Source organism: Anopheles nili, chromosome 3 (assembly GCF_943737925.1).
Source record: "Anopheles nili chromosome 3, idAnoNiliSN_F5_01, whole genome shotgun sequence".
Taxonomy (NCBI): domain Eukaryota; kingdom Metazoa; phylum Arthropoda; class Insecta; order Diptera; family Culicidae; genus Anopheles; species Anopheles nili.
In genome coordinates, this window is record NC_071292.1 from 46,185,070 (window position 1) to 46,329,248 (window position 144,179).

The 144,179-nt window shown below is 49.8% G+C and overlaps 1 protein-coding gene across 1 annotated transcript; it reads left to right on the forward strand.

The window, feature by feature from the left end:
• Positions 1 to 4,923: 4,923 nt before the first annotated feature.
• LOC128726786 (myb-like protein Q) lies at positions 4,924 to 95,610 on the forward strand. The gene is made up of 2 exons (XM_053820614.1): positions 4,924 to 5,109; positions 93,616 to 95,610. The coding sequence occupies exons 1-2, from the start codon at positions 4,924 to 4,926 to the stop codon at positions 95,608 to 95,610; spliced, it is 2,181 nt and encodes a 726-aa protein (XP_053676589.1).
• Positions 95,611 to 144,179: the final 48,569 nt, after the last annotated feature.

Genomic DNA, 144,179 nt, shown 5'->3' on the forward strand with positions numbered 1-144,179 from the left:
GCCGGTCGTAGTGTTGGGGCGAAGGAACGAGATAACGTGCGCGAAAGGAGACGCGTGGCCACCCTCCCCCCGTGAGTGGGTGGGACGGGTGGACGAGCGGGGAAGGAAAGCGAAATACAAAATACAACAAAAAAATGAAAGACGAAACAAGGAGAAGCGTAAAACATCTAACAAGCACTGCTTTTGCCCACTTCCTGCGAGCCAGACGTTTCTGAGTGCGGTATGAAAAAAAAAAACTCACCCCCTCCATAAGCAAGCCACCAACACCAACCCACAAATCATATGTTTTGTATTTTTATTTACCCCACACCAGCGTCGCACACACAAGTCCGTCCGTTGATGGTGTGCGAAATTATGCTCACATTTCGAGCGCATGTGTGGGTGTGTATGTTGCGAAATTATGTTGCAAGCAGTGCAACATAAACCGCATGCTCAACACAAGCGCAGAGCGGACGAAGATGCATTGCGTTCGTGAAGTACGCGTGAGATGAAGCAGGCAGCATGTTTATGCTCGAATTGCATAGCATGCGCTTGGTTGGTTGGTGTGCGTTATGTTTACTACGCACACTGGTTGCAGTCGCAGCCGCTCGCTGGGCGAAAAGTATTGTAATTTCCTGCCACCGAAAGGCATCTCGATTGCAGCCAAAAATAACACCCTTCCAGGAACAACAAATCGGCCCGGGTTATTACCTTACAATCTTTAAAGGATTTAAAAAGGCCACCCGCTTATGGCGAACAAAAGCGCACAATCACTGTGACGTACTTCGTGAGGAAGAATAGGCAAATCGGCAAGGTAGAAAAGTGGCCCGGCGGCTCAATACCAATTGAACAATGCGCCGTGTGATTCATCGAAGCCTGCGAAAGTCGTGCACACGCGATTACGGTGGCCAGATGGGCATGTGTTGTTTGTTTGTGGCCGCCGGAGCGAACGAGACGTGACGGGGGATAGCTTAAATGCATTTTATTTTTGCTTGCTCGTATAGACTAGGAAGGATTGATTTTCTGCCAATAAGACTTGATGATCTTCTGGATTTGATTCGATCATTCGATCGATGCACTTCGTTTACAGACATGTCAACCTAAACATGATCACTTCATTTTAACAAAAATAAAATATGTTCTCGCTACTCCAATAAGGTTCTCACTTCATAAAATAACCTTCTATGTTGCGTAAAACCGTACATTTTAGTAACTGCTGCAAATATTAAGATCAAAATAACCAAGCAGCATACCCCCTTGGTAACTAACGCACACGCTCTCATCGGAGCACTCGCGCCGTGAGTTCGCTTGTTGAATATGTACACGCACCAACACACACCCAGCGATCAGCTGTCGCGCGTCGATGCAGTCAGCAATATGCGCTTACGGCGTGAGTGTGCGTAAACGCACCCGTTGCCCGGTTGCAGCAGACATCCCAAGGTGGTGCACTACTGTACGATTGTGCACGAATTTCTTTGATAACAGTGATAAATTAGTCTATTTTAACGGTGAAATCATTCGTTCGAAAACCATAAAGTTGATGGAAACTTCACTGTCAAACACTGGCATTCAACAGCGGTGCATTCGATGCCCGTAACTCACAGTGGAACTCACGGCGCACTCATGAGTGCTGCTCGATGGATGCACTACGCGTGTGTGCGAGCGGCACAGTGTGTTGGAATTGTTCCGTGCGGGTGGGTCGCGACGGTGATTGCTGCAAGTGTCCACCGGTGAGGCACGTACGAGCGAGCGAGACAGCGCGCGTGAGTGCGAGCGAGCAGGTGCTCAAACGCAGCACGAGTGTGTGCGTGAACGCGCGGCACACCAGCGCTCGAGACCGAAGCCGATCCCGATGGTCTGCAGTCGCGAAACCGCTCGACTTGCGTTCAGTCTCAAAACACTTCCCAAGCTAGACCGGTGCAGAGCCGCACAAGAGGAACACCACATTCGCATCGAGAAACGCTGGCGCCCCGTCTGTCGAGAGAGCACGGTGTCTGTGTTGTAGCCTGTGTTCTTTTTAGTAGCAGCCGCAGGGCAACACCGAACAGTCGGCAACAAATCGAACGGTCGGTCACTGTTGGTTTCGCAGCCAGCAAAACATTGTTCCCCGTTTTAAGTGCGTCCGTTGTGTCGAGTCCTTGCCAGCAAACAAACGTGCGCAAGTTGGTGGCTCAGCGTCGAGCAGCTACAGAAGGTGAATCTTTTGAACGGGAATGAGGCGAAAAGTGAAGCTCATGTCGCGTGTGTAGAGAAATTGACGTGTGTGCGGTTGAAGTTTGAATTTCACGGCCCACTTCGATGCGAGGCTGCGAGCGAACGTAACTTGATGTAAGGCCATGTCCAAAAGTGCCCAAGTGCGCCCGGGTGTGTATGTGTTTGGTGAAAATTTCCCTGAAATGGAAACATGAATATTCTGCCCAATGTGTCCTCGCGGTTACACCACTTATTAGATCGGTCGAAGGAACGCACCATCTTTGTGTGATTTATTTTCGTGAAAACACTTCAACGCTGGGATGTTTGTGTTATCTTGCGAGCAGGAAGCAGATTGGTTATTTTTTTTTTGCAACTCTGAGAAATTTATCACCGCCATCAACGTCGGTGTTGCTGTTCGAGTGTGTTTCGCAAATTCCAACGCCATGCGATGCGTTTGTGCATAATCCTAGCTGCACTTCGGATGCAATCCGGTGCGGAAGTGACTTCTTTTGTGGATATTTTTTTCTCGTATGCTTGTAGGTTTTGAAATTGGTTTGAATTTTTTTTACAATCAGGATGGAACAATTTCAAACAGAAGTTGCTTTCTTCGTGTTGTGATGATTCTCAGGCTTCAAGTAGGCGTTGATTTTTTGAAGATTTTTTGTGCCTCTAATAAAAGATTTTTTTTTCTAGAAAAAATTACAAAATAATTTTGTGCCATATTTCATTGCAAATATGAACATGCTGAGCATTCGGCCTAATCGTGGAAAATATTTCAACTTTTTATTATTATCATACCAAAAATCAACATTTTGCACAAAGTCTAGAATTTCAATATCTCAAAACAAGCATGCTACGTTCTAGTTTTTTTTTCTTCTCAAACCGTTTCCGTGGTGTGCCCCATGCCGACTGGAAATCCGTCGTTGCTACGCAACCGCGTGGGACCATTCTGGAAAGGCGGAAGTCGTGTCGTGCGGTCACTTTGCACACGAAAACCGGCAAACAGGCCTACCACCACCCGAGATAGCACCAGAACACCCGTGCGAGGGCAGCACCGGAACCGGAAGTGCGTGAAGTGAAGAAAACAGGGTTCCGAGGCCGCGATCGTTGCTGCTGCATCCCTTGCGGATTTTCGAGTGCTATTTGGTGTGCGGTTTCGCTGCGGTTAGGACAATGCAACGTCCTCGGGATTCACTGAAAAGCATGTCAGAGACTCACACTCCTGTTGCGAATGCATTGCAACCGTCGGGGAGGGTGCAGGTGCCATAAAGCAAACGAACTGCAATTAGCCCTACTTCCGGTTTCCAGTATCCAGCGTTGATGCGTTTCAGTGCACGGTTTAAAGCGACAACTTACGGTGGACATTCAATTTACCAAAGACACACTCCCGCACACCGTTTGGTGGGTTTCGATTGCACCGATCGAATCCCTGACCTGCAGCTGCATTCTGCAGGCAAAAGGCAACGTGCAATTCTTGTCTCTTGTGGTGTACGTGCGGTGCCCGCTGACGTGTGTTTTGTGGCGCACCATCTGCATCAATAAATTGGTACCAGCATCACCGTACGGGCATTGCACCACGATTTACAAGACGCTCGGTTGTTTCGTTGCAGAAGATATAGGCTTCTTTCTTGTTGTTTATTTTTTGTTTTGCTTCCCTGTTCGCGAGTTGCAAGTGTTCCCGTAAAACAAAAAACAAAAAATTGCAAAGCCACCCTGGAAGTCGCGCCGAAATGCTAACGTTATTTTGTTTCGTTTCTGCTCTCGCCCCAAAGCAGACATTTTTTAGCGATTCGTGCACCACGCGGCTCGGTGCATACGAATGTGATGGAAAGTGATTTTTAGAATTTTGTGCCCCGCGTTGTTTTATTTTTTCTGCCACCGCATCTCGGGGAGTGCGGAAAGAATACAAAGCGCAAAATATAAAATACAAAAAACCGACTAACTCGTGTCACGCCAAAACGAGCCCTATTTGGTAGGGTCCCCGTGAACGTGTGTGCGTGTGTGTGTCTCTCTGTGTGTGCGTTCGTGTCACGGCAAGAAAGGATCAAGAGGAAAACAGCTTACCGGCCGAGGGCGAGTGCGTTGCCGCAAAATAATAATAAAAAAAGGAATTAGTGCCCGGTTCCAGTGCGAGGAACGAAAACGAGTGCCAGTGCGAGAGTTTCCAAGCTGCTTCGCTTTTGGGTTTTTTCCTCATCATTAATTTTTCCTTATCAACACCACACCTCCCACTGATTGCGATTGTTGTGGCGTTTTTTTTCCATGTGTGCCCCGGTGCCAAGTGCAGTGTCTCGCGCGTCTTTTCCCACCCCATCGAAGGGTGCGTTGAAATCGATTTTTGCGCCATAGAAAGAGAGCGAGAAGGAAAGTACATCCGCTTGTGGCATCGCGATCATCCTTCCGATCGCCGTGAGGGCGCCCCCCCCCCCTAGTTTAGCTTAATTAGGGGCATCGAAAAGGCGCCCCCATTTTCCGGGTGGCATTTTCCCCGTTCGCCGTGCGTGTGGGCTCCTCAAGCAAAAAGGAGAGAGAAAAAAGTTTAGCAAATATTTCCTCCCCGCCTGCGAGAAGAAGAAAAGTGTGTGCGCTTTTACCCTCTTCTCGTGTTCGTGTTTGTGCGTGTGTGCGCGCGCGCGTGTGTGTGTGTGTGTGTGGGAGGGTTGGTGTGTGCCGCAACCCGCGCGGCGCAGGTGACCAACGTCGAGGGCAAAAGTGTGGGCCCGGTTTTTTTTTGCTTTCGGGAGCCCAGTGATGATACCCCAACCCAATCAGGTGAACAGCGTGTTGTCTCAGCCCGGCAGCGAGATGGATACGATGGCGCAGCAACATCAGCAACAGCAACAGCTGCAGCAACAGTACACCAACGCTTCACCGCCCGTTTTCGGCTCCCAGATGGTGGATAAGAACTCCAGCACACCATACACCGATGCAACGCAGGTGAGTGCACCGACCGTGCGTTGTTGCAGCGCCGAGATAATGGTGCATCATACGGTGCTGATAAGCGAACCATCCCCCGGGCTTTCTATGGCCTGTCTGTGGGTGTGTGGGTGTATGCTTATCAGCAGGGACGAAAATGGGCAGCGAGAAACAACTCAACTCACGGGCGCAAACCAAGCGCGTTTGGCAAGGGCTCGGATGCCGCAATCTAATTAATGGCACAACCGATCGTGAGCCGAATGCTGGCCTAGAAAAGGATAATCTTTTGAGGGTTTTTTTTTGGGGGGGCGCATAAAAGGGGCGGCAAAGGCCAGCCAGCCAGCCAGCCAGCCGGTTCGGAACCGGAAATAAATCAAAGCCGCCCGAAACACTGATGGCACATAAATTCGTCCTTTCCTTTGCAAAGGCGAGCGGGCGCGCGGGCGCGCGCGAGCGACCGAAAACCGGCCTTGGCCGCGTCGTTGATCGTTTTGTCACACAGATTTTCCGGTCTCCCTGGTTTGAGGGGGGTGGGGTTTTTTGCCACGTCTCCCAAACGGAACGAGCGCTCATTTTTCGCAGCGTCTCTTTTTGGCAGAACCACCGCAAAGGGGGAACCTTTTTGGCGTCCGCCGGATGCCGGCGAATCGATGCCCATAATTTATATCGTCTAGATTAAAACATAAATTTCCATATTATCTGTGCGGACCGGGTGGGAAAGCTGAGCAGGCAGGGAGAGGGTGCACTCGTCCCACCCTCCCCCCACCCAGCTCATCGTTGTCATCGTTGTTCTGCTGTGGTTGGAGGGTTTTTTGACTTTCTTCATCTTTCTTTTTCGCTTTTCCTTGACTTTCCCGGTCGTTGCGCTTGCCGGGTGGAAAACGATGAGGAGTTTTCTTGTGCACCCTCCATCCACCCTGCCAACGTTTTCACCTTCTTCTTGTGTGACATTTTCCAACACGGACGGTGGCGGACGACGACTACGACGACTGGCCAAACCACGCGCGGCCACGCGGGTTGAGATTTTCGTTTGGTTAAAGTTTTTCCCCCCATCGAGACCACCACGCGGACGAACACGCTTGGTTTACGGGAAAAATTCGCTCCCGCCGGTTCCGGTCGGCGCGTTTGGTCGTGAAAAAAGTTTGCCTGTGTTGTGACTTTTTTTTGTTCCTTCCTGCCTTTCTTCGTCCTTTTATGAAACGGACCGCCACTTTACCTTTTTGGCTGCGTTTCCGCTGTGGGCCATTTTTGCTTCTCTCCCCTGAGTGAATTCCCTTTCTGGCGGTTTTTCTGCACGCGTCTTGTGCGCTTTTCTTACAAACCCTCGTGCGTTTCAGGATGAAATTGCAGCGTGGCGATTCGAGTGCTGCGCGCAAAAAGGATAACGCTTTTCCAGTCTTATCTTTCGCGTGGCCAACGTCTCCATTAGCGCGATAAGGCGTTCGATGAAAGTGCGCGAAAACATTGCGTTAAAATCTAATCAAACGTGCGGGCTCAGGAAACCTTTCTTTTTTTGCCGCTCTGGAGTCCAAATTTAGACTCAAACGGACATTTGCATGCACCGCCGTATATGCTGGTTTGTCGCAATCGAGCCTTTTATCTCGTCGGTCTGAGCATTGGGTGGGGATGTTTTAATCGCTTAACTCTCCTCCTCGACCCTCTCGAAACCGATCCGTGGAGAATTCTTACGCCAAAAGAATACGCCACCGATCTTCGGCGCAAAGGAATCGCGCTGGGCAGTTCTATTTTTTTTGTTTGTTGCTCCATTTTCTCACCACTCGCGTTCGCGTGTGTTCCACCCGCAAAAGATGGTGGAATGAATTATTAAAACCGAATTAAGGATGATGTATTTCGGCGCCGTAGCACTCCTAGCCACCGACGCGGGCGCGTTTTCCGCAATCGAATCGTTTTTGCGTTCACGATGGTTTTCACGCGCACAAACCGGACGTGGCTTTTCTTCGCGTTCGCCCGACGAGTCGTCGTTTTTGTTTTCCACCACCCCGCACGGTTCCGTGTCTGTTTTTCGCTCGCTATTTTATCATTATCGTTTAGCAACGGGCCGTTTTGTGGGGCGGGGAGGGCCCTCGGTGTCGTTAGTTATATTTTCTCGTCGCTTCTTTGCGTCGCGCTAGGCCGATGGGGGGGGGGGGGAGCATTTTTCGGGCAAAAGTGCAAAAGTCCCCGAGCCCACCATCTTCGCCGGCGCCGGCGTTGAAGAAGTGTTAATTGCTTGATAAATACGATCGTTTACCGGGGGTTCGGGAGGCTTCGGAGTGCCCGGAGTGTGCCAGATTGTGCCAAAATTATGCGCGCTCTAAAGAGCGTTTGTTTCTTGTGTTTGTGTGTGGGTGTGTGGGTGGTTTTTTTGTTGCTCTCCTCCATCCATCGCTCCCGCCTTCTTCCTTTACTGGATTCTTTTCCATCGTGGCGCATTTTCTTCCGGCTCCTCTCGGCTCCTTTCGCCTTTTGTCGCGCCGTTCCGTGGGGGGTTTGTTTTCCACCCCCAGGGCGTTGTTTTTATGTCGCCTTTCGCGGAAGCCCAACATTACGGACACCTTTTTCTCCACCCTCCTTCGCTGGCTTTTGTGTTTTTGGCCACCGAACGGGCGTGGTGGTGACGAACTGCCGAAATTCCCTGCGAGCCTTCACGGCCCCGGGAAGTGAGGCTTGCGGGAAAAGCTCGTTGGCACGAAAAGAAAAGAAAACGCAGCCCAGCAGAAGAAGAAAAGAGCACTTTTTTTCCCTGGCGATATTATTCTTCTATGAAATATTTCCGCCAGCAGCGAGTGGCACTCCTTCGGGTTGGCCGAATTTTTCGCATCGCAGACTTCTGGTCTTTGGTCAACAACATGGTGTGGAATGGTTGCCCACGTCTGGCGGCTGGCTGGCTGGCCTTTTGCGCGTGTGTTTGGGGCGTTTTTTTTTGTTTTGTTCGGAGTGTGTTTTCATCCTCAGTTCATCCAACCGCCACGAGGCTCCCAACCCAGCGGTGGTGCTTGTTTCAAGAGCCATTTCGAGCCTCTTAAGACGCCCCAGACGGAGTGTAAATGGACCTCTGCGAAACGGTAGCGATAGCCTAAAGCACCAGCCGCGTACTCAAAAGTCTCAGAAGGCCCCCAGAATAGCCCACCTCAAATCGCACCATAACCCGAACTATCGGGTAAGCTGATTAAGGGGGTTGTTTCGCGGGGAGTGGGGTGTGCATCAGTGCCCTGGGGGTTGAATGAAGAATAAAAAAAAAAAGGGCCCCCAGTAGGCTTGTCGAAGTGGGCGCGCGTTTAAAGCACAACCAAAGCGACGGTTGATAAAGCAAAGAAGCAGCAGCGAGCGAAAAACAAAAACACAAAAACAACAAAACCTCAAGCGGATAAAACCTCGCCCCAGCGGGTGTTGTTGCGGATCGGAAAACAATGGTGACGAAAACAACCACCCTTCACGCGTGTCGGTGTGTGTGTGTGTGTGTGGTTCGTCTAGTCTTATCCAGCAAATAGCAACAAGCCCTCGGGAGCTGCTGCTGCTGTTGCATTCGCGTAAAGCGCGAGCGTGCCAGAGGTGGACCGAAAACGTGATCAGCTCCGTCGTACGTGACTGGATGATTTGTGCTGACCTGCCGCCATGGGGGGGAGGGGGGGGGGGGAAGGAGGTCCGTTCGTATGGAAATCGGCTCCTACTTCTGGACCCCGGGGGGGGGGGGGGGGGGGAGGTTTCAAAGCCGATTAAGCCGAGAAGGGCGAAGGGCGCTCTTGTAAGGGGCTGACTTACAACTGAACAAACCGTGCAAGCGTTTGCGAGCGATTGCGTGCAACACGGCTGCGTGTGTGGGTGCCTTTTTTTTGTTGCCATTTTCGATGGTGTGCATAATTCAACTGCACCCTTCTCGCCCCCTTTCCGAAGGGGCAGGTGTTTGCTCTAAAAATATCACCCCCCCCCCCCAAAGGGCTGTCTAATCTTTCACACTATCTCCAAGGGTTGTGCGGTGGTGTGTGAAATGTTTCATGCAAGTGGATGCGCTTTTGAGATGCGTTCATCGAACTCGCGTTTCGCTAAGCAAAGATCGATCGATTCGCGTACTCGAGAAGCCCTTTACGCGAAAAAGCCAAGCCGTCCGCGGATTCAAGCGACATAAACAGTTTTAAAGCCGGCTCCCATCGACGACGAAGTGGCTTGAGAAAGCAAAAAAAAATGGAGGAGGAAAATCTCATCGCAACGTTATCAGCAGCGCACCCGAGTTGTTGTGGAGAAGCAACCACTTCCCGCTTCGAGTGCTCACAATGGGGGGGGGGGGGGGGGGAGAGTTGGGTCGGAAGGCTTTCGTATCAGAGCAGACATTTAGACGACTTCTCGTAAAGGTCGACACCGGGCCGGTTCTTTTCCGTGGCGTCGTTTTTCCTTCGACTGTTTGCTTTGCCACTTGCCATTCCCGGCTTTCCAGCAGACGGCCACGATGCTCCACGTGCCGAGGACGCCCACCCTGTTTGGGTTGTGACGTAACGCCTGCCGGTGCAGGAGTTTTTCGCAGTTTGACTTTACCCGGGCGCTGTTTACCGCGCCGTCTGAGCGAACGTGCGAACGTCGCGCTGGCCGCGTGCTTCGAATGAACCATCGAACGGGAAAGCAAAAAAAGAAAAAGCGAGCCCCCGGCCCCAGGGTGGAGTGACGCATGCAAACTGACTCAGCTACAGGGTGGTGGGACACGGGTTTCGATTAGAATTAGTTAGAATGTTTTACCGCGGCCGCGTGGAATGGTCGTAGTCGAGGCGAAAAGGTTAATTTCTCCTGGAAAAAGGTATGCATTTTTGCAATCACGAACCACTTTCGGTTGGATTGGGGGGTGGGGTTGGTTGGGAATTGAGATTTAGGGCAGCTTGCGTTCGGTTGTGGGGCACTGTTTGGAAGCAGTCCAATGGGTCGTGGTTGGGATCAGTCGGTCGGTTTGTGAAAGGGCCGTCTTACGACACACACACGTTTGCTTTTTTTTTTCTTTTTCGCCTATTTACCAGCCTAGTTACTAAGTCTGACGTCCGTTTTGGCCGCATTCGTTCGCATCGATGAGCTTGGTGCGACGAAAGCAACAAGAATAATGCAACTCCCTCCGATTGATGACGGCTTTGGGTGGGAAAATAAATTTGCTAACACAAATAGACGACCGGGGGGGAACTGTTAAAAATGTAAAAACAATCACTTTCTCGCGTCAATATGATTGACGGTGAGACGATGACCCCGCGGTTAGTGTCTCCTGGCGTTTGGTTTCTGGTGAATTTCCGGATATCCCTTAATGGGGTTCTATTTTTGAGGGTGCGATAAGTTTTCCTGCGACAATGTGTGCTTTTATCCGTGAAGCGCGTGAAGCACCGCATCCGATTGACTCGACCACTCGTTATCAGTGTTCCGTTTAATGGGTGCCTATATTTTTAGCTCAAACTGACCATTTTACAACTTCCTGCAGGCTGGTTGAATGGGTTGGCAGTTTTTTTTTCTTTTGCAACCGTTGCTGAAGGTAGCGAACGCAGTGACTAATGCAGCTACCTCGGAGAATCCCGTTGTGAAACGCCTCGAAGGTTCTTCGAGTGTCGAGTCGAAGGGAGATGTCCTTCACCTCATTTCCGATGTGCGGTGACTTTGGCGTCCTTTTTTCCGGCCCAGATGTGTGGCCCTTTTGCTCGACTCGCAAGTTCTCGCTTCCACCGTGAACCGAGCATGACTAACCCACGGACGGACAATTGCATCTCTTTGGTTTGGCTTCTCGCAAAAGGCGAGCTCCTTAGGTGAAATAAAACGGAAAAAAACAGAGCGCACACCCCGGGCTGCACAATTGCAGCGCCCTGAGCACGATTGTGGGATTGTTTACACAACAAATCAACCGTAATTTAGTTACACGTAATGGCACTGGGATGTGTTGATGTGTGCTAGATTCGCACGCTGATGTCGCGAATTGTTGGGCGGAGGGTTCATCATCAAACCCAATTGCGTGCTTGGTTACTCGGGTGGAATCAATTTTCTAAGTGTCGCTTGGTCGTAAATGTGCCACCGCTCAAGGACAAGTGGGGGCTGCGAATCGGCACAACGAGGGCGACTTTTTGCGCCGTTTATCTCACCCGGCTGGTGAGCTGATGAGCTAATGATATTTCTTTTTTCCCCTGCGATTTTGCTAAGCTCTCCCGATCGGAATGGGGCGGCCTGCTTTTTTTGCCAATCTGTGTTATCGCTTCCTGCCTCACCTGGGGAATGTGCGTATTTTAATTTTTTATTTAATCAACCCGCCTAAAAACTCACCCAGCGACGCCCGCGGGTTTGGGCTGATTAAAGCCATATTTCGGTTGAAGCTACCGTGCCGGAAGGAAGGTTGCTTATTAAATCGAAGCACCAGCAAGGATCGCAAGGGAAAGCAGCACCCAGGTCCGTGGCTTTCGTGGCCTCCCGGGCGTCCTTTAATGCGCACGACGGTGTTGTGTTCGATGATGGAATTTAATTAAATGATGAAATTTGAAAACTTTCCTTCCGTTGCCGGTCATGATTGCCGTCGTCATCGTCAGCCACCAGCCCCGGGTGCCGTGTTTCGCTTCATAAAATCCCATCGGTTGAAGGTGGTTTTAATCAATGCCACCCGGAAGCGTTATTGAGAAGTTAAAGCCTCACCCAGCGGATTTAAAGGAGGCTTCACCGTCGTTTACGGGCCCGGGCAGCTTCACCGGCTCGAATCGGAGTGGCCAAATTTCCCATTTCCATTACGCGAGGGCGCGCACTCCCCATTTCCGGCCATTATTTACGCAACGTCCCGGCTACTTCTTGCGGCTTCGGTAATATTGGATTAACGTGGGATTTTTGGAGCCCGGCCCTGAAAAACCCCTTTCGTTTTGGGGGGGCTGGTCTGCTGCTCGGGTTTGACGCACGTTTCTAAGCGACTTGCCCGGTCTTGGTCGGGGTTTTTCCTGGAAACCCACGCTCACCCGGTAGTGTCCCTTTTTTCGAGCTGGTGTGGGCGAACTTGGGCGTAACGAAATTAGAAAGCGAGAAGTGCAGCCGGTTTGGAAGGGGGGGCCATTCGTAAGGTAGCGCGGCGATGGATAATCGCCCCGGAATGGGATGAAATCGGAAAACTTGAATTAATCCTCGCAAAGAGGATCACCGTTTCCGTGGCACCCCGTGATGGTGCGGTGCGATTCGTCGAAGGCAAGGCTCGTTTCGGTTCATTCATTCGCTCTGCCAACCGGTCAGATCCTGTCAGGTTTTGCTTGGGTCCAGGGGGGTTTTCTTTCGTGCGACAAATCGACTTCCGGGATTAAGCGCGAAGCACGTTGTCGCCGAAATTAGGGGGCCCTTGAGCAAAGGGAAAACAAAAATAACTTGCAAACAAATTATCCCCAGCACCTGGTGAATGAGAAACGAAAGAGTCCAAAGTCCAAAGCGCGCGAGAGAGAGAGAGAGAGAGAGAAAGGAAAAACTTTTCCATACGCAGCTTTTTCTAACGCGTGTTTCATTCGCAGGATTAATTTTGAAATATATTTAATTTGAGCCACACAAAAAGTGCGGTTTTCCAGATGAGCGCCGGGGGCCGTTCTCTACACCGAAACTGTTCGAAATTAAATATTTTCTTGATCTGAACGAAACCGTCGCCGGAAGCGAGAATAATCCCCGTTTACATCCTTTCCGACCGACCGGGGCTTCGTTCGTTCCCCCTTTTTTTTCGTTCTTTCCTTTTTCTTCGGTGGTTTTTTTTGTGCTCTTCTCCCTAGTCCCTCGTCGTATTATCACATGCCCTGCTGGCGGGGCCAGATCCCTGTGGCACCATGCCTGTCAGTTGGACTTTTCTTCGTTCGTATTAGATTACACTTTTCCAAATTGAAATCCGTCTGATGAAGATGACGGCCGCTGCGTGCCGTGAATGATAATAAACTCGCCCGGAGCAGGCTCGCATCTCGTTTGGCATGGTGAGCTTTAGAGCAGCGAGCGCGTTCGCGTTGTTTCATTGTTGCAGTTATTTCGCAATTAAGTTCGTTCGCAAGCCACGGCTGTTTAGGAAGGTTGGCCCCCCCCCCCCCTTTTGAGCCAACCTTTTTCGTCCGAGAGCTGACCGCGAGTTGACCACTTTGTGGGCGCGTAATTTGGTTGTAATTAATTGAATAATTTCTCAGCTTCGGCAGGTTTATCCGGTGCCCTGCGGTGCGTCCATCGCTCTCGTCCTCGCGCGTGTACGCCAGCACACATACATGGCCCGGTCCGTCCCCTTCTGCGATCCGCCGCATATCTCCGCCCTCTTCGCATGGAAAATGGCCTCGCTGGCGCCGCGACTCATCGCGGAGTGGTGCGTGATTCGATTAAGATGGCCGACGGTGGCTCCCGAACGCGCCCGGCGGGATGCCAAATGCTGCGGAATAATAATAATTTAACAACACGCAACCGTCTCCCGTGCCACCCACTGCCCGTTCCCCGTGCCCGTGCCTGCCGATGATTGACCGGCGGGATAATTTATCATCGTGTGCGTGCGTGACGAGGCGTGGGGGGTGGTCGTCGTCGTCGTCGTCCTCGTCGTACCCAAGCGCAAGGTGTGCAGCTGAAGGGCGTTCAAGAAAAAAAAAGGACCCTCTCCCCAAAGGGTGGGTGGCCGGGAGAAATAATCAGCGAACGGAGGCGAAAACAAAAACGAAAAACAAACGCAAAAAAAAAAAACATCATGCAAAGGAAAAGCACCGAAAAAGGATGCGGCATCGAGAGAGCGGCCGTGACGCGATCAGAAGAAACGGCGTGACTGGAGAAAAAGCAACAACAGAAATGCTTGGCACATCGCGTTACCGGACGAGAGTGGAGCAGTGGGCATCGGATAAACAGGACGGCTGTGGGTGTGGGAGAAGAATGTGTGTGAGTTGAGATCAAAAAACGAATGCCCCGCGATGAAATCGGCAAATCTGGGACGACGTCAAAACGACCATGAAACTAGGCACACATGGCCGGCACAGGATGACTGGCCGGGAACGGCCGAAAACCGGATGATGGGAACGAGCCCGATGGTTTTCGTTTTTGACAGAATCGGAAAAATCGATAAGCCTTGCTTTTTTTTTTGCTGCCTCTCGCCCTTTTGGAGAGGTCCTTTGGGGGAGGGAGATTTGTGCCATCACGGTTTCGGATAACGTGGAAGCGGATAAAGCGTTGAAAAATTGTAGCCCTTTGCCGGCTTATTCTGGCATTTGTTTAAGTCAGTTTTATCCTTTCTCGGTGGTCTATCCTTTTTGTGCCGTGCCTAGGGAATTAGCTCCAGCCCTAAGAGCTGCTCGATAGTGGCGATATAAATTGCCTTTGCGTCTCGAGCGCGCAGGACTCTGAGGCACCCTTTTTTTTTGTTTCAAGCCACATCCATCCTTCGTTACGCTTTAAATGAACGATCTGGGCGCGTGTGGGCGACTCTAGTAAAGGCGGCATAAATATTCCACAACTCGCCCACGCCGAATGGAGACGCCTGGTGGGTGTTTAAAAACCGCGGCTTACGAATACGCCGATTACAGAAGGAGTCACCGGGCTCACGTTCCGTGGCTAAAGTTGGCCAACTCGGACGAATTTTCTTCACCCGAAACCCGGGTGGAGATGAAAAATTGGCATACGCAATTTATCGCATTAATGCCCGGTGGGTCGGTGGGCCGGCGGAACGAAAAAAAAAACATCCCCCCCGAGCGCCCCGAATCTGAATAATCATCATTAATCTTCCTCATCGACATCCTTCAAGCGTGGCCCTCGTGTCCGAAGAGTGCCCTTTCGCTTTTCTTTTGCTCCGGGTCTGGCTTTTCGATCATGATTGTGCCGATTTTCCGTACTTCCGGTACACTTGCCCGTCGCTTAGTGTGTTTCGGGGATTCTGACGCTGGTCGCACAAAATAATATAATATTTTCCTCCGCGTGGATGTGTGCATGTGAACCACCGGCCGCGGTGGGGGGTGAGTTTTCCCATTTTGAGGTTTCCCAGTGCGCGGGGCATGAATGCTATTTCATCGAAAAATTCCTTCTGCTCACGTTCCATTTGGGGCGGTTTTTCCTTGGTTGCGGGTGGGGTTTTGGGTCGCGCGTGAAGTGATTTTCTTTGCGCTTTTGCCGCCGCTCGGTTGAATGACTTCCTTGCGGTGGGTATTGAGCGGTGGGCGAGAAGAAAAGCAATAAAAAAAAATCATTCTCTCCCACCCACCCATAAAGGAACCGAGAACCAAAGAAGCCAAGGATAGAGATGTCCTGGGGTGTTTTTTTTTTGCTCTCTCTCTCTCTCTCCTGGTGACAAGGCGGTGGCGACGGCCCTCGGTTTATGGTTTGTTAATTTTGCTCCCGCCCAACCGGGGCACACTTCAAACGCTTGCGCTCGCGTTGCCTTATCAATCGGCACATTCCAGGGAATTTCGGTCAGCCGGTTGTTGTTGACATTCATCGATACGAAAGCCAAAACCACTCACCCAGAAGCGTGTCCCTTTTTTTGTGTGTGTGTCGTTGTCGTGGCAAATGGGGAAAGCAGAAGGAGCGATCACTTTGACGTGCCGTTGCACGTACATCGACCGGCGATTGATTGCGATTCCGTTCCCTTTTTGTGTGGGCGAGGGACTTTGCTTTCGCCTACCGCTGGGGGGAAAAAAAAGCCCCACCTCGACGGCGAGAATAAATCCCGCACAGCAGCCCCATCGCAATAAAACATTTTCATCCGTTTTTATTTTTTAACGATGAACTACGCGCGCCGCAAGCCAGGGGGCAAAGTGATGTGAAGGCATCCTGGATCCGGATCGTGGGATTCCTAGCGGGGTTTCGCAAGTTCGCATGCACGCAAGAAAGAATCGCATCGAATTTTCACCCTGGCCGTTAAACCGTGTTCCACTGAGGGTGGGTTTCAGGACGAAACTCAACGGGTGTGTTTTGTGGCGGAGGCAAAAAAAAAGGCGCAACCTTTTGTCTCTCACGCGCGGTGGGCTTCCGGGAAAAAGAAACTTCCGGTCGCATTATAAACGAAACCGGAACGCGCCCGGTGGAGGTGAAGCAAATTCGAATTTTCATTTGAAAGTAAAATAAAATTGGCCATAAAAATGAAATAAAAATGTGCCCCGCGTGTCGTGCGAATGCGCTAACGCGAAACGAGCCGAAAACGGTTGTGGGACGGGAAAATCCGCCCGAGACCGGCAAGGAATGCCCGATGTTTTTGGGGGCGCCCATTTCCCGAGCCCGCACGGATTAGATCACAGGCCGGCGAACGTCTCCGGTGCGGTTTGGTGCTGGAAAATGGAAAATCCTATTTGGGTTTATCACTTTCGGGACCGGCGATCTTCGCTCTCTCTCTCTCTCTTTCTCGCTCTCTCTCTCTTTCGGTGTGGAAAACGGCTCGTTTTGCTGCCTGGTTGGTTGTATTTTTTTTGTTTGTTCGTTTATTCCCTTCCATCGACGTGATTTTCCATCGGCCAGCCGGGCAGCAATCCGAATCTGGTTTAGTCAAATGAAGAAAAGCGCACCACGGGTGAAACGATGGGAGCAAAATAAAACCGGTTCCAAACCGGCGCAGGGATCGGGAAAAAAACCCGGCTACGATGGTGGCAAAGGAAAATGTATGGTTAATTTAATTTCGTTTGATTTTTCTCTCGCTCATTTTCCGTGCGATGGACGGACGAGGTTCGCGTCTCGAGCAGCGGGAAATCGCTGACGCGCCCTTACGTCCGGGTCCTGTGGAACAAGCGTGTCGAAATCTTTTCGTTTTAGCCGCTTTTCCGGCTTCATTTTCTTCGTTTTCTTTTGCTTGGACCACCCATTGCCCGATCACAATCCATTCGCTGGGTGGTTCGGTGGATTGGCCTTTTGCAGGTCGTGACGCTTTCGGGTTCAAAGAAATTCCGTCTACTTTCCTGCTGAAAATAAGTGCGAGAGAGCAAGAGAGAGAGAGAGAGAGAGAGAGAGAGAGAGAGAGAGAGAAAGAGCAAGTCTTCCTGTTCACGCGATGGAAAAAGGAAGGCGTGAAAGGTATTAAAAATGCAATTTCGAATTATATTCTCGATAGCCGGGTTTAATTTCAACGATCGTAAACACCAATTTCAGTTGCTTCCGGATCCTCGGGTCCTTAGGCTGGCTGGCGAAAGAAGAAGAAGAAGAAGAAGAAAAGTGCTTTATTTAAATCATACCGGATGCATAAAGGACATTTCAGGACTCGCTTTTCTTTGCGGGGGTTGTTTTTCTTCTTCTTCTCCATCGCTGCTATTGCGAGGGAAGCGATGAACACTTTTTCATTTCGTTCAAATTCAATTCAATCTCCTCCTCGCTGGTTTTGCTGGTTTTCGTTTTCCAAACCCCCAAAACACCCCGGGTGTTGTTTCCGCTCATCGGCACCTTTGGTTGAATGGAGTTTTCCTTTCACTCTATACATAAGAACACCCGTCTTCAGGTGGGCCAGCGAGTGAATGCTCGGGCGCTCGTGTCGTGCCAAAAATGGTGCTAAAAATGATTGAAATCTGCTTTCCACGGCATGGCGAAAACGGAAGCGCACACACACACACATACACACGAGACGGCTGTCTTCCCCGCGTGTTTCAGGGTGCTTTTTTTGTGTGCCCATTCTCCGGCCGGTTTTGTTCTCACCCACCGCCTCCGAACAATAAACACTCCATCATTCGGTTTTATTTCGAAACGGGGTCCTTTTTTTGTTGTTGTTGCAAATGTGTGGCGCTTCTTTTCTTGCGAGTCCTTTTCCGCATGGACGAGAATAATCGTCCCTCCAGCTGGCCCCCAATGGTTGTTGGCCACCCCTTCGCCTCTTAGCATCGACGCCGACGACTTAGGGCTTCATTTGTTGGCTACCGCTTTCACTTTCGATGATGTGTGCCGTAATCAAAAATATAAAAATATGAAGCGAAATATCTGGCAACATCTGACAGCCGTGGACGTGGCGGTCGACTTTGGAGGGCCGGCCGTGGAGAAAAAAGGGGCCGACGTGGTCGATTTTTCCCGCCCGACCCTTCCCGGGGTTTGCGCTTTCCGGGTTTTCGCTCGCGCGTCGGAATTTGTTTTTTGTTTTTGCAGGCGTGAGCACGAAATAAACATATTCCACTCGGCGCACGAGCCAGGCGACGGTTTATCACACGCTCCCGGAATTTGTCATTTTCCACGGCCCGAACGGCCCGAACAGTTCCGTGGCCCGTCTATTTTGACGATTTGTCTCATTTATTGGATCAATAGTGCGAGGCCGAAGACCGCCCGCACGGAATGACTTCTTACTTGCCTCCACAAGGTGACTGCGACGAGTGGCCGAAGCCGCGATGCCGCCTGATAGCGGCCAGACATGGAATGGCATATCGTGCGAGCGCGCGCCCGCGCTTGGGTAAATAGTAATAAATTTTTCCCTCCCAGCCAGTGTGGCCCCTGTGATGGGGTGGTTTTTTTGTTTCTGGGGGAAGGAAAAATAACACGTCGTGTGATACGGCGAAAGGACACCCGCAAAAGGACGATGCACCGCGACTGGCACGAAGGCGGGGATCGTTGCTTTTTCTTCGCAAACTTTTCGGGCGTTGGAAAAGTTCGGGCGCGGTATTTTGGGGCGCTGCTCTGTAGCTGGCTGGCTGGGGTTTTCCCGGGTGCGCTTCTCGGTGACATACAACGTGACGATTTCACTCGACGATGACGATCAAGATAGGGGACGAGCTCGTTTGGCCCTCCGCGAAAGGAGTGCCACCGGCGTCGAGAGGCCGTCGCATTCGCGGGCAAAACTGGAATTCGCCATCCCCTTTTCTGGGAAAATAAAATCGAAACACTTTCATAATTTGTTCTATATATCTTGTGCGCGTGTTTTTCTTTTTCCTTTCCTTCCACCGAGCGCTCGAGCCGGTCCGGTTTGCCGCACCTGCGAGAGAGGAGGGGGTTTTGGATTTTTGGAGCTGCCGTTATTTTTGCCTTCCATTACGAGCTGCCGGGAAAGCGTCCGTCCGGAGCTTCCGTTCGCTTGTCTGGCCGCGCCGTAAGCCGAGCGCACGTTCCTTGCACTCTTCCGAGGGAAAACCCATGCTCAAAGAAGCGAATAGAGCAAGGATTCGGTGAGGAGTCAGTGAGCGTGAGAGAGAGAGAGAGAGAGAGAGAGAGAGAGAGATAGCGAAAAAGAACGGAAGCTTAATTCCAACTATTCGTTATCCTACCGCACCACAACCAACCGTGGCTTCCCCGCAATTCGCTTCGGGGAAAGTTTACAAATTACACCGAAAACTTTTGCTTCTGCTCGATATTCGCCCCCAAAATCCGGCCGCCTGGGTGGGATTTGGTGGAGTTTTGTCCCCCTTCGAGAGGCGCCGGCAAGGACACACGAGGCACATCCGGAGGCACATCGTTTGCATGCCATGGATCATTCAATCATGCCCGCTGGGTGGGTTTTGGTGGGTGCGCGCGCGCGCGTGGGATCGATGTTTTTGTGTGCCGCTCGAGGCACTCACGAGGCTTCTTGAAGCGTTTTCTCGCGCTTTTCACGGCTTGGGATTTTCCCCCTGCTGCTGCTGCTGCTGCTGTCGGGCAACCGGGATACCGGGAAAACCGGAAGTGCCACCGAAAGTGCCACGAGGTAGAGCAGGAGTGGGGAAGTAAAATTGAAAACATAAAGTAGAAACAAACACCGTCACGGGGGGGGGGGGGGGAGGGGAGGGGGCCCTAAGGACATACTGACACGTAACGCGAGGGCTGGCTATAAAAGATAATGAAGAAAAATAAAACAATCGACTAAAGGTGGGTGTGATGGGCGGAGAAAACAAGGGAGAGAGAAAAGTTTTTCATATTTTCCGATTTTCCCATCGATTAACGAGGCTGCTGTGCATGTGTATGTGTGTGTGCTCGGTCCGCCGTAAGGACTCGTTGAGGGAGGAGTGTGACGAAAAAAAAGAAACGAGAAAAAAAAATAGAAAGAAGGGAAATAAAACCAGGCGACATAAAAATTCCTGCTTTTCCGCGGGCCAGGAATGCCATTCGCGCGGCCGGGCCGGCGTTCGAGTTTTCCCGAGTTTTCCCATTTTCCAGGCATCAATCGTGTGGCCAGGCGCCAGGACGAGTGTGGGAGTGAAAGTTTTGTTATTTGCCGGTTAAGTCGCGCCGAGCAGAGCGGGAACCCTTCCCTCCCACAACCCTCCCCATCCCCCTGAACGATGACAACGACGACGACGACGACGACGACGACGACCGGAAACGACCCCTTTTCGATATCACGGAGATAACGAAGAATGCGGGAACGAAATTAGGTTTCGGTAGGCAAAGCATCACGACACGGGCCTGAATGGGTTTTGCGGTGCGGTATGTGGTGAAGAAGACAACGACACAGGACGCCGAGGCCGAGAACGACGAGAGGACGACTTTGGCCACGATTGTTGACATCATTGACATGATATTTTGCTGCCGCAGCGTCTTCGGGGCGGTCTTTGATGGTTTTCCCTTCCGGTTTTGGGGGAGGGAAAGCAAAAAGGACCTTCTTCGTCCCTTCTCTCTCTCTCTCTCTCTCTCTCTCTCGCTGTTCTTTGTATGCTATTTGCACCAACGATACACGCCACAACCGATAACCGTTTGGTACGGGGCTGCCAATGGGTTTTTGGCTTGGTTCTAGCACGCGGAAAAGCGAACATATTCGAGGGGGCGAATTTTTGCTGCGGGAATGTGACCGGGTGTCGACGAATTCGGCACGACCCCAGCGGTCCTTTTTTTCCGGTGGGTCCACGAAAATCAATACGCACCCGCTCCTTAGCCGTCGGTGCGCTTTTTCGCCGGGAAAACAGCTGAAGGGCCACCACCGAGGAATTGGGCAATTTTTCACTCGCGCCTCCAGTGGGGGTGAAAATTCCCGAACCCCCCAGGCGATGGATGGACGCTCCAGAAAAAACACACAGGACTTCCGGTGAAAGAAAAAATAAACTGGCGCAGAAAATAAAACACACCCCAATGGGGCCAATTTTCGCCCCCCCGCCTTGAGCGGACGATGAAAACGAAACGCAATGCGTCGGTTAACCGAAAAGTAATTGGCGGACAGGTTGAGTGAAGTATGGCCGTTTGGGTTCACCCTCGGATGCGCTGGGTAATGCGGTCGTTTCCGGTCGGAAAAGTGTGCCAGTTGTAACGAATGTAACAGCCTCAAAACTGCGCTTCACCCGAACCAAACGGGTGATGAATTCTTGCAGGAACGGAACAATCCCGACAAACAGCGACCCATTTCCCGGACATTTTCCACACCCATCGCTCGCTCTCACTCACTTTTCGCGTGGCTTCTTCCGGGTGGCTCCAGGGCACACGGCGAGGCACTTGCATTCGAGGAAGGCGATATTCCAATCGCATGGAAAAGCAAATATTTGCTCTAGCATTCAGTTCTAGCGCTCCCTCGCGTCTGTTTATTTTCCCTCCGTTGCCGTTGCTGGGCCATCGCTGGTAAAGCGGTGGAACTTTTTCGCTGGCTTTCATTATTGTTCGATGGCGTTTTGGGGTCGGGTGCGTGTTGGGGTGCTTGCAACCCCTACCGCGAAAGGGCAGCCACACGTGTGTGTGTCTGTGCGAGCTGAAGTCATGAAATCCAACTTCCACGTGGGGCTCGAAGGAAAAACATTCAATCCTTCTGCCACCATTCGTGTGCCGTCTCCCAGCGTATGACACCGCATGCGAGAGAAAGTCCTTCGTGTGTGGGCGATTGGGCGATTGGGATGGGTTCACATTGTCCTTTTTCCCTTTCGGTTGGTGGGGAAGAACCCGGGTTTTTCGTTTTGCGGCCGGAAGAAGGATATGATCTGCCTGCGGTGGGTGACCTCCCACCCACTCGGGAAAGGAGGGTTTTTTTTTGGCCACCACCCATTCGCCCGTTCGGTGGAAGGGTGAATATATGAAAATATCGGAGTGTGTTATTCTTCCGGGCAACCCGAGAAAAACTGCACGCACGAGCGAGATTGAAAGGGAAAAGGAATATATATGTATTTCCGGCAGAGCAAACACGACGCCCGTGGAAAACTATGACACAGCCCGGAACCGGTGCCGGTCCCGGAATGCCCACCGTACAACGGATTCGACTGTTCGGGGCAGGTTTTTCACCATTGCAGACGACAAAGTTTTCCCGCTGGGTGTTTATCAACATTGATATTAAGTAGTGCTTTTGTTTAGCGAGATCATACCCCGGGGCCGCCGGGTGCTGCATTCGTAAGCGGGGGGATGGAAAAGCGCGTTGGTTGGGAAAGCGTGGTATGAAGGAAAATCAAAACTTTTCGATTGGATTGCGCTTATTGAATGAATGCGCCTGCACAGGGGGTGACGGCCCCGGGGCCGAGTTTTCATCGACGAGATGTAGTTACACCGACGGAATGGAATGCCGCATTTTTGTAGTAGTCGGTCGGTAGGGAAATTGCTTCAGTTTGTATTGTTGCGTCTTCGTCTGCCGAGTGGAGTGTTTCATCATTATTTTAGCAAGCGGTTCTGTTTGTCAGGACTCCTTCCGTTGGCAGCGACTAAAGGAGTTGAATGGGTTCGCTTCTCCGTGAACATGATGTAAGTTTACGGCTCAACTGAAATGAATTCGTGATGGAAGTGCAGAGCCAATTGTGGTGCTTTTCTGCCTTTAAAATATGTTCCAATATGCAAAATCAAACTGTAACTCGCTGAACCCGTGAACCATGACGGCTCGAACGGTTGCTTCTGTGACCCGGCAACATTTTAAACAAGTGCCTCGTTTCACACTGGAACGCCTCGAAAGGCTTCATCTTCCTGTTGCTGGTTCACTCGTGAACCTTCGCTTGCAGCCGACTCGGAAGCCGGAAATGGTTTCTTTTGCCAATCGCTTCCGGTTCGAGTGCGTGCCGAGCCTTCGGAAGACCCGGTTGGGTGTCACTCTTCGCTTGAGCCTTTGCTTAGCCCTCCGAACGCGCGCCTCGAGAGCCTCCGGATCATTTATTATCTATCTCCGTGAATCTCATGAATACAAAATTCACTTTCCGCGTGTTGCGCCGGCCTTCGCGGATCCTGGCGATAGGCAAAACTTTTTCGCAGATAATTTTAGCCGAGCTGCTCGTTTTTTTTTGTTGTTGTTGCGCGCTTTCTTTTGGGTGCGGCTCGTTTGCAGCTGTCTGCTGTGTGTTGCACTCTCGGCATTCGTGTGGCGTAAAAGGAAGGCAAAGTAAAGGGGCCCATAAAATAAGCGGCCGAATGCCCTTTTGGATGATCTCCTTCTCCCAGGGCGGCTAACGCTATTTCGAGTGATTTAGGACGTGCGGTGTGAAGCATCCGTTCTGATCTCACACACAAATACACATATCCATTTCCTATTCTCAAAGGTCTATGGACCAACCGATCGCCAACTGGAGCGAGTGTGAATAATTCGATTCCCTCGAGTCCATATCTAATAAAATAAAAATCATTCAATTTTATTTGATTCCTTACGTGGTGGGTTTTTCCTGTTTTCCTCCCATCGTTTTTCCTGGCACTTTCCAAGAAGCAGGAACCATCCCACACACCAAGAGCCACGAACTTTCGCGTGGTCCTGCTGCCCTTTCCGAAGGGTGCCTTCCACGTGCGTTGCGTGCGTGAGGTCGCGCTTTTTGGCGTTCTGCGCTAACTGACTTCTAACGTTCTCGATCTAATCGTTTCGGCCGTCTGCCCTTCGGGCGGTGAAGCATCCTGCCCGTAAGGCAACCCAGCGCAACGGTTCGGTGAAGCTTCAAGCTTTTATCATTATTGCATTATCGATGAAGCGCGAACGAGGCGAAAAGGGGAGCTTAAATGAATTATAAATAAAAATAAACACACTCACCGGAATTATCCTGCCGCTGTGGGAAGGAGACCTTTTGCGTGGGCCGAACAACAACAACGACGACGGCCACAACAAAGTAAAAGAGGCAACACAAGGGAGGATTCGCCGCTGTTCGTGTCGAATCAATTCGAGCCCGGGCGATGGCAAGACGAGCATTTGACGCAATCGGTAGCTGCCGCCGTGGAATCGGAAAATGGGAAGCGCTTTCGAGAATGTGTTTTGCTCGCGCGCCTCTCCCTCCATTCGAAGCCCGAAACATTATCATCAACATAAGCCCATCACCATCAACCGGGGGCGTTTTTTTGTGGGTGAGCTAATCGAAGCGCCTCGTTCCGGTGGCGGGAACATAAAGCAACACGAGCGGTATAAAATAAGTAAGCGAGTGGGGAAGCGAAAAACGTAAACTTTCGATGCGCCTGCTGAGGGGGCAACCCGGGGGCGCAGCATATAACATAAACTTTGCCAAACCAAACCGACCGACAGCGGCCAGCCTGGAGTTGGGCGAGGAGTTTATTTTATGCTTCTTTTTTTTTTGGGTTTTTTTTTGCGCCTCTTTTTCTCGTGTGTGTCTTGTTGGAACAATCCGAGCCGGGTGGAGCGATTTGATGATATGGTGGACGATGTTTGCGTCCCGACGGGAAAAATATGCTTTAAATATGTTTATATGGCTTTATGTCGTGATTTTAGATGTGATAAAAAAAGGCCACTCTCTTTCCACGGCTAGAACGAACGACGTGTCTCTGTCGACGTGGCGTTGTATGGAGGCTTCTAATAATTAGATTTTTTTTCTCTGTGTATTTGCTCACTGTTTTTTTCTCATGTTTCTGTTGCAATGTTTTACGTTTTTACTCGTTTGCGTTTGTAACGGTTCTTGGTTTATCGTTTCTAATTTGGTTTTTTTTTCTTTCTATTTTTGTTTCTTTTTTCGTTGCAGGTAATTTGAATGCCCTTTTTTGCTTTAGTTTCCCCCCCCCCCACACACGAGCGATGGATGGTAAGCAGGAGCATTTTTGTGGTTTGCAATGATTTAGTCTACCTTTTGTCTACAGATTTTGTAGCACAAACAATCGGCACAATTCGCAATGGCCGCCAGAGGTTTTCTTGCGCACCGCAAACATTTCCCACCGCCGTGTGGCTTGTGATTTATATTAATATGAAAATTGAAATATGTCGCTGGAAATTAATTACTCCTCGAAAACAAACACACCCACCCTTGTGGTGCTTCTGTGTCAGGCCGTTCGAGTATGTGTGTGCGTGTGTGTGGAAGCCAGGTCGGTAAACTTCGGCCGTTGTTTTTCGTGTGCATTCGGGGTACAATTTTTCATCTCACCCTTTTAGCCACCATCCAGCGAGTTCGCTTTTCTGCGCCGTGTTTTCCACCGGACGCGGATGGGATTTTAGCACCGGTTATTGATGAGGCAGAGGTGCAGCAACGGAGCACCGTTTTTCCGCTTTTCACCACCCGGAAGTGCCACGCTGGTGACTCTCTCTTTCTCTCGACGGGCACAAATGTCAAGCTTGGCGCGCTCTGGATGATGATGTTGGCATTTGACCCTGCCCATGTGTTGGGCCGCTTTTCCTTCCTTCGCGGGCACACCCCTTTATTTTTTTGTTGGTTATTGCATTTTCACCCGCGTGCCGAAAGAGGACGGTAGATGACCGTCGACCTGCGCCAGTATGATATGTAAACATTTAATTAAATTTCATATTTGCTGCCGGAATCTGCTCGAAAGCGAACGCTAGGTGGACTATCGCGACCGAAACAGCGCTTCGATGGCGCAAGTGTGACCGTAGAGTATGGCAGCAAAATAGAAAAGAAATAAAAAGAACCGTATCCTGGGGCATACTCGCCTCTACTCCCGCCCGTAGTCCTTTGGTCCTTTTTTTTTTGCTAAAGAAGGGCATGCAGTTAGCGGTGGAAATAAAAAGCTCCGCAAACACAATTTGTGAGCACGCAAGGATAAAAGTCAGCAAACAAATACGCCACTTCACTCGCGCGGTCCTTCTTTCGCTGCTGCTGCTGCTGCTGCTTCAACGAAGTGGCTACGCTTGTTTCTTTTTTAAGCTGCCTGCCCCCTTGCTCGATGAAATATTTAGCGAATGTAACAACCAATTACGATGGTCCCGGCAATTTCGCTCATATGACGGAAACGAACGCCTGCCGGCCATCGTAATATTTTGTGCTGCTTGTGATTTTTTTCTCTCTCTCTCTCTCTGCCTGTTGTGTTGCATCCGTGCCGGATGGGGATGAATATGGATGAAGGTAATTTTATAAATTATAATCCCTCCGTTAGCCTCCCATTTCCCGGCCGGCCCGCAAGCCAGTTCGTTTGATCAGGCTGCAGGTTGGTGCAGCAAAAAACCTGCTCCGGGCCGCTGTTGGCGTAGATGTGTTGGGTGTGTCTGGTTGGGTCGCCGTGCCAGATGAGACCTCGTTTGAGAAGGCCAGTCTGGGAAGGCAAACTGGGATGATGGATACCCGCGGGGGTGGCAAGTTCGGTCTCCTGCGGGAGTTTTTCCCGAGGAAACCCGATCCCTGGGCGCGCATGGAAACGTTGCTATCATCCATCAAAAATCGTGGTGTATGATTTCATCATCAGCGTCGTCATCTTCGCCGGTCTTCGCCGCGCAACTGAAGACACGTCCAAAAGGTCGCCCGGATCTTGTGCATCCTGGGGGTCGTTGAGGGGTGTGTGTGTGTGTGAGAGAGAAAGAGAGAGATACAGCGAGAGTGAGGAGCTTTTTTTTGAACGGGTGTTTTGTTTTATTTTCGCGTCACATTTGCCAAGGGAACCAAAAAGAAGGGACGCGGGAACCCCGGCACAACCCGATAAAGATCTTACTAATGTCATCACAAATTAAATTACTCTTTCTTCTTTCACTCGTTGAGCGTTTTCTTCGCGAAAAAGGGGGAATTGGCAAAGAAACGGTTCCGCACACACACACACACCGTTGGTGGAATATAAAGTTTTCTGGCGTCCCATCGCGAGCCTGTTTTCGGAGGGAAAAAGAATTGCGCGCAACCTCGGGAGAATAGTTCTTGGGAGGAAAATTCTAGCAAATAATTGGGTCACCTCCCCCCCGAGCACATCAGTGGAGGGTTAAGGGCTAAACGGTCGGCCTCCAAGGGCTAACGGTAGACCTTTTTTCTCGTTCTTCCGTGGGGAGCTCACATTTTCGCAGGGTTCAACGATCACCAGTGCACGGCTGTGTACCGCGAAACGGGTGGGTTCGTTTGAGTCCGCGGATTTTTTTGTTGTTGCTTTTTCGCCCCAATGGCTCGTTCTTTAAGCTGCCCAGAGCCGGGCGTCGTCGTCGTCGGCCGTCGTTTTTTCTTTTATTGTGAGATTTTTCGCCTCCCTTCGGCGGCAAGCTTGGGCGCTTTATTAGACGGCCTACGGGCAGAAATGAAAATAGTAAAACGAGGAGTAAAATAAACTCACCACGGAATATAAAAAAACGAAAGCCAAAGTGGCGCTACACACCCTCGTCGAGGGTAAAACGTTGCGACTTAAAATTAACCGAATGCAAATAAGATTTCTACTCCTTAGCGGTGGGCGGAAGGAAATTGAATAAACTGTGCAAGGAAAATGTATAAACAAGGAAACCCGCCGAAGGGCTGGCTGGAAATAAGCTGGAAAGAAACGCTGGAAAAGCTGGAAAAAGGAACTGATTCCACTCTCACCACCGTCCCGCGCTCGGACAGTCGACCCCGCGAAACGGGCAGTAAAATTTGGTCACTTTTCCCGGCCACTTCACTCTGGCGGGCTTTTCCGTTGCTCGCGTTGCCTCTTTTTTTCGGCCATTTTCCGGGCGACATTTTGCCGTCGCTGTGCTGCTTCTCGGGTCCCGCGCTCTCGCCGGCGATTATGGAAATTAAGATGTGCTTATCGGCATGGCCCCACGTAAGCCGAAGCCTAATGCCGCGGACACGGCCTTACCGGATAACAATCCAATTGACTAAGCGCCACCCCCCCAGAAAATGGCGCCGTTACCAGGGCCGCTTGTTTGTAGCCGCGTGGAAGTGTTTTTCCTCAATGGGCAGGAAATTCGAATGGCAGTGTAAACTTGATATTGGAGTTCTATTGAAATTTTATTCCACCTTTTGCGTGCGCTCTTCATCGATTCGGCAGGGTGCGGTTGTTTTTAAAGTTGCTTGCTTTAAGCGCTTTTTGCGGCATTTTCGATGCAACTTCTGATTGTTGCACCGTCTGATTGGGAGGGTGTTGGAACAAAAATAAAAAAGAAACAACTGTCAATTGCCTCGTCACACCGAAAACGCAGCAGGGCAAAAGGGCTGAGGCAGAAAAGGAAAAGCCCCTCCTGCACCTTCGGCAGCTTTCCTTCACCAAATGCGACCAACTACGAAAACGAAACGCGAAATAAAAGGACGGTGGAGCTTGCGCGTGCATAAATATTGACTAGGCGAAAAGAGATGCTTGTCTAAATTACACCCGCAGCCGCCTTCGTAAAGGGTTCGGCAGAAGTGTAAGTGGAGCTGTAAAGAAAAAAATCACACACACACACACCCACACACAGCTACACGACCCCTTCCAATGCGCCCCATCGGCGACGGGTCTCTGGGGCGTGATGGACGTTCGCTCAACAACGAAAAAAAAAAAACAGGAAAAGACGAACGCTGGTTACGCTTCGACGTCCGAAGGTTCCCTCGCTCTGTGCCATCCTCCCATCCATCCGAAGCCCTCCCACAAGCCCTCCCATCACACCCCCACCCATTTTCCGGGCGTCGCCGAGTGCACCGTGTTCGTTGCACTTTTCGCCATTCTTTCGCGCTCAATGTCGAGTTTATCTTCGACCAAACCGCGCCTCAACTCGTTCGTGGAGCGGTGGTGGAAAAGGACGGAAAGACGCCACCCCTCCAGGGGCGGAAGCGTGCTAGTTAACTGAAGCAACTTTTGCCGCAGCAGCAGCAACAGCAGCAGCAGCAGCAGTAACGACGACGGCAACGGCAGCAGAAGCGCACAATGTTTCTGGCGAAGGCGGCTCGATTCAGCGGCATTATGCAAGTGGGAAATGGAAAAATGGAAGCCTCCTCGTCGGTGTGCTGTAGTCGGGGTCTTTGGGGAGGTGGGTGAGGTCTAGGAAATCGTGTGCACAAATGGTGGCAGGCGCGCGCGCGCGTGCAACAGATGGATGCACTTGGGGGTATTTTCGACGTTGCTGTTGTTGTGCCGCAGCAAAGTGAAGTCCTCCAGCGTGAAGGAGCGAGCCTGCGGCCGATGCGCAACTTTTGACATTGACTTTCTTGGCGGTGTTCGGTCGTTTACCTGCGCCCGCGAACCATTGGCCCGGCTTCCACCCACCCACAGAGCGGCCACCGGTCGAAGAGACTGGTCAAGACTGGCTGGCCTTCGGAATCGGTTTCTTCTGCCTATCTGAGCTGACCGATCGCACGCGGACCCGGTCCATCTGCTGGTGCAGTGCTGGTGACTACCCTTCGGCTCACCTTCATCGATTTGGTTGGGGTCGGTAGGTAGGTGTCTTCTTGGTTTGTTTCTTGTTTCTTTTTATTTATTTTTTGTTGTCGAGTTGGTCCGGCTGAGCTGTCTGATTTCTGGACATGTGTGAGGAGGTTTTCTTACGATAGATTTGTGGATGTTTTGCGAAGTAAATGAACCAGAGTGTTTGACTTCTGAAAAGTTGCTCTCTTTCTGGACGTTTATCAATATTTATTAACGGCCTATGCGTTTATGCAATTGACCCTAGAGCTGCCCAATTTCTGAACACTGCCCAATCGGTTTTGTCTGTGAACTTGGGGAGACCTTAGAATTTCAAAAATTTTAATGGATGCTAAAGGATGTCAACTTCTGAGAAGTGTTCTCTTTCTTTTTGACTCTGGATAAGTTAACCGAAATCCTCGATTTATGGACGTTCGGAAAGCATTAATATTTCCTCGTAAGGAGTTACTTTTCGTCCGCTTCAAGCGAGCTTTCCCATGAAACTGTGTTTTTAGAGCATTTTGCCCTCGGGGGTATATTTTCGACCCCACATAGGTCGCCATTTTCCAGCCGTTGACAAAACGTTTTCAATTTCAACGAATGAAGGCTTTCCGTAACCTCCGATCGTCGACGTTTCCGCTGCCTTCGAAGAGGGCCTGCTCTCGGATTTAAACACTTTTGGGTGTTTTTTTTTTTGGGTGGAAAATGCCCCCTGCCCTTGAATGCAACAAATCGTGGCCCCCGTTTTTTTGGGGCGGTTGCGTGTGTGGCCTGCTCCGTGACCACGCGCCATGGAAAACGGGGTGCGATTGCGCGTGACCCAGAAAGATACGCACCGTGGAGTGAAACCCGAACCACGCGGCCGATTAACGTTTTCGCCGATTTTTTCGTCCACCCGTCCATGCGTGTGTGGGGGTGGTGGTGGTGGTAGTTCGTGCGTGTGTTATCGGGTTACGGCACCCTCCACAAAAGGGGGTTGTTGTGTGTGTGTGTCTGTGTGTTTTTTTGTGGGTTTTGAGCAGTGGTTTTTTCACGACGAGGTCTCGTACGCGGTCTTCACGACAACGCCACAGAAAGCCACAAGCTTCATTCTCGCGCGTTTAAGGTGTACGTTCACGAAAACTTGTCGCCTGAAAAATGATGTCCGCCTTTTCGATCGCGAGATCCTGCTAAACCCGGGCAGCTAGACCCCGGTTTAAGCCACGCGTGAGGTCATCGGTCTGTCGGGCAAGCAGCAATGGCCAAGAAAAACAGCTGATCGACTGCTTATCGCCACCATTCCGGGTTCCGGCTCGTCCCATGACGTGAACAGCGGAGGTTTTTGGGTTTTGCTTCGTGGTTTCGAAGCACGAGATAAGCGCGCTCGAGTGGCTCGAAGCTGATTGTGCTGCCATCGGTCAAACGGCTGGCCGGGCATTGGTTTCGTTTTTGGGGAGGTTTTAAATCAACAGAAATCGCTTGTTGAGAGAGAGAGAGTCGTTAAACAGCTTTCAAGACGCTCGGGATGAGCTTCTCGAAGGTGTCGTGTGCCCTGGCGGTGACATTGCCCTTGCGTGGGACAATATTTTCACGAAGTAAATTATGATGAAGCGTGCACGCAACCGTGCCGGTTGAAGTCAACGAACCGGTAGCACGATGATAGTGCGTTTGACTCAACCAACGGTGCCCGGTGATGGGCTCACTGCTCGTAAATAGGATTTAAGGCAGCTTTTTTTTTCTCCTTCAGCTAAGCCGTTCTAAATAACCGACCAAAGAGCACCCCAAAACGAGAGAAGCGACGTGTCGAAAATTAACGACATAAAAGCCATATTGATTCGGATACGCAAATTCTCCCTTCCATTCGCTTTGAAAAATCCAATCCTCCCCGTGGCCGGGTGGATTAGCGCTTTAAGTCGTTTCCGGCTACCACAGGTGGCCGCCCATTCGGTAGCTAAAGAAAGAGAAAAAACCCTCCAGAACCTCACATCGGGCAAGCTCTCTGCCCCGTATGCAAATGAAGCGATTACTATCTATCGGTGGGTTGCTTTTTCGTAGCGCGCCCTATCGTGGTCTGAAAATCGCTCACCAACCTCTCACCGGCGATCTGGTCGACGCAATTACCTCCACAAAACAATGCCCAGCTAGAGGAATTTGCTAGGATTCGTCCGGAAGAGTGCCGAGTGTGACCGAACCCCAAATCCCTGCGCCCGATCGTGACGAATGCGAAAAGCGAAGCGGAAACGGTACGGTCAGGGAAGAAAAATTGTTCTTAAATTTGATGATGAGTAATTATGCTAATAACCCGGCGAGAATTAACGAACGAGACGCCCGCGGAAGCTCGCTTTTTTTTGTGCGTTCTGCGTGTTGGGGGGCTGCGTGTGGTCCCTCGGGTACTTGCTGCGGGAGGTTTTTCTTTTTTTTTTGTTTTTTGGAGGAAGAAATCAGCAGTAAGCGTGAACCTTCTAGCCGGTGTAAGTTGCGCCAGTTTATTGTTCGACCGCCGCGCTCCGCCCGTGTTTGACGCTTCACGTGACCTCGTGCAGTCTCACGGGGTGGATTTTGGGCCGACAAAAACGGAGAAAAATAAAGAAGAAATCTCCCTCCTCAAAAAAAAGGAAGATAAAACCACTGACGACGGAGGGCGGAAGAAAACCACGAAAGCTAAAACGCAAGCACGAAAAGGCGCGCGCGCGCGCCTTACTGGCCCAAGTTGAGTCGTTTTGCCCCCAAAAAAGTCGTAAAAAGCTCGGCGGCGGCTGTGGCGGCATTTTCTCATCCACCATTGGCGTGCCCCGCTTCGAAGCCCTTCAGGAGGACGGAGAGAGGGCTTTCGGTTTGGTCCGGATTGTCGTATTTTGATGTTATTGCCTTTCGGTTGTGCACTTGGCAGATTCACCTTCTCTTTGTGTGTATGTGTGTGTGTGTGTGGTGTTTTCCCTCCCAACACCCGGTCCTGTGCACCCTGAGATAAGCGGAGTAGTGAACCCTGAACGATGGAGGCTCCCCGAAAAAAAAAAAGGAAAAAACCGGCCGGCCACCATCAAGACAAGGGCCTCGGCCTCGACAGAGAGAGCTTAGGTGAACGATGGGGAAGAAGAAAGAAAGAAAAAAAAAAGTTAATTTAACGATTTGTGCTGCTTTAAAGCCGTAAAAGTTTTTCGATTTAGCCCCCTGGCCCTTTTGGAGCGTTTTTGCTGCCGCCCGTCGTCCGGAACTTCTCTCATTCGGCGGAAGCGCGCAGAGCGTCTTCGGTCGTTTTCGGTAGCCGAGGAAATTCAAGCTCGTCTGCTTTCTGGACCGCCACTTTCGGGGGCGCCTTTCGAGCGAAGGAAAACGCACCCCCGGGGCAAAGAGAGAGAGAGAGAGAGAATGAAACAAACAAGCGAAAAAAAAAAAACACGAAGAGGTGGGAAACACAAGACACGAGATAGCGGAGTGTAAAATCCGATAAGAGCCATAGGGTCCTGCTCCAGGGAGCTCCGTTTTCCCGCCACCTCGGTGAAAGTTCACCTCACAAATGGCCTCGACAGAAAACGGGCCCAAAGGGTGCCAAAGTTTGACAAGTTTTGTCATCATTACGCGTGACAATATTCGTGTTTCGATTGGTTTTTTCGCAACACGTCGACGTTGGATTTTAACTCTTTCGCTCGTGGGTGGTTGTGGGAGGGCGGGCAGGGGGTGAAAAAGTTTCCTTGCCACGTGAAAAAGGGGGGGGGGGGAGGGGTCTTTTCCGCCCGGGCCTGGAGGGTCAGCGGGCTGACAATTTTCGGCTGTGTTAATCAGCAGCGCCAGTGAGGTGAGGTGGTTTTTTTTTTTTGCTCGTCGGGTGGAATTGAATGGGAAAGTTCGCCTCCCCGGTGGGGGTTAGGGCGTGGGTTCCTTTTTTCCCTCGGTTTTCCCTCTTTCTTCGGTTTCCACCCCACCAGCACAAAGGAGCAACACAGTGTTCCGCCGGGTCGAGAACGCATCGATCGTATTTCACTCATCCGAACTTGGGAATTCGGATCCTTGGCTCTGACACTTGCGTTTAGTGGTGGGTTTTTCGGCGAAGAAACTCACCCACCCGAGTGGGGGGTGGGGTGGGAAAGAGCTGGGCTGGGTGGCTGGCTGGGGGGGTTGGTTGGAAGAGAGAAAGTATTTGTGTATGTTTGCCTAATCCGATCTTTGCTGCTTTGGGCATTCGCGGCGAAAAGTTTTATAGCTTTCCCGGGTTGCCTAACCCCCGGTGAAGGTGGGGTCGTCAGAGGGCCGGGAAAAGGCATAGCAGGGGGACTGGGGGGGTGTGCTTGTGAGCCGTCTGCCCTGCGACGGGAGATTCGATCGGGCGTAAGTTGACCGAAACTCGTTATTTATTTATATTGCGTTTCAAACTGCTTAACGGGGGAAGCGCGAAGCAACGAAAAGGAAGTAGAAGAATCAGCCTGCCTCGAAGGACCCAAAACATGTGCTCGGGAAAAAGGGGTTTTTATTTTCGTTTCTCTGTTCTTTTTTTCCGCTCTTTTTTGTTGTTGCTGCTGCCCGCTGCTCACCGCGTCGTGTCACCGGGGCCCGGGTTATGAATAGGACATTTAGGAGCTCACAAAGAATCTCCGAGGAATCATAAATTCATCCCCGAGTTTTCACGCCACCCCTGTGTGGAAGTTTACCATATGTGTGTGTGTGTGTGTGGGGTTTCTTTGAGGTGTGAGAAAGATGGCGTAGAAAGCCGCCACGCGGATATTTATGTGCTCCAGGTTGCGGGTGTGTTTTTTTTTTCGGAAGTGTGCCATTTTTTAAAAAGTCAAACTTTTCAAGACAAAATGGCCGCATTTTCGCACTGGCCACGTTGGGCTTGTTTCACTCCTTCTCGCAACAGCTTCGTTGCGTTAGGTTCGATAAGTTGGCGAAAAAACAAAACTAAAAAAAAAAATAGGTTGTACAAATCACAACCCCCATCGAATCTGACCTTCGCGATCGCGATGCCGCCGCAATCGAAAAGCATGGGGAAGCGGTTGCAGAATTCTCCCGATCGCGCATGCCAACGTTTCCGCGCGATAAACGGCAACGGCCGGACCACGTGAGCGCACTCTCCGGCTCCAAGACCGTGTCATAACGATCGAGACAGAGCCGGGCATTGCGCAGCCGGGCGCGCGTTGTGTGTGCATTTCCGCATTTTGCCTTCAATACCAGCCGAAGGCACACACTATCTCGAGGCCACCACCGACCGCTGGCAGTTGGAAAAATTGCGCGATGGAATCCGACAAGCGCTCTTGCGGGCATCGCACGTTCACCGGCGGCGGCCGGTTGCATCGCGCGCAGGAATGCTCCCGAGATCGGTGAGCTGATCGGATCGCACTGCCTCGAGCCAGAGAGGGCCACCTTTTTTTTTTTTGCCGTGGGAAGCGGGAAATGACCCTCAAAAGGCCCGACCCCAGGCACGTCAACGCACCAATGTCCTTGAGCCACAATCGCCATTCGCCATCGGCCATCGGTGATCTTCATCTGCAAAAGGTGCTTCTGGTGCTGGCGCGATTTGCTAAGGTTTGCTGCGATTATCCCTAAGACCCCAAAATGGGTGCGCGTACGAGCTACCACTGGCTGGCTGGAACGTGCGCTGACCATGCGCTGATAGCGCGGCATACTATCGCCTGAAAGTCGTACTGCTGGTCTGAATGCCTGGCCAGAAGCAGCGAGAGATTGTGCCGAGTTTGTGGGGGCTTTTGCGCGAGCCTGCTGGCGTAAGCACGTGTCGAGCGAATGGCCGCATGCATGCGTTATCGAGCGAGCGTGGGTGGGTGGTGCAGGGGGTGGCATGGAGTGGGTGGTGGTGCACACGCTCGACTGAACGCCCCCGATTGCAGCTGTTCGGTTTTGAATGGCGGTTACGACGCGGTTCGCGTTTTGAAGCAAGTCCGTGGCCATCGGTTGCATACAAATGGCCTTCTTTTTTTCCGACGCTGCTACCCTGAACTTCGGACTGAGCCCTCCTCCCCCCTTTTTCCAACAAACCACCCTCGCATGGAAGTGTTCGCCGTGGCCACGATTACGAGACATGCACGCGCGTCGTACGTGAAAAGCAGCCCACCGTTTGGGCGATTTTTGTCTCTCCATCGTGAGCTTTTCGTCCTCACCCACGCACACGCTCACTTAAAGCTTGCAAGCAGGGGGTTGATTTGGGGGGTGGTGAATTTTCCCACCATCCCCAAACCATCCGCGATCAGCCATCAGAAAGGGTTCGCAAGGGTCACTTCGATGGTAAGAAAATCACCACCCACCACGTCAAATGCCGATGCTTGCCCGGGATGCCATTTTCGCGCTTAGTTTTCCGCTTTTCCCCATTCGCTCGGCATGGTAGGCTTGCTTGGGAAAGTCGTCCCTTTTCGTTACCGAATCGAAATGATACATCATCATCCCTCGCCGCACGTACCCCGTTCGAACTCCATCCATCAAACGGTTTGGCGAATCCAACGGTCCAGGGGTTTTTTTTGCCTCCAGCTGTCCTGCGTGACCTTGAGTCGTCTTCCTGCGAAAGCCACCCCCCCCCCCCCCCCCCCCAAAAAAAAGGATCTCATGCCTGATGCACGACGGCTGGTTTTCATATTTCAATCATCCCTTGCGAACCCTGCGAGCCCTTCGAGCCTGGCACCAAAGGGACTACGCGCCAGTCGTTTGTCAAAAAGTTGCCGCCAATGCATGCGTGTGTATGTGTGTTTGTGTGTGTGTGTGGATGATATGGCCACCACGCGCAAGAACCGGGAAGAAAAATAGTCTTCCCGGGCCAATCAAATTACTTTTTATGGCCTCTTTCTAAATCATCATTACCCGTTCGATCGGAAGCTCGGGCTCCTGGGCCTGGGTTTTGCGGATCGGTTGACGGTTTTGGTGTGTCGTTATCTTCGATTGAGTGCCTTCTGCCGGTGGGCCTCCCTTCTCCCCCATCTTTCCTCCCCCTCGCCCCCCCCCGTTTTCCCAGGAAACGAGATCTCGGGATGATTCCTGGTTATTATCTCGTTCGGTTCCTTTCGCCCTTTTCCGAGAGCCGACGGTGGTTCGAGTTTCCACGCGCTTGGCTTCCGATAAACCGATATCCGGCTGGCGATGTGATGATACCGAAAGGAAGGAAAAACCGGAGAGGCCTTTCCTCTGCCCCCCTCCCCCTGTTGGGTGGCTTTTGGTGCGGTGTTTTGAGGGTGGTGAAGTAAGGGATGGCCTGTGTTTGCTTTTTCCGAACCGCCCGTCCGGGAAGGCGCCGAGGTAAAACTCATAAAGCATTATTTATTATCATCGCCCGGGTGTCCTTTGCACTCTGCGCAGCATCTCTCGTGAGGGCTGCAAAAACGGGCGGCCCGCCGGCCGGCCCTTCCGTGGGTGGTGAAGATTGACGTTTCCACAGCAGCGAAATTTGATGTATGACAGTGCGCGCGCGCGCTAGGGCAATTGCGAAAGTTTTTCCGCGTTAAAGTGACATAAAGTTTCGGGGGATGGTGGTTTGTTTGTGTGTGTGTGTGCGCGTGTTTTTTTCCATTTCCCGCCCAACCCACCCAGCTCGGGAGGTCTAACAACAATGGACCCGCTTGACCCGATGGCCCCACTTCATCGCTTTCCGAAAAGAGCGCCATTATGTCAGCACTAAAGAGGCGCCTTTTTTCCCGATTTTATGTGCGAGTTTTCTTTCGTTTGCTACAATCGACAATGGTAGCTGTCCCTTTCCAAGGGGGAAGAGGTTGGAAAATGAATTCGGGATGGAGGAGAAAAAAAAACCCTCGAAACCACCGCGCGCTGGTCATTGACTGGCTGCGCGATCGCTCTAAAGGTGGCTTATTTTTTCTCATTTCCAGCCACCACACGGCCCAATCGCCACCTGAAGCCCCCCGAAAGCCACCCCTTTTACGCCAAGGTTTCGGCGTGCGCTCGCGTTTCCGTCAGCACGACGGTGGACGGTGGCGTCGAAAAAGTCAAGGTCACTCGAGGCACAAAATCGGACCACGCGCGCGCGCTGGAGAGGTTGAAACGTAAAATGTAAAACGCGCGAGCTCGCGAAGGCTTTTTCGTCGGGCGGCTCGACTGCAGTGGCTATAATTTTGCCCCCTCCCGAGTTGCGTTGTGGACTGGAATTTCGAGCGTTTGCTTGGTTTGGGTTGAAGCGAAACAAAAAAAAAAACCGCACCGTCACAACACCCCAGGCCGATCCGATTGGAGCCTCAATTTTCGGGGGTTTAAAAATGCACAAGAAAAAAAAGCGGCTCGAAATTATTCCACCAACCTCGGCTGGTGAAGGTCAGTCGCAAGGAAAATGGCACTGCATGGGATGCAGTTTTCCAACCGCTGGATAAACGCGACTTTGGCGAGTGATTCATTGGCGCCTCGGTGGCGATATGAAGTGTCATTAACATCTCGCCGTCGCCCCGGCATCGAGAGCCGTTGGCCTTGGAGTAATTTCGATAGGACCTTCCCCACCCGATTGTCGGGGTGCGATTACGGAAATCAAGCCCGCACTGGGACTCGCCTCGAGGGAACCGAAAAATTCCACATCTCCACACTCTCTATCGCCATCCCATTCTCTCTCTCGTTTGGCCTGAGGCGGTCAAGTTCGGTCCGGTTCCTGAGCCGCCGTTGCACCCGAAGCCGGATTGCATTGAACGGTTCCAATGACCTCCATGGCGGTCCCTTCTCCGGCAGGTTCATTGGCTCGCGAACAGCGCGCCCTATCTCGCGCAGGGAACTGATCACGTTCCGGTGGCCGTCTCCGCTGAAGTCGATGAACGATTTCGGGGACGTTTGCAGCGGTTTCGCAGGACGTTACGATCGAACTGCCTGGCCAGCAGAGCCTGCCTTAAGTGGATCAATATGTGGGTGGGTGGTTCGTGCGAGCTGGCGAGCTGCTTTTTCCCTCCTTGAGGAGTCACTTTCGGTTCACTTCCGTTGGCCCTCTAACGGCCGGGTTCTGGTGGGAAGGGGAAAATGTGGGAAGGGCTAAATAAATAATGATGATAGCAATAATAACAATAACGATAAATACTTGTAATACTCGCCCAGTCGGCTGATGGAAGGGGAAATGAATTTCCACCACCGACTTGGCCGGAAAATAGACGTCAAAACCCCACCGTGCCGGATGTTTGTGGGTGGGTGGGTGTGTGTGTGTGCCGCGTTTTTTTTTGTTTGCTCCTCCGGGCGGATAAGTGGCCATTTTATGTTGGCAGGTTCTTTTTTTTTGTGTGTGTCTGTGCGTGTACGATTTTTTTTCCTTCCTACACGACGACGAATGTGCGTGCGTAAGCGATCATTTGTTTCGCGCAAGTTTTTGACCAAAAGAAAAACCCACCCCCGCCACGCGCTAGGGGTGTGCATTTTGCTTTTCTCATTCATTCTGCACGCGCGTCCTTTCGGAAGGGGATTCGGAAGCAAACGATTAGGGAAAAGCATCTGACCGACGACGGGCGGTTTTCGTCTGCCCACGTTTTGTCGTTTGGTGTATACCATTTTTTTTGTGTTGCACTGTTAAAGCTAAGGAATCGTTTAGGTTTCTCTCTCTCTCTCTCTCTCTCGTTCGTTTCGCGTGTCTTTTTCCGACAGCGATGTCTTTTGATCGCTTCCGAATTGTGTCCAGCGGCACAAAAGCGTACAAGGATCCACCTTATTGCTGGCCGCTTGATTGAGAAAACTGGCCATTGGGTGGGGGGTGGCCAGTTTTTCCAAACCACACTCCCCCATCCAACGCCAGGCACGACAAAAAAATGGACACCGACTGGACAGCCGGTGAGGAAAATGTCCCCGAGCGGACGGTTATTAATGATGGTTGATTTTTCTTCTGCAGCGATTTGTCCCCACCCCAAATACGGGTGGGGGGTTGGTTTTTTTTTCTCGAACCCCAAGCCGCCTGCTGGTGCGTTTTGTGTGGCTCGGTGGAAATTGATAGATGAGTGATTGACGATGCTTTTTTTGCGCTCGTTTTCGTGAGAAGCTGCCGTGCCGAAGCGAGGGCGGGTGTGTATGTTTTTCTTTTGTCGTCACCCCTCTCATTTTTGTCCACTGCTGCGAAGGGTTTCGTCCGTTATCGTTGCGTGATCGTTTTTCTTCCTTCATTTTGTGATCTTATCACCGTTCTGTTTGAAGTGTTATTTTTTCTTCTCTTCTTTTCACGGCCGGGCACGGCCCCCCTATGGCTCGTCGCTTATTGGTTTACTGTGGGCTGCTTAACTTTAAATGAATATCGGCTTATAGCTGACCCCCGTGCGAGCCCGAGGGGTTAGGATGTTTTTTTTGTTGTGCAAAGCGAGAAAAAGAAAAACTCCGCCCCCCCCAAACAAACACAACCGTCTCCACCGTTGATTGATGGAGAATTTATTTCACGCCGCTTGACGAAAGCGATCCTTTTTCGAGTGAGCAAAACAAAACAAAACAAAACCGTTTGACGAAGGCTTTAGCACTCCTGGGCCGAGGGATGGGATGCTTTGTTTAATCTAGCTTCCGTTTTACGTTTAACGTGGGTGTTTTTTGTCGGATCTCGCTTAAGACGCAACATTGCAAGGACTCCAAAACGTGGCCCGTCAAACGGTTGCGGAGGATAATAATGGGGCATTAAAATCATTGGGCTTTCTTCGCCACCCGAAAGGCGCCGGAACAATAACGCGTTGATAAATCGTCCTTTCGCCAAACGAGCCGCCACGAAACGCGTTCAGGGGCTTGCAGATCGAATCCAGCCACTGGCCACGCGCAAATGATTATCAAAAGCGAAAATTAAGAAATCAGCGCGCGCGTTCGTTTATCTTGGCGCCCAGCTGAAAAGGACTTCGCTCCGCTTGGGCGCTTCCGTAAGGGCCTTCGTCCTTCCTGAGGGTGTGCGACCTGTCGTTTATCATTTTTTTGTTGTTGTTCTTCCCCCAGCCCTGTCGATTGTCTGTCGTTTCGTGGCAGTTTTTTGTGCCATTTCCACCCACGGGGGTGGTTCGCATTTTTAGGCTCTCTTCACCGCTGAAGGTGGCTCGATACAAGCACCGGCTTCGTTTGGGTAATTTACGATGCTTTCTCCTGTCCGGTCGGTCGTGCGCGCGGGCACTCACAATGACAAGGCAATCATAGCCGATAATAGGCTTATCGTAATGACTTTCAAGATGACGCGAAATGTCCTGTTTTGCCCAGGGGGCGAGAGGACCAAGCCTTCTTAAGACGGCCGTGGCTCGATTTCTTTCCCGTTCGGCGTGCGTCCGCGTTGGATGATGATGATGACGGGTGCCGGTGCTGATGGTGGCGAGTAATTATTAATACCTTTGTTTCTGGTTCCGCTCGACCGGCAGGCATTAGCATCGGCACAGCCAGCGCCAAAGCGCCCGTTCGACAGTGAGTGATTAATCATTTATGGCTGCGGCGACGGATGGGGCGTAATCGGCATCGAATTCCCATTGCCTGGCTGGGCTGGGCTGGGCTGGACTGGGACTACCCTAAAGGATGCTTCACACACACACACACACACTCACACTCACGTGGCTCGGTGGGCTTTCAGGACATGTCGAAATATCCACCTGGCTCGGAAAAGCGCTTCCACTGCCAAGTGGCGGATCCGCTTTCGGCGCGCTATCATCGACGGAGATTTGTTTTCCGAAAACCATAAATCTTCCCGCCGAGATTTCCCCCCCGGAACCGAGCTTATTTGGGCGAGCATCCGAAGGGGTCGGGACGCTGCAGTGGCATTAACGGCCAACTGGAAGGCGGAAAGCTTTGATTCATGCTTCAAAATGATACCATCCGGTTCAATCGGCATTTTCGGATGGGTCTCAGGGCTGGTGACGTTTTCCCGAGCCCAGGGATACTCGAGGAAAGATATATTATGCTGATTATGCTACACCGATACTTGCACACACACACACACGCACACAGAGGCACGAACGCATCCACACACACACAGTAAGCTTATTTCGTTCGTTTATATTTATTGCCTCCCTCCTTGTGGGTCGTAGCGAAAAGGTGAACGATCCTGGGCGGCTCTGGGCACTCCAAAATGGCCCACCATAAAAACGTGTCGTGTACGTGTGTGTGTGTGCATGTATGTGTCGGAAAAGGCGGTCACCGAAACTAGTGCGCCCGGTGAGCGCAAACGTCTGCTGCAGCTTCCTCTGCACTTATTTATCAAAACAATTGATCGCCGGGCCCGCCGGCGTCGGCGGTTGTAATAAATCTACACCACGCTAGTGATCCCTTCGCAAGGGCGTACGTTAAGGGACCCCGCGGGCCCTTCGGATCTGGGCGGCCTCGAGCAAAACCCGTGACTGCTACCATCGGTTCCTGTTTGGTTTATGATGCTGCAGCACCACGCAACGCATCGACGACGCATCGCCAGCTCGAAGGTAGAAAGGCGGCCGCCCTTAAGGGCCTAGTGGCGGTCGATAGGGATCGCTAAGGGTGTGCTCCCATCCGGGCACGGTTTTCGGACTGAACGCGGGACCAAGATTAGGACACCGCGATATGCGCGATTCTGCGGCAGAAGAGCCACCACACCTCGTACGGGGCGCTCGTGCATGCATCTTGAAAGATAAGCGACTTGGCCCTTACCTGTGGGCCCTTCGTTCGATTATCGAAACCGACCGCTGACGACGATGGCACGGTGGTGGTGGTGGTGGTGGCAATAAAAATAAGATCCCATAAATTTGTTAACGGTGACATTAATTAGACCAAAACCTGCAATCGTGGGGCTTTCCGTGTAGGGCACGGAATACGCAAATAGTGCCTTGGGGTCGGTCGATGTGTGGAACTCGACGAGCACAAATTGCTGGGTTATCGCAATCGAATCGTTTTGCTGCTGTGCTGGGTTAATCTGGGTTGATCTTCTTCTGCTTGTAGATGTGTAGCGATGATGTGACTGTACTTTCGACATATTTGTTTGCTTGTTTTATTTACTGATTTGTTTTTTATTATTTTGATTGTATCATCTACTATTGATTTATGTTTCTTTCATTCTCTAACTTACCGATGAGTTTTACGTTTTCAACTTACTTTTCCACATTGTTATGCTTTTTTTTTTTATACTTTTAGCTTTAGTTCCTTCACTCTTCGTTGTTTCTGTACACTCCCATTAAACCTATCCAAGTCACTTTATCGGATAATTGCTTCCATACTAGCTCTCGTTTGTTTCCCTTCTGTGGCACTTGTACGCATCAAAGTGTCTTCGCTTCTCTTCCATTTCCACATCTTTGCAGCGCATGTTTTATCCGCACATGTTTACACTCTCCGGCGTGCTTATCGATGCTATTTCTTTCCCGTAGCCAGCCTCCTTTGAACTTTCCCACCCACAACCGGCAACCGTTAACTGCTCTCGCGATAGATCAAGCGAACCGCGCTGGAAAACCCCCGTCCTCGGCTCGAAACCGGCCTCGAAAAGCGAGAAAAGCGAGAGAAGAAAACACACATACACACACACACACAGGCAAGCGGCAGCTCATCCGTATCATCTGGCGGTGGTGTTTAGCTGCTGCTGCTGCTGCGGCGGTGGTAGCGATGTTTATTCAAAATTAATCTCCCACCCACATAAGGGCGCCTACCCTTCGCGCCTGCCGAGCAAACACCGGAGGAGTGGTTGTATCTTTTCCATTAGGGTTTGTCATACCGCACCGAAGCCCGGTATGGACCCGGTTGTCATTCGTTCGCTCTCGCCACCACCGTGTATTTCTTTTTTTTTTCTCTCTCTCGAGCGTGCCAGCGGCACCGATGCTGCTAATAATGCTGCGCCCGTGGGGAAAGAAGGGACCCGCACGCCGGCGAAAGGGTGCAAAGTGAAACATAAAAAGTTGCCGGAGAAGAATAAAAACATATGTTCCGCTCGAAACCGCTACATGTGTGTGTGCACCGGGAAGCGTTGTTGTACGCCGGCGGTAACAATCGTGTTTAGGCGTGCTTTGTGTTGGCCCTTTTTTTGGGGAGTTGCGTCGGCGGAGTCCTGGCCCTGGGAGCGGTGGGCCTTTTTTCGTATGATTATTATCATTAATGCTCGCACTCTCTCTCTCTCTCTCTCTCTCTCTCTCTCTCTCTCATTCCTCCACCGATGTTCGGTGATTTTCCGCGCCCAATAGCCCCATCAAACGCCACCGTATGGTGCCGTTCGCCGTATCGTCTCGCTGTGCGGCCTTTTGTCTTATCATTCTGGTGGGTGGTGGGTGAGCGGTTTTTTTTCCCGATTTTGCGCCCCTTCGGTCGTTTTCCTGGCCCGATTTGTACCTTTTTTTTTTTGGTTTCGTTTTCGCCCTTTTTCCCCCAGCGCCGTGGAGAGAGCATCTTGGTGTTTATTTCACTGTTGGAATGGAAATAATCCAATAATATTGGCCATTTTCGGGAGTCTGGTCGGTTTTTTGGGGTTGGGAAAACCCACGGCACAGTCGGCGGCTTTCATCGTGTATCCTGCGCTCGCTCGAAATTGGTCAATCAAAACGTGCGCCCTGGGAAAATGGATGCCGCTCTGTCGGGCGGTTGGTTTAATCGTGCCCGATAATCGTTCGCGCCTTAATCCTTATCCCTTAATGTAGCATTTGCAAGGGCTTCGAGTCTCAGGCAGTTCACTCCGCGCGGGGCTTCATTATTATCTATCCAAACTTTCGAACCATTCTCCATTAACCAGAGCACTCTCGGGGCGTGACTGTTGAACCTATTAGAGCGAACTCGAGGCCGCTGCCGCTGTGGGCGTTCGGAAAAACGAGGGTTTTTCGTCCATCATTGCGTTAATCAAGTATTTTTATTTACCTTTCTCTCCTCTGTCGTTACAGGTAAGCTTCGAAGCGGACCGAAACGAACCATTACCGGGCGACGGATGCCAATCTAATTATGTGCCGTTGACGGAGGTAGGACAAGCGCGATAAGAGCACAGGACTCGGGCCGGCCCGGTCGGTCAATAAACCGGTGCGTTTTCATCGGTTTGACGCGGGCGTAAAAAAGGGGGCCACGCGCAATAATGGGGCACTTGTCGAGTGTAGAGATAAATCAATTACATTATTCACTCGACCGGCTGGTATCGCCGTTCCGGGAAAGTAATTTAAGAAGGGCTCTCGACGAGTGCAAAAAGTCTAACCTCAAAAATGTCCCTCAAGCTTCGCGAACGCGCCCGTCAAGGCATTATCAGCCCAATTTGTGGCCCTTCTGCGAATGGAACAACGGCGCTCGGTTGGGATCGGGGGCTGGGAAAGTTTATCTAAATAATGTGTTTGAAATTTAATCAAAAGGTGACAAATTGTGGCAAAACAACGCCACCTCGAGACGGATGTTTTAATGATCCATCTCTCGGGGCGGCCGGAAAAGCCGCCTTTGCTCCGAGCCGTGGGTTTGCATTTGTAAAACGTTGCTAAAAAGTTTTTATTAACACTTCACGCCAACAGAAAGCAGATGGAAGTAGGCACCCAGTCAGCCCGGCGTTCACGGAGAGCGACTTGTTGACAAACGCCCGCGCGGCTGGTTGGAAAATCTCACTCCCTCCTCGGGGGGCGGAGTTTTTCCCCATCTCAAGTGGCCCAAGTTGGACCAACTCGAACTCGACTCACCCGTGTCGGAAGCGGCTCAATCGATCACACGCCGCCGGCTTCGTTGGTGGTTGGTGAGAAAATCCGGCCTCTTAAAGCCTTCGCAGCTCGCAAGTGCGTGCGCGCTCGTGCAGGAAACTCTCGTCCGCACCATCGCGAGATGATCGAGTGTGGTTTTTGGTGGAAAACCTATCAAAAATTCGACACTTTGGCCTTCGCGCAGGAGTGGGGCTTGCTTTACGACGTGCGAGATGACAAATGATCTTCGCGCAATCCGGCGTTTCGGCCGCGATCGCGAACCCTCGTCGTTTGGGGCATGTTTAAAATAAGTCCAACTAACCCCACACGGCATGGGAAAGCCCTTCAAAGCCGTCGATCGCTCACAAAATCGTTCCGGTATCGGTGCGTAGGGCCACCCCGGAGTTACGTAACAAATTTGACGACCCTTCGCGCCGACCTGCAGGGGTCGATGCGTATTTTGTTGTTGCTTCTCTTGCGGTTTCTTCTACCGTGCCGTAGCCGTGAAGTGGCATTTTGTTGCGGTTCACATTTCCACGGGCAATAAATAACATTTTCTCGCGACCGGCCGTGAGGTTGGACGCTGCATCGGTTGCACCAGAGGCAGCGGTTTTGTGAATAAATTACCAACGCAAGGGCTAATTATAGCGAGTACCGAATCTGAAATCCGTGCTGCCTCTTTGACCACTTGCAACTGGGCCTATTTTTAACGCCCCAAATCGGATGGGGAGAGAGGATCTGGAGTTTGTGTGTGAACGGCAGGTGGAATCTAGAGCACAAGTGCCTTGGAATTCCAGCAGCTCGAGTGTGTGGCGAGAAGAAAAACTCACCCTCCCTGAAAGACGCCGCTCGGAAAAGCGCGTCTCCGTTCGATCCTTGCGCAATGGCGAATCACGATCAGGGCGCCTCGAGGCCACCAGCTAGGCTGCGTTTTTCCTCGCCAACCAGCGCGCGCTCAGGTTCCCATGATTCATATGCGAAATCGATCGCGCGGCCCTCCGCACGATGGCTAGCTAAATTGATAATTAAACGACTCCGGCGCTCGCGCACGTCCAGTGGTGCAAACATGACAGGGCAGCATTAATTGTAACCGTGTCCCGCGTGTTACGACCGGCGACGACGACGGCCGATCGGTGCCGTTTTTCTTCTCCATTTTGCTTTTCTCTCTCTCTCGTACGAGCGCGTGTGTGATTAGTGGCGGCAGATCGGTGGCGACGAAGGACAACCGGCTTCAGCAAAAGGGCGCAAGGGTTCGTCTACTCTGGCGCCTCACCAACACACACTCACGTGGGCTGGTGCGGGAATAAAGCAAAACATTTATCAGCGGCTAATATGGTTGAGATAAATTGTCGGAAAACGCGCCAACGATATACGCTAGACCGGCTCGTCGATGGTTTCCAAGGAAAAGCGCACCCCAACCCCGTTCTGCGTGGTGCTTTTCCACGCGTTTGGGGTAGCATAAAATGTGGCTCGCTTGTGCACTCCGACGGCAAGAAAAAAAAAAAAGCGGACCTCTCCAACGCGCGAGATAAACGACGCCGAGACGCTGATTAATATTGCATTACACGCTCGCTTCCCAGGGGACGGGTGTTCGATGCATGATGCACTTTTGTTTTTCCGCACATGTGTTCGGCTTCTCGCTGCTGCTCAATTATGTCGACACATCCAGTTGGCCCTTCTGCTGCGGGAAGGGCTTCGGCGCAACGCGCGTGGAAGGATATATTAACATTTCTGCACCATCTCGCGTCGAACGTGCCGACGTGTGGTGGGCCTTTTGTGTTTTTGGAGCTTCCTTTTTGAGCTTCCCTTTCGTGTTTTTGGGGTTTGCCACGGTTTTTTTTGCTTCCCCAACCAGAGGATGACATAATTAATGATGCCGAAGTGAGTGAGAAGCATGAGACATAAAAAGGAGCACAAAAAGGGGTGGCTCGCGTCACGGGGCTCAAAACAGGAATACAGCTGGAAAGGCAAATTATGTTACGGCGTAAAGCAGCTGTTTTGCGCATCTGGAAGGTTTCGCTTTCAGCTCGTCTGGACCCACGTGCAATCGCCTACCAAAACGCCACGTTTCCGTGGGTTTTGGAACGAAAACGAAACTCACTCACCCCTGTGGGAGGAAAGGCAACAATTTGTAAAGTGGCCAGGCATGTTACTTTTCGCGTTGTTTCCAAGCACCGGCTTCATGGCAAAGCAGAAATGCGCAATTTCGACAGCACGTCGATGGGTGCTTAATGAGTTGGCTGTTTTTTTCTTCTCTCTCTCTCTCTCTCTCTCTCTCTCTCTCTTCTTTATGGGGCTCGGGCTTCATGCTTGCGACCTTGAGCCGTGCGTAATTATATCACCGGGTCCTGGTACGTCCCGGAAGCGTCTACTTTGGAGCCTGGCCACGTCACTAATGGTCGCGAATCATTCCACCGCGGTGGTGATGAACAGCCGCAGACTTTCGTACATTAATCCGTAATGATAGTGTCTCGCGGGATTCGAGCGCCCCGGCAGCTGTATGGGGTGGGCTGAAATAATGGCCAAAAATGGTCCATTAATGGGTTGTGATGCTGCGCCGGCCTAGTGACGGTTGTGAAGTGCTCGGTTTGATCGCTTCGAAAGCGTGAGTTGCACCACGTACGTGCGGCGTTGTTTATTCGATGCACCCGAGCCAGGAGCCACCACGGGCTTATGGAAATTTATGATTGGGAATTTACTTTAATTACGCCCGGGCTCGCTCCTGTTTGCTTTGAGCGAAGAGCTTGTTTTTTATTTATGTCGCAAACTGCTCGCGATTCACATCCGGTCAGAGATCGCGACCCCCAGGCGAGAGCGCAAAAGAGAGAAAAAAAAAAACGCACCACCGGCCGAATCATGCCAATGTTGATGATAATGACGCGAACCACCCACCACCCCACTCGAGGTCGAATTTCCCGACCATCGCACCGGGGGCGGCCACCCCGGCGTGTGGTATGGTGTCGTAAAAATTAATGAAGCTTTTCGAAAATGGCCCCCTTTTCCGGGGCTCGGGGCTTTCGCCAGAAAATCGGACACCACGCCGTTTATTTTTATTCTCTCCTCCCGACGGTACCGATTCCCGAAAGGCGCGCAAAAAGGACGCGGACGTCCTGTCGTAAGGACACAGCACAGCAGACACGACGCCACCGGAATGTAAAATCCGATCATGGCGCCCAGGACGCGAACATTTCCGGCGCGTCGCGTGTTCGCGCGTTTCGTTGCTCTTGTCGTGGAATCGAAAAACGCCACGCCACCGCACGCGTTCGGCCGTGTCCGGTGCCGTGTCCGCTGGCGTGTCCTGTTTCAATTTCACAGCCACCCGGTTAGCGAACCTGAACCGACGAAGGCGATTTTCCAACCTTCGACTTCCACCAGAGTCCTTGCGGCGAAAGCGAACGAAAAGTTCGCATCGTCCCCAAAAGGACACGAGCAAAGGCACTGGCACTGGGACGAGAGCCTTGCGAGTGGCAACTAAAATACGACATAATTAAGATTTCTTTTCCTCTAATTATCTGTAATCCTACGGAGGATACGATTCCGCCTTTTTCGGGCACTCGCAAAGGACGTCGATGAGCGGCCCGGGCAAGGAGCCGATTTGCTGCTGCTCCTTCGGTCAGATTGGGCCAACCGAGACCGGCTCGGTCGAACCAAACGATCCGGGACGGGACATTTCCTCGGCACCGGGGACCAGTCCTTGAGCGTTTCGATGGGGGCTTTTTTTGTCCTTCCTTTGGTCCTGGTTTTTTTGTTGTTGCTCGATCTCGCATTTTGGCAGCGCTTTCCAGCGCTTTGAACCCACCGAATTGGCTGCGACCCGAGTCGTCGGTCGACCTTCCTTTCGATGTATTGGGGTGTGTGCTTTTTCCTTCTTCTGTCGCTTGTTTGGGGTAAATTTTGGCAATTGTTTCATTTGCCCGCTCACCAACCGACAAATCCGGGCCCGTCGCGCGGAAGAAGGGAAGAAACCGACCGAAAGAAAGGAAGAAAAAGAACCCGCCCGAGAGAAAAACCTCCGCCCGAAGATTATCCTTATCTGTGGTAATAATAATGAAATTTTCTCATTGTTGGAACGCATCCAAGAAGCCAAATTCGCGAGAAAAAAAGCAGCTACCCAAACGTCGAGCGAGAAGGAAGCACAGGAAGGATCGCGCTTCAAACGGGGAAATAATACGTGTTTCTTCTCGACTCCGCTTGGGTGAAGATTTGGCGACGAATGCTGCTTATGGAAACGGTGTTATGCTTTGTGCTTTTGTGTTTCCTTTTTTTCTTTCTCCCCTGGTGTGTGTGTGTGTGTGTGTGTGTGTGTGTGTGTGTGCGGTTCGCTCGCTCACTCGAGTAGGCGATTCATATATCCGTGGCATTTCAAGCAGATCGGTGGTGGAGTCCTCGAGCCGGCAAAGTCTCTCCTCAAAGGCGCTTGCGAGGACAAAATGTGCCGTTTAAGCTGCCGTGCTGTGTGAGAGACGACAAACGCCGACAACGATACGGCATTCAACCCCCCCCCACCTTGAGGCAGGCTACCACCAAGACGACAATCACGACGGAAAAGCCGACGACGAAGGCGAGATGACGGCGTTGCTCAATATCCACTCAATTAAATAATGAGTAGCATTATCCCGTCGCTTGTTCGCCTCGCGTTGGCGGTTTTTTGAGCTCGACCACAAGGGGCTGAAACGCCCACCTCCAAGCAGAGGAAGTTTTGACAATTTCTGATCACTTTTGCCCGGGAAAACCCTCCAGGCAGCCCCGGAGAGTCGGAATCATCGCGCTTGAGAACACGGTCACGGTCGCAAATCACGTGTGTCGGAGTTTGCTTCTCGTTAGGGTGACGCGAACCCGGGGTGCTCCTTATCATCCGGGAAGCATCCAATTTGACGTCTTTCGGGTTGGGCGGCCAGAGTTGTGACGCTGTTTTTTTTGGCAGGCGCTATCGATTTCCTCGAAAAAGTAGCGCGAGACTCTCCGGTTTTTGATGTAATAATTTCCCGACTCTGTGCCCAAATGTGGCCCCGCACGCGTGTGTGTCCTTTGCAGGGGAAGCATGCCAAAGTGGGCCAGCGTTTTTCGACAAACACACACACACACACACGCCTTCCCACCCACCCACCCATCGCACCCCCAAAAACCTGGCAGACGTGCGGCTCGTCGGCCGTTTCGTTGGTGTTTTGTTTATGTTTGTTTTACTTATTAGAGCGCTGTTTATTTATCCGCGCCTGCCTCTTTCGAGCCGAGCGCAACATTATACAGCCCCAGAGCGCGTTTGGTTTGGGGGGAGTGAACGTCTCCGAGACTTCTGGTGGCCCGCTTTCGGCTTCAAAAACCCACCGCGGTGTGGCTAAGTATCGTCGCCCTATGGCCAACCCCTTTTGCATCCCGAAATGAGGCGCTAGTCTTTCTCTCTCTCTCTCTCACTCTCTTTTTCATCTGGCCCAAAAGGGTTTTGGAACCGGTTGCTTGGGCGCGCTAATTTGCCGGCACCACAGCCCGGGAACGAAGGGAACGCATAATTTTTAATATGATACGCATCATTATTCCGCGGCTTCGGCATGCGGCTGGATCCTGTGCACTCTCGCACACACACACACACATGCACTCCAGAGGAGGAGGAAAAATAAAAAGGCAACCCCATCGAGCGCGAGAAAAAACCCCGAAAAATTGTGGGGCATTTGTTGGTTGGAGTTTTCCCGGGGGGAGTTTTCTTGCTTTTCCTTGGGGTTCCTCTTTTTCCGCCGGGGTTAGGACATATTTACGACCACATTGCGGGCGTTTTTTCCCGATAGCCCTGGTGGGGGCAATGCGCTGCATTAATCTTCCCATTTTACATTAGCGCACACACACACGGTTGTAGGTTTTTCCGGCACAGGGAATCAACCAACGACGGCGCGCACCAGGCGTCTGTCAAACGGTGACGTGAACGAATTTAAGACTTTCCTAATTCAATCAGATTCACATTTGTGTACAACAGCTTGTCCTGCGTGTGTCGCGCGTAACCGATATTGCGCCTTTTGCCGCAAGCCGCTTTTTGTCACCCTTTTTTTTCCCCCACTTGTTCCATTTCCCCCAAAACAGGCAAGCCCCCGGCGTGGTGAAGGAAACTTCTCGGCTGCCGATATTTATTGGACAGCGAGCTCCTCTTGCTCGCTTGCTTGCGCAAAGGATCGGCCGGCGTGTTGCGGGCCATTTATCTAAATTAAAATGATAAATTTATTTTTAAACCTCAACTGTGCGCTGGTTAATTTTTCAAAAATTCCACTCCCAAAGCGCAACCCCCGGAACCTCGGTGTGTTCTGGTTTTTCTCCAATCGGCTCCACCGCTCGATTGACGCGCCCCAGTCGTTTCGCTGGCGTCTGGTGGCTTAGCCTTGGGGTTTGAAAAAAGGCGAACACCAGCTCGAGAGCTGTATTATCGATCGCGCTGCTTTAGCCGCATGAAATCGCGAACCAATTTTTGGTGAACCACCCCGGGGATCGGATGAGCAGCAGCGTGTGGAGTCATTCTCGTCATCGATCGTCATCATCCGGCGTGTGAGCGAGTACTCTTGCTCTTTTTTTGGTGTGTGTGTGCCTCATTCCGATGTATGGCCATGCCACTCTGGCTCCTCCGTGCCATGAAAAGGTGTCCGATTTCCATCTGACCGCTAGGGTGAAACACCCCAAACCGGTTACCTCCCACCAAAGCGGCCCGATCGGGTGGTCAGATGCTAGCACCGAGATTAGAAGCTCGTTCCGGATCTCTTCTCCACAGCATTGCACATGCGAACAGCTAACGCGAGCTGACGTGTGGAACGTCACCTGAAACGAGTGACACATCTCGCGGAAGGGTTATGGTGCGCGTAACCTGATAGCGGCCCGGTTCGGCAAAAATCGGCTAAGTGCAACCCAAATTCTTACCAAAAACCATCGCCAACAGCGCGAAGGGTTCAAGGTTTTCGGCACGTTTTTGATGGCCCAGGCAGCGATGATATCATCCCATTCAAAGGTTGCCGGCACACTAGCGAAACCACCCCAACCCGTGCTTGTAAACGCGCACGTTCGCACTGACGGGGGGTTTGCAAACTAATTTACTTCCACAAAATTTGCATTCATTTACCGGAGATGTTTTTGTGTGCCATATTGTGGATGGTGCCGTTGATCCAAGCACCAGCAGGACATTCCAAATCCTACCGAGCTCGTGGTGTAATCGGTTCCATCCCAACCAAATCCGTCCGACGAATCCAATCGGAATTCATAATTCGTTCGGGGTTTTCTCGCACGTTTGCATTCGCCCGCCCACCGCGAGATGGCCGGCATTAGGCCTTCCCGCGTGCAGGATAACGACAGGCCCGGAGTCGTCCTGGGAATGCTGTTGCGCCAGCCTGTTTGCCTCGCACGTCACGTCCGTGCGATGGTTCCGAGGCCGATGGATTTTCGACCCTCCCGGGGGGTTCATTATGCGCTTTAATGTGTGGCCACAGTTTAACCTTTTTCACCGGGAACCCCGGCCCGTATCAGGGTGTCCCGATCAGGGTGGCCGCCATTACTCACCCTACGATGCGACCCCTTCGTCGACAGGGGGTTGCTTGCCGGTTGGTTTGTCCCGCTGAACCCTGCCACAACCTTTCAACCCGGTTTGGGGCGAAATGTGGGGTGGCTTTTAAGGGTGGGTTGCTTAAAAATTGCACTCACATCCGGCGGGTTGTTCCGGTTGCAATGCGGAACCGTACGATCCCGCATCGGACGCAATCATCCCCTAAGCGCCATCCGCTCCGCTCGGGTGGGCTCGTTAGGACACCTGGCATGGTAGGCTTTTTTCGGCCAACCTGCGACCAGAGGTGCATATTTATGGGAAGTTTGATAATAGAAACATGTCCGCAATAGTAATCAGCTGTTTTGCGGTCAGTGTGAACACACCATCAGGTACCGGGCGTCCTATTCGCTGGAGGCCCAACAAACACTCGCTACCCCTAAACACACACGTACACCCCGTGTGGAGCTTCGAACTTCGAACTCTCTTCCACCGGCTTCGGGGGTGGCCGGTTGTTGGTTCGTTGCGTATCGAGTTAATTTTCGGCCAGTCTTGCGGAGATCGTACCGAAACGTGCCCGGAATAATCGAATCAGTTCGTGCAGTCCGTTTTGTGGCTGGGCGCGCGGTGGCTTCGCTTATTTATTTTTTCGACCATCCTCCCTTGGAAACCGGTTGACCGCTTGTGTTTGGCAACCAACCCTCCCTCCCCCGCCCCCATGCATGGGGTAGTTTTTCGGGCCGGATGTCGGTTCGAATGGGACAGATTTTTCAACGTGTGTGCCGCCACCGCTCGGGGTTTTGTTGGTTATGAAATCGCCAACCCTTAGTTTTGGTTTTAGGGGTGAGTTAGGGGGGTTGCTATGATTTATGGGCGTGCGGTCCAGGGGGAGAAAGTTTTGTCGTGGGTACGAGACGAGATACGGTACGGGCTGGAAACCGATAAGGGCGTTGTAATGGGCTTGAAGGAATTGAGTAACACGCCGCTTGAACGAATCGATCGATGCGGTGTCATTTTCTCTGACCGTATTTGCATGCGTGCGAGTGTGTGCGTGTGTGTGTGTGTGTTTCTGAGGGTTGTTTGATGGAAGGGCGCCTTTTAATCGAACCATGCAACCCGTCTTCAGTGATATCGTTCGCTATGCTAGCCACCCAAGGTGAGTCGCTTAAGCGAGAAGGGCTCGAAAACCGTGTTCCGGTCGGTTGGGCTCATCTTTTTTCTTTTTCTTTTCAACGGGTTCGAATGCAGTCCGGTTGAGTGTTGAAAACGGCATTGAGTGAAGGATTTCAGTGTCAATGGCATGCAACTGGCAGAAACGAGGCCACCATTGGGCTGGCTCTAATTGGTGGTCGAATGCGAAGGTGGCTGATACTGATAATTGCACCGATTGGGGGTCGTTTCTGGCGCGTTTTTTGTTTCATTCAAGCGGCATTTTGTGTGATTAATGTATGCTTTGTGACGCCAACGAGCACAGAAAGCCATCCTGGAAGGGATCAAAAAGGGCTTCCTGTTTTGATTACAAAAAGGAACACGCGGAATATCCTTTCCCTGTCGCCATAGAGCGCATTTTCCCAGCTTCCTGTTGAATTAGTTCATCGTTGGTTTCAAAAAGCTCACGTCTCCGTTACGTTGTGTCCCAAGGGCATTCGCACACACACACACACACACACCAACACCCGGAAGGACGAGCGTGTACGTGGATGTCCTTGTGCCTGCCGGTTTGGCGCCCAGGCCACCAGGGGTTGCCCGGGCGAAAAGCAATTATGAGCTCGTTTAACCATAAATCTCACCCGCTCTGGGGCAGCAGGGGTGCCCCAAAATGGCGCCAACATGGCGACGGTAGACGCACCGTGGAAAATGTGACTTCCGCGGGAGTTGACGAAATTATTGTCTCACGCTTCGGCTCGAAAACGCTCTTCCATCGGTCGGTTGTTTCGAGTTGCTTAGCGTGCGTTTGAAGCTTGCGAAGGGTGGCCTAAAGGATGGTTCATTTTAGGGGATGATTTCTCAACCACCCACAAGACCAATTCCTTTGGGGGCGCCCCCAACTGCCCGCCGGATCGTGTGGAATAAATTTTAATTAAAAGCCGATTTACGTCCCGCGCTCAATGCAAATTACGATGGCGCTTTTCTTTTTCGGCCCTTTTTTCCGGTCGACGCACCTGAACGCCGGACCGAACCTCCGCTGGCTGTAATCACTGTTTTACGCGAGGTCTTGGCAAGGGGTCCTTGATGAAGGCGTCCAGGAAGAAGAGCATCACGTTCCGGTTTCGGGGCTCTAAATGATGGCTTTGCAATTAAGTGAGCACCGGGGCGAATTTGGGGCTACTTTTGGAGGAGCGCGCAAAATCAAGTCCGTGCCGGCGGTGCGCCAATTTAAAAGTAATTGGAGCGAAAATCACAAATTCTGCGGTCGGCTGTAGTATTTCAATTGGATTTAGTGCCTTCTAGGGTTTTCCCGGCTAGCCGGCAAATTTCGCGAGCACTCGCGGTAGGTTTATTGTTTTGCTGAGCCTCTAAACCATCCACCGGAAGGATCCTCTCTGGGGGGCTAAAGGGATCGATCGTTTGAAAGGAAATGAAGGGAAACATAAGACGCCAACGACGACGATGACGACGACGACGAAGACGTGACGCTGTAATCCCATGCCAGCCTCGAGGGTCTTATCTAAACGCAACCATTACGTTCGCTTGGCAGCATAATCAATTAATATTTCCCACGACATCCCACACACACACACACGTGCCGTGCATTATTTATGACGCATGGTAGCCGTCTCGAGCGCGTCCAAACGGCGGGTCCCTTCCTAGGCAAAAGGAAAGTCGTTTTCCTTGGCCTAAGCCCCCAAGCAAAGTGTTGCAATAAAACAGAAACGGCTCGTTCGTAATTACTCGCGCGTCCAGGCAGCCGGCCATTTGTTTGTCCCCCGCGTATGAAACGATGGTACCGATTCCGACGAAGGGAAGGGAAGCGTTGGGGCATCTGGCAGCCCGGAAAAGCCTTCACATCCCTGCGAGGGTGGTGCATTTCCCACGAAACGAGTGGGGTTCTTCGTGTTGCAGAAATTCAGCCGCCAACGTGCAACAACCCACGTTTTCATCGATTGCACACGCCTCTTGGTACTGGGGAGAGTGAGTGTCGGTGAGGATGCGGAGGGAGGGAGGTTGCACCATGCTAACACCCACCCACCATCCTGACGAAGGGTTGCTTCTTCATGCACATAAACCGAACCTATTAAGACATAAGTATTGCATGCGAATGTTTAATGTGTGTTTTAAGCTTAATCGTCGGATCGCGTTAACACGATTGGGGCAACCCCCCTTGCCGATGCACATTGCGAAGTGCAACTGCACTCGATGCACACACACACACACACACGCTCAAACACCCGGACGTGTCTCGGTCGGGCAGTTTCGAGGGCAGTTTCGGAGGCCGGCTCGCAGCGTTTAACGACGCCTCAGCCGTTTGCGAATGTTTGTCGATAAGTTGTTAAAGATAAATTATGTGCAATCCGGTCATAAATTTGTAGCCATTCCCTGTCTTCCTGGCTCGCTCGATAAGGTCGCTCGGTGTAGGAGCCGTGCAGGTGGCTCAACACCATCATCGACCAATCGGGCTTTTTGGGGTGGACAATAGCCGGATAATGTGAACCCAAGCGCAAGTGATCCTTTTCTACGCTGGCTCTCACGCACGAAAGGGACCAGTTTTCTTGCTCTCCGAACCGGGATTAAGAGACCCCACCCGGGCTTGGTTTGGGCGGGCACGCCATCGGTCGACGGCGGGCGTGTGTCATTAGAGACAATTTTCCAGTGATATAATTAGTAGCCCGCGCGCTAGCCCTCGCTACCCGTTTCGCGATCGTGCAATCGTGAATTTATGCGAGAGCCACACTAATTCGCTTCTATCACGACACACACACGGCTGGCTACCTTCACACACGCTCGCTCGTCGCCTGTGACACTGTGTTAACACGCCGTAACACCACTTTGTCCATTAGGCGAGTCCGCGGGTGGTGCTGTTTTGCGTGCGAGAAAGTTCAAAGGACCCTGGGCGTGGGCTCGAAGGCTTCACCGTGTCAGTCGTTCGATGGCATTGATTTGGTTGCTCTTTGATCGACTTTCCCGGTAGCGCGAGGGCACGAGTTGACATTGCGATAATTATGATGGAGCGCTCGGTGCGATACGGTTCGTTTAAACGTTGAAGGATACGTCCTGCGAACGTGTATGTAAGGGCGTACAGATTTTCCCTTTTTTTTCTGAAGTGCTAAAGGTGTACCGATTTTCCCGTGAATGGGTGAAATATTTATCGCAAAGAATGGAATTTTATGTTGAAAATAAACATGACTTTAAAACATTTCAACTACCCTCAAATTGGATGGTTTCGATAAAGGCATCATCACTCAGTGGTGGGGAATTTTTGACCCATGGAAAACGAAGCTCAAAAGATTGAGCACAATATTTTTAAGCAGCACAACCGGGCTTCGTAGCATAATTAGTTACGATCACATCGCTACTACGCACAGGAATTACGCACTCAAGCTCCACAGCTGCGCGAGAGCTGCAGCCCTTTGGCCTTTTATGCTGCACCCGGTAGCATAAAGCCTCATCAACGGCACAGGAAACACCGCGGAACGTTGGAACTGCGTATCGTAAAATTTGTTTTAGCTTCTTGTCTGCGGTGCTTCCACAAATCAGGCGCCTCAAGGGCTGCAATTTTCCACGGGAGATCTCCAAACTCGCCAAGCCTTCGTCCGGTGGCTTTGCCTTTTTTTTTGCCCCTCTTTTGCTCGTGTGCTACAGATAAAGACGCCGTGTCGCGCTCTCTCTCTCTCTCTCAAAACCGTTTGGAACAAAACGGTTTCATGCGCCCGCGAGATGGGTTCTTTCGTTTATGCGTGCGCTTCGGTAGCAGTGGGGCCACGTTTTACGGCCGACTTATTAACACGCTACACGCCCTTTACAACCGGAGTGACTAATTATAAATCCAAAGCGATTTACAGCCCCCAACCATATACTTTCCTCACGCAACGAGCGAAAAAACAAAAAATACCCCCGATCGTTGGGGGAAAATTCACCCCACGAGCGAGAAAATCCCTCCTCCGTACGTTGCGGTAGGTGTCTTTATTGATGAGTCTCGTCTTCTACCGTTTCCGTTACACATCACCGGGAGCGCTAGGTCCGGCGATTGCGGATTGCCCGATTAAAGGCGGGAATTCGGAAAAACGACCACCCAAACGACGCCACCTCCCCCTCACACACACACCGTGGGATTCAGCCGCGGTTCGTTGGCGATCGGTGGGACGGCTGTTTGGATTAAAGGCCAGCCATCGGGAGGAGTCATCGGGCTGGAAAACGATCGGTAATTAACTGATCGTTCCGGTGTGGGGAGGGAAATTGGCGAGACCACCCCGAAATCAACAATCGGGCACGTGCTGGCGTGGAAAAGCCTCCGGAATGGGTGGAATCGCGTAATTAAACGATCAAACGCGCGTGCGTGCGTGTGTTTTTTTGGTGGGCGGTTTAGTTGATCGAGTGACTTTATTTTGTGATTTCCGCCTCGAAAAGGTCCACCGATCGTGTGATTTTCCGACCTGATTTTGTGCACTTTTCGGACTCACTCGGCTTGTCACTTGAGCCGCATATTGGAGTGCGATTTTTGGCCGCATTGGCCATCCTCGGGTGCGCGATAGGAATCGAGACGATCCTTTTTTAGTGCGGCAAACGCGGTGGTGATAAAAAAAGATAGAAGGAGAGATACTTAAGACCATTCCAGACCGAGCCATTGCGAAAGGGCCGTATTCGGCGTGTTCGGTTGAGCGCTTGCGTGTTTGGCCACCGAAAGGGAAGCCATAAATCTGCTTTACTATCAATTAGATGTGAAAGTTAAGATCTAGGCGCACCGATAGTGCGGTTGAATTCCCGGACCTACCGGGACTCGCGGCAGGACACACGTTCCGTTTTTCGCGGCTGCACCCACCGGCCTGCTCTGAAACGGAACGGAAGATAAAACGGCCCGTTTTTGGCCGCATTTAAGCGTTTTATTTTCCATTTGCACCTACGGTGACGGTCCCGACGTACCACCACGGCCTTGGGTCGCTTTGGGTTGGTTTTTATACGGCCCTGGCTGGCGGCTGGCGAGTATTAGCCATTCCACGACGTGCCGGTCTTAAAACAATGTATCATTTTTGAAAATCATGTTGTGACATACCGTGCTGCGAAGCGGCACCGAAACATGCCGAGAGCCCGCATGGGTTTTGCGATCGTCCGAATCGATAGCACGCGCTTGCCGTCCTAAATCATTGCCCACAACCCCTCGGTTCCGGAAGCGAACTTTAATAGCATGATTATGCGTGCGCCGCGCTTTTCCAACATTTCCCGGCGGGAGGGGCTGTTGCCGGGTTCAAATCTCATCGCTCATTTGCACCACACTGCCACAGTGGCTTTCGGAAGCCCGTCCTGGTGAACGGCGAGCAAAAAAGCACACAAAAAAAGGATGCGTGTGAGTGTGAGTGACCTAAGGGCCATGAAATCGCCCTCCCGCTGGGTTGTTGCGGTGGTGCGATGGGGATGGTCAAATTGAAACCCGAACCCACCTTCCTCGGGTGGGGCGGGGGGGACGAAAACCCGACCCCCGGGGGGGTGGACTATTATTTTTCGTACTATAAATCAATAAACTTTTACCATATTCCGGGCAGAAGGGCACCCGTTGTTCTCACCATTCTAGGGCTTCGCTATCTATTTCGGGACCAAAGGAGGTCCTCGGGAGTCCCTTTTTTTGGGGAGGGTTGATGGGGTTCGCTCGTGAAACGGTCGCTTTACGATTGTCAATCAATCAAACGGGCCACGACCCGGGGGGAAAAGAAGGGCGCGAAAATGGCGCCCCCGAGGCGGGACACCCGTGCGTAGTAAATTCCGTAAGATTTTAATCAACTTTCAATTGATTCTCGCGCGCATCCGTCCACGAATCGGTGGGGCAAGGGTGGTGAAGGGGAAGGGAGATGTGGTGCGGGTGCGGGAGGACGTTTAAATTAATTAGCTCCACCGGTGAACCGGCGAAGGGATGCAGGGTGGAATTTTGCCGCCAAACTCATTTGGGTTGAAATTTTCGGCACGTGCAAAATGAAATGAATTCCATCTCTTTCTTTCACACTCTCTCTCTCTCTCGTTCTTGCTCTATTGCTTAAGGGAACTTTCCCCCGCCCCCGGTTTAACCAAACGCGATCCCGTTTTGTGCCACGGTTCCGGAACTTTATTGACCTTTAATTTATTTCACCGCGCAGCCCGGGAAAACAAGATGGAAACGCATCGGCGAATCGAACACACGCACCACCCATTTTTTGACCAGCTGGGGCCAACCCCTAAAGAGTGAAGCGAAAATATTGACTCCCATACGCACACCACCCCGTCATTCGCCCCAAAATGGCATGCCTTCTTGGGCGCCTTGTGTGAGGGGGAGGGTGCGTTTGATTTATAGATTTCCCATAAAACTATATAAAACAATAAATCTATATGTTCTTAAATCGGTCGGCGGTGGAATCGGAAGTTGTAACGCCAAAACACGCCACGTCCGTCCGTCCTCGAGACCGGTTCCCGGTGGTTTGCGTGCGCGTGAAAAACACCCGGAAAATCCACCCCCCCCCACCGGGAGGAAGAGCGAGGGAGTCCAGTAGATTTAACACTTGCTTTTAAGCCGATAAATAAGCGTGTGCCCCCCGTGCCTTGGGACCGAGCGAGAGAGAGAGAGAGAGAGACCGATGAACTGAATTATTGATTGCGTATAACCCTTTTTTTGGGGTGGCCCCTTTGGGGTGGAGAGTTTTTCCCTTCGAGCGTTAAAATAAAACTACACACGCAGCTTGCCAGTGGCGTGTGGAAAACCGGACTTCCTTCACCCTGACGAGCCGCCATAGGTGTTGGATGAAATGGGCTCGTTCTGTTTATTAGGACTGATGGGCTGAGAGTTTCGTGCGTGGCGTAGCAAGTTGCTTGGGGGTTGGTTTTATTTTAGACCCATCCCCCCCCCCCTACCGTTCCCGGGGCGTGTTGTGTGCTCGTGTGGGTGGTTGCAAAAAAAAGGCGCCTTTTATCTTGTTTAGGGACAAACACCTCCAAACCGAAGGTCCTTCTTTCGGGGTGGGGGACGGTTTTGGGTTTCGCATTTGGCGGAATGTTTCCAATCTATAAAATCATTTTAAAAGGGTTTTTATTTCGCTAATCTTCGCTCACCCCGGGGGCATTCAGTGGGTTCCGGGAGAAAAGGGGGGCACCACAAATTGCGCTCCGATTTCCAATCGAAGCCCACCGGAAGATGCGCTGACTCACGCGTGTGTTGGTTGCCCTCGCGTGTGGCGTGAATTCCGTGCCCTTAGCTTGCACGCGTCTACAATGCCTCCGGGGCAAGCAAAACGGGCCAACATCGAGCGGTCACGTACAAGCGCGAGATAACACGACCGTGGCCGATAAGCCGCGCGCCAGTCCGGATTGCCGGGGCTCTCGGATATGGTAAAGGCCTCCCAACCCGTGGGTGCGTGTGGCAATGTGACCGTACCGTCGAACCGGGCCGCATGCTCAGCTGCCACGAAGACGACGCGGTTGACGCGGTTTGTTGCCTTTCTTAGGTGGGGTCTCCTCCCTTTTGCGACCGTCTCCTCTCAAGCACACGTGCGCCACGGGCCTCTGTGTGCGTGTGTGTGTGTATGGATATTTGCATTCCGCGGGGCCTGGAATAAAATATGGAAAAGCGATAAACAAACGACGGTGGTGGGAGCCACGGAAGCACGCGCATGGTGAAAAAAAAAACACGGGTCCTCCCTAGGGTAGGGGAGATCGAAGCATTCCATAATAATTCTGCGTTCCCGAACGGCAGCAGTTGGCCCGTGTCACGTAGATCATGGCACTCCTGGAATTTATCCCGCACACACGCACGCACGCGGCTTTTGTGCCTCTCGATCACGTGCAGAAGTCGAGGGGAGAAGCGATTACAAAGTAAATCGAAAAATCGGCCCCAACCATCTCGGGGTGCGATTTTTACGACCAACCGGGAACGGGGCTTCTTTTGCGAGGCGAAAGTTTGCGATTTACGGCTACGGAGATGCTGTTTATCGGTTGTTTCGGTAGCGCGTATCCCGCGCTTATCCTTCTCGTGCTTCGATGTTGGGTGCAATTTCCAAGGAATTCACGCTTGATGCGAGAATGCGCCGCCACCATCACAGGCCGCTTGTTTCGAAGGCTCGTTGCGGCGCGTTATGTCACCGTTTCACCACCGGTGTAATGCTCAGGCTCTCGGTAGCCAGCCCGCGGTATCTCTCGATTTCGAGGCCTCACGGTTGCTCGGTTTCCGATGCAATTTTCGCTTTCGTCGGGGAAAACTAGAAACCGACCTTCTACACGGGCTGGCGAGGCGCGCTCCTTCTAATCTCGATTCTCGTTGGACCGGGCTCGCGATGGAGGGAGGCCAGTTAATTGCTTTAGCATTCGGCCGCGCTTCCTATGCGCGGCTGCTCCGGTTGATGTGCCGTGATTATGTGTGCCTCGCGGTTTTTTTTATTGCCCCCAGCTGGGGGGGGGGGGGGGGGGGGGGCCACACGTGAAACTGGGCCCGGCTGCGGCTCGCTGGTTGGAACTTTAATCGGTGTTGCCTCGAAACCGAATCCGTCGAAACTTTCGTTCACCGGTGTGTTGTGGCATTGCGATGGCCAAAGGTTGAATCGACGCGGTCGATTCGAAACCGACCATGTTTCAACCCGTCACCGTGTTGTTGTTTTTTTTCTTGCCTCATGTGCGGAGCAATTTCAACGGCGCTAACGAAATCGAACATTACGATACAGTGCGTGTGGGGTTTTTGAAATTCAAAAGCCAAAAAGTACACTACTCGTCGACTAATTCATCGACTAGCTCATTGACGTTTATTTGTTGTGTCTCCATGCACCTGACATTTGACAGCCAGCGCTAAAGTGACGTTTAAAGAATGCACCTCCTACCGTTCGAAAACAAACCGCCTAAGCTTTCTGCACAAACCGATATTTAACGCTTTTTTTTCGTCTGTTTCTCTGTGCTTCCAGGTAATGTGTCCCTTCCAAAATCACCAGCACGGCGTATAGCTCCTGGGAAAAGGAATCTCTCCCGTTTGCGCTGGCAGGATCGTGGCAGGAAATCGCGTCATCGTAAGCTGCCCAACTCCGGCGGTCCATAATTACTGCTCCAATGTCTTGCCGACGGTTGTTGTGAGGTGTTTAATCACGCCTTCCCTTTGGTACGGCGCGACGTGATTGTTCCGACATCCGGGAGCGTCAACAGGCACCCTGAACCCTCGCCTCCAGTGTGTGTAGAACGGGGAATGTGAGCATTCCATGCGCCATAAGCACCCTCTGTGCGTTTTCGTCGTTGTCCTGCTTCGAGCACGGAGGAGTCGTTTCGTGCAGGTGCTGCTGCTGCTGCTGGCCCTTCGACGTGGGTTTTCCGTCGCGTCCGCAAGACGTCCGCTTCCGTTGAGCACACGGCGCTAGGGGATGGGCCGTCGTCATCGTCGTCGTCGTCGTTACACCAACCGACCGGTCAGCCGGTGCGATGTGAACATTGTTTGCGCCCACCGGTTTTCCACCGGGCCCAGCCAGAACATGTTTCATAAACAAACGAGCTGCGGAATCACGTGTTCCGGAGTCGTAAAAGCGCGCCTTTGCTCGCAACCACTACACACGGGGGTGCCTGCGTCCGCACCCGTTTATTAGCCGGGGACCGAAAGGAGCCGCCCGGTGGAAAAGCCCACCGGCCCATCAGCGGCCATCATCGGGCGTCGGCCGTAGCCGTTGGGAGGCAGAGCGTTTATAAGCTGTTTACTACGTTTATGCTTTTTTATTACGTTCCAACGGTGGCGGTGGCCGTTCGACTCCCGGTGCCTCGTGTGGCATGTGTAAAATCTAATGCACATGCTGCCAACAGGACCTCGCCCCTTGGACTCGGGAGGACGATGGTTGATTAGGGCCGTATTTCCTGGGCTTTTATGTCACCGCCAGTGTGCCCCCGTTTTGCCCCTGATCGCTGGCCGTTCGCTCGCCGACCGGATGTGGTCCGGTCGTTTTGGGAAATGGGCGAATGGAAAATACTATCAAAATTTCAGCAGTTTGAATTGCTTCCGAGCATGTAACCGATGGCGTCGAACTGGCCTTTTCACCTTTTTTTTTCTCCTACCGCCGGGTGTGGGGGCAACTTTAAAAGAACCGCCTCTCGGACCGTTTGGCTCGATTTCCGTCGGGAATGCGGCCGGTAAACGTGCCATAAGCATTATTGAACCATTTCCCATAGCTCGCGGGTGAACATCGCGGGCGTCGCCACGTGGAAAGCGATTGGGATATAAATTAATTGCAACCGAATTAAAGCAATGGCCACTTTGTCCGCTTCGGTTGTTCATGCACGCGTATGTGTGTGTGTGTGTGGTTTGAGACGATGAATTTTATACAATTCCCCTTGACAAACGCGCCCGTCGCACACGTCATTACATTAGTTTCCACCGAGGACGAAGGATCGACCTTTCGGACGGCGCTGTAACGGATTTGGCCAGTAAATCTTCTGCCCTATCCGCAACACAATCACATGCACACACACACACGAACCGGCTGGCTGTCGAACGCTAAGTGGCAGCTGGAGCTTCTATCTGCGTGCGACCGGCCATAAATCACCGCCATCTACTGGACCGCGCACCATATGTGACACAAGGTGGCCAAGGGTGGCCAGTCGAGCCGTATAATTTAGCAAATGCACAGCAATGGGGCTGAGGCGCCACGTCCTGTCCATCCCGTGTGTCGCGTTAAGTAGTCCTCCTGTCCTGTGCTGGCCGAAAAGGTAGCTTTTTTTCCCCCTCCTACTTTGCACGTGTCCCATTCCCGAGGCCATTCGGATTGCGTGTTTTTTTTCTTCTCTCTCTTCTCCATGGTTCCCGCTTTCGAAAGTAAACCGAAAGTAGTGCCAACTGTGCGCTTGTTAGCTCGATGTGCGGACCATCCCTTGAAGTGGCGCACATTCCACCATTAGAATAACACACCGGCCGGAGGGAATTGAATGTGTGTGTGTGTGTGTGTGTGTGCTGGTGCGTTTTTCCCATCCTCATCTCAATCGTGATTGCGTGGCCGTGTTTTCCGGGAACTCACGTGTTGGGGTGTTTTTTTTTTTTTCGTTACCCACTGTACATCCCGGAACGCTTTGAACTTCTGCGTTGATCGGTGCGAAACGTTCATTCGTCCGTGTGGTGTCCTTTTTTTGTTCGTGTCGCCTTTCTTCCCTCCCGCTGACTCTTCCACCCCCATTCCCGCCATCGGTCATTTTCCTCAATCTCATAAGTGTCATCAGGGCGATACGGTGGGCTCGGCCGTTGGAGAATGGCCGGCACTGAGCAAACAAACTATGTACCAATAATGTTTCGATCTTTTCTTCGTCCGGGACCTTCCGGGCGTTACATTGTTTTTTTTTTACGCCTAGACCGCCACCCCCTCCTTCTTTGGGTTTTTCTTTCTTCATGCGTGCGCGTTTATGGTCATCCTGTGTGGTTTCCTGCTTGGGCTTGGTTCTTGAGTTTTTTTTCGTTTGTGAACCTTCTTTTCACCATCAGCCCTCGCGCGCGCGCCCTTTCGCTCTTGATGGGGCTGCTCAGCCGTGCGTACGAGGCAGCAGTGGGTGATGCCGGTCAGCTGCTGCAAGCGCCAACCCCCGATGCCGGCAATGATACGGAACGAAAGCATCTGCGTTTCGGAACGAGCTGGCAAAAACCCTGGCCTGGCCCCGGTGCCCGTAATTCCTTCCTTGGTGGGCCTATAACGGAGGGTGGCTCACAACGAAAAAAAAAAAAGACGAAGCATGAAGGGAACAAGGACGTTCAGAAAAAGCGCCGAGCCGAGAAGCGCAGCTCAACGAACACACACACACACACACACACACACACACGTACTTGAGCGAAATGGCACGGAAGGAATGGTTTTTCTCGGTACCTTTTTTGGCCCCTTTTGCGCCGAGGTGTGCATGGATTTGGGGGCGAACTTTTGTTCTCCGCCATCAAAATCATACCCTCGAAAATGGGGAATGGGATTCCGTGGAGCCAGAAACATATGTAAACGTGCCTCCCAACCCCAAGCCCACCCACACGGGGAGGCTTTGATCGCAAAAGCGTTTCCTTTGTGCCAGAAGGCCGGGTGGGCTTGCTTTTTTTTTCTCTTGCTTCTCCTCCCGCTCGGAAAAGCGGCGCAGGCTGTTAAAAGAACCCGCTGGTGGAAAGCGAGAGTGAAAGTAAAAGAGAGAGAGAGAGAGTGAGGGAGAGAAAAAAAAAGGCAGCAGGGAAGCGATTGCAATATCCGCAGTCTTATCACTCGGAATGGTAGCTACGCAACATAAATTATGTAAGCCGGCCCTGTGAAAGGCAGAAGCTGCTGCTCTGTGCCCGGTTTTCCTATTTTCTCTGACAGTTTTTTTTATCTTTCGCTCTCTTTCTCTCTCGCCGTTTCTTCACCCACTTTTTTGTTGTTGTTGCTCTTCCGGTTCCACCGGTCCTTTCCGTGCGCGCGTTCGTCTATTTTATTTTTGAAGGTTCGTCTGTTGCTCCTAGATCATTGCGTCCTGTCGTTGTCCTTCCGCTCCTGTTGCTTGAGCTCGCGCAGATAAGCGAAGGATGTTGTTTTTTTTTTTTGGGAGGGCACTGTACATGCCCCCGCGCGTGTAAGGATGCCAGCTTTTTGTGTGTGTGTGTGCTCTCTTCTTCCTTCACTTCTGGTCCACTTGTTTTGTCTCGTGGCGGGTCTGGGGATAAGGGAACTTTTTTGCTTTTGGTGAGAGCATTTGTTTTATTCTTTCTTCGTTTTCTTCAAGCTTTGCCCGCCTCACCACAAGCCGGCTGAGATTATCTGATTTTTTTCACACTTCATTCCACACCCGAGTGAGGGAAAATAACGAATCTAACGAATCTGCCACATGCGACCACACTTTCCGGGTGATTTTTTGTGTGCACCCAGCTTCCACTCCAGAAGCTCTCTCGCTTTCTCCGATTATAGCACATATTCCCATCTCTCCACGCCATGATGTGGGCCAATCTTCCCTATGATTGACAGGCGATATTGGGGTAGTTTTTCGTTCGCCCGACCTCCGAAAAAAAAAAAACAACCCAGCCTCGGCTGGCCTCGGTTGCTGACGCGATTCGCTTTGCTTGCGGAGTTGATGCGCCAAACCCAGCGTTACGGTTGATCGGTCGCAATCTTCTGCCCCTTTGCCGTTGCGCGTGGCTTCCATCACCATCGTTCGCACTCGCCAAAGCCGGAAAGATAAATCATTCAATTTAGCTTCACACTCATTTCCCGGGCGCGTACCGTAACAACGCACCCCGTATGGGGCACCATCCGTTTCGAGCCCAATATGCCACCAACGCGGACACACAGTCCCGGGAAAATGCTAACCGGAAGCCACGCCGAACAAACAGCCGGGAAAAGGTGGGTGTCCGTTGGGATTTCGGTGATGTGTGTGCGCTCCGCTCGCTCCCAAAAGCCGACAAATTATGCTCTCAATGAAATCAATTTCCAATGGCCGGGCGATGGTGATGGTGATTATGCCTTTTAAAACACACCTGGGACCTCTGGGGCACGTGGAAATGGAACGATATGGGTCCGGAACGCCAACCCTACCTACCCACAGTCCACCGAATGATGTGTGGCGTTGAATTATTTTATGCATTATGCAAATATTTCATCGAATTCAAATTTGCCCAGCCCGCAGGCGGGCGGTAATTTGTAGCCTCACCATTGTTCCGGGCGCTCACGGGATTAGATCGCCACACGTGTCCTTGTTGGCGGTGAAATCTACCAGAAGCCTATTGATTTACAGTTCCGGCACCGAGCCGGAGAGAGCGCGATATCGTATCATAATTATGTGCGCAGCGTATCACTCGCATCGCGGATATGGCACACGGCGTGGCTTTCGCGTGGCTGAATAATTTAGTGGAAAATTTCAATTACCCCACCGGTAGACAACAATTGAGGTCGCGCGATACGGGCGCGAGATAATCCTTTTGGACAAACCGGGCGGGGACAACACTGGCCGCTTTCCGGAATTATCGTCCTTTCCGGGAGGTGAGATTTCGAGCGGATGCGTATGTGGTCGCTATAATTGCGAAAGCTGATCTGTCGAATCGGTTAGGTTTTGCCCGCTCGATGGGGTGGATTTTTCCTTCGCTTTTAGGCTTCTAAAATTTATGACCACCCATTCATCCACGACGAGTTGAATAGGAATCGATTGCGGGCAAAACTCGCACGCCCTGAGATATATGCATGGTTTTCTCGTTTCGCGCCCGGGGAAAATGGCATGCAATGATCCGTTCGCAATCGACCGGGAAGAAGTTTTAAAAGTTTTTATCAACCCCCTGGTGTTGGAGCTCCGTTTTTTTTTGTGGCTTTTGAAAAGACCAAAATAAAACCACCCGCCAACGGCAGGAAAAGGACATTCCCCAGCCGGCGGTGGTGGCTCGAGACACCGAAATGGAAAACGGGTGGAAAAACTCATCGTTCGGCGTTACAACTGTAACCGCCGGGGGAGGTTCATTACACGCGGCGAAACTACGAGCCAAAAAAAAGAAAAAAAAGGGGAGAGCAAAACCCGCACGTTCGCGTAAGTGCTCGGCTCAACGGTCTGTAAGAAATGAGATTTACGTTAATGAGCTCCATGATTTTGATTGGAATGGCAAAGCCGACGGGGGTACGAGCGCCAGCAACCGGGAACTGGGACCCGGGACGGTGCTCCGTGCTCCATTTCTGCCCTTCCTTCCTTTTTGGCCCTGGGGTGGGGTTGAAAATAAAATTTAATTAGTTATTATAATGATAATAATGATCACCGTACCGTGGGGATGAACCCCCAAAAAACCGACTGTAGCACGGTCATAAAAGGCGCGCTGCTTTTGCGAGGTGGAAGGTTTTGAGCTGCGGAAAAGAGACCCACAGCGGGAAGCACCTTCGCCACGGTCGCCGGAAAACGGGGAAACGTTTTTCGGCGTTTTAAATAATAGTAACTACCCACCCTCGCGTTGAGCGGTTTTGTTTTTCTTCTTCTTTATCTTTTTTGTTGGTTGCTGCTTTTTCCTGCTGTAAGGGAAATTATTATGCCCGCAGTGCAGTGAGCGGACGAAATGGAAACGGCACAATACCGCTCTCGAGTAGCGACGGAGGGACCTCTTAATTGTACGGGCACGGTACCGGGATTCGTCGAGAGATGAATGCCGGAAATGATGATTTCCTTTTCAATTCGTCGCAACGCAGAGTCACCTCACAGAATCTGCGCCGGTCGGTGAGTGCATTTGTGCTGTTTGCAACATGAAAAGCATTATGCTGCCGCCCTGAGGTTGATGAAACGATTTTCCCTGACGGAGTTCTACCGTCTGAAGCCTGCCAGGAGTGGAAAACTGTCATTCGGGCGCGGTTGTAAGGAGCAAAAAAAAACCGGTCGGGTTGCAAAAGTTAAGCGAAACCGTGCCTCATTTGGGTGAAAAATTAATGCTTTCACCTTCGTTTGCCATCTGGCTGCGGGATGGATTTTTCCGGGTTTTTGTTTTTCCACCCGCCGGTTAACCCAAACCCCCTACCCCCAACTAAACCACCCCCTTTTGCTAAAACAGGCGAACCATATGTTGCGCCCGGGACGCACGCGGGTTTCGGTCCCGTACATTGTTGTTAATAATGTTAAATAAAATATTATTTTTGTTTACGACACCACACCCACCCACCCTCCCGACGGGGAGAGATTGGTGGCCCGCATTAATGTACGGATTTTCAATATCTCCAACCTCCTTCCTTCTCAGGCGTGTCCTGCCGACGACGCCGTTCATCAACGTGCGGCTTTCAGCACCCACCAAACGGACAGCGGACCCACTTTGTTCTGGTAGCATAAAATTTTATACTTTATGCTACTTAATGCACACACGTGTACCCTGTGTTTGTGTGTGTTCGCTCACTCGCTTGCCTGGCGCTTTTATATTATTCATGCGTTTTTCCGACCTCCCGAAAAGAACGGGGGGTGCTGGCACAGGATTCGCGTGCGTACAGTTTCCCAACCCCCCCACGTGTGTGTGTGTGTGTGTTGGTGGGTGGTTTTTTTTTCTCTCCTCTCACCGTCATTCATTTATACCCACATTTTGCGCACCCTACCGATGTCACTCTCGTTCGCGCACGGTTTCACCTACCTTGTGGTATCCTTATTTTTCCACGCACCCGCACGTAAATCGATGCGTCCTAGGCTGGGTGCGTGTGTGTGTGTGTCGGTGCCGCTGTTTTCCACATTTCCCACACCGCGTAAGTCGTTGTTCTCCATTAGTCTTCGGGGGTGCTCTCGGGGTTCGTGCGTTTTTCTTTTTTCTGCGTTCGAGTTTTCCATGTCGCGCGTCGACCACCTCCCACCTGCCCTGATATACTTGCCGGGAGCCGGAACGATAGGAAATTATAATTAATTTTAATGAAACTTCCGTAACACCCGCACACACACACACACGCAGGCCAGGGTGCTGTACGGTTGTGACACACGCATATGAGCCCGGTCGCACGGGCTGATGGACGGATTGACGCAGCGGCACCGGTGGGTGGAATTGAGGGGACAACAACACAAAAAAAAGCCACGGAAAACGCTACACATCCTTCGAGCGTTCGTCCATTTCCTTCCACACACACACACGCATACACCGATGCACGATGTCATATTTTTGCGCGAAAGCATTTTGCCCTCGCGTCCTGGCAGAGCGAGAAATTAAAATAACGACCGTTTGGCTCGCGTGTCGCCCGTCCCTGTGGTGGGAAGGAGTGGAGGTGTAAGGGTGGATCGATTTTTCCTTCCCTGCGCCATCGCATACCCTCACCCCCCCCCCTCCCTTCCCCCCTGCCGGTGGGAAGGAAAAACGACCGGGTGGAGGTTAAACACCTGTGCGTGCGTGCAGCGTGGAAAACGCGCGATGGCGTTCCCGTTAGTGGGGTAGCGCGAAGGGGGGGGGAAAGGTAGACGGGGGGGGGGGGAGAGTGAAGATTTTGCTTACCTCCCGCCCCCCCTACCCCATCGGGGGGGTTTTTGAAGCGCCGCTAGACACGAGATGGCGGGGTGCGGTAATTTTCCCGGGTTTTTCTTTCCCGCAACCCGGATAAATAGGCGGATCGGCAGCAGAAGGGAGCTCTGTGTCTCGTGTCCTTCCATCCTTTCCGTTTGAAAGAGCGCGGGGGCTTTAGCAATCGGTGAAGTGAATCGGTGGAAAATTTTGTTTTCCACACATCACGCCGCCTTTTTCGCGACCGGTGCGAAATGATCTGTGTGCAGACTTTCGGCGCAAGAAAGTACGATTCGCGCGAGACAAATTGGTTCCGGGAAAACGGGAAGCACACACACGGTGCCGGTAGGGACGCATCAAAGGGAACGCCCCAGTGGCAGGTGGAAATGCCTTCCGAAGCCGGAGCGATTTTCCCCGAAAAAGTACACTTTCCGCCTGGCGTCGAAGCGCGCTTTTGCTTCTTCGGCTTCCGCGCGCCGATTAGCATTTAAATTGAAAAGTTTGATAAAAGCAAGAAAGAACCATTGAAAGGTAGCGAGCACATTAAAATGGGAAGCTGGGTGTTGTTGGGTGGGGGGTGGGGTGCACACGTGTCACAGCCTTAGTCCTTTGCGCGCCCCCTTCCCAAACGCTTCTAAACGCTCCCAAAAGGACGTCCGAGTGGGAAGGTTAAATGAAATTAAAGTTAGTAAATGCCGCCTCGGCAAAATGTGACTCATGTGTGCGGAGGTGTGTGCGGAGGTGTGTGTGTGTGTGGGTGGGGGGGTGTACGGATTCGCTCGCAGGACCCCAAGGTAGGTGAGATAATTGGGAAAAGCGACACATCACGTCCCGGCGCGATGGAAAATCAAACCACTAACCTCGGTCGGCACCTGGCACGGTTCGGCGATTATGGTTTTCCAATTAAAGCTGTGCGCCAGCCAGCCAGCCAGCGTGCCCCCCCCCCTCCGAGGCGTGGTTTTTCCCGCGTGCTTCATTTTCCCAACCCCAGCGCTGCTGCTTCTTTTTTTTCGCCTACCTTGCGCGTTTTCGCTCAAACACCACCTAACAACCCCTAGCAGGAACCACATTTAGCAGGATCACGAGAAAATGATTTAAGAGCGCGCGCGTATTACCGGCGGAAAATCCGACCCCCCCCCCCCTCGGCGGAGGATGCCACTCGGAGCGTGCACACACACATACACACGCCCTTCGAGTAAGGGCTGGAATTTTGTCGACGCAAAAACAAAACGCGTAATGATGCCTGACGAGGCGAACGGGCGCCGGGAAAACTGTGTAATGGAAAATTGCGAAACAGTCGCACGAGCGCTGGAGGTGTTTGGATTCATAAAAGCCTTCCCCTTTCGTGATTACCACCTACTACTGCTGCTGCTGTTGCTGCTATTGCGTCGGAGGAAAATGTCCTCGTTCACCCCAATCTCGCGCGCGCGCCGAGGCTTTCGCAGGGAACGGTTGAAATTAAACAAATGGCTCCTGGATTTGCTGCGAATGTGGAGAGAGCAAAAAAAAAAAAACAGAAAAGGGGGGGCCACGGAGCTCCGGCTGTGGGTGTGTTTGAGACAAATTGTTCGCCATTTTGTTCAACATAAAACACTTCAATACACGTGCAAACACATGTACGCTGGCGTCTCAGCACTGTGCGTTTCTCTGTTTTGCTTCGCGCCGTTTTGGCCCGCGCGAATGACAGCCGTTTGATAGAGACATTTACCATCACGGGTTTCACCTTTTGCACTTCTCACTCTCTCTCTCTCTCCCTGGTGGTCTTCTGTTTCCTTCCCACATCCCACCCCATCGAAGCTGCTCGGAAATGTGGGCTGGCGGGTCTTAATGAAGCGCGCGAAGGCACGGAAAATGTCAATGTTTCGCCAAGCAAAGAACCGAATCCGGAACAGAGGCCAGGCGGTGCTCTCGCTTTTTTCGTTCTTGTTCTTATTTTTCCCATCCACCCACCACCCTCGCTACCCTCACGTCAGACCGGCGGCCATTAATTTCCCGCTTTCCCGATCCCCGATCCGTGACCGACCGTGTTGCGGTGGAAAGGCGGTTGTGTTGGGTTTTCCATTATAAATAAGCGCTCCCGCGTTTCCACCTCTCGAGCTTGAGCCGTGGGGCCGTCCACTTATGCGTCCACGGGCGTATTGTTCGCAACCGTTCTAAGCTTCTCGGACGGGATGGTGGCTTTTCACGAGGACACGGCACAATCCGCTGGCACTCAGGTTGGGGGTTTGCTGGCGTGTGTTTCTGTACTTTTTCGCGCGCGCAATGCGCGTTTTTGTTTAGCGAGTGAGGTGAAAATTATGATGAAGGAATACCGCCAGCAAGCAGCAGCCTGGGAGGAGATCATCCCATCAGCAATCGACCCCCGTTGCGCGCAAAACCGGGCCTGCCCACAAATATTTGCACGGGATAAAAGCCTTTCGGCAAACGGTGGCGCTCGTCCTTGCCGTCCTGCGTCCTGAAAAGGTGCTGCGAGCTTTTGGTGCACCGTTGAGCGGATAAATATTTTTGTGTGATTTTTTATCGCACCACTTTTATTCGACTCTTAGAGGTCGAAGGTGACGGTCCTACACACACGCACACCCACCCACACACACTGACGCCCGAGAAAAGCCTCCCAGTGTGGGCGATTCACGCTAATTGGCGGAATTCTTTCGGAAGCACGCATTAAATGGCCGATTCATCAATCTTCCCCCCGTTTCGTTTCGCGACGTCGTGCTGGGAAGGGTGTTTCGCCTCGATTTTCGTCGCTCCATTCTTTTTCGGGGGGTGCGATTTTGTTGATTGCATTCACAGAACGAACCGGGGTTTGGGTTCGGGTCGAAATCTCGCGGCCCACTTGCCGGTAATGCCAGGTACCGTAATCGTTAACCACGCGCAAACCACCCTAGGCGAGGCGATGGGTCAGCAAATGGCCGTTTTGGGGAGGGAATATGAAAAAAAGAAAAAGACACAGAACAGAGCAGAAGCATTAAATTTGGTCCCTAGTCGCGATCAAGACGACGACGACGTTGCTGCTGCTGATGATGATGATGATGGGTGTCGGTAAAGTGCCGCTGCTTGTCGCACCATTATCGTCATTTGCTCGAATCGCGGTGGCTAATTTTTCAATCCGGAAGATAATTCCAGCTTCAAACCGTGCTGGCTGTCTGCATGGAATTGTCCGGTAAATTAGTCAGCCAGTCGGGAGCCCGGTGGCTAGTAGTAAAGCTCGTCAGAACCCACCGTTGACATGACTTTGGACACTCGCCGATGGAGGTCTGAACCATCATTTCGTCCCACTTAGGATTTATGGGCTTCGGTGGGGGAAGAGGTTCGCTTCGTTTTATGTGTGGCTTAAAGTTTGTGGCCGAGCAAGCGCAAGGCATCGGCACTCGGTCAGCAGCAGCAGCAAAAACAGGCTCGTGGTCCGAATTTCTCTGATGGGTGTTGGCTCGTGTTTTTTTTTTGTTTAGACTCGGCTCTTCTTAACCGTCCAATGGAAATCATCCCAGCCTCCGGCGAGTGAATTGTCATAAAATCGAAGGCTTCCTTTAGCGTGCACACCAGAGCAGCCTGACGGGAATTGTAAAGTTTGGCCACGCGGTCCTCGGAAAAACCTCCAAATGGAAGCCACTTACGACGGGTGACCCCACAAAATGCTAGCCCCAGGGCTGCGAACGCGGGCGCGCGCGCGTCTCGTGTGTGGATAGATTTAAATGCTTGGCAATAAAATTTTATGTCGGACCCAAGCGTCGAGCCGAACCTTTTGGGCTTGGTGAACCTGGGCGCTCGTAAAAGACCCGGCGCATCCAACGTGTCTAATGGAAGTTTTCTAATTATGCCCTACTGCAGCGGTTTTCTGAGCGTAAGGATCCGGCGAAAAATCCGCCACGGCACTGGCGGCTGCGTGTGGCACTTCATGTGGCTGGAAAATAAATCTACCCACCCACCTGCAACTTCTCTTTCTCACACACACACACGTGCTCTCTTTCTCTCTCTCTCTCGCGCACTCTCAAAGGCGCGATAGATAAGCGCACAAACGGCCTCGGAGAGTTGGCCTTCGAAACGCCACCCGAAAGGCAATAATTCACGTGACTTTGCCAATCCGGTACCGCATTAGCGCCTGGGTGGTGTGGGCGGGCAAAAATCCCACCCAGCCTGTCCGGATAGCACCCCACTGCTCCCTTCCCAGGCCTCACATATATCGATCCGGCACCGAGGGATGCCCGCGAGCCTCACCATCAAAATCTGTCATAAAAGATAGCATCTCGGAGTTCCGCCCGGTCTGCTCGCGACAGGTTGCTCCGCGCGGCTTTCGGGGCTTTTCCCCCGGGCGGGGTGTGTGTGTGTGTGCCCCCGGGGGTGGTCTTTTGCGTCAGCATTTCCATGCGGATGTGTGTTTCACCGTGGAAAGCGCACTCATGCGTTCCGTAGCCCGCCTGTAACGCATGGCCGTGCGTGCCTTCGCCGTTTTGTGTGGCGCGTTGTGTCTTGTGTTTGCGGACGGAGGGATGGCCCTTTTCGAGGGGGGAAGGAGGGGGGCGGTGCGTGGAAAACTCGTGCACTTCCCCACATCCGCGCAAGGTTTCGTTTCGCTCGACCACGCGAACGCGAACCGCGACTAACTGAGGCAAACGGAGGAAAACAAAACACAGAAAAGGCGAACAAACGAAAATTATGTAAATTTTTCATTTTGTCTGCCATCCCCGCACCCACTGTTCCCCCATCAACCGTTTCTCTCCCTTCGCTAGGAGCGAGAGAGAGAGAGAGATGGAGCGAGTTTTTTTGGTTTTCCTTGCTCTGCTGTTCACTTCTCGCCACCACACGACGTCTTGGCATGATGATCTCGGCGAGTTTCGATGTTTGCGCGCCACTTCTCGCCCTGTCGTCCTATCCGTCAGTGGGCGCACACCCTCCACCCACTCATCCCCACCCAAGGGGTGGCTGACCAGAGTCGCGAGTCTTCTGGAGAAGTTATTTAAAATAATAATAATCATTACCATTACGACCGCTGAAGTGTGCGTGAAATTAAATTTCTTCTTGCCGCTTTTTTGCTGTGTGTCGGGAGGTCACGAGCCTCTACAGCGCGTAAAAGGGCTCGTGGGTGTGGGTGGGTAGCTGGTACTGGTGCGGGGTGGATTGTTGGGCAATTGTTGTTGGCAATATTTTCCGCGCGGGCATTCTTTTTTTTATTGTCGATGCTTCTCCGTCTCCGTTCGGCGGTTCGGATTTAAGCATGAGTTTTTGATTCTGGTGACCCTTCGAACGATCGGTGGGTTTTAGAGGGCTGTTTTAGTGTTGTTGGCCTTTTGCTGGTTGTGGTCGAATCAAAGCACGACATCTACACCGAAGCTGGTGGGTGATTGGCTGGAGCCAAGAGCAGCGAGTGAAAGAGTCGCTAATCGAACGGGTTAAGTGTAATTATTGCGACTTTTTGTTTCAATTCTTGATTTGATTTTTCCAAGCGTGAATGAAAACTCACCTCATCTTTTCAAGAGTGGATGAGATAATGCGATGGTGGCGTCTTTTTTTGCTGAAAATCTCGAGATCGCATTTATCTCCTGAATGTAGCTGCATTTCTGGCAGCATTTCGAAGGCTCTTTTCTTTCTCTCTTTCCGCTCATGTGTGTCATTATCTGGTCATCCATCCAAAACACACCCACACACAATTAGACGATCGCTTAAGGCTCATCTCCATACGCAGCAACGCATCTCGAGCGCGAGACCAATTCCGGTAGGCTCGCGGTAATTAATCCAAGCGCCTGGCGGTTAATTCTTTCATGGAGCCTCGTCTTCGAAAACTCTAAAAAGCCACCCAAAAACAAAAAACCCCCCCTATGTTGCGATAGGAAATTAGGTGTGACAGTAGGCAATCAGCGAGCCCACTGGAACGGTTCGTTTTTCCGAGCCCCCAAGCGCAAGAGGAAAATGTCTCTATTAGCCTGCGCTCGCCTGTCGAATATTTTCGCCAGCCCCGAGATCAGCCGAGTCTAGGAGATTATTTATTTAGATTGCCCCTGGCGCGAGCACACGCGCGCCTAATGCTTTCCACGGCCGAGCGGCCACGCTAACGGAACCGAGCGCGTTAAGCGCGGGGATGGTTTTTGATTTTCGCGGTCCCAACCCTTTAAGCTCCCGCCGGGGGTAAACTCCTGCCGATCGAGCGCCACGGGGCGGCCCTCGGTGAGTGAAACATAAAAAATCAATTTAAACCGAAAAATGATTTAAAATTTATGGCACGACCTTTAATTTGTTTTCGTATTAAAGCGCATGAAATATAGATTTACCAGCCTTTAACGACGGGTGAGCTGTGGCTCATCGGCCTCACCCGTGGCCACATGTGTGCCGTAGCTTCGATGTTGCTTGGCCTCATTTTGGGCACCGGGCGCTTAGCAGCTCGCCTTTTCAGCAGGCAAACAGGCTTGAAGATGAAACGAAGCTGCTGCGATGATGATGGACTGTGGGCGCGCGAGAGTATCGGGAGTATCGGGAGTGAAAATAAAATAAGAAGACAAAAAAAAGGCGAAATACGCGGACGAAGAGAAGGAAGCACATAAAATTATGATTACCGGATCGTGCGGTGCGAGATTTTCGTCCCTTTCGCTACGCTCCTGCGCTTGCAAGACCCAGTGCTTCCTTTTTTTCGCCCTTCGGTTGATGGATTATGATTGAAAAATGCACTTTTATGCCGTGCCCTTTTTTCAGGCCCCACCCACCGAAAGGGCCGTGAGGTAAGGGCTCCAGCAAACCCCTCGATGCTGCCCTGCTGTGCGAGTCCAATGCTTTTAGTTTGATAATTCGTCTCGATTCGATCCCGAGCTTGGGGAGGTTCTTTTTTTGCCGCTGCTGCTGTTGTTGGTTTCGCTGGCCTCCCATGATTAGCCTGGACGAGTCTCGAAATGGAGTCACGATTTTCGGCGGGAGCTCAGAAAAAAAAAACCAACGGTGGAGCATTTTGATTGGGGCGCGATTTCTGCGCGCATCTGACGCCCGGCAATGGGATTTCCAGGCACTCGAGTTCGCTTCCGACGGCGATGTGGGGGGTTTTCCGTTCAGTTTTCGCGCCTCTGAAGCCGTGGAAAGTTTCGGCCACCTCAAAAATCATCGTTGGTGCTCGATTTGTTTGTGAATATTTTTAAAAATGCAATCTATCAAACCGACGGCGAGGGTTTTATTGTGCGCTAAGTTGATTCTGACCCACCTACTCACTTAACGCGTGACCGAATGCATTTAACATTCGTTAGTGCTGCCGACTTTTTTTGGGTTCTCTCAATTGCTCTCTCGCTCTCTCTCTATATCTCAGAAGCTGCTTATCAGCTAGGGAGTTCCTGCAAGGACCTCCTGTTGACCTCCAGGCGAGAGATCCCGCTTCGGGATAACTTCACAGGGCCCTGGCCGGTATTTTCGTTCGCTTTTGCATGTCGGACATGAGTTTGCTCTTTTGTCTTCCGTCGACTTCCGGTAATTAAACGAGAACGATGACCGTGTAAGACGCTCCAGGCTTGGGTTGGGTGAGTGGTGTTGTTGTTCTTCTTCTTTTTTTTTTCTCTCCACCCCTCTCTGTTCACTTGCTTTTGGGCTTTTGTTTTTGGTCATGTTCCTTTTTCGACCCCTGCGAGTCTTCTGCCATTTTGCGCCTGCTGACCCTCGAGCGGTTCTTCTTCTGTCTGTCTCCGGTCGCATAGGGGTTCCGGGGTCTCAGCGCGTGTGTGTGTGTGTGTTCGTCTTTGCTCGCTCGCCAGAGGACGTTGCATTTTTCGGACCGAAAAATTCGGTCCCGTTCGCTTGTCACAAACTCTCTCGCCCTCTACCATTGGAGTGGTTTTTTCCCACCTCGTACCGTCGAGTTTCGTCGCTTTTACTTTTTTTTTTCTCCCCTCCTGCAGACCCCCCCCCACTCACCTCCCCCCCACCCCCCCCACAACCAGCCCCGGAAAGGTTGCGCTGCTGGTCGGTTTCTTCGGCTGCAGTTCCTGGCCGGTCCCGCTCCATTCTCGAGAAAGTTTTGTGTGCCCGCTATCGCTTTCATGAGCAGGAAGCGCATTATTTGTTTGCTGTCACTATCTCTGCGTCTAGGCTCTCTGCTCCCTTCGAGGGTCCACTCCCCGAAACCCACCGGTTTGACGCCATTAGACTTATGCCACGTCCGGATGCGCATTGCATTGTTTCGGACTTGTTCGGGACCGTGTTAATGCTTCTCCGGCGCCGTTCGCCAGCCACACTCTTGGATGTGCTTTTGTGAAATTGGATCGCTGCAGCCGGGCTCTTGTTTTTCTCGTTCACGTTTTCCCAAAACTTCGCTCCAGAACGATGTGCCCGAGCGACCGGGCGAGACACCGGCGGCGACACTGCAGGCCTTTGGCGGATGATGTTCATGGTTGAGGAATTAATTGGATAAATGAAGAAATTTATCTCTCCCAGCGGCCGGGCCCGGTTCTGGCGGCTGGTTGCTTTCGATCGCTGGCTGCGCGGGTTGCGGACGGCATTGTTTGGGCAAATTTTCGGCCGTCAAGCTATCAGCCCGAAGCGCTCGGGCGAGAGTCTTTGACGGGTTCAGCGAAATGGAAGATGATAGCGGTTTTTGGATTGGGATTAAACTGCGGCCGTTTTTACATGTTTCGCTCGGCGGTTGTTCGGAGTTTGGTTTGTGCTAATGTTTTGTTCTTTGCTTTCTTTCGTTGCAGGTATGAGAAGCAATGCAAGTTTAAGGATGGTTTGATTGTGGTTTGATACGACGAGTGAGTACTGAAATGGTGAATTATTGAGAGATAAATTGGTTTCAATGCAATTTAGTGCTTTATGTAAACATGCTGTAGGTTTCAGGCTACTCGGAAACAACTGTAAAGTAGGAATTTTCTTCAAAATTTCCCTTCTCAAGTGATCGTGAAAACGAACCGCTGATAGGCTGAATCGTAAAACTGCTCCTCCATAAACTATGCTCCAATAAATGGAAACAGTTTTACGGTCGAATTGATTTAGTTGGATTAAAATAAAAAAAAACGCTGCCTTTTAAAAGGACCCTTCGGCACTGAAGTGTTCCGCGATGGAAAATCCATTTCCCGCGCGATGAGCCGGCACTTGTGCTCAACAATTTTATGCTCCTTTTCCAACCCACAGCCACGGAGTGTAGAACAAATATTTTCCCCAGCGCGAAGTTGTGCGCGCTCGCTGCACCGTTGCTTTGGTGCTTTACTTTCGAAATCTATTTATTGAGCGCATTATTTCGGAACCGGAGCCGGGGCGATCCATCACCAACCGAGTGCAGCTTGCGAGTGCTGTTGCTGCAACGGTCACTGTTGAATATTGAATTTGATTTGAAAATTGATTGAAACTCTCCCCACCAATCCCGGGCCCGGGCGCGCGGCTCGTTCGGACCCCGTGGATTCGGATGGATTATTTTCCGGCTCCCCAGTGCAATGGAAGGGCCGTTGCCTGCCGTTGACTGATGACGCCCAAGGCTCTCGAGGCTCTGCCGAGTTGAAGTCAATCGCGAAGCGAACGTATCTGCAACTCGCTGCCTTTATGCAACACATCGTGGCAGCAATTTCATGCGCCTGACCCTGCTTCTAACCCGACCAAAGCCCGAACTGAGGCGGGAAATATTTGTAAAAGGGGGTTGGGTGGTTCGGGTGGCTGGGAGGGTATAAAATAGAAAAAAAAAGGCGCCCCCTCAAACCAAACTTCAAACCAGGCTTCCAGAGCCGCGCGAGAGACACCACGTTGGTGTGGTTGGCGTTGCTACCGAGGCTTGCACAATGCACGTGATTGAGTAGGGCTGGCCCGAGCTGCCACCGGCTTTGGGCCCTTCAAAACACCCCACCCAGCAGCGAACGTGTTGGATTTTTCCATCGTGGCCCCGTTCGCGGCGCAGCTACCACACTTGTGTGTGTATGTGTGTTTTTTTTTCTTCTCGCATTTCCATTAGTCTCCTCTAACCTTGGTCGATTTTTCCCGCTGCCCGGTTGCGCCCGCTCGAAGCCTTCCGTGACGGTAAAAGGGCTGATTGGCTCCTCGTGTAGGTTTCGAGGCCCATAGAGCGCCCTGCAGGGCGCGTGATAGCGATCCTATCGATTTTCCCTGGCGCGAGCCCGGTTTGGAGGCGCGAAAAGGCATTAAATCCCGGCCTCGATTCCGGCGCCGATTTCTTGGCTCGTCGATTGTGTCGAACGGCAATATGGGGCCGTTTACGGAGAGGCGACACGCTTGACCCTCTACCACTTACGGGCCACCGCAACGGAGGAGGGCGACTTTTGACAGGCGTCTGAAATCTTCATCTCTGCGCTTCCACGCGAGCAACGTCGGAGCGAATGCCGATAAGGAGCAGTTGGGTGGAGTAAATCAACTTCTTTCTTGGCTGACAGATCTCGGAAACACACACACACGCGCTCACACGCACACAAGTCTCCCTTTGGCCACGCCGAAGCGTATCGGACAGTTGTAAGACCGCACAAAATGTGACACCATTTAGCGCCACCTCGTTTCCTCGTCAATGTCCGAGCGGTTTAAGGCCCAAACATTCTTCTGCTAGCTGGGTTGGGGGGTGAGTTTTGCCATTAGCGTCGGAAAAACGCGACAAAAAAAGAAGATGAATGTCCTCGAGGGAGAGAGCGAGAGAGAGAGAGAGAGCAAACGAAAAAGAAAATACCGCCCGCAAATAGGAGTATCCCGACCAATGTCAAAAACTTTCAACTTTGAGTTTTTAATTGGAAATTAAAAACCGGTGAGAAATGAGCCATATGGCCACGGGGGAGCACCCGAGCACGGTTGCGTCGAATCCATCCCCTCAGTTGGGGGTGAAATAAAAAAAGTTTCGTGCACGAAATGGCGACAGCAATAGAGAGAAAGCGAAAGAGAGAGAGAGAAAAGAGAAAAAAAAGTCCATCCCCAACTCGTGCAATTTCCTCTGGCTGGCTGGCGGTTGGGAAAAACCCGCCAGCACCGGGACTGGTTGGAAAAGTTTTTTCTTTCGCGTTTTTCCTTATTCACCCCATCCCTCTGAGGTCTGGGGATTTGCGCACTCCTGCCTCGCGAGTGGTGTGCGTTGTTAATTGAGCGGTTTTGCGAGTGCTGGGCAGTTGCGTTATTAAAGGTGCTTGAAACATTTTTCCCAAAAAAACCCTACCCATCCTGGCGTTGATCCTCGCGATTGCGTGGGCAAAAATCATGTTTACAGAGCAAAGCACGAAGTGGAGGATGAATAGGGAAGAAAAAAACGCACCCACACGCACACACACACAACATGCCCCTTCAATCCACTCAGAAACGAGCCTCGGTTGCAGTGGAAATTAGTCCCAATTAGGGGTTGCCTTTTTTTGTCCCTATTCTCGCTCTCATTCCGGAAGTAACTATCGCTACACACCCGGTTTCGCTATCGGCCACTTACCGATCCACCCTCGCAATCGAAATGGCCCTTCCGAATGGTCGGCCGATCGAAACGATTAGAAATTCCACACCGTAAACGGTGCGCCGTAACAAAAAAAAAGCAAGCCAATCGTTAGCCCCTTAAAACGAGCGTCGGGGGTCTCGAAAAGAGGAGGCTTATCAATTCTTGACAAGCCTTTAACTCACTGCTATCCTGCCCGCGCGGAAAGGATTCTCGATTGCGAGGGTGCTTAAAAGGCTGGTACTAAAACGCGAACAAACAACGAAAAAACCGATTCCAGCCCTACGTAGGGTTGGGTGCCTTTTTTTTTTGGTGCGCTTTTATTTTAACCCGGCCTAATGCATCCCGTCTCGCTGTCATGTCCGTACGATGGAACCGATTGAGATAAAACGGGCGCGATTAAAGCCAAAGACCAAGCGACGAAAGGGCTGTGCCCGCTGTAGGTGTATTTATGTGCCGATGTAGCATTTCATTAGAGCCCTTATCGCTGACACGCGTTTCTTCGACGCTTTCGTAAATTGGCCGATACAGCCGCGGATACAGCTGTTTTCTTCACCGCCCAGGCACGATATCGATGATCCGCTGGGGCACGAGCACAAGACGAGCACCGTTTCCGATCACAAGCCCTCGAAGGGCTCGAGGGAATGAAGCAAAAAAAAAAACTTGTCCTTACTACCGCACGGCCGCTCCAATCGTCCGTTAAAAACAATTAACACAACCGTCCATTCGGAGACCGGGCGCAGTTCCATAGGCAGCGATCGAACTCCCTTGATGTGATGCTGTTACTGCTTCTGATGTTGCTGCTGCTGCTGATGCTGCTGTGTAACAACCTCATCAGGAAACTAATCGACCGTTGAAAGAGGTTTAATGAGTTTTATCACCCGCTTCGGTTGGCGAGTTCCTGGGAATTCGCGAGACACCCCGTAAGCGGATAGGGCAGATTATTGATCCATCGGGAATGGATATCCTCTCGGTGTGTGTGCCCATGTCGCCGTCGCCGCGTCTCGTCAAAAGCCGGTTGAAATTATAAGGATTACACAAAAGTCATTTCCCCGAGTCCGTCTGCCTTCGATGTCCTGCCCAAAGGGAAGCTCGTGCTGGCGACTCATCGAAGGAAAAACCCCGTCCACAAGACGCAGCTTGATCTCGGGCTCGGTACCGCTTCTCGACGCGCCGGCTGTAATTTATATCCATTCGATTCGTTCCCATTTTTTTGCCGTTGTTGCCGCCTATTGCTGCTTCTTACGCTCCGGCTTTACGCGCACCGATGGACATCAAGAAGCCCGGGGCGAGATCTTGTTCGGGGAGGACCAATAATTAAAATCCTGACTAAACACCGCCCTTGTCTGCCAGCCAGCGTTGGTTGATCGATCGGATCGATGGATGACGAGCTCTCTCTCTCTCTCTCGCGACGCAGGACAAGGCTCTGTGGCATCCTGCAACAGGGCTCTGTGCGCTGTTCAACCGTGACCGCTAGCAAGAAGACCCCCTGCTGGAGTAGGGCTGCAATTGACATTGAGCTAATTATTATCTTTCCCTGCTAGCTTCTTCACGTCGCTCAATCTTCACGTCGAACCGTCGACCATCGTCATGGAGCTTCCCTGTGTGTGTGTTTTTCCTTCGATTTCTTGCTCTCCCTCGATGGGCTCTCGAAAGGGCTTCCGTACGCCCGGGATGGGATCATCAAACGGAGTCGTTGTGCCGCGCGCGATGTTCAACGATTGCAATTATAATCCAACCGGGTGCCGGTTCGATTCTACCAGCTTCAGGGTGAGACAGGGTGAGAGAGAGAGAGAGAGAGAGAGATCCTCGACGGTGTGGAAGCCGCTTACATAAGCCGCGACCTCTTTCGCCATCAATCAGGCCCGTTGTGGTGGCGCATTTTCAAACCCGCTTGAAGACACTTCAAATCTCACACAACCAGCCAGCAGCCAGGCAGACAGCTCTCGAGGATGGTGTGGTGTTTAAAGCCATCGTCGGGCAGGCGCACATGTTTATGGCACATACGCCCACTTGAGGGTGGCCCACTCGAGGGTGCCAATCGGCCAGCTTTTGACCGCGAGAAGACGGCGTTGAATTTCTCGCCCCCGTTTTGGAAAAATAAAACGTCCGTACGTCTAAAAGTCGGCTGCGAAAGAGCGCGCTAGCGAGTTCTGGTGTATGGTTTTACATAATAATTTGAATGCGTGGTTGGGCGAAAAAAAAAAATCAACCCCTAAAACCGCCCCCTCGGTGGGGGTGACAAATGGTTCAACACCTTCCCCCCATCAATCATGGTGATCGGTTCGGTGCATTCAAACATGCATTTTAATTAATTTCCCGTGCATCGATCATCGTGAAGGGCTCTTGCGATCGTTCCTGGGGGTGGTACCCTACGATCATTAGCGCCACTTGCGGCTGCGGTTCGCTAATTAAGACCGTTCGTTTGCGCGAGCGTATCTCAAGGATAACACCGGGCTCTCCTTCGGCTTCGGTGGTGGTTTTTATTGTCAACTCACGGTAGCTAATGCACGCGGGCGTCTCTGCGAGCGATAACGATCGGTGGAGAGGACGGATTCCGATGGTGACAAAATATAAAAAGGGCTTGCTTTTGCTGCACGGTAAAGTGTGTCTGAATGCGCCCGTTGAATGGAAGTCGAAGGCAGCATAAAACATTAGGGCTAAAACCGCGAACCGGGTGGCGGGTCTAATGCACCTTGAAGGACGGCAGGCGAGTGTCATCTGGCACGAGCTGTAGGGCCTTTTGGGTGCGAGCCAGCGTGTGGTAAATTCGCAACATTCTGGGCAGCGATCGCGAGAATGCAAGCGAACGGAAGAAAAGCTCCTTCTGTGTGTGTTAGATTTTTACTTCATTTTATCCATTTGTGGGAAGGCTTTTTTCAACGCAAATTCCACCCCAGACGATGACGAATCGCCTCTTCAAGTTAACCCGTTGCCGGAGAAACGAAAATGAAAAATCAAAATCAAACCAAAGCAAGAGGCAGCAAATAAGATAAAAAAAATCCATCATACCCAGGTTTTCCCACAGCGGGCAACGATCCGTGGAATGGTGCCTTCATTTTTTGTGGGTCTTCCTCTTCGCCCGAGATAAGATAAATCCACATCGCGCCGGAATCCGACTGTGTGTCGTACAGAATGGTCACTTATCGGTGCCAAAATGAGCGATTCCCGCGAAACGTGCGTTTTACGGCGCAACGAGATAAGGCACCGTGCGCGCGGTTTTGGAAGCGCCCATCGTCTGCAGCGTCTGCGCCAACGAAAAGGAGAACGAAAAGGAAGGAAATCGTCTCAAGAAGACACACACCCGCGGACAATTCGGACACCGACATCAATCAACTGCGCCAGACCGCACGGCGGCCATCTTCGACGCTTCCTGTCCATTGTCTGACGATCGAATCCGAGCGTCCGTTAATTTACCGGGGCGAATAAATAATTCTCTTTTGCCGGCGAGACGAAGGCAACAGTTCAAAGGGCACACAAAAAAAACGAGGGCGCCTTTTTGGAAACCGCGCTCCGATCCGGCGATCGCGTGTTCGTCTTTCGTGTGTGGGATGCGCAAAAAAACGGAACCAACGCGCGTGCCGGAAGATCGACCTCAGCGTGTGCTTATGTGCGCTTAATTCGGTCGTGGAAATTGCGTGACCTCGGGAGGGGCCCAGACAGCAGTCGCATCGTGGTCGCAGTTTCCGCGCACAATGGAACCACCATCGTCGTGGGGGTTTGGTTTTTCGGAGAAAAGAAGAATTAGTTCGAGCACGGTTTCGCTTTTATTCGTTCGTAAAATTTATTTAATTTCCCTCGCACGCATCTCGGTTTGACAGCGGTGGTCGATATGGTGGGCTGGAATATGCCGCTTCAGCTGCAATGGTTGCTTGCTGGTTGATTCGCTCGCGACCCCTGATCCAGGGGTATGTAAATCGAGACCTTTTAGGGCATCGATATGGGGCAGCTACCTTTAACCGCGGGCCTGCGAGGCTTCACGGGTGCTGGGAAAAGATCCTTCTTCGCGGTTCTTTACGGCGCGCATGAATGCGCGCTGATGTTTTGTGCTCTATTTTTATCGAACCCTCGTCACTCGCTTTTCACGGCGGCGGAAAAGCAGCCGGGTCGTAAACAGGGAATTTATGACCTCGCATGTTTCACACTAATTACGGACAATCAGTGCGTTTTCAGTGCGCTTTCTTTTCATCAAAACTCTCACGCTCAAAAAGGTACACTCTTTTGAAAGGAGCCGCACTATCTCGGGTGAAAAGGCGGAACCGAAAGTGGATCCTGGAAGCACCTAGGATGTGGGAAATGGAAAGAGCCGCCCTGATTAAAGGACAATTAGCAGGGGTCCATTATTGAAGGACACCGCGAATGGAAATCGATTTACGGGAAAGCACGGGCCACCTTCTTGAGGGTGCGAAAATGATCTCTGTGTCTCGTTCGTCACGTCCGGGGGTTAGATTTGAAAATGAAAGTCAAACTATCTCGTGGCTTGTGGCCTTAAATAAATCATAGCACGATCATACGGCACGTGGCGCACAGGTTTGATGGCTAAAAAAAGAGGCCAGATAGTCGTAAATTTCAATTAGCTCGCCTGGCCTTGACGGAGTTCACGTTTTACGAGCTGCCATTTACCTTTTTGACCACCCTCGAGATCCGCGATCGCGCTTCGATCTTCATCGCATGTCGCGTTAATTGTCGTAGAAAATCGTCAGCCCCAACCTGTGCCGTTGTTTTTCTTCGACTCATTCGCCTGGAGCGCTGGTGGGTTATAATTTTTGATATAATTAAGCCACCGGCCGGCGGCTGCTGAGCGGCGGCTTGTGTTTAAAATATCTCCCCGAAAGCGTGTCCTTTCGGGTGTTGGAGGCCGCCACCACTTGTCAACGCTTTTCGTTGCGTTGCGGAACGACGAATGCTCGATGGATGCTGGTGCGTTCGAATTCGGAATGTTACGGTCGTAAATTTTACCACATGTTTTACGACCATAATCACATCATTAAGACGCTAATCCGTGTGTGCGCTCTTCTCGATAGAGACCTCAGATTTTGGGGCCACCCTCGGGTCGGGTTGTTGCCAAGCAGCACAACACAACACACCCTCTTGGGACCTGGTTTTCCATCACCCCACGTTTGAGCCATGTTTGGTTCGCATCTGTGCAGGGAAAAACCGTTGCAAAGAAGAGAACGCGTGAGAGAGAAGCCTTCCGGGGAGGGAGTGCCAAAAAAAAATTGGGCACTCACACACACACACACATGCACACGCACCGAATCGAACGATGACAACGCCCACTGGGTGGGGGAAGAAAAATGAGGCCAACCAAGTGGAAAAACAACACCGGTGCGACCCTTTGCGCTCTCGTAATCCTTTCCTCATGTGCCACCGTCGAGAAGAATGAATCACACACACACACGTGCGGAGAAAAAGAAAGAAAAACAACAACCACAAATTCCCAACCCCCGTCCACCCCCACCCACCGCACGCATCATCGGTACATCGGCCGCATCTTTTATTATGATAAATGTCAAATTATGTGATTTTCATTTCGGGCCGAAATTTTCTCATCCCGCGCCGTCCGCGTCACCATAAGTCTTTATGATTTTTTAATGGTTTTCATGTGTGTGTGGCTCGTTTTCGGATGGGGGGGGGATTTATTTTTCCGTTTCTTTGCTCGCAATCTCTCGTGCGTCGATTTCCCTCATCGTTCGGAGTCGAATTGGAACTACACGGAGACCCCCATAAATGTGGGGCTTCGTTTGGCAATTTTCATTTATTTACTTTGATGAAGCAGCCGCGCTGTCAACGGCGTGGCGGCCCTTTTTTCGTGTCTCCGGGCGGGAAAATAACTTCGGCTGCCCTTCGAAACGACATATAATCGCCCGACGGGGAGAGGATGATTCGAGCCGTCATCAACCTGTCCCGTGGCTGGGCGCCTTTTCCGGGCCACCCCTTTTTTTCTTCCTTCTTCCATCCCATTCTATCCCGCCCGGAGGCTCGCAAATCGTTGGATCCCTCTCGTTGGCTTGGGTTTGATTGATTTCACAGCTTGCGTCGTAAATTAATTAATTTCGACTTTCGTTGTCACCGAAAATCCGCGGGCAGCTCTGGTGGCTCTGTTGGCTCTGTTTCCGCACCCCGTGCACCCATTGTCTTCACGGGAGCGTGAAATTGAAGATGTTTAATTCGTTCTAATTCAATTTGTCACCGAAGAAAAGTGACCGTGTTCTTTTTGTTTTGTTTTGCTTTTTTCGTTGGCAATCGGCGTCGACGGGTGCGTGGAGAAAAATGACAATTGGGCGGGAAAAGTTTGCCGGCTTTTACTTTTTTTTTATTTCCAAACAGCGCCCGGAACTGGCGACGCGTTACTTGTGGCTGTTTGTTTAAGGGGCTCTGTGGTGGTTTGGGGTTTTTGAGTCATTTTTCCAAAAGTCAGTCGGTGGAGAAAAACTACCCCAATCCCCAAGGGTACCGAAGCGAACATTTATTCGCAGCACACTCATTACGATGTGTTTTTTTTTTGGGTTATTTTCGTTGATTTAAACCACCTCCATCAATTCGAAAGGGCTGTCCGTTGAAGGTAAAGGAGCAGCACATACACACCTACCGAGTGATACACCCTGCGTGGAGGGAAAATCAACGTCACTGTTCCCCGATTCGACCCATCTTTGCGCACGTACCGAGCGCTCGGGCAGACACTTCACTTTTTAGGTCGCCTAATTGCGCCTAACGATGATCGATTGTGATTATCATCGCCACGGCCAATGGGTTCGAGTTTGTGCGCGAGCCCGGAGAAAGGCAAATAAGCAGCGAGAGCCGGGTCCGGATCGTGATTTTAATCCCCGCCGGTGGATGAAAATGTTCTTTCACTCGTTCCCCGTTGTTAAATGTTGTTTCGAAAAGTTGGCTCGCGCGAAATGACGAGAAAACGGCTCGACTTGATGGCAAGCGAGAGACCCCGTGCGGGCAGCGTTCTTTCATAACTTCTCGTAGCTGGGGTCTGTTTCTTGTTTGGATTTTCCGCTCCAAACGCTCCGCAAGCTGAACGTTCAGTCGTTCGAGAACGACCGTAGGAAGCGAGAAAAGCCCGCAATCGAGCGATGGTTGGCGCGAGAGTGGCAGAAAAGGAGCAACTTGTCGTCATTATGTAATTATTTGCAATTATTTTCTATTTAATAACAATAATCACGGACCCCAGCCAGTGGACGGCACATTGCACATTGCAGTTCTCTCTCTCTCTCTCTCGCTCGCGCACGCACGCGGTTGCAGATAACAAGTTTCGTCAAATTATAGGATTTCCAACTCAGCGTCCCGATCGTCGTATGGCTAATCCCGAACCTGGAACGATCGTGCCTGGTCTTATCGACGCACAGTATGTCGGTCAGCAGCGAGAATTAAACGCTCGATCCCTTTGCAAAACCCTTGTTGAGTCAAATCCAAGCCCTAAGTCCACCATCGGTTACAAATTGTGGTGCTTTTAGGTCTCGTTTCGCTCGTAAGCATTCGAGCGCCATATCGCGCGTTCATACCGCTTCATATCGTTAACATGACATGTTTATGTATGTATCTATATTTTCGCTACCACTCTCTCGCCATTGCCAGTGGCTGTAAACGGTTCTCGGACGACGGCTCGCTGAGGTTTGATGGAGCGTTTTTTTTTACGAGCTTTCGAATAATCTGGGGCCCGAGCGTCTGAGGCCTCGCCGCCGTACATCGGTTGCGTCAATATTTGGCCATGTGGAAATCATAATCAGTGCATAATCCGTATTATTTATTACCCACACACACACAAACACACACACGTACACACGGGTGAGTACCGCGGCGAAGAAACACCTCCGATGATGCCTTCGTCTCATCGAGCGCGAGCGTCCTTCGAAAATGCCGATGCCTTTTCGATTGCCAAAACGAAGTCGGAACGGAGACCACCCGTCTATGCTCATGAATATATAGATGTACCCCCGGAATGGTGGTGGTTCGCGTGGCGCGGCATTAACGCACTTGTTGGGCGTTTTATGACCCACCCGCTCCACCTAAACCCCTACACCACAAGGGGTCTAGTGGGTCTAGCACGGGTGAGTGCCATAAAAAAGCATAACGAGGAAAATCGTTCTCGGAAATTTTACTTTGTAATGTGGATGCCCTAAAATGTTGGCTCCGGCGTTTTGAGCCATTTTTTTTTCTCCTTCTCCTTCTTTTTCTGCTACTACTTCTTGCGCCGAGATTCCGGAGCCGGCTTGACGAACTGTTTTACGACTCTCTAGTGCCACTGTAGTGCCGCGACCGCAAGTGACGGCCCGAAAGCCGCCCGGCGCGATTTCCACGCAAGCACGCCCGGCTGTGGTGGTGCAATCAATTAAACGAACATTTTTCGAACGCCCCCGTCCCGGTGCGCGGTCCTCGGTGGAAACCCTTATCGCGCGTGGGGATATAATTTTATTACAGTACCACCGGAGCCGAACGAAAAAGAAGCGCGTCGCAGGACGCGTAGCGCGCGTCACCGAGACCAGTCAATTAACAACGCAAACAGCGGATCCGGGGGACAAAGTTTTCAATTACTTCGAAACAAGCCCTCGGGCAAGTTGCACGGGGGTCGAAATTGTGCTGGAGGGAAAAGAAAAGCCCTCTTTTCGCTCTCGCTTTTACTTCTCGGGAATGCAATTAAACCATTAGAGGCGGGAAAATGTATCGAAACAAGTGTCAGAAAAACTTCCCTTTAACTTATTCGTCGCCCGGGGCCGACCGGGAAGTTCTCGATCGGGTTCCAATCTTCACCCGCGGAAGGGGACAGATGGACAAAATTTTTAATTGATTAGTGGTCAGTTTTTCCATCAGGTTTTTTTTTTTTTTCAAATTGCGGAGAATGCCGGACAAAACTTCAAATAGCCCGTGCGGTGGGTGATTTTTCTCGAATAAATTGCCACAAAGCAAAACGGTGGGAGGATCGATGCAGTGGTGGGTGGAGGGTGGTAGTCCCAACAAAAGAAGAAGGAAAAAATGGAAGCAAGAAAGGAAAAAAAGCCCCTTCAACCGGCACTCTCGAGAACGAGGGATGAAAGATGTTAATGAATTTAGCAAGGACTCCGAAACCCGTCCGAAGCGAGGCACACACATACACACACGAAGAAAAAACGGCGCCTGAGATCGGAATTTGTTGTGGAATTACTTGGGCGCATTGAATTAGGACTGAAAGGCGGGATGAGAGAAAACCCATGCACAAAAAAATAGATTCGGGGACACTTTTCCCCACCCGACGTTATGCAACAGTTATGGAAAATTGATTTACAAACTTTGTAAGTAACTATTGATTTTCCCCCAATCGCGCCCGCACAAAGGAAGCTTTTTTAATTAAAAGGATAAATTGAATTAACCAACCACCCGGGCTTGTGGGTCGAGTATTTTTTTGCCTTTTTGTTTTTGGTGTCCGTTTGCCGTCCTTTTCGATTGTCCGCGCGGATGGAAAATGTGAAATCTTCCAATCGGGTGGCTTAGAACGATGTTCTCTTTAATTTAGAACCTCGTCCCAGCGTCGATGCAGCAGCAAAAATGCGCCAACCGAGCGAGAGAGCGAAAAAAAAAAACAAGAAGCACACTCCAAATGCAAATGCAGCGCCTCACGCGCGAAGGACCGCGACCCAAACAGCAGCAGCAGCAGCAGCAGCAGCGCAAAAGGCAGCACTCATTATTCATTCATCATCGTAAAAGATTAGTGATGGCAGATAGCGCGCATTCGAGCAAAACAAAAAAAGGCCGGCAGGGAGGAAAATGCAAAATTTAAATAAACCCATCGGGCACTCGGGAAGCCCAACACAAACCGAACCGCCTGTTTCCATGCTGTTTATTTTCCATCCATTTTGCATTCGGCCCAACGCTCGGGTCCGATTTCCTGGCACATTTCGTTTTGCGCTTTTCCAGCGGGGCGATAAGACGGCTGCCGGGGTTTTTTTTTGCCGGGAATGAATTTAACATCGCGCGTGTTGGTGGGTGCTTTTTCCGGGTTTCTCTTTTTTGTCGTGCTTCTGCCGCTTTCCACCAAACAACACCTGGTGGTAGGGCACTGGCCGCGAATGCACCTTGACCACCGATCACCAAGGCCTAGGTCGATGGAGGAAGACCAGCTTCGCTAAGCTTGTCGAAAAAGGCAGTCAAATCGAGCAACAACAAACCCGCCAGCCCTCAAAGCGACGATCGCGAAAACGTTCCAAGCGGGCAAGTTGCGCTCGCGCGCGCGCAAACAAAAAAAAAACAAGTCGCGACAAATACGGGCATCCGAAGGACACGCACGTACCACCCTGTGACGCAGGGTGGTGTGCGAACCGGGCATACAGATCGGCTCATTGCTCAAACACTTCCTCATCGCATCGGGGCCGGTTACGAGGCACGATTTCGCGGCCACGCTCTTGCGAGAGGCTGCCGACGATTTATGCATTTTTATTAAGTGCACCAACCGGACCCGAGGTGGTGACACTGACGTGCGCCCGGCTTAGGGATAGCGCGCTCGCGGAAATGGCGAGTGATGATAATTTCTGCACATGGTAACCTTTTTTGCGCTCGATGGTTTAATTTTGCTAACGCGAGAGTGGAGATTTTTATGTTGCCCCCCATGCACCAGCAGCAGATTGGCATTTTAGTTGACCGCTCGCGGGTTACACGACTAAACAGCACAAATATGTTTTGTCAACGATACACTGGCGGGAGTTGTGGAAAACGGGCGAGCAAAATGGGAAGCATTTCCAGCAGCGTACAGAAGCGGGGAAAAAAAAAACGAACCTAAAATACACGCTGGCACATATGGCACAAATTGACAAAATCACCGTCGGCGATGTTACGAAGCTCGGGAAATAAAAACTTGTTCAAAATTATAACAAAAAACACACCATCCGCTCGGTGTGTGGCTGTGGCGAATGTGTGCTGGGGATGTTTTTTGCACGGTTTTTAGCAACAGCAAAAAAAAAAGCGGGAGTCCGTTTCATCCTCCGAGATCTAGTTATTAGGACGAGCACACGACCTCAACCGCGCAACGGTCGGCAGGGGGTATAGAAAAAAAACTCTATTATAAAGTATAATTTATAACTGCCACGCTTGTCACAGGCTGCCGTTGCTGACCGTTGCAGCATGTTGGGTGGGAGATTTTCCGCACACGGAATGTCCTGACCGGAGGGCAGAAAATCCATGTTCAACATAATAAACTTACACGCGCTCACACGATGAACCACCCTGTGTTCGTTGCAGTTGCCCAACGATCCAACGATCGGCCCGCAACGTGGTTAGGCAACCACGATGAAGACCTGGGAAAATGGTTCCTGATGTCCCGTCGGACCAGTCGGTGGTGCTTTCGCAGCGATAAACGTCAATCAGCCGCACCGGCGCTGGCAAAAAGGATGGGCCTGTAATTTCATTAGCCACACGAAGTGACTCACTTCGGGCGTTCCATCGCTTTTTTCTCTCTTTCTCTCTCTCTCGCTGGCTTCTTTTTCCCGCCCCACATATCAAAACACGCGCGGGACGAGCTTATGGTTGAATTAAAAATGAGCCCTCAAACAATCCGCCCTCTTGGGTGAGGATGCGAGCAGAGGGATTTTGTTTTTCATCGTCAAATAAAAAAAAAAACTCACCCTCCCGAGAATGGCTGAGCGGTTGGCGCTCTAATCCCTGGAAGCGCGAGAGAGAGCGAGAGAGAGGGAAGGATAAAAAAGTCATCCAAACGCGACATCAAACGATTTTATATCCCTTCGCGCCGGGTTGCGCTGACAGTTGAAAGCGCTTTTCACATTTTCCGCGACAAAATGGCACGAAAAAGCCAAAAAAGTGCGCCACCCCCTCTTAAGCTGCCGCACTTGTCGTGGTGTCGATCATCCAGGGAAAATCCATGTTCGCCGGAGGGCGAGTTTTCCACCACGTTTTTCAGGAGGCCTGGATCACAAAAAACTGGACTCAATTTTCCTTCTTTTTCTCTCCCCAACAGACAAAAAAACACAGCCCCGGTCACATCAAGCGACCGATGAACCCGTTCATGGTGTGGAGCCAAATCGAGCGGCGCAAGATCTGTGAGGTGACGCCCGACATGCACAATGCCGTCATCTCGAAGAACCTCGGACAGCGCTGGAAGCAGCTGAGTGCCGCCGAACGCCAGCCCTTCATCGATGAAGCCGAACGGCTGCGAAAACTTCACTCCCAGGAGTACCCCAACTACAAGTACCGTCCAAAGAAGAAGCAGGTCAAGGGAAATGGTGGTGGCAGTGGTGGTGGTGGTGGAGGATCGGCCAGTGGATCAAAATCGGGACCACCGGCTTCCGCCGGATCACCAGCCCTTTCGACGTCCTCATCACCCGAATCCGTGTCCTCGCGTGATAGCTGCGGTTCATCGAGCAGTTCCTCGTCCAGTTCCGGCTCATCGTCGGTGGCGTCCTCTCCGGCTACGGGTGGAAAATCACCCGGTGGAAAACGCACCCGCGCCACAACCGGAAGCAGCGGGAAAGTGTCAAAAGCTGGCGCCCCAAACACCGGTGGTTCACTGAAAGCGAAGAAACAGATGATGGTGTCGGCGTTGGCCGCTCAACCGGATTGTTACTCGCACGTAGCGGCCAGCAAACTGTTGCCTAACTCACCGGAAAGCGCCACCGTGTACGATGAGCGATCGCTTATCTCACCGGAACCCGCGTTCGGGCCGTTCACCGAGAGTACGTCAATTTTCATCAAAACGCCCGATCACACGGTGTTTGGGATGGATGAAAGCACCCACTTTGAGCACGATGCGAAGAGTTTCCTTTACGGTGGTGCTACGCCCGATCTTACCGGCGCGGACAGTCTCGGTAGTCCGCTTGGTCATAACCATTCTGCCACGACAACCGCCACCAACAACACCTCCAGCAACACCTCCAGCAGCAGCCCGGGTGGGCTTGGTAGCGTGTCACCGGCCTGCTTTAGTCCGCATCCCAACAACAACAACAACAGTCTTCAGATCAACAACAATCACCTCCAGCAGCAGCAGCAACAGCAGCAGCAACAACAGCAACAGCAGCAGCAGCAACAACAAACGACACCGTCCGTAAAGTCCGTCTACACCGACAGTGACGGGGATTGCGTAAAAACGGAGAAGTACTACGACGATGAGGAGTGTGGGAGCGATCATCAGTTTATGCTGGAGGATGGTTGCTTGGATGAAGTGACTGGCATCAACCGGATAGATGATTCGTTGGATCTTGGCCCGGGTTCGGTGGGTTCGACGGGCCCATCTGGAGCGGGCGCGTGTTTTGGTGGTTTGACCGCTTTCAATGGACACTTTACGCTCACCGATCAATCCCAGCAACAGCAACAGCAACAGCAGCAACAGCAGCAACAACAGCAGCAACAACAGCAACAACAGCATCCCCAGCAACACCAGCAACAGCGTGGCACGCTAGCGAGCTTTAACGAAATCACCAACGGAACACAGTGCCATCAGCCACTGCAACCGTTCCAGTTTTCGCTCGTAAATCAACCACTCGTTGCGAACAGCCTTCATCAGCATCAGCAGCAGCAGCAGCAGCAACAGCAGCAGCATCAGCATCAGCAACAGCAGCACCATCACCACCAACACCAGCAACACCAGCAGCAGTACCAGCAGCAGTACGGCTGCCAATCGCACCTGGTCGACTCGCAGGTGGCCGTCGAAAGCATGGGAAGTTTGCCACTGCTGGCGGAGACATCGCAGGTGCCCCACTGTCAGCCATCACCGTCGGTGGATGGGTTTAGTTCGGCTTCACTCTCGATGGTGGTGCTCGCCGATGGGCACATCATGGATGGGAACAGCCAGGCGGACGTTTTACCCAACCTGGATGATATGCTTGGTACGGCCAACATGGACTACTCGTTCGGTACGCTCGAGACGGAGTCCTCTTCCAGCGGTTCGCACCTGGAGTTCATCGGGGATACCAGTATTTTCCTGAACGAGTCGAACCTGATCGGCTTCAACGTCTAGGCGGCTTGGACATCGGTGAGCGACTCAACCCAGATCCTTCCTGTTTTTCCTTCACACTCAATTTTCGCGGACCCAAAATTGGCGCCCTCTTCCGTGGTGCTACATTTGGTCGCTAGCGTTTATCATGTTCAAGGATCGGGACATGTCAGATGATGTGGCCAGAGAGACAGAACGAGACAGCGGAACGGAGTGTGGACACATTTGTAAAAGAAATAAGTGCTTTATCGGGTCAGGAGTTGGAGGAATGGAGTGTGTGCGGGATCGAATGTGCGTGTGTGCGTGTGTTTGTGAGTGAGTGCGGACGAGTGCAAAAGGACGAAAACCCGTAGGAGGGTTTGATCGAGCAGGAGATTAGCAATGTAAGGACAAACTTAAGATGAAATTGCAAGCGTGTGCGAGAGAGAGAAAGAGGATTTGCAATGCATACACATATATGTAGAACTATATAACTATATATACACCCACCCACACACAATGACACAAACATACACAGGTACACAATCCAGAGACACGAAATCAAGAAAATTAGACAGCGCGATAAGCGAGAAGGAAATTCGGCTAGCTGAACGAAAAATGAAGGAAAATTCACAACAAACTGGTGAAAGGCAAAAAACAGCTAATCGGAAAATGCAAACGAGCGGCTAAGAGCCTTAACGCAAGTAGATAAGTCAGGAAGGAAAATGAAACACTGGACGTGGGAGAAAAATCACGTAGATAAAAAGGAGCTGTGTGCACGTGTAAAGGAGAATCTTTGGAAGGGATTCACTTAGGCTCGTGGGAATCAAGTGGTCGTCCTGTGGTGGAAAGTTCGCGGATCGGAACGTGGACTAATTTGTCCATGGATTGGAATGGTGTGTTTTTTGTTCGGTTGCAAGCTTTAAACCACGACCACCAGAGGACGCCCGTGGGCGATTTTTTAATTAAAATGGCTCACGTACTTACTCCCGACGGGCCTGGAGTTCGTGCCACTGGACAGGAATTCGCGAAGATCCTCTCGCAAAGTGGGTGGTATCCTTTTTCCAAGTGGGGTGGTTGTTTTAAAAATTTATTGTATTTGAGGAATTTTATTTTATCCGACAAAAAAAAGCACGCCTCCATCGGGCTTTGGCGCGTGCAGTGATGGATGAAGTTTTTGTTTTCTAATTGACCCCGTCGAGTTGTGCTAACACAAACAAAACACGCCGTCCCGAGGCCACGGTGAAGGTAGAGCAATTTGATTAATGTAATGCCCGGCATCCGGCCACGATCGCAGTTCCCGCAGTGGAACGGCGCGCATAGGACGCCCTGTTAAAGAGGTGTTTTATTAAATTTCTATCACGCTCCACCGGCACCAGCAGCCGCCGCACGGGGCTCATGGAAGGCGACGAAGGTGACCGGCCGGCCGGCCGGCTGGCTGCATTATCCTATTTTTCGTTCAATTTTTCCACCCCACCAAGACTGGGTCGAAAATTCCAGCCTCCATGGCGCGAGCATGGTTCCAAGGAACCGCTTTTCGTTCGTCCTTGCCGGGCCGAAATAATCGAAATTCAGCAAACCCCAACTCCGCTGCCTCTACCACGAGGATATGCACGATTCGTTTCTCGGGGCTCTCGCACGTCAGGACGATATTGAAAAGCCCGAAGGTTTTTTTTTTCTTTCTTCACTCTCTCCCTTCTGGCCACGGCGGAACGGTTTATTATCCCACCTTGGATCGGTTCCCTTCCGGCCGCTGGAAATTTGTTACTATACATTGGCTTTCATTCGGTTTGTTTGTGTGCGTGTATGTGTGTGTGTGTGCTTGGGAGAGGAAGTCCTTGCAGCTTCCCTTCGCCCCATTCCAAGCCAATCACCAGATGGCCCTCCGGGGCGAGGAAATTGTGTTCCGTTTGCCTTTTCCTACTCCGTACCACATCGCTCATCTTATCGGCAATGTGTTTCTGGTGGAGGATCCTTTTCGCTGTTGCTCTTCTTCCCACGCTTTCTCCAGCATCCTCGCCCAAGGCTCCTGGAATGATGGTTTCGCTTCCATTTCGAATCAAGCAGCGCGAACGATTGACGAGGGCGCGCTAGGGATCCGCTTTTTTGGGGGTCGGCTTTTTTTTTTAACCGTCCGTTCCGGTCGTAGGGATTTCTTTCAGCCGAGTTTTTTTTTTTACTTCTCTCCCGCTCTCCATTTTCGACTCCACTCACGGAATCACGGACTGCGTGGAACCCGCGGGAACGGGAACGACCTGCAAACTGGGATGATTGAACATTACGGGCAATTTCTTTCGAATGGTCGACCCGGGGCCTCCTCGGGATCGGGCCAGCTGGTGTGTTTTTCTCGCCTCGAGATAAAAAATAAGTTTGATTTTCGCCCGCTATGGGCGATAAACAGAAAAAGCGAAACACCGTCCACGTGGAAAGGTGCCATCGAAGGACGAATTTAACACACTTCGATACGGGGAGCTGTTTGATTGGGACGATGAAGTCCTGCGGCCGGTCGGTATTCGCACCGCACCGGGGCTTGAATTATTAGCTTAGTTTTTCTTATTAAAGACAGCCGAATCTGGGTTGGATGTCCTTCCGTAGGGACGATCGCGATTCAGGGATGACCACCTTCACGGACGAGTAAGGGATCCTATTTTTTCGTGCACAGGACACAGCACACACAAATCATTGTACATTGGATTATGCGTTGCAGAATGCAGTCCAGTTTTTCTTTCTTTCTTCCTAAATTCAAATGTTTTCCTGCAACTGCGGGTTAAGGTGAACTAATTCGATACCTTCATGTAAATGTGTTTTAGAGGAATATTCTTCTTCTCTTTTGGGCGAAAATGTATATGAGCTCCTACAAGGTTGGAACACAAGATGTATTGAATCGTAACACATCTGATCCTTGATCGGAATCTCTTCTTCTTTTTATTAAATGACTCAACAAACGGTGTACGGTCAGGATCTATCTTGCTAAGCAAAACTGAGGGTTTCTATGACTTGGAATTGTTACGTAATTGTAGAGTCAGTCCTTCGTAAGTGAGAGGCTCAGTCAGTAAAGCTAGTAGAAAGAGAATTTTTCCTTCAGAACCTTTAGGTTCTAACTCGTCAAGCAAACTGAATCCTTCCTGCTCCACGTGAAGCAAAAACAGTAAAACAAAGAAACAAAAAACAAACACAAACATAGAGACACATCCAAACAAAAGTAAAACTAAAGTAAACACACAGTACACGAAGCGAAGCGAACGACAGGTGAACTTTGTAGATATGGAAATAAAGAAAATAAGCTGAATATGTGATTTAAGTAAAGGATAAGGGCAACCGGGCGCGGGCATAATACCGCACGCAGGCTGGCCAGCGCGGGCATGGCGGGGGCGGAAGCAAGCGGGAGAGCGGAAGTATAACTATTAAACGTATATTTGTGTAAAGTTAGTTACTACGAGTTAGCTACTACCCTAGCGGTTAAGGCATAGGCATAGGATTGTACGCGCCCCGCAAAAAGAGAGAGAGAAAAAGAGAAAGAAAGTGAAGGGAAAATAAACCAAAATTCGACGAAGGGACCGCGCGCCATAAGGGCGTAGGGAGGCGTCGCAAGGACGATGCTCGATACCAATAAGCTTCATTTGATAGGGTGATCCTCAGAGAAGGGGCGTTCGCAAAAAGGATGCCCAAGCATCATCCCTTTTTCCGTGCGGTGTTACGCTTATCTTTAAAGGCAAGACACACAACACACTTACAAACACACACACACACACACACATGCAGATGTTTTGTCGTCCTCACAGTGGAAAAGGCAACATTTGCGACAATTTTTAAAAACAATGTTACCCTTGTTTCCGGCCAGCAAGCGACCTCTAGTGAGCAAACGTTGAGCTCAAGGGGTACAAAGCATACACACGAACAATCCCTCACACATACACACACATACACATATACACACCCACAGTGCAACTGAGGTTTTTCGTTCGGTTGTTAGATAAGGTATTATACTATTACTATTACTGCTACTATTACTACTACGGATACACACTATTATAAATCTATGATAATCGCAGCCAACTTTTGCAATGAAAATGAAGCATTAATCGATAACCCTTAACCGATGGTTTTGTTTTTTGTTGTTGTTTTGTTTTTGTTTCCGATCCGTTTTTCCCCTTTTTCCCGCTGTATTTGTTACCCCGATCGATGCGTCCACTTTTCCACCTCGACGCGCCACGTGCGCGTGTGTTTTTGAGTGTTAGAAGGTGAGGTTTTTCCAGGTTCATGCAGGTGCGTGTCTTATCCTGCCAGGAAGTTTTTAGAAAAGATCGTTTTGTTTTTCGTTCCCATGTCAAAGAGGGGATTCCGTCATAAAGGTGCTGTTTTCTTTTGTGTCATTTGCTCTGTTTTTCATCCCATTTTAATCCTGCGCGCATAGATCCGATCTAGCTCACTAGCACTAATTGAGGACACTCGAGACCAAAACCCGTTCCGACATTGCATCGTTGTGATTGTTTCGATTACGATTGTTTGAATGTGTGCGAGGTGAAGGCTAACGTTAGGGTTTGCCATTTCGAATGCCATTTAGAGCGGTCGGGAACCGAAATCGGAAATATCCTTTTTCGCGGCGCGAGCAGGCTCGTTTTCACTCAGAACTCAAATATCAGGGAACCATTTGGGATGCAGATAGCGGCAAACAAGCAAAACGAGAAGAAACAAAACACAAAACATAAACCAAAAACGTGAGAGCAACCAAAACTAGCAGTGCAAGCTTTTTAACCTACTATTTTTGTACCGATTGCAAACGATCGAGTGCGGTTTGTTTTTCGGCCAATTCATGCCGGAAAACTCTCGCGAAAAAAGCAATCAAAACGAGAAATCGGCCATCGCTAAAACGGTGGAAAACGAACACTCGGAAGCACTCGTCGCATGCACACAGCAATAAGCGCTTTTGGAAGCATTCAGAAAAAAGCAAAAACCAAACCAACTATCGATTGGCGCGAGTACTCGCGGAGTCGCATCGATACTACAACGAAAATTGGGGGAAAAAAAGAAAGACAGAGCAACGGAGCAAAATAGAAACAAGCAGAAATAAACATTAGCCGCCCGAACGGTTCGAAAGGACATGAAATAAACCGAACAAATCGAATGAAATATATGCAACAACAAAAACAAAAAAACTAAATAATACACTCACAAAACACACACAAACAAACAAACTAACAAAAAAAAAAACAAATCCAAGAGCATCTACATCAAGGTTCAAAACAAGCAAACGAAAAATAAGAAAATAACAAAACTCAACGGTTTTCGCCCTATAGGGAGAACGCGTTAAAGTGAAACAAATTACAAAACTCAGGAAACTCAGCAAAAAAAATTATTGCGAAAAAAATACATAGCAAAGCGAAACATTGTGGTAAACGAAAGCAACTAGTTTAGGTTCCCAGTTTTATCCGCAACCAGGCCGTGGCGCTGGTGGCGAGAGAGCGCAAAAGAAAATAGAGCAAACGCAAATAAACCCTCGGGACCTCCGGGCACAACTTGGATTGATTTGTAAACCGAAGCAACCCGCGCGGCCGATCCACTGAGCATCGGTTTCAGCGAAGCCGACGAACGCTCGACCAAACTAAACTAAACTATATATTATATATATGTAGATGTATACATACAGCCGGAACCGGAACCCGGGAAAGCAAAAAAGCACACTCACTCACTCAGTTCACTAAACAAGCCGCGTGATACACCGAAACGACAAAGGTCCTTTTTTTAGCAGGATAGCTCTAGAGACCGTGTAACTAAGCGCAACGGAACGTGGCATTCCCAGAGGCAGAGGTCCTAGCCATGCCCCAGAATCGTGAGCCACTCCCGCAACCAGCCGAATGCATCATTCGGGTATCAGAGCGACAACTAATTTAGTGGCAGACTCCGAGCACCGAGATTCAGTAACAATCATTACAAGCAGAACAATCTTCTCGCCTGCAAGGGCGATGGCAAGTGAAGTCAATCGAGAGAGCGAGAGATTCATGGAATGTATTAGATGTGTTAGGATGGGAATGAAATTTTGTCATTTTATAACTGAAACCCGAATTGCGTTGAGAAAAGGTGAGACGTCCCGTTTGTTGATCGGTCGGTTGAAGCTCTGCCGGTTTGGAACGTACAGCGAGCATCCTTTCTGATCTCGGTTGTGAGCTCGGTGAACACAAAACCCGGCAGGACATTCGTCTCCCACGCAATCGAAAGCAATCGCAAAACGTTCCACCATACGGCAATATGTGGAGGTGTTTAGGATGTCCGGTTTTTTTCCCTATCATTTTTAAGTTTTGGGTGTCGAAAGCAAACAGGGCACAAACGAGAGGTACTAAGAACTAGGACGAGGTGGGAGTACCTTAATTTAATCGCAAATCATACACCAGCATCCAGCAAATCAATCCCTTCCACAGCCCACTCGCATGAGCGGAGCGGGCAGGCTTCTTTAGGTGATCCCCTGTGCACGTAGATCGTAGCGGGAGAAACAAATCAATCGTGTTAGTGTCGGTGTTAGTAGTGTACTTTCTTGGCTAAAATAAACGCTAGATTTTAACGCGCCCCGACCGGGAGCATATGCATAGCAAACAAAACAAAACGAAAAAAGGCTTAAAGTTTACAGACACCGTTCCGGGGAGGCCTCTCGAAATTCGTCCTGCTTCAAGGACACTCTGTTTTTTTTTGTTTTTTTTTTTCGTTTCGCTCGTTGTTTTCCGATGCCAAGACTGAACGACGGACGGGCGATCGATTTTCGCCCCGAGAGGTGCATGAAAAAAACAAGCGAAAAAAAAAAATTCAAACACCCATCCTTTCGTTTGCGTTTGGCAAACCGACCGGAAGTAACCAACTCCCCAAAGGTTACAGACATATCGCGCTTAATCGGTTTGCGATCGTCTAGTGTGGCTTGTTTGATTTCGACGAGCACCCGGTCCCATTGGGAGTGTCTCGTAACTGTCCTTTCTCTCTGTGTGTTTTTTTTTTATTCTTTTCGTGTCCGCGTAAAAAAAAACCGAACCTCACCTCAAGATGATCTCATTGCATACTAAAGTTGCGTTTCTGTTGCACACACACACACGAGAAATAAATGAACGAACGAAATCAAATCGCTAGACGCTGCTAAGCTCTCGTGGGTGCGACTCGAGGCGGTCATTTTTCTTTTTGGCCGACCCGGATAAATAGACAGAGATAGAGCGCCCTACGAGCATAAGAATGGCACGTGAAATTGGGGAGCATGCAGACTCCAAAAAAAGGACCCCAAAGGGTCCAAAAAAGAGAAAAAAGGACCCGTAAGAGAGTTGGAGGCGTTATTTTAGCACAGAAACATTTGCCCATGGACGGGAGGCTCATGCATGCATGCGTGTGTGTGGCTGGGTGTCTGTGTGAATAGGGCATAGGGAAAATTAGAAACGGGAAGCAGGAAGCAGGAACCCAACCCCGGACACGTGCGCCGGGGGTTTGACGATAAACAAATGAATAAAATATTCAGGTATCTAAACAGGCTGTGAAATAGTCTATTTGTTTATTATAGTTTTTATTGACCAAGGGTTCGAACGCGGGGAAAGGCAGGTGTGTATTTGTATACGTGTGTTTGTACTTTGCGTTAGGGGTTTTTTTTTCCATTCACCCTTCACCCGGGTGCTTTCTTTTACGTGTTTTGGCTTTCAGTTCAGGTGGTTCTTTCCCCCCGATCGTACGGTCGTATTTTTCGGCGGGAGGGTTGCAAATTTTTTATTAAAATAACCGAAACGAACACAATTTATCTTTGAAAACGCGAGGAATAATGAAATCAAAATCACGACCACAAAACAAAACAAACAAACAAACCAGCGGTTAGGAAACAAACAAACGTAAACTCAGTAAATCTTAACGCAGACCTTTTTACCGAAAAAAAACAAACGAACTACTAGTAAGCGAAAACGCGAAAAAAAAACAACAAAACAAAAACCCAATCATGAAACGAAACCACAAAAAAAAAACTGCCAAGCATACAAAACATGAGAACCGATGCATTTGTTTTTGAGAACTGTAACTGGACTGATTTTGGCGGTTTTTTGTTTTTAAACCGAATCGCTTGGTTGGTTGGCGATCGCTTCGGTAAGCACTGGAGCTGGTGTTATTTTAATCCTTACGGCAGGAGACTGCTCCTTTTAGGGCGTTCCTTCCAAAATGCAACCCTCTCCGTAAGGGAGCGCAGTTTTTGGGGGGGAGGGCGATTTTAAATCCCGAGCGTTGAATTGAATTGAACCGCCAGCGTTCGTCACACTCTTACTCGTTGCGTTTTGTTAAGCCTTTGGTTGGATTTTTTTCGATAACGACTCCCGTGTGCTGCTGCGCATTGGAATGTTACACTATATCGTTAAGCAGAAGCGTGGGGAAAACGACAAACTTTGCACTTTGGAAGCAGGACAGCAGGAAGTAAAGAGAAATGCAAACCAAAAAACAGGATGTGAACAACAAAAGAGAAAGAAAGGAAAGGAAAAGAAAAGTAAGCTTAGAGAGAAGGGAACCAGCACGGGAAATAAAAAAAGGAAACAAGCAAAACTAATAAGGTTGAGAACGCATAACATATTCGTAAACATCGCTTTCAATGTGTAGTGAACCGTTTCTTTCATATTAAGACTAACAGAATAATCTAGCGTACTGCGTAAGTTATACATTATACAAATGGAAAAAAAACATGTTGAATTGAGTGATATTGCATACTATTAACAGACACACACACATACACAAACACTCATATACACACAGACATCTACACTCGAAAAGTGTTGGAGGGTGGGGGGGGGGGGGGGGAGATAAATCCGCCCACGCCAGGACGCGGCCTCGAAGCCGGGTTTTTTTTGGGAGAGCTAAGCGAAGCGACATTTAATTGATTGACTTCGAATCGAATCGAGCCATTAGCACGGGAGAAAACGACGAAGGAATGCGAGAGTGAGCGAAGATTATTGTGGCAGGACTTTTTAAAGGACACCGAATAAACGCAACATAACGAGCGAGAAAGAGAAAGAGAGAGAGAGAGAGAGAGAGAGAGCACAGAATCACGCAACTAATTAATCGAAACGAAACAAAAACAAATCATTAAATGTCTATTTATATATTTACAACAAAACAAAAAAACATAAATCAAACAAAAACCCAAAACAAACAAAACAATTTAAAAGTAGTGCAACAAAAAAAAAACACAGTGTAAAGGAAGCAAACAAAATAAACCCGCAAAACTAGCGCGAACAGGACTAAGCAGCAGCAGGTACACTAGGATATAATAATGAATATTGATATTATTATACTACCGTAAACGATTACACGATTATGACTATTCTTCGCGCGACCCCCGAGGGGGTGGAGGGGACGCGTGTGTGTGTGTGGGCGGGGGGTGGTGGGACGAGATCGTTTCCAGTACGTTACATTTTTGCCCGCCCGTCGCAGGATCGCCTAAAAAGGGACTAATCTATTTCGTCCTGCGTGAACATTTACACGCGGAGAATCTAAGGCGACAAGGCGCATCCATTGGGCGACCTTCACGGTCAATTGGGAGTGAAAGGGGGGGCAGTCTCACACACCCACACACACACACACGCATATTTTGGGGGAAACTATTAGCGAGAGATATTTACATCAGGCCAACAACTACAGCATCAGGCAGCAACGGCGACACAAGTCCTAGGAGCAGCAAAACCTAACATAAAACAAAAAATCAAAGAAACTCAAACTCACACAAAATCGAAGAGACTGAGCAGGTCCTGCGTGTCTGCCAGCTCGTGTGATTGTCGCAGGGGGTGGGAAGAAGAAGAAAAAAAAAGAAAGAAAGAAAGACGAACAGGTACAGTTTAACGCCAGGTGTTACGGTGCGTATGCGAGAGTGTCTTAAAGCAGCGGGGTGGCGAAATTATTCGAAAAGCAGCATGGAGCATATTTAACACGATGGCGCGCCCGGCGAGGCACGTTTGTACATTTTGTAGCTAAAGATGTAACGAGCATTAGAACGACCCGAACTGTTGTTACGCCCTTTTTTTTTTTGCTCGAACGTTGTTTGTTCTTCGGGTTCTGTGTGGACGAGATCGGCTGGTTGGTGGGCCCTCCTTCCGGAAAGGTTGGGCCTTTTTTTTTTGTTTTAAAAAGAAGAAAAAAAACGGGAACCGTTTCGAACCGGGTGCTATAAATTAGGTCCAATTCAACAATACAAAAAAACGGAGGAAAAAACAATACACACACACACACACGCACCCACACGAGCGCACGCAGGCGAAACCAGATTGGGCCCTTCGCAAGGGTTGCAGAAAATGCTGCTTTGAGAAAACAAAATGGTTTCCTGTGACCGGAGATGGCGTGCGTGCGTGCGTGGTGACCGAACACGAGCAAAACTTATGAAAAAATACCAAAAATACACTAACATATTTGCATACCCATTAGAGAGAGAGAGAGAGAGAGAGAGAGAGAGAGAGATCGTGAGGCCGGAAAACGTGCCAAAAGCTGGTACGGGCCGGAACTGATGCTGATCGCTAGAGAACCAAATCCATTGGATTGGATTGGTTTGCTTGCGTAAAGAAAGGACATCAACCCGTCGATGATGGTTTCATTGTGTGACAAAACAGGGCAAAAAGGAACGTTTTTAGGGCTAGCGAGCGAGTGGGGCTTCCAAAAGCCGCTCAAACCGCAGCCATGGCCCGGGGGGAAAAAACCGGTAAACAAAAGAAAAAACAAACAAACAAAACCAAGCAATGTGTTCTTTTACTCGCGAAGCGCTCGCAACGCGCGGAAGCTTCAACATCGACGACTAACGTCCGTCCGAAACCGGGCGGAAGGTGCTACTATACTACTACGACTAAGACGTTTCGAGACGATACAGATTAGCTACACATGCGGTTCGATTCGCGCGAGGGAGCTTTCCTTCACTTTGTTTTGGTTTTTGGCGAGCCTTCGAATGGAAGAGAAGAAAACTTTACAGTCACAATTTGTATCGCATAAGAGGGAGGCTAACAGCAACAACTACAAAAACTCTCAACACAAAACCTACAACCACACAAACCGTAACCCAGGGGGCCCACAGTACAGAGATTAGTAGCGAAAAGTGCATGCAAATGCGCCGAGAGGACGCAACATTTGTGAATATTGTGTATAAAGAGTAGAGTGGAACGTTGCGAAGGATTCGCGGTAGTATTATTGGTAGAGCGGCGTGTGGTGAGCGTAGGTGAGAAATGAAAAAAAAAATACACCCGGACAAACGCAAAATGCAAGAATTATTAAACAAAAGAAGCAAACAAAAACACACACACATACACACATATATATATATACACAAGCTAACCAGTAGATGAAAATTAAATATAAATTGAGCTAATAAGAAGGGATCCGGAAGCCTGGATCTGAAGTTAATTACGTGTGTATGATGAGCGGAGACAATTATCGGGCGGGAGAGTGAAAACTAAGGAAAAACAACCACACACACACACATCCACAACCTGTTTTAATGGTTATCCTGTGGGGTGGGTTTCTTGGAAGGAAGTGAGCGAGTGGGCGTTCATACAAATAAAAATAAGGAGAAAAAAAACACAACATTTAAAGCAAAGGATACAAAACTAAACGCGACGATGACGAGGTGGCCGAAGAAGCGCAGAATACAAAGGCAAAAACAAAAAAAAAACATGGTTTACCAAAATGTGAATTGCATGCGTTTTTCCGTACTGTCTGGGGGGAGGGAGAGATTTTTGTTCTTTATCTTATAGGTTATTGCGTACGTTTAAGTGTACATATAAAAATTGAAAGTAACCGAAGTTTTAAACACAGCCCCACAGTTGTGCTTTGAGTCGTTGGCAAGGGCGGTGAACGTGTATATTAGAGTAAACTGGAGTAAACAAAAGCACACAAGCCACACACCCACACACACAACAGACATTTTTCCTTGGCTGAAGGAAATAACGGACAGGTTGAAGGAAAAACAAAAACAAACGCAAAAACATTTAACCAAGCCGCACGAAGAACGGAAAAGAATGCAAAAATATATTTGGCAAAGAGAGAAAGAGCAGGAGAAAGAAAAAAAATGAACCATAGAATTAAGCAGCTGTTACAAAGCAATTGTCCAAAAACATGGAACATTAATAAGCAAACAATCTATGAGTCGCGCGACGCGGAGGGGACAAAACAAAAGCAAAACAAACTCAAAAAAGAGGAAGAAAAGTGAAGCAAAATATGAAAATCACAACGTTACGATTAAACAAACAAACAAACAAACAAAAAAAGCGGCTAAGTTAAGCGACAGTGGATGAACGCAGGAGAGCAAGGAGAAAACAAAAAAGGGATAATGAACATTATTACGTGGGTCTCGGCACCTTTCTCTACGAGGAGAAAGAGTGAGCCGACGTGAACAACTGAACAGCAATGTTTGATTAGTTTGTACATTTGAAAGTCAACGTGTCACTTTTACGTTTTTGAATTTGTGTACAGTTTGATGAATTTTGTTTGTTTCTGTTAAGCAACTAATGATGATAATAAACAAAAACGTGGAAGTGCAGTTTATTTGCAAAAAATATCTCTCGCTCGGTGTCTTACTTGATCGTTTGAGGGAGATATCACAACTTGCAGCGTGAAAGAAATTGTTCTACAGCATTTTTGACACTCTTTTGCTACTAAAGCCTAATGGTAACATGTTGGTGATGTCTTCGTTTCTACAGTTGATCAAGTGTCTATGGAGAGGTGTGATTTTTTCAAATCATTTTTGGTATATGTTAGGGTTTTTAACTATCTGTTAGTATGTCTGCAACAAGGTTTAACAAACCGTGAAAAGTATTTCACTTTTCATCATCTTCCGAGAGCTGTAGAAGCTGAAGCAGTTGCTTGAGTGAGGTAAGTTTAAATAGTCTCAGCAACGACGGAGTACATCTTTTCTTGTATTGCTCCGCAGGTGCTCCGTTTTGCTGCGTTTCTCTCTGATGTCTTATACTCTAAAATCTGTTGTAACGCGACAAAGTCCATACTGACTTTCATCGTTACCTTAGCAACCTGCCTGTGATGTATTGATACCTTTTTCAACGATTTTTGCTTTCAAATGAGCTATGACGCAATTTCGAACAAAGTTTTTCTTAGGACAAGTATTCAAATTGATAAAGGTCTCTGGCTGTTGAACGAATAGGATTTGTGAAATTCACAGCATAAAATAGGCGTTTTATTTGGTCACAGATTTCTTGACTTTGTTCGTTATTTTACAGATGTTGCAATTTTGGAATGCTGTTTGTAAAGTAATGCATTTTGGATTTTCTCTAAATTTTCCCAACCGTGCTGAAGGTAGCTAATCGAATCAGCAGGTCAGTATCTTCTAGTAATATAGGAATCATCTTTTGATATAGGTAAGTATCTATAGGTATCTAATCTTCTAACTACACTGAGAAAACAAACCCCTAAATGTTAAGTCTATTCATTGCATATTTGCTTTTTCACTTCCACTTTTATTGCCAGATGTGTTGTATTATCTATTTTCCACCAAATTTCTACCTCACTGTACAAGCAAATGTCTAATTCAAAGGAGTAAAATACGCTATCCTCTACTGCTGCTGCTGCTGCTACTGCACGCTTTCTTTGTATTCGAACTGCCCTTTCGCTATGATTTGTTGGAAATCTGTGCCCTAATCCAACGCAACACTTGCTCCATCCCTTCCAGTGGACAACAAAAATGATCCTTTCCCAAACGTAGCCCCACAATGGACCGGTAATGAACTGTTGGCCCATTCAAGCACACGCAGTACAACATACCATGCGCCTCCACGAGGCTAAGAAATCGAAGCCAATCGGCAAAGCTCGCTTCAAACAAAAGCTCACTTACCATCACACGCATCTTCGAGAGAGGGCTGGTTCCATTCATCATCGCTGTCCCTTTTTTTTGGCCCGCCCCCACCCATCACCCATCGCCTCAATCATTGAGCTAATTGATTGGATCGTAACAAAGGCCCGGCCACACACTTGGAAGCGATGGAACTCGCTCCGATAACGGGATCCGATCTCGATGGGCGGGATGACCGGAGGTGGGCTTTAATTATCGGGTTGACTGATTGTTGATCGAGGGAGGGCGACGAGGGAGGGTTACGGGACGCACAAGGATAATAATTGTTCCGGCAGGACCCGGGAACTCACTCACACGTGCGCGGACGCACCATCAAAACAACAGCAAAAAAAAAAAATACATCAGGGAATTTGGATAGCTAATTGAGCGAAGGTTGTTTGGATTTTCCTCTCGCCACCGTCGAGGCCAGTTTTTTGGGCGTTGGTGGGCTAATTTTTTTTGTTTTCGCTCTTTTGTGTTTGAGCGGCAGCAAAACAAAAACACACACACACACCCGCCCACCCAAATCCCACTTGCTTGAAAAAAGAAACCACCGCCACCGGAATCGATTATGGATGGCCATTATTTGAGTGGTTTTGATGAAAATTAGCGGCTCGCTTTGTGAACGGATTGTTGGCGAAACCGGTTGGGGTGGGAAAAAATAATTAAACAATAGATACCACCCCCGCCTCCCACACACGCAACGGGACGTTGATACAAAGAAGAAGAAGAAGAAGAAGAAGAAGAAGAAGAGGAGGGAAAAAAGAGGGCCACACGCGCGCGTAATTGGTTTCCGAGCGCGATTGCATGTCCTGGCCCGGTTGGTGAAAGTCCAGGCCGTTATGCAACCAGCGCTCAAAGGATTCTTCCCGGTTGGTGCAGGATTCGGTTACGCAACGGGTCAAAGAAAGGAATGAAAAACATTTGTTGGAGGGGGAAGCGCTCATCGTTTCTTTTCCATTTATGTAATGTGCTGCCAGCTAATAAAGAAATTGATTGTGCTTCCTCTGGGGAGTTGTGCCTTTGTGTGGGGAGAATGTAACTGCTTCCGAACGCGTCTGGGACAGGGAGAGTTTGCTTCAACAAAGATACAAAAAAGGGGGGGGGGTTTCAATTTACCAAATTTGATGTCGAAAAAAGCAAACCTCCCAATAAAACAACTCAATAAATGATTTAATGCCGTCAAAATGAATGGAATTGTATAATGAACAACTCCAAGTATCTTTAAGACATTTTGGCAGTCGTTTTCGAGCCGTTTAAGCTATGTATTCTTAAAATACTTGTACACTAAAATAAGGTAAGAGAACGTAAAGGTTAACGCATTTTTGCACACGTTTTTTTAAAAGGTAAAATTAAAACCGCTTACAGTTCCCTTCACATTCCATCGCTGGTAAAACTCATCCCTTAGCTCGATTTTCACACCACACTTTGTTTGTTTGCCTTTCCGGAGCTCAAATCAATCGTCCCCGCATCGCCTCGAAGCCGTTATCACCATTCAGCTGAGGGTGAGAAGAAAAAAAAACACATTTGCTGAGATTTGCGCCCCTCCCCCCTCCCCCTCCTCACGAACTACCACCCCACCCGAAAACAAACGGCCAAATCCGACCACCCACCTAAAGCGATGTAAATCAATTCCACAACCACACTCGGGGTCGCGGGTGGAAATTAAATGAGTACATTTAAATGCCACCCCCTCACTTTTCGGGATGGTACCATTTTCTTCCTTCTCGCCCCCACCGCGCGTGTGTGTGTTTTGCTTTTCTTTTTTTGTTGTTGTTTTGTTTGTTCCACCTCACTTCAACCGGCCCAATGACCGGTCGAGGTTGGGTCAACCTTGCCCAAGCGCACCTCTGGGTCGTTGGCCGTCCGGCGCAAGAGCATAAATGTTTCATCGCCAGAATAAACCGTTCTCCGGGGTTAGGGCACCTCTCCAGACGTGTGCGTGGGTGTGTGTGGGTGGGTGGGTTGGAGAGATCCTCGCTCGAATCGGGAATGGGAAACTCGCGCTCGAAATCTTCAGCTAAATATAATGAGCTTAGCTTTACTTAATCATCACCAGCGCTGGGCCTGGAAATTGCGCCCTTTTTGGGCCCACTTGCAGACAAATACAGCCGGAAAGGCGTCCCGGTTTTTAGGATTAATGTGGTCCCTCACTCCCACTCACGGTAAGCGGCAACGGCCTGACTGTTTATTTTAATTAATTGATGCGCCCTTGAATCGCGCCACGAAGCGTGCCCGGTGGGAGATTTATCGCCGAATGTTAACCTCAACGGTTCAGGCGGGCCCCAGAGCGCCCTTTGGGAGGGCCACCCTAACGTGGGGGCTGTTCTTTCTCTCTCTCTCTCTCTCTCTCTCTAGCGTTCTCCCATTGACGGGTGGAAATTCGCGACCTGCGCGAATGCAATTAGAGCCGCAGGGTGGCGTACAATGATCGGGCGCAAAGTGTTGCACTCATTAAAATTAATGGCTCGCAGATGAGCCGTACCGGGAGTCCTGCCTAACACGCCTATCCCTCGGATAGCCACTCGTCCTCGATGGGGAAAAAGGGGTTCGCGTGAAAACACGGGAGAACGACGCATTTATGAGCCGCCATAAAAACTATCCTTCAACTCGCTTTGGTCAGGATCAGGGATTTTTGGCGGCTGATCTCGAAGGAAAAAAGACCCGATCGCGAGAGGACCCGATTTTCCCGGGCATGTCGTGCGTTAATTGGATGATTCACTCGATTGGGGGGAAATATGGAAAGCTGTTTTCCGGGTGTCATTTTCCTAGAAGCAACACCAGAAAAGGCAGATCTATTTTTCTTTCACTGTCAGGGTCACAGGTTGGTTGAGTCAACGGATTGGAAATGGCTCTTTTTATAACAGTTTTTTTGGAAAAACTGCCAAAAACCTTTTACAATTCCACCCCAAAAAAAATCAATGCGTTCCATGTCAGGGCACCCCCATAGCATCGTGATAAGCGCCACAAAAAGTAAAAGACGCCCCCGGGTCATTCACGTGAATTGAAATGCAATAAATCGACGCTCGGCGCGCCTCAAAACGACACCAGATCCACTCAGCACTCCGACATCAGCACCCTTTCATTAGCCCCACACGCCCGCATCGCATATTAATCGGCAGGCACGCGTAAATATGCAATAAGTTTGGCGTTGATTTCTTAAATTTCAACAAATAAATCTCCCCAACAAAACCGGACACCGCGCGTTCCACGGCCACGCGCGTATTTGCCCAATCCGTTTGAAGGTCTAGGTTTTACGCACTCTGCGGGGTAGATCTTTTTTTTTTTTTTTTTTGGGGAACTTGAGCTTCCTCCAACGTTCTGGTCGACTCGTGGCCGATGATTTGTGCGCCTTTGTGGGCGCCCACCTTCACGGAGGGCCTAGCTTTGAGGGCTTTTGCTTAAAGGAAAGCGACCCGAGTTTCCTGACCGTCCACGTTGGGCTTCGTCATAAATCTATGACAGGTTTGGGTTGGATTTATCTGCAATTAAATCATCACATCGCGGCTCGGTTGTGTACGGTTTGCTCTCTCTCTCTCTCTCTTTCTCTCTGTTTGCGCGTAGATCTCGTCTCGTAGCCACGCAATAGCTCGCACGCACGAACGCACGCGGAAGCGCTTGGTGAAGTTGATTTTTGCTTACCGGCGTGAACCCGCGAAAAATACGCACAATCACCGCTGCTGGGTAGCGCTCTGGGGCAGGTCGTCGACCACACCAACCTGGTCTAGTTGGCGTTTGTTTCTATTGTCGCTCGTTCCGGTCGGATCGGTACGCAGACGGCAGACGGGCGACACACCAATAGGAAAAATGACAAATGATCGCGAGGCAAAAACCACCGGGCAAACCTTCAGACCGGCAAGCAAGCACCGGCCGATGAATAATTAAACATTTATTATTAATAACACACGGTTGAGGGGGTGATCTTTCGTCCGGGGGTGGTTTTCCGTGGCTTCTGCCGTGCTCCATTCCATCGAGCATCTTGCAACCATTTCAACCTGTCACGAATCGTCATACGAGCGATTTAGCAACCGATGTGGTAAGGTTTTGCCACCACAAACAAACCGTTTGTGATCGTATTTCCTCGTGCCAGCCAGATCGTGACAGTGTTTGATGGCTGATTGTTACCTGCTTTAGCAGGTTTAGCAGCTTTTCGGGAACGGGTGCTTTTTTTGACGCACAAATAAAGCCCCCTTAAAACATTTGTTGACCTCCAGCAAATGGTCTCTGTTTTTAAGATGGTGGCATGATCGTGAGGATCTCCATGCTAGGATCTCCGCTGTCGTGAGCAATTTTTCCCTCAAAAATACTCGATTTTCCATTACCCGATCTCATCACCCGAACCCAAATGGTGGATCGATTTGTGTTTCCTTCGAATCCCAGCTCGGGCTTCACCACAAGCCGGCGTGTTGTGCGTAATTGATAAAGTTTTTCGTCGTCCTTTTTTCGCGATCAGTTTTCGCTCAGGAAAAGTGCGAGCAAAAAAAAACCCCCCCGTTTTGGGTGGCCCTTTTTTTGGGGGCTCGTACCCAAATGCCCGCGCAATAAACATTCATGATGCAGCATCATTAGTCCGGTTAATTTGCTCCAATTCGAGCACCGACCGATTCCTTGCCCATGGTCGTGTTCCTTTTCCCGGGGGACCGCGCGCGCGTCCTAATGAAGGCTCCAATTATTGTCGCCTTGCGCGCAGGCAGCGAAGGACAAATCAGGCGCTTCCATCAGACACAGGCAGTGGGGGGGGTTTTTTTTCCGCGCAGGCACCAAAATTAAACGCGAGTGTCTTCGACATGTCTCTAAAAGTCTAATTAGTGTTCACTTGTGATTCGTGTTTCGATTCGTGCACCGTCGCAATTTGTTGGGGCCAATGAACCGACCGTCATTTTCACTTTTCGCCAGGGACCTAGGGACGGTTTTGGGTCCTTTGAGGACCTGGTTGGAAATGGCATGGAAAGTAAAAGCGGCCCGAAAGCGTGGCTGCAAACGGTGCCCCCGTGAAGGCGCTCCCTTTTGAACGACGCGTAATGAAGCGTAATGATCTGGGGGTGGTTTCGGTTTTCTTTTAACGCAACCCCCTTTTTATACCCCCTTTTTCTTGGAGCAAACTCAGAACGAATTGAGAGCAAACGAGGGAAAATGGATCGATTTAAGCACCGTACCGGTAAGGCATTTTTGCCATTTTTGGGGAAGGGTTGAGTGTTTTCTCGCTCTCTCTCTCTCTCTCTCTCTCTCTCGACTCGACGTTAAGTACCGAGTTCATTGGACTGCATTTTCCGCGCTTATCATTAGGGTGCGATTCTTGAAACACGCGCCTCGGTGATGTGCTTTCTCTCTTTTTTTTTTTGGAGCCCCTCGGAATGTGTTGTAAACTCTTGAATTACAATGGCGCAAAATTTCCCAGTGACACCACTCGTGCCTGGTGGTGGCGAATATCCTGACACCTGAATATGTCTGTTATCGCGTTGGCTCGCGAGGACCCACCCGCAAAAGGTTGTTGCTCTCTTTGTGAAGGGTTTTTTGTGGGTGCCTCGAAGCGATGTTAAAGGGAATGTGCGTGGGTAGGCTAGGCCAAGCATAGCTGGTTGGGGAGTTGAATGTGAACATGAGAGTGATCTACATTTTGCTGAAGAAAGGTGGAAAAACGCCTAAAGAACTTTTGTCTTCAACAGCTGCAGCGTCCGAGGAAATATGTGTCTTTAACAGATTTTTCGGAAGCAGCTTCAAATCCCCTTTGCTAACCAGATTCTTTTAAATCAATGACATAAATTGCTTGGTACAATCAACTAGACCATTTGGTACAAATAAAATCGAACTAGGTATACATTTTTTTATACCTTTATTACCAGCTCTACAATTGTTTTGAATGGATCTAAAAAAAAATAATTACAGGCTTCCTTTTTTGTCTCAATTTAGAAAGGTTTGAATAGGGTTCAAATTCAGTTTTAAAAAATGGGAAGAAATAATCAAAAAAAAATTTACGCCTAAGTCGAATTTAGCATCACAAAAATATCAATTCGAAGCAAACATTTGAATTAAGTTTTCATGAAGGTTTTCGAGGACCGAATCAGATATAACTCAAGGACATGAATTGGATTACGTTTCAAACACGCTTTGATTAATTCATTATCAAAAATAGTGCAAGGTTCAAACCCCTGTAAAGCAATGCCATTTCCACACAAGGTTAGGGATATTATTTTATCGTTCAATTCCTCTCAGCATGATAGCTTCCATGATAGCCTTCACCAATAACTATCAACTAACAGCATACGATCCACATATCGCCACTCGTCTTCCTGTGCGTCATTTGTCCTGCTCAAACTTCAAAGCACCAAAAACTCTCACCCGCCAACAGAACCACCCTGACCCAGTTCGGTGATAAGGAAGCCACAACGAAACGCACCCAAACGGCGAGTGACAACACGGATAATTACAATTAAGGAAACTTATCCGCAAACTTTTCCAATCGAAATTATCAGGCGCCAACAACTAACTCATCGGCACCGAATACAACCCGTCCGTCCGTTCGTCGCGTCCGAAACGGATCGCTTTTCTCTCGCGGGAACTATCACCACCATCATCATCATCATCACCATCATCATCATCATCGTCGCCGTCTCGAACAAACATCAACCCACGGTCACCCACGTGTCCTGATGCGAAAAGTGCCCCTAATGTGATGAACTTTTAGCCACCAAAAACTTGACCAACTCGCCTCAGTCGCGTGCTGAAGATAACACCGATGCCGTGGTTCGATCGATCGGTTCCAAAGGTTCCCTTCCGAATTCTGGAACGCGTTTCGGGCCACCTTAAACCCGAACTCGGAATGTAGTTCTCTGCTTCCCGGGAGGTGGATTCAATTGCACTCACGGGACGTGTTTGCGTTTCACGAACCCGCGGTTGTGGGGCCAAAAATAAGACGCCACAGTGGCACGGAATATAGCCGGAACCACTGGAAAGATGCCACCCTAGGGTAGAGGGATGAAACTTCATCCCGACGACGGGAAAAATAGTAATTAAAACAAACTCACCACCGGGCAGTAGCGTCATGCCGCGAACGCCGTCAACGGGCCTGGATGGTCGGGAAAAGTTCCACCCCAAAAAACGGCACAATAATTTAGTGTTAAATTGTTGCTTTTATTATCGTGCGAGGAGGAAAATCCGGCTGGCCGGCCAGCTTTGGGTGCGGAAAGTTTTGGTCGTTTTTCCTGGCGCGCGCGCCCGCTTGTTTTATTTTCTCTCCCAAAACCCCTTTTTGTGTCCTGCGGTGCTTCGTTGTTTATGGATTGTGCGCTTTGGAAAGCTCGCAGCCGTGGTTCTGCTCGTTGTTTGGGTGGCGGGAAAAAAAGGGGACCATCTGGAAGTTCGAAGGGCTCGAGTCGGTGGTCGACTCCAGTTGGTCACTGGCGAAAGCTCATTTCAATTGCCCATTTCGAAAAGCGATATAAATGAATAGCCAGTTTGCCGACGTGCTTTTTGTCAAAAAAAAAAAACAAAATCCGAGTGGCAGCTCAAGTGCAGTTGGGAATGAAGTTTATTCTCAATTTTAGTTGATAATAAGCTTTAGAGGGTGAACGAGAAGGCACGCTGAAAAATGGTAAGCAAAAAACAGCTCTCTACATGACAATTGAAACGGAATGTTGCTGCTTGTTTTAAAGTTTTGTTTCAAGAGGATTTTATTTTTGTATATTTTTTAATCAAAACACAGTATCTCTTTCTTTTCTTTTTGCTAAAATCATCCTCCAACAAAGCTGCCTCAAGTTTATCTAAAACCACTTCGTACCTTCGGTGAGCTTTCGGGGTGTGTTTGCCTTAATTTATATTCCTTTTCGCGAATGTGATTCATCCATTCAGATCGGCATCCGGTCCGTTTCCTCTCGGTTCGGCGTGATTCACTGCCCTTTCGCCCAATCGGGTTCGCGAATCGCTGACTTAACGATGCCGATAAGATGACCGTCGAAATGGCGCTGTTTGTCGGTCAATGTCCGTGAGGCACACCTTCGCGAGGTTTTTTTTAAAAAAAAAACCCGGACTCGGAGAAAATACCACCAGACGGTCAATGTCAAACGGATGGTAGGCGAAATTTATCGCACCGTGTTTGCAAAGTGAATCAATTTTTCCCGCGCTAGAAATGAGCTAAAAATCGAACATATGCCTACTTCGATGCTCCACGCTTCGTTCAACGGTTGTAATGGAATAAAAAAAAAGGCTCGCGAATCAAAGCAACCCTTTTTCTTCTTCCCAACGAAGCTCGAGAAAAATGAGCCACTCAAACGGGACGGCCACTTTTAGCTGGCAACGTCGGCAACTTCCAACCAAAGAGCATCGCTTCCAATCTGAGCAAAAATGGGCCGATTTGCATATTTTACTGCGGCCATCGGCCATTTTTTTTTTGTTGCTCGCCCTCGCCCGGCAAACACACATGTTGAATTACCAGGCGTATGAGCTAAAACACACGCGCGCGAGAGCGCGTTTGTGCGTGAGTGTCGTGAAATGTTTTGAATAGAAAAGCATAATCTGCCACGCAACGGGCGCACAAACCTCGGGCTGGCCTGGCGTTGGCGATTTGCTGATCGCTATCGCGAATGAAATACAATTCTTCCGCACACAGCCGTCCACAGCGTGTGTTTTTGTATGCCTGCGAATGCGTGCGAGGTCGAATGGGGTGGCTTTTTTTTTCTCCCTTCCCTATGTTGTTGCTCCATTCTCGCCTCGTGGTCTTCTGGCGGGCTGCGGCAAATTTGCATTTGATTCTGGCCGCCTCATTTTTCAAAACGACCCACGTCACCGGTAGCCAACCGAGCCGGAACCGAACCGAACGATTTAGCCCGTGGAAAGCCCAGCGTTTTCCCTTCACTCACGGGAGCAATGAAAATCTTACACCACAAGCGTTCCGTGGCGCTCGTAATGCTGCATCGAACGCACCAAACGGAGTTCGATACCGACGCCAAAGTGGCTTCTTCGTCAGTGGCAACGAAACGACGAGCCGCTGGCGTGAGGGCAGTTTTAATAGAATTTATTAGATTGACACGCTGCTTCTGGCGCCATTGTTAAACCCACCCTGTAGAGTTCCAACAATCAGCACAGCCCTCGCGCAGCAACAACTGCACCAACACCAATAACGCCATCATCGGGCATCGGTCAGCGATTGGAAATGGCCGGGACCGAAGCCACCGTAGTCGGGACTAGACTGCGTGAAAATTAAACCCGGTACAGTGTTGATTTGCATTAGCATATGGGGTGGCTGGCTGGCTGGCTGTTTTTCGCCGTGTTTATTTTTTGCTTTATCGCCCGCCCGAGGTGGGTGTGCGAGTTTTCCACGGTCCGAACGCAGGGTTGGGCATCGAACAGGCGAGCGACGGACAGCGAAATGCAATTATACGGTTTAAATTAAATTAGCATAACTATTAAAAGCGAGGTGGCGAGCCAACAGCGAAATGGGAAGGATTAGCCCCATCGCCATCGCTTGGGTGTGTTGTGCATCCAGATCGGATGCAATCGAATTCCACCACGGTCGTTTCGAAGCTCGCAGGACCCACACGTGTTCTGCTGGTGCGCCAGTGCGATCGATCGGGGCGGGTTTTTAGGTTAATCAGTTTTAGCAGCTGTGCGAAATCCTGAACGCAGCGCGGATGAAGGATGATAAAGCTTGGCTGCAGCATCCTGTTGAAATTCTGGGTGAGGGATTTGCGAGTGGCACCGTTTCGCTGGAGGGAGTGAAATGATTTTCCTATCTGTCGTTAATTAATGTGAGAGCTTGCGAGTGGTTTGATGGGCGGATGGCTGGATTTTCCCTCCATTTCCCTTAGTGGAGAATTTGCTGAATTTTCGCGGAGAATGGAATTCTGTAATTGTTTGCAGTTTTAGTGGCAACGTTCAATTGCAATGCGAATGCAAGAAAATCAATAGCGGCTTTCATCGCCGAAGAAGTTAACTTAAAAGGAAGTGAAGCATATTTGTTTTTACTCATTCTCGCCCTCATTTTAAATCCCATTTTTACTCCGAAAGTGATAAATCAATGCTTATCTCGGAAATGCATGCTCAAATTGATCATAATTGAACACAATTTCGCATGCAATTTAGTTTAAAAAAACATTTGCAGCACTAGCGAAAAACAAAACGAAACTTGCCAAACTTGTTGAGCTTTGTAACAGGATCGCATGACGAAAAGAGGCTACCTTGTCTGGTCGTCATCTGTTCGGGACTTGCATTAGTAATTTCATTAGAATTAAATTTATGGGGCCATTGTCTATTAACATAATACCCAGCATTGGCTAATCAGCTATATTAACCAATTAAAGTATTTGAATATAGAGGGGAAGTCCGTGTGTGAGCGGAATCATCTGATCAATGTAATTTTTGATAAGATCGAACGCATGCAGCCTCCTGGAAGCATGTTCTCCTGTTACTAGCGTAGGGGAAATCCCCGGAAATCGCTCTGTTTGAGAAAGCGTTTTGGAATATTTTCAGACTATTCAAGGGCACATCAAGTATCTGCGTTAAAATTTATTTGGATTGTTATTAAAAATGATAAGAGATCGAATGTGAGAACGACAGTAACGTGCTTTCTCTAGTCCTGGGCAGCAACTCAATTGGTGTAATCGATTATCGCTACACTATGAGACAATGCGTGCTCAGCGGACACCGTTTTTATCCATCGCTTATTATAGAGACAGTTTCATACAATGAAGATACTAAATGGGAATAGAAACATTTAGTTACATTGAGCTCAAATCTGTAACACACACGGTTTGCTTCTTTGTTTTGTGTTTAAAACCTGTTACCAATGGGTTTCATTTAGATAAGCTGGATTATATTCGGAAGACTTTTGGGCATCAAAATCGATGCCGCTGTTTGTAGTGCGCTTAAAACAAAAGGATCAATGGCAAAAGAAATAAGATGCGGATTATCACGCGCCGTAGCGACGATATGGGCTAATAACGCGAGAGGGAGTTAGCAATAAAAATTTGCAAGATGTGTAAAGGCGAAAAGGGATATTCGTACATCATTCGAAATATCCCTCGAGTGAGAAACGAGATCACATGCAACCGGGTACCAGCTGGAGCATCCTCCTTGACCTGCTCTCTTGTAATTATATGCCTTTTATGGTAACTAAACCCGACATCCAAAAGCTCCCGCTTGGCAGCAGCGTGCGGAGATCATCTTTCTTTTCTGGTGCTGCTAAAAACGCCATTTATTGAGTCAGGGGATGAAAAAAGTAGCGGTCGAACGGAGAGACCGGTAACAGTTGAAGGGCTTGGTTTATTTTATCGCATGCTTAATATTTACTTAATTAATGGTTGATGCAAAAGTTGATTTTCATGATAAGATAGGCAAAAGTATCACCACCAAACAAGATTGCTTGATTGATACTTAAATACTTAAATTTTACCAATGAGCTTGAACAATTTTTTCTTTTAATATTCTGTACATTTCTTTCTGAAAAGAATCTGTTTTAATCAGCTTTTCTGCTACGTAACCTATGATGCTAAAATAATAACTAAAATGTCTAAAATTTAGCTAGTGGTGTAACATTAAAAGAACATTCATATTGATAGATTGTCGAAGTGTTTGGTAGTTTATTGTACGTATTTTTGAGTTTATTTACAGTGTTTTGAAGACTAACATAGCTCTGACTAGTGAGCGCTTGTGAAGTGTGAAATGTGCAACGAAACTAAAAATCCTAAAAGGATAGAATAGAAAACTTGCTACAACTATTGTCCAACCAACCCCGTGGAAATGTGGAAAACATTGCTAAGCAAACTTGCTGCTGATGCTGCCTGAAAAATGAAACAACAAACTACAACAACACCAAGCACAAACAGTGCATTACACAATGCTCGTCTAAAACTTTTCCATTGCACCCTCAGCTTCTGAGGAATCGACACAAAGCCAAGCTGCTGTTTTTTAATCCCATTGGATCGCAAACACACAGAGAACAAATACAATCGTGTTGCACCGTTCTCTAGTTGTTCGCATGTTCATACGATTTTAATGAATTTCACCCTTGCAAAAGGATGCAATGGAGATGAAACAAACCAGCAGAAAATAAAAGGCGAAGAGAAGGAAAACTGTTGCAAACAGTTCCCCCATTGGCTAGTTGATGAATAACCATCAAATAAACAAATGGAGCATCAAATTGGGGGTGGAACTGATGCAGCATCGGTGAGGGGCGATCGAGTGCAATCTGTACTGGGTGAGGGAAAGAAAAACCTCAGGTGAGCGAACCTGGTGAAGGGGCAATTTTCCGACTGCCTTGGCGAGCGCGAGCACGAAACATAGTGCAAACAAAATGGCCTCCCAGCAGGTTTGAGTTTTTTTTTCGTCCGAAATAATAATAAAAATGCAAACCGAACTTTTCTCTCCCACAAGGAAAATCTTTGAAACCGTTCTTCTCGTTGGGTCGGGCGCCAAGCCGCACTTGGTATGCATTACCACCCTTCTTTGGGTGATAATTTTCCAGGCCCTTTCGCTTCTCCACAGAGTCCTTGATGCACCCACCGTTCGCTATTAAACGGCACATGAAACTCACGGCTCGTTTTCGGGCGCACCATTTGTCATCGATGGACGGCACACGGTGGAGAAGTTTTCGGAATCGGAAAAACTCACCGCTCGGCTGGTGGACGGAGTTCCTTAAGATTTTCACCCCGACAATGGGCTGGGCAGGGAAAACTTAGCCGGTCACGAGAGGAAGGAAATTTATTCAAACCCAACCGAAGAGAGAGAGAGAGCAACAGTACGAAGAAGAAAAAACCGTCACACAAACTTTAAAATATTTCGTTTTTCCATTTCATTTGCATCCGAATGTCCTTTCGCTATCGGCGTATCGTGTGTGTATGTGTACGAGTGCCTTGCGATAAAAGGACCCTGGTGTGGTTAGTCTACGGGTTTTTGGTTTCGTGGGGCGTAGAAACTTCTCAGTTTAGCCACCCGGGCAGCGGAACCGAATTTGGCCGGTAGCCTTTCCGGCATCCATCATCCCTATCCGGCGAGCATTTTCCGCTCATCCTTGCGCGGGTGGAGGTTGCATTTCCCGGCCCCGGATTGGGCAACAAACGTGAACCACTCGTGTACTTCATTCAGCTTTCGTAAGGATACACGATCGGTGCTGCTTCGACACCGTTGCATCGGAAGCTGCATCCGCTTCCGGCGTGGGTGGAAAACTCTCCCGAGAGATGCTGCAACGTCAGGAAGGTCGAGAAGGATTAAATCTTGACCAAAGAGCCGGTTCTTGGCTGCTGAAGGCATTCGTTAGCAGCCCGAGAAAGGCTGGACGGGTGGAACAGCAAGTAACAAATTGATTTCCGGCGGTTGCTGCGGTTCCGAGGGTTGGCTATACCTTCAGATTTAATACTCCACATAGTCGAACAACGCTTATTCTGGCGATGTACGCTTGATACTATACAAGAACGTTCCTCTGAGGGGACCACAATTTGTCGCTGGTAAACTTTTTGCCTTATGTAAAAGGAAAGAGTTAAGTTGAGGAAAATAATACGCTTTCCAAAGCAGTCGCCGCATCCCGTGGAGTTATGGAGAATCGACCATAAACGCATTGGTAACGCCGCTCGGTTGAGACTGTATTTTCCAACCTGGAATGGAAAGGTCCTTAAAAATGAAAAAAATGACTTTTAAATGGCTTTTCCCACCCACCAATCGCCCGCTAAATTTCTGATTGATTTCCGCTCACTGTCAAGCGCCAATCTCGCCAATCGCCAGATCTCCAAAAGGGTGTTGGTGTAAAAACACAATCCCAAAGCGATCACCCCAAACGGGCTGCACAATTACAACCGCCATCGGAAACTTCCGTGCAGAGCAGAATCCACATTAATGCTCCCTTCCGCGAAGCCAAACCCCGGAAAATGGGGCCAGTTCCCGTCGGGAAAAACCAAACCCTGCCTGCTTGTAGCATTATTCCTGGCGAGCAGAATTTATGGCCACTGCATTGCAAAACCATCCCACCCACTTTTTTTCTCTGCACGGCGTTTTTTCCCTCCCCAACGGTCCACCCGATCGGTCAGTTAGTCTGTCACTCCACCCAGCAGGGGTTCGAAACAGCAGGTCCAATCCATCCAGTCCATCATCGACAGAGCAGGCGAGGCGGGTCGTTCAATTACGCATATCATCAATTTTCCGAGTTCCAGCGCGTGGGTGGGTGGAAAATTAAAAAAAATAAAAACGCACACAAATTGCCATTAAAATGCATTCACTTTTCTGCGTTCGCCGGTTTTCCCCCTTTTCTTTCTTCGTTTCGTTTTTCCAACCCTTTTCCCCCGGGGATGAGGTCCCCAGCCCGGCCCGGGTGGGGCTCTGCGGTGCATAAAAGTGAGCTTCCGGTGGGGTGGTTTTGTGTGGCTTTCTTTTTTATATTCTCGCTTGGTTATTTTTTTTTTCATTTTGCGCTTGTTTGTTAAATGTACATCAGCATAAATTGTCCCACCGGTGAGCTTTTGTGCGGTTGGCGTTGTTTTAGCAGCGGGCTTAAAAAACCATCGTGCAAATGTTCAATCAGGGGGTTGAGGGTCCGATCGGGTGCAATTGCAGATGGAGTGTGTGTGTGTGTGTAATTACAACTCCACCGGAACGAGCTGCCACTCGGTGAATCGGAGTGTCTGCGTGAGTGGGTTTTTTTTGTTCATATATTTGTTTTTTTTTTCTTGTTGTTTTTGTTCTCATGCTGTTCAAATGCAGCATCAGGATTTCGGTTCGGTTAGCTAGTTTTGTTGTACATCCGATGACAACCGTGCGCGCGCGCGCACGCTCGTGCAAAATAAAAAAGCAAACCAGCAAATGATAATCACTCTCGTGTGTGTGCATGAGAAAGGCAGACAAAAAAAAATGGCATTTCATATTTGCATATTTGTAAAACGCAAAATCGATTAATGCACGCACGGAATCGGTTGGTGGCGGGATTTGGATAACTCTTCAGGGTATGATTATTTATTTCGGAGTTGATGTATTATTTTATCAGAAATTTACGTTGGATCTAACACTATTTGATCGATTCAAGGAAATTCAAAAAGGCATTGTTTTTTAGAGCCTATAAACCAATTTCAAGTCTGTAATAATTCAGAATGATTTCGTGTCGAATTTCTCGCCAATACGAGCCGTTGAGGTTAGAAGAATATGTAAAAAAACTTAATCACTATTGTTTACGTTCACAAATAGAGATATTTTTGGATTTCAATCCCTCGATGCTTATCAAGCTGATTGGATTCGCTAAAGCAAAATGTCAGCAGGATTAAAAAAAAAGCAACTCACAGTTTCCGTCTGTCAAAATTTGCGATTGGGAGAAAAATAATTCTGCAATTGGTAATTCGCATGCCGGCGTCACCAAAGTCCTTGAATGCAAATCAAACGACCAAGAGGTGCTGGGAAGGTGCGAGAACCAGCGTCGATGCCATTTATATGTATCACCAACCGGCCATCTAACATTACCCACTGCAACAGCATAAGCTTGCGGTCGTATGCGTGAGTGAGCCTTTTCACTCTTTACGCTCGCTTTTCTGCAAACCCTTCTGATTCGTGCAGTTTCGTCCGTTTCGATTCGTACGTTACAGGTTGCAAGCCCATGTGTGAGCGTCGTTTGCACACATCGATGCATCGACCCCGGCAAATGCAGTGCCCGGAATGGTGCGAAACGCGGGCGGGAAAAATAACGATAATTACGATTTTCACAAACTGTTGCAGGGAAATCGCTTTAATTATATACGAGTCGCGTGATTGGATTTCATAATTTAATTGAGGTCCGGCTCAGTGGAGCGCCCAGTGGCATTTAAGGTGGCGGGAGGCTTAAATCGCAACAGGGTTAAGGCGACACTCGGGTCGGCCCTGGTTTCCGTGTCCCAAGCAGGCTTCTGGGGGCCGTGAGCTTCTTAGGGTGGCGCTGCAACGGTACCACGATAAGCGATGGTGAACGATGGCGAATTTCTTAACACGAGAGTGAATCCAAAAAAGCACCAATGGCATAGTACCGACGGCCGGGTGACTCAATTGCCGCCGAAGGGTGCACAGAATATGCCGTAAAGGAGCACGTTCTAATCGGAAAATCAATTTGTTTTTTTCTTCTTGTTGTTGCTGTTCGTAACGAGGCTTTTATAATGGGTGCGATTTTGAAATTCAATTCGCTTAGCCGTGTATGAGGGGTTGTTTTTTGCAGCACCATTAAATGTGTGGTTTATGTGAGTATAATATTATAATTAATTTTTCTCTGCTCGCTAGTGTTTAAGATTTTACTTCTTGATGCTTTAGACATCCTTCTTATCAGGATCATTTCACAAAATCGTCGCCTACTATCGGCTAAATTGATTATTTTTGAAACAATATTTTGTGACGTTTGTTTGACGTTTTCTTTGGGATTTTTCGAGCAGATAAGTAAAGATATATAATTAAATATATTTTCCATCTTGTATAATTTAAATTAAACTTTATGAAAGAAGCTTCAAACTTAAGTTTCTCCAATTTTCTTTGCTGCTTCGTGTTTATCAAACGAATAGACCTCTCAAAAGCACATATCATCTCAACTCAACTGGTTGAAGACGACAAGAATTAATTTCCCCAATCGACTGGCCGATAGTGTTTTTTGAATAAATTAGGCATGTTTCTCTCTCTCTCTCTCTCTCTCTCTCTCATACGCAATCACTCACCACCGCCAACAGTACTTCATAGCTCAAGGTTGCATTCGCCATTCCATTTCCGGCACCCGAGCCTGCACTGGCTGACGTGATTTTCTGTTATTTGCCCCACATTTGCACCCCTAACCGAAGGGTGAGTATCGGTTCGTGCCAACCGGCCATCGTGTGCGGAAGAAAAGCGACCCACCCCCAACCACCCACCTCCTACCGCTCGCTTTGCATACGCGCTGTGCAATAATTATTCATTGACATTGTAGCATAAATCTGCAACCAAAGACTGTAATTTAAATTCGCCAGACCGCTAGAAGCTGGTGCAAAAGCGCGACCCAAGTCGCAGGGGTGAGTGTGGGTGGGTTGTGAATGGAAAGCGGAAAACTCTCCACCCCCGTCGCGATGCTGGAAGGGACTTCGTGCTTGTGACCTCGGTACCGCCACACGACCGCAAGCGAGCTGCGAGCGACCCTTCACTTTCGGGGTGAACTGCGAAACAGCGAGAAGCTGCAAAAAAAAAACGAATGTTCGCAAAAAAAGGGCCCGAGTATGTGTGTGTGGTGTGCGAAAATTATTATGTTTCGCGTTGAATCTTACGAAATTATTCATATTGAACCGGTGGGTTCGCCGTTCGTGACGCATTTGCCACAGCAAGGCGCATGCCGTAGTGGATTGGAGCGAGTTTGTGGCCGATGCAGTTGCATCTCACGAGGACCGATGCACCGATGCACCTGGCCGTCGAGGGGCCAGACTCGTTAGCTTAGGGGTCTGTTTGTGAGTTGTGCATTTTTTTTTCGTTCTCCTTCCTGAAGCCCATTCGAGAGCCTTTGCACGGAGCGATCCCTCGCGGTCACGTTGCGATCGCCTGAACCATAAGTCGCCGGAGTAATTTCGTGGTTTTTGTGTGATTGGATCGAAATTTCATTACACCCGAGAGCCCCCGCGAGTGGAGAAGCGAGAGCCGCGGGAATGCAAAATGACGCTAAAGTGCCATTAATAATGTAATAAAATTTTACGAGACCCAACTCCCCACTTTTCTTTGCGCCCATTTTGCGGTCCCAGTGCGACAAGAATCGCCCGTTGGGTTGGGCCTTTTATTTTTTATTCTCTCTCTCTCTCTCGCCCGCCTTCGATTCGGCAGCTTCTTATTTCACCGTTGAGTTATTGATTTTCGTGGTGAAACATTGTGTATGTGCCGTATGATCGGTGCAAATTATGCTACGAGCGATGGGATGGTGAAAAATGGCTTCCCGCAGTGGCCAAACGCCGGTCGGAGGAAATTGATTACGGCTGGACGTTGTTCCCGGTTCCCGAAGGGCATAAATGCGCGAGAAGCGAATGTAAAATGTGGTTGAAAATTCGGTGGAACTGTCGTTATGTCTGTGTGTTTCGTTTCGTTCTCCAGAAAAGCCCGGGAAAATTACGCAGCAACCCCACGAAATCGATCTCGTTGCGCCGAATGCGTTCGCAATGCATCAATGTAATGGTTTGACATTACGAATGATGATGAATGTTTTTGCAGCGGAGGCGAAATGAGATGGGATTTGGGGACTACGTTTTAGCGATGCAATCGGTCGTCCATCGTTCACCGATAATTGGGTTTGATTTAAAGCCACGAAATAATGCTGCATTATGGCTGGAAAGTGAGAGAGAGAAAGAGTAAGTTTTGGTCTTTCTTTGTTGGTGCTTTTATTCATACCAATGAATGGAATCATTCATTCAACGATTCCGATACAAAAGCTTTATTATACCGTTTTATTGATGAATAAAACTTGGCTATTTTTGTCTAAAAAATAGTATTCCTTTTAGGTATAGCTTGACTCCCAAACTATGGCTCATAAACTCGTCATAGCCTTTTATGAAGGTCTCGAGTTAACTTTCAATCTATGGTTGATAAACTAGTCATAGTCCTTTATTAAGGCCGGGAGTAAACTTTCAATCTAAGTTCGATAAACAAGCCGAAGCCTTTTATGAAGGTTCTGAGTAAATTTTCTTGAAAATAATGTTTGAAAAATCACTTGATACGCCACTCTCGAGACAAAATGGTGTTGTAGAACATGGGTAATTATGCTAATAGTGCTTCATTTTGTCGGCTTTAACACGCCACTCTCCGTTTGTCCACGACCTCTGAGATACAGACAGTTTGCAGAAGAAAAGCCTCATTTTCCAACATGAAAGTCAGTGCGAAAAATGCGTATTAAAAATGAAAGACAAACAACCGTGGAGTGGTTTCGAGTGGCGCTTTTTGGCACTTCACAAACGAGAACGCTGCCAAGATCGATTGATTTTACTTCCGACAACGGTTCTTGGGCAGTGAAAAACAAAAACCCCACCGATAATTATTACATCCACCGATGGTGGTGTTGAAATTCGACCACCCTCCCTTGCAAAGCGAAGACAATAAACGCCCGATGGAGGGTTCGAAATCGGATTTTACGTTCCAAATATTTGCTACCATCGTTTTGTCGCTCGCGTGTCCACCTCCGTCCAGCCGAGACCGGCTTTACTTTATTAATCCCGACCCTCCAGATGACCCCGCTGAAGGGCAGCGAAAAATCGTCACTTCCGCGTCGAATCCGCCACCGACGAGAAACCGGTGTGGCCGGAAAACGTGAAACGCGTTCGTCGAGCGTCTAGAGAAGAGACCGACCGGTTTAAGCCGCTTTGCGGATGATTAGCCGCGAGAGTGTTATGAATGTTTGTACGCACACTTCCGGCGATTCTGGAGGGTCGTTTCGGTGCCGGAACTCGAAACGGTAGTCATTCGTGCGTTATGATCGTGTTGACGTGGAGTTTTTTGAGGTTTTTTTGAGGTGTTTTTGAGGTTTCCCTGGTGACCCGGGCAGCAGGATAATACGGCTTTGATGCTGAAGCCGATCGATTTGTGTGTTTAATGCTTGTCTTGGTCGCGTAGCTTCGTGCGAGGCTACAAGCAAACCTTAAACTATCGATTCACTTGAAAAAAACACTCCATTTCATTGGCAGAACACAGCGACCAGAGATTGACCTCATTTTTCCTGAACACCTCAAAGGAACACCCTACACCGGGATGCAATAAAATTTTAATTCAACCATTCTTCCAAACCCCAACCAGTCGAACCAAACGCTCTGGCCAGCCTTTCGGGCCCTGATGAAACCAAAAATAATAATCCACACAACAGCACCATCGTAGGGTGTGTGGTGTCTCAACACCAACACACCGGCTCGAGTCCTTCCACGACGTCCACAACGAAAGGTGTGATTTATTTCACCCCATGTGCCGTCGTCCTAAACGCCAGTCCTTTTCCATGACCAACTCCAGAAGGACGACGGGCAACTGCATCGGTGCATGCGAAAACGGGACGCGGGATTATAATTACACGATGTGCAAATTGGAAAGCCACGAAACAGCAAGAAGCGCAGGTGCGCATCTTGAACGCACCACCGGATGGCCGCCCGGCAGGTGCAGTAAATCACGTTTGACCCGAAGCAAACAAGCATCGATTTTGCTTTTTAATCCGGTAGCACTCCGAACAGGCGCCCGTTTTCGAAGGCAACCCCCGGGGTCCGGTTCTCGGATGCGACCGGTGTTGCTCTTAATTAAGGCCAATTCACAGGGCCCGGGTGCCAATGTTGCGCCAATCCGAATGCACTTTGATGCACCCTTTCACTGTGCCGCCTGTGCCGCCTGTGCTGGTGAACCCGGGTCCGGATGCACTTGTCCGTCCTGTCGGTTTGTCGGGATTGGTTTATTGCCCGACACACGATGCACCGAGGCCGCTCGTAAAAGTCTGCTCCCGACCGGGGACTGCCAGTCCTTTAATTGGTACTTCGCACATAAATAATTTTACTTTTTTACTGCACCGTAATTTGAATTTTATGCGTCTCCGATATGTTCGAAATGGATGGCCGGCGACTCGGACGGCACAAATCCAGGCCAGCCGGATATGTCAACTGGCTCGAACGGGCTGAATCGATCATGGGGTTTTCTGATTTTGAAGGCAAGGCGTCCTATTGGCGAATTTTATTTTACCATCAACGACAGTTCTGACGGGTGATGTTGGTTGGGTTGACTCCCGCGGTGGCTTTACGATCGGGAATCGATGCAACGGCACTTGCTGCGAATAATGAACGAAGCGAAAACAAAATGGCAGCTTTAGTTCCAGACGGATATCCGTCTATTGGCGCGTCTGAGAGAGGCAATTAAATGAAGCGGGGAGATGGATAAAATGAAAAGTATTACAGGCTAGTTGAGGAAGGTTTAACAACACAACGAGGCGGGTTCGAGATCAGTCAATCTTAATGTATTGCTCATCGATCTAATGGATTCTTAGCAACGACACAATAGGTCGAAAAAAACGTGAAAAAATTCATCGTAAATTAAATATGTATACCTATTTCTTATTTTATTGATTCTGACTAAATTATGGGTCGATATTCAACATGTACGAAATAATCATTTTAAATTAAAACGGAGGAAACTTCTCCAATCTCCTGAATGCTGGGACGATTGGCTAAATTCGCTCAACTCACTCACCTATGCGAGGATTTTCCGCGTTGCCATGGCGACCTAAAATGCAGCCAAATGCTTGTGAAAGTCTTCCGCTCCATTCCTTTTTGTTTTCAAATCACAAAACCCCAGTTTCGCATGATCGTTTGCAACGGATTTACACCACACGCGCGCGGCCACACACAGGAATGAATAATTTATCGTAATCGGAGTGGACTGTTTTTGGCGCAAAATTGACAAACCACTTTTGCCTAATGCTCGCGCGCGCACTATGCAACGGAACCCAACACGGGGTTTCGGGCAGCAAATAAATCAGCCCATCCGCGGCATGTAAGTGAATTTTCCGGGCATCCCAGCGCCAGTCGGCCGTCAATCGCACCGTGTACGCGGCGTAAAATGGCCGTCCACCCTAATGAGTGCGCCTTGCGCGTATTCGTCCTCCGGGCCGAATGGGTTGGTCCTGATTTATGGTGCGCATATCCTCGACCCAAACACCGAGCCAACGGCCAACATTGCGTATTAGGAAATCAAGCCCCAGAATGAAGCTTATCAAGCGCGGCCCGGCGAAGGTTTCCTTTGCGGGAAAATTGCATTTCATTGGCACCGGACGCGACTGGGGTGCATCGGCGTTGCATGCTGACAAGAAAAATAATATTTGCAGTACCCATCGACCGAACGGGGCTCGTTCTTCCCTGCGAGCGACCAGAGAGCCCAAAACCAGCACTGCACCTAATCAATCACCATTTCCACGTGCTGCAGCTCACACTGCAGGTCACAAGTTCCCCTGCCGACCAAAGGTTGCAGCTGCAACGTGTAATTCTACCTGGTTGCGTACTGCGATCGTGCGCGAATCCGCTCGGCACAAGGAAAGCCTCGGGGTTCGTTGGTGCAAACATCGAAAATTGCATACCGAAATGGCTCTGGATTCCGCTTTCAACCAGCCACCAGCCGAACGAGCGAGCGAATCTGGACGCACTGAAATTGATGAATGTTGTGCCGAGGCTCGGATATATTTGCGTGCATTTCGGGACCCGATGGCCAGAGGGCCATCGCTTAACCGTTCGCCCGGGAAAAACCCCATCCAAGCTCAGGACGCACGGGATCACGGGATTTCTGTTGATTTCTACGAGCGGGAAAATTCCGGACCCACGCTCGTTCCCGAAAGTCTGTCTGGCTGTCTGTGCCGGTTGACGAGCACGATGATGGTGCTCGCTCCTGCCGAAAGCCAATTCAATTTTGGGCTTAATTTTCAAACACCACCATCGGGTCCATCGGTGCCCACGGTGCAAAGGTGCAGCTCGAAGAGACTCGCATCGTATCGAGAGAGAGAGAGAAAGAAAAAAATGAGGCGGAAAAAATGGCATGGAACCACGCCAACCGGGAAACAATAAACCAGGCTTAGGGGCATTACGGGACGGGGGCATTTTATATTCGAAATGAAAAGCAGAATCAACAACTTCAATTTTCATTAGCGTCGACGTGAGCTCGCTGTCGGTGGAAAAGCGCTAGATGCAGTTGGGGGATTTTTTTTCCCAGACAGGGTTTTTTTTTTTTTACAATTCATCCTCCGGGATCGTCATCGATCGTTGTTTTCTTTTTTGCTCACTTCACCGGAAGAGAGCCATGAAAAATGGCTGCCGGATTGATTTTGCACGTCGACATTTTTCACCGGGGCGCTCTGGTTAAGGCAAACAATCCAGAGGTGCAAATGCCTTCTAGATGGCATCACCATGGCAACGATCGAGCGCCCGATGGTTCACAATCGTGTTGGGATTTAGTTTGTTTCCTCCCTAGTCGGTGCTGAAAAATAAAAACCCCCACCGAAAACAAATGAAAATGAAAATGAAAATGGAAGCTCCGATTTACAAGATGACTTTACAAAACCAAACAAGGGCCCACCCTTCGAGAAGGTGAAGGAGACCTCTTACTTGGCTGGTCGCAACCCCCACCCGATGTCCGATGAATGCGCGGAAAACGTAACAAATCTAACTACAAATAGGTATGTTTTGTGTGGTTTTTTTTGCTGCCTTAAGAAGCTGATTCTCGAGAGTGAGAGAGAGAGCGAGACGTCTTCTGGAAGGTGCGTGGACCAAAAACCCATCGGTTCCGTTGTGTCGTTCGACGCTGACGATGGTTGATGGTTTTGCGGTCGCGGTATCTTGATAATAATGGCATTATTCATTTCCGTTTTTGCGTGGGCACGAAAACGCGCTCGATCTCGACTCATGTTCGCGGCAGAAACAATCACCTGCTTTTCCGCGAAACTCCCCACAAGCTTTTGGGGGATGAAAATCCTCAACAACAAGCCAACAGGAACAAGAGAGAGCGAGAGAGCGAGAGAGAGAAAGAAAAAAAGCCAGTAATCGAAAGAAAAATTGAACTCAAGTAGCGGAGGTTGGGCGAAAAAAAAGCGCGATTCACCCCCTATTCTAGAAAGAAGAAAAAACCACCCTCCGATGTGTAACAACAATAATCAGCGAGCTCTGGAGGGGTTGGCCGCAACTTTCGCAGCTCAAGTGGCAAGCCATCAAAAATTCTTGACATTTCAAGTTGAGTGACCTCATTAGCCTGAAGGCCGGAAGGTCCGTTTGCATTTGCTTTTTTTTTTTTTTTATATGACCAGTTCTCCGGTGAGAGATGCAGAGCAGATCCGCCCTTTGTGGTTGTGTGAGGCAGCGCCACGATCGCCCGTACCGTAGTGGTCATTTTAATTAATTGCCAAGGGCTGCTCGCCAAAAACCCGCCACCGGCCGGGGATGACTTCGCAATCGCTGCGTAAATCCATTATCGGTAAAATAAAAATAATAGTTAGCTTAAGTTGATTGCGAACCATCGCCACGCGGCGCCACCGTTTGGTTCGTTTTCTCGCGTTTAATCTCGCGACTGGCATCGGATTTATTGCTAATTATGTTAGGACCCGTTGTTCGGGACGCCGGAGCGTGCAGTTGGTGGCGCTTTTTGCGAGTTTGTTTCAGCGAGCGCAAGTTTCAGCGATCTGGCGTGAAGTTATTGCGCGAAAACGCGCGGAAAACACATCGCAACAAGCTCGCGAATTGGCCACGCGCTGCTGACGACCACACCATCTTTCAATCCATTTCTTCAAAAAGCACCGACGGGATCCTTCGCAGACAAAACGGACGGACAAGCTTTTGCGTTTTTTTTTCTTCTCATTTTCCGTATGTCCAACCACGCAGTTTTCCTGACGCCCATCGCGTCAGTTTCTTTTTCCGAAAGCTGTCATAATTCCACCCCGATACGGGGTGGGTTGTATTTCGCCCAACCGAGATGAGGGTTTGCCATTGGTGCCGCCAGCGAAACGTTGGAAATAAATTAAATTTTCCCAAGGTTTGAACACCCCAACAACACGTCACTCGGGAACGGAAAATGTGCGTCGAAAAGAAGAAAAGCAAGAAAAAACCGTCATGGACCACCGGAAGTGAAGCCTTTGCTCGGCGAAAGATAACACACGGACGCGTCGAGGTCCATTTTTGGGCGCCTGGAGGAAATGCGAAGAAAAACCCCAGAAACCCGCTCAACCTACGTCAATCACCGGACATTGCGACCTGTTTGTGGCTTAATTTCCTCTCGGGTTTATTATTTTTTTTTCGATGCCCGTCAGTTTTCCTTTCCCATTTTTTGATCGGGTTTTCCCGGGATAGCTGATTAATATTATTATTATGATTGCCGCACACCATCATGCGGAAAAAAGGGCTTTTCCAAAACTACCCCCCAAAGTGTTTAATTTATCACCAAACACCAAACGATGGCTTCATTTTCCGGGCTCGTGCATTAGAACTCCGCGCATTATGCTGATTGCGCGCCATTCATTAGCCGAACCACACAGGGTGGCTCTTATTGATTCATGAAGCATGCAACCAACGCGCATTCGCCGCGAGTGCAGCGAGTGACATCAGGGCTAACTGTCTGCCTGCTCGCCCCCCAAAAAAAAAAAGCCAGTTCTGCTAATGGACGAACCACTTGGCGTGCCACTTGTGCGTAAAATGGTGGTCATTTAAAAAAAAAAACGACGTACCCATTTGCGCTTCCCGCATAACCCGGAAAAGCAGTTGCATTCGCCGTCGATTCTAACGTCGAGCTAACGGCAGATGGAGGGCTTCACCCCATGTTTGAAAGGGGGGCAAAAGAAAGAAACAACAAAAAAAAGGGCACTCGTCAATCCTTCCGCCGCTTCACACCGTTAAGGATCGCTTTAAATGTGCGCCGTAGCGTTAAGGTGGCCGCGCGCTTCATTAAGTTTTATGAAAGCTTACATCACGCCCGTGGACCTCGTTTTCCGATATGCTGCCACTTTTCGCTTATCTCGCTGATTATGCACCACGCTCGCCTCCGTTAACGAAGGTGTTTTACTGCCCAATTCCCATCGATAGTGAGGGTGAGGGACCACACACACACACACACAAGAAAAAAAATGGCACCGGCGTGTCAACACGAGAAAAGAAGCACCAACCCTGCCCGGAACGTTGCGGTTGGGTGAGCTTTCGGTTTTGAGAATAAAAGTTAATTTGCGCCCGACCGACGGGCGGGCTGATAAGAACGAACACATGAATTCGAATCGCGCGCGCGCGCTCTATTTTTCCTCAAAAATTTTCGTTCGCCGCCTGTTCCAGCGCTCGACTCACTTAGACCGATTTTTCCAACCAAACCGCCGCATCGTCAGCCATTCGAAACTGCACCACTTTTCTAACCTATCTCACGGGCGCGGGTTCGCTTGATGGGAAATTATTTATTCTAAAACAGACCCCAAACCGAACTGAGCCTGACCGATCGCTGGGAGGGTGCTTTTCCCGACGAAACAAAAGCAAATAATCGTAAAAAAGAGTTATGAATTAGAGCACTCCCCCCCGGTGGCATTTAGGCCCCGTGCGCGCTGCGAAGCTAGTTATAAGTTTGATTATTTAATATCCCGCCCAACCAAGTCATAAGTGAGGTGGGTTCTCGGCGCGCGGTAAATATCGTAAATAAACCGCAACACCGCAACCCACCGTAAAGTGGTACCAAATATCTTTTTTAGTTTCCTTTTTTTGTTTTTTTGATGGTTTGTCCCCTCGAAACTCGTCGTCGTCGGCGTCTTCCGGTGGAGTTCCGGCAAGTTATGAGCCACTGTGGCCCTTATTGCTGTGGAAAAACCGGGCCAGCCTAATATGATTATTTTGTCCTAAAATGAAGACATATTTCACAAGCGCGGCCACGGCCAAACCACACAAAACCGGCTCCTGGTTCCTGACCAAAGGGGGGGCGATTCAGGCAAACAGATTCCGGATGGCGGATGGGTTTCTAATTGGGCGCGTTTTGGGGAAGGAACTGGAGCGTTTTGCTATCCGTCCGGAAAAGCGCATAAACGCGGTTGTGCGCTTGGAAATGGAAGCGTGGAGCAAACCGCGAGTGCACTTAAAGCAATGCGTTCGTTGAGATAGAGGGAAAAAATCATCTTAACGCTCGGCGAGAAGCTAATTTACCTAGTGCTGCCTCGTTCGATTTAGATTACACGCAGAAGTCGCTCGTAAATTATCGTGCACTTTGGGGAATGAAGCGTGGTATTAAATATAATTACTCGAATGGGCTCGAAGCATGGATTTAAAACCCGCAAGAATGCTAATGCCAGGTAGTAGCTATTTATTTCTATGGCCAATCTAGTCGCAATTTATTCGCCATAACTACTGAACTGAGCGTGAAATGATATGATATGAAACGTATCTTCTTATCAGTTGATGATTCCACCGTCTTGCTTTTCAAAGCCACGCCAATGTTTCCGTTGCGTAACGCAAATGAGTCCAGCTGGGTGCGTTTTCGAGTGGTGATTCTTTTCGTTGCAGCTACGCGAACGCATAATGAGGTCCCAGTTAGTCCCGACTCGCACATGCCCGATGCACTCTCGAGTGTTTTTTGCGAATTCCGAACGCTAAACGAACATCGGAAGCACTCGCAAAACTTTTGCGTGGCATTAATTACGTGAAATCAATCCACCAGGAAACGGGAAACAAAAAAGCAACCACCCAACAGAGTCGTAGTGCTTGAGCATTCAGCACCAGCGCGAGCTTTGTAAAGTTGCATTTTGATGCTCTCGAGGCTGTGCCCAACGGTGGCTGTGGAAAATGAATCTTTTTTCGAGGGCGCATTTCGCTCAGCTGGACATTAAAAACCCAACCCAGGGCTCTTGAGGTGTCGTTCGTCAAACCGGGCCACTTGAAACTGGGGATACGGTTTTCGGGGAGCTGTTTTCCATTATTAATGACGCAATTTTACGCTCCTTCCCCAGGTTGGGAGTTTGCAGCAAATCCTCACGTGCTTTAGCTGGAGGCTCTTTTGCGCATGAAAGCAATCGCATTGCAATGTGTGATTGCGTTTGAACCGCTTCTCTTCTTCGGTTGTAATTCATCTACGCGATAACGTCGTCACTTGGGGCGATGGATATGGTCGTCAGGCAGCGTTGGTCAGCAAAGTCCTTCCATTTCATCAGAATGGTAGACCTTCGTCCAGTGTGGGTGAATTAAAAAACAAATTTCCTCCCACTCGATGGCCGCTGGTAGAACCCGAATGGTTGGAGAAAGACGACTTATCGTCCTTTCCGTGATGCAAACGGGATGGAATTCTCTTCGTGTCTGGCTGTCGATGCACACGACGTGGCCCTTCGAAAGAGACGGAAATGCAAAAGGCAAAAGTAGACGAAAAAAAAATGTTGCAAATGTCCCCACGCCCGTGGATGAAAGTAGCAAAAGAATGGCAATGGTACGGTGCGGAAGCAAAAATAAACGCTGAACGAAAACGGTTTTCCCATTAGCATGTTTTTTAATATTTTATGACCGCTTCCATCAGCGTGCTCTCGACTCGGGTGACTCGACTTCTGGGCTTTTATCCCGTTGACAACACGCGCGCCCATTTATTAATATGCTTCCGCGCTTTCGCCCAAACCGTCACGCCACGTGGAGCGACACTTACACACACCCACACACACTTACGCAAGAAAGTTTGCCTCCCCTTCCCAAAAAGAGCGAAACCCAAGCGGGGGTCAAAATTTACAGAATTTCCCACCCACCGAAGAAGTGTCTCGCTTTTCCGGGCTGAAGCAGAAAAGGAAAGAAATCCCAGCCAAGAAATGGTAGGAAAGCCTGAAAGTAGCTGAAGGTTGAAGCGTGGCCGAAAAACTTGCCCCTTCGTCTGGGCAGGGGATTCGCGAACCTGATTTTGCGGTTCGACGAGTTTCGAACCTCGAGCGGGAGGCAAGCTCGACTTCCTGCTCCATCGCGAGGTCGGTTGGCCAGAACGGGGCGCAGAAACAAATTACAACTTTGATGTCGTAAATCACGGCACCTCCCATTTGTGTGGAGACGACCGACCGATGGTGAAGGTCTATTTGGGTGGTCATTTGGTGCCAGGACGCCAGGGTCAAACATTGGCAGCGTATTTTATCTGTCGCTGGTCGCGGAGATCACCACGTCGATGGGAGGTTTTTGTTGCGCCGTCAGCTTCTTCGCTAATAAGTTTTCACGAGCCGCGTGGTTGGTTTAAAATCGGAGCAAAGTGTGGTTGAAAGGAGCTGCGGTTTAAATTCCTGGCGGCCGATTTTTACCAGATGCGCCCCGTGGTGTCTGAAATTAAATCAATTGACGCGTGGGGTTTAGATTTTGCTAAGAACTGGAGCAAACTCATGGCTTTTAGGAAAAATAAACTGGTAAATATCACACAAACTATTTGAATTTAATAGCATTTATGAGAAGCGACGACATCTAAACGGTGTCCATATAATTTGTCTTCTAGACAGGTTTGAATACCTCGTTGAACATTGATTTTATTTTTTTATTGCATCATAGCTACAAAATATACTGCTAAATGTCAAGTATATATTCGTTTAATTCATTACTCAGCAAGACCTTTTAAAAATGACAACGATATTTATTTATCAAAATAGAAAACATTAATCATTGAATGATTCATAACTCTTAATAAACTGTTTTCTAACAAATTGGTTCATATCAAAACAAATATCTTAAATATATCAAACATATTAGACAACTTTTTCCGCGCAAAGTACCCTCTCATATAGCTGTAAATCTCTGTCTATTTAAAATTTACTTCACAATTGTGTTGATTGGCAGTGAATGGCATTATAAAACACCAAAAGAAAATCCTCACAAATGCTTGAACGATAAGCAAACAAAAAACCCTGATGTTTTGCTTCTTTATTTATTTATTTGACGGTTGATAGTGTACACTGTAAAATCGCCCTTTTTAACACATAATCACTCACTCAAACCGGCTGCTTGACGCATCGCCCCAAGGTCACCAAGGTCGTTTTGTGCGCTATCAAAAAGCAGCTCCCATTTCACTCGCCTCTTGAACGGCTGCAGCACCATCGCAGCAGGCTGGACGTCTTCGAAGATCGGCTTCTAAACCTACGCCCGGGTGACGCAATGGTCGTTATCAGCGCTTCCCGGCTCGACCAGCGGCATGTGAGTCAACTCAGCCACACCCCGATAAAGCCTGTTCGAGTGGCCAGCGTGTCGGAACACGTTTTTGGTGAGCTTCGGTTGTTTGATTTCATTTCCCAACCCTCGGCCAAAACCCCGCAGGCCAATCCCGAGAAGCCACATCTCAGCAGAAGGTCAACTGGCAAGCGTTGGCGGTGCAATTAAAGACGCAATGGGCCTCCGCCAGAACGTACCCAATTTGTTTTGCGAAAACCGTTCCCCCGTGAAACGTTGAAGCTCCAAACCGATTGTTCCGGCCTGATTGTGCCATCTGCGTCCCCTGGTGGGTCGCTTGCCCGGAGGCGCTTAACGACGAACTAATTCCTTTTCCCGACGATGAAATGGGCGGGAAAACCAACGTTGCGCGGGGTTGATTAAGTTCGCCCGGCTCGCTTGCCTTTCTTTTTTTTTTGCTTTAACGCCACTGCCCACCGAGGAGCAAGGATTAAAAGGACACGCGAGTGGCTTCCCTACGAGGGAAAACGCCACGAGTCCTGCGGCAGTGGGTGATTATGGGGAAGTCGCTTCCTTAAGCCCGCATTAGGGTGGCTCACACCCTTCCAGCTCATTGTTGCACGCAAGCGGGGCCAAGTTCCTTGAGGCTTTTTCCCCCTGGGAGGGAAAACACACACACGCGCACACACAGAGAGAACCGGAAGCGGTACCGTACCGGACCGATTAAGCAAATAGCGCGACTCGTTTATGTGCGACGGTTTTTCTGCATTTTCAGCATAATTAACCACCCATTGAAGCGGTGGGTGGATTTTCCCGGGCATTCTGCGATCGATTCCCACCCACCAGAGCCCGTAAAAGGCCTTAAAGCAAATTGTGAAAGCCATTCAGCCCATTCGATAGCGCTTTTGTTCGGGCGCGTGAAGCCATCATCGTAACGAGAGCGGCCGTTTTTTTTTTCGCCCCTGCTGGGGAGTTTACAACAACGTGGCGCGTGAATCGGCATAGTTTTTCACTTTTCACAACCGCGCACCTTTACCGACGGTCGAACCGAAGAGCCAAGAAACCCTCCAAAACGCCAGGGTCGGTGGAATCACTCCATCCCGAACCGATCGTGAAATTACGCGCGCGCTTGCTTTCGGTTCTCGGTTGGAATCACTCTGCTTTGGTGCTTTTTTCCTCCTGCGTCGAAGGGCCCGTTTGCGAAGGACAAGACGAAACCGAGCCGAGGAATGACCGTGACCGTCCGGTTTCGTAAGGGGTTCATTTGCATATTTATGCGTGCCCGGTGTGATTTCCTCTATTCAATTACGAAAACAGAGCTCGTCGGCTTAAATAGCGCCCGGTTCGTTTTCGAGCGTCCCACCCACCGGTTCCGGCGAGCCGATTATTCGTAAACGTTATCAGAAATGAGGTTAGGCTGTTTTGTGTCCCTTCTGTAATGCTTTTTTTTTGTTGTTGCGTGTCCCAATCGTAGGGTTGGCTTCCGCGTGCGAGGGTTTTTCCTACCAATCGGCTCACGGGTACGGCACCGTCACCTTTCGAGTGGCGCGTATTATTTGCGTCTCGGCGACCTGCGCGATCGAGTGGAGCTGATAAGGAGTGGAACCCCGAGAAAAAACCCAACAAAACACCACGGGATGATAATTTCGTATTCCCTGGAGCGCGGGCGAATTCGAGCTGTCACGATGATCCGTGATGCGTTGGCGTTTGCGTGCCACGCCGAGGACGATAAGCATCTCGCGCGCGCATCGTACGCAATTGCCCGATGCGTCTCACCATCGTTGCGTCGTTGTGGTGGCGTAATGATGGCTAACACTCGGTTGGCTGGGTTGTTTTTCTTTTTCGGGGGTGAGTTTTTTCGGCCCGTTTCATCGATCATTACCGGGGGGGGGGCGAATTATTAATGCGTGCGCGTTCACCGTTCCCGATCACGTGGTAATCTTTGGAGGGGCTATCATTGCCGGCGGATCTGTGGATCGGGAGATTTTTGTGAGCGTGCATGCGTGTGTTTTTTCGTCAACTGTTGAATTTATGTTCACGTTGTGGTACGCCCTATTGTTCTAAGGATTCAAAGTGAACGCAACCATGCGAAGAAGGGCTATATTTTATGGACACATTGTTTCGAAACTCAATTTCTGTAATAATCCTCTATTCACTCATTTTGATGTTTATTGGTTTGATAAAAAAGTATTGAATGAGTTTAAAACTGTAGAAAAAAAATGCAAAACAGAAATAATCACGAATCTATAAAAACAAATTTGTCAAGTATAGCTTTCGTTTGTAAAGACTCTACAAAGGTTGAAAGGAAATACGAGTGCTGGATAAGGTTCTATTTTGATCCAACTATCGGTCCAGTAGGAGCAGCATTAAACGATGCAAGATTAATAAACCTCCTCAACGATACATCTAGAGAATCACATATCTTTCTAATAAATATGGTTGGGATTTTTTAAACATATTTAAAAAGAAACCCTTGCTTTATTGCAGCATTCTGAACTCATTTAATCAAACATTCATTCGACGTTCATCGGGAAAAACATTTTCTCGCTCTACTCGTCAAGTTTGAGCCACAGATCATGCACAGAAGCACAAAAATAGTGTACCTATAAGCACTCCTCGCTGATAATAGATGGGATTTTTCTTTTCATTTATTCAATCAATCCCTTCCCGCCCGTCCATGTGCAGACAACATTGTACATGCGATAATAAATTAAATTTGTGTGAAACTATGTCCAACGGGACACCACCGGGCTGCATTGTGTGCGAATGCAAATTTATGCTGATTTTGAACGAGAAGTTCATTGACACGGTCCACTCGGTGGCGAAAGGAAGCTTCGATGGTGCCGGTGAAAAAAAACCCTCCAACAACCACGCCAACAGCAACAATGCGAAGAAAAAAAAACCCTCACTCACATCCGAACGATCCTTCCGCACCGATGCATGCTGTCACGACCTGACACCGACCGGACCGTTTCCGGGTGCACCTTTTCAAAGGTTTCACGCGGGTATGGAAGCGGTTAAAAAAAAATCCATAACCTCGCCATATTTCGATGATCGACACATTCACCGGCCGTCCGTCAACCGAAAACCGGGCCTAAGGTTTATTTTTTTTTTGGTTGTTGCCCGAGACTCAATAATTAATCTGCGCAACGGAACGCCCGAACGCTCGATCACGCAAGGGACGCCAAACTAGTTCCGCAGAATTTATGCAACGAATCCATCCCGTCCGGAACCGATGCAGCCGACGTGGGGGCTCTCGAAAATGGGGCCCATCGGTTGCACAAACCGCGATGCCATCGGTGCAGGAGAGCCACAGAACACAGCAAAAAAAAAAAACAACATCCCCATACACCGGAAGGCAGCACTCAACCGCTTCCAAAACGAGCACGGCAGGTGAACCTAACTCAATATAATGCGTATCATGGTTTGATTTTTTTTTGTTGCTGTTGTTAGCTCACATGCCCGTGCATGCATATGCACTCCTTTTTTTTGCTCTCTCTTTTTGTCTTTAGCAACACGCATGTGCATCGGAAACCTCGGGAATCGAATTAATTCCCTGTTTACCATCGTGCCAGCGAAATGTGGCCGGGAAGATTTCGGCACGGGGAAGTGAAATGCGTAGAAAAAACTCGCTTCCAACAAAAAAAGAGTGTGGACCTCCGTACAATGAAGCAAGAAAAAAAAAGTGCCCCCCAAAACTGGTGGTGGAACTAACGAATGTCGAAACATTTCGATCGCATCCAGACGATGGGAACTGGCACGGATGTTGAGATGCACCGTCGTGCAGCAACGTGCCAGTAATCGAAGAGCTTGATGGGGGGCAAAAAAACCGCTCAAAAAATGCAACACCATCCTGCAGCAAACTGCAACTGCAGGGCTAATGGGAGACAAAAACGAGCTTTTAAAAATTAGCCATCCCACCACCCTATTAAAATCTGCATTTCCGTTAGTGTCCTCGCCATGTGCATCTGTCCCAAAACAAGCGCCCCATCAACCGCCGAAACCGTGGTGCAGCGACCGAACGCGAAAGTGCATCCGTTTCGACGTCAGTTTCCCAGAGCTGCAGCTGCCAAAGGGTGGGGCGCTTTTTCTCATGTGCGCACTTCCATGGGGGGGTTAAAACACCCCTTGATGATGTTGCGTTCATAACTCGTTTTTTTTTCTACCTCGAATTCAATCATTTACCGACTCCGGCATCCTTTTTCACTCCGACGTGTATCGTCATAATATTTTTCGCTTTACGTTTTGTTTACAAAACGACTCGATCTGTAATGGTGTCATTTTTTTTGGTTTTTACATTCGCCTCCCTGCACGTTTCGCGCTCGAGTGCACCACCCTGTGTCCGGGTTGACCGTTGCCGTGAGGTGCTGGGAAAAAGCGCTGGTTCCCTCTTATCGTTCAGCTGCGGGTTTGGCGCGAGTCTCATTAGATTTTTCGTTTTGTTTCATCGTTGCATTTGCTTCGTTTTTGCTTTCGCCGCATTCCGGTGAAATTGATACGGGATCTAAGAAATGTTGACGTCCTTCGGATGTGTAGCTCATTTTTCACAGCCCCGTTCGCGAAAATGATGAGCTTTTGGAGGGTGTGTGTGTGTTTTTTTTCTTGCGTGTGTGCCGTGTGTGCGCCCAGTCCTTCCAATCATTAACTTGACGGACAGCTGAAACGGTTGCAATGTGCATAGATTTTTTTTTAACGTCGCATTCTTTGTGCACTGGAACCGAGAAATAACTGTACTACCGAAATGGATACGTATGAATATCCCCGATGTCGTTAATTTCAAATTGACGCTGCACTTTTTTTTTGCGAATTTAAATCATTATTAGTGTGAGCGCATTCATTAGGCGCGTACCGTTAGCGCAAGGGTTTGGTGGTTGAGAGTAAAAGGAAATAAAAAAAATAAAAAAACTACACGTACTCCCGTAACGGAATGTCGTCATGGATAATTATGCTGATAAAATCGTGCACCGTGCGCAGTCTGGTAGCGATCAGTCGTTATAATTTTGCATCTGGCTTTGGCTGTTGGAAAAAAAAAGTGGCATTAAATGATCGAACATTTTTTTAATGATATCCATTGCCCGTGTTGGTGGCGTGGTTCAACCGTTGATCAAAGACCGCTGCTAACGAGAAGCATTTCAAACAGTTTCTTTGAAATTTGTGAGCTCACATTCGGTGGGGTGTTGCTTCAGTTTTTTTTTTCTCTCATGCAGCTCGCTCTAGCGAAACGAGCGTCCCATGCGGGAACGGAATTTATATTTCCC

What these genes read in the sequence shown, in the direction of transcription:
- LOC128726786 (XM_053820614.1), top strand. Translation starts at nt 4,924, where the DNA reads ATGATACCCCAACCCAATCAGGTGAACAGCGTGTTGTCTCAGCCCGGC. An exon ending in CATACACCGATGCAACGCAG is followed by an intron (nt 5,110 to 93,615) that starts GTGAGTGCACCG and finishes TCTCCCCAACAG; the next exon opens with ACAAAAAAACACAGCCCCGG.